We start from the raw sequence: 144179 nt of genomic DNA on the forward strand, positions 1-144179 counted from the left end.
CCTAAAACCAGCACCTCCGATCTGATGTCACATTGATGGAATTCATGCATTTAACCACCAGCTAACATTTCAACTCATTCATTTATGATTAGTTAGTCGTTCCACTAGGTGGCGCTCTAACCATTATGCACAAATGGCATAACAAACATTTCCGAGCTGGAGTCTCATCACGCCTATGAGCTTTGGGAGAGATTGGACATTGTGTTTTTGAGTGACAGCAGATTACTGCTTTTTGGCGAGTGATTGAAACTCTATGTGCCGCCATGACCACCCCGTTTCCCTGAATGTAAAAAGCTTCGCAATTTAACATCACAAAGGTCTTTAGATTCCACACACAGGAGATCGCATCAATGTGATGAAATCCCTTGGAGGAGTTCGTCAAAGAACGATGCCTGAAAAGAGGGGAAAATGTTGCCAAAATTGCACATTAATTTTAAAATGGCTGACTTCCTGTTGGATTTGGGATATTGCTCCAAGAGACTTTTTTGTACATCTTGATATCTCCTATAAGCCTACCAGGTTTCAGATTCATACATAAAACACAGAGCTGGGGCTGTGGTTTTGAAATTTTGTAGGGGGCGCTGTGGAGCCATTTTGGGATATTCAATGAAAATGATCACATGACAACAAAGCCATCATCACATTGGAGGTGTGTGCCAAATTTCAAGCCTCTATAAACTTGCCGAGACCCTCAAAAGCCACTTCATCTTTCATGGTGAACAGCGTTGCCACCAGGGTGCGCCGTTCAGTTTAAAGTCACAATTTTTGCACTAAAGCATCATCAAGGACTGATGGTGATATACACCGCTTTTGAGGTGGCCACTATGAACCTGTGAAAATCAGTACAACAAAGTGTAAGACATGACATTTCCTGTTCCCACTAGGTGGCGCTCTTCATATTCCTGACAATGGGCACATCAATCTGTTCAGGGCGGGTGTGACATCATGCCTGTAAAGTCTGGTACTAATCAGACTGGATTTCATTGAGTTATACTAATTTGTTTCTTCATGGCGTGACATCAAAGTTCGCCATGCTGCTGGGGTCACACCCTTTCGCGAAAACTCACAGTTTTCACTGTAACCCAAGACCAACTCCTTAAGGCTTTCCTGGAGAAATTTGAGGCTGCAGATGTCACCCATCACTATACTGTACCCCAAAGTGTAAAACATGACATTTCCTGTTCCCACTAGGTGGCGCTGTCCTTGATGTCAAATATGGCAGTTGAAATATGTTCAGGGGTGGAGCCTTATCATATGTGTGCTCTTTGGTCCAGATCGGAACATGTATGACAGAATGAGAGGCAATAAGATTTTCATGGCGAGTCATCGAAATTCGCCATGGCGCCACGGCCTCATAGTATTGTGAAAACTCAAAAGCTCCGCAATTTAACATGGCACAAGGGTGTAGTTGACACTGACCAAATATGAAGGTTATGAAATCAAACCCCAAGGAGGAGTTCGCAAAAGTTCGAGGCATGGAAATGGCAAAATTAGAGCCAAAATGTCACCTTCTCTTCCAAATGGCGGACTTCCTGTTGGGTTTGCGTCAATGGGCCCCCAGACTTTTTTGTTCGTCTTGGCATGATACACATGTGTGCCAAATTTCATACATGTAGCTCAAACGATGTGGTCGTAGGGCTGCATTTAACAAGGCATAGGTGGCGCTGTAGAGCCATTTCCCAGTGCTCATATGTAAAACCATTAAAATACAAAATTTTTCACCAGACCTGGCATGTGTGCAAAATTTCATGAGTTTTTGAGCATGTTTAGGCCCTCAAAAAGGCCCTTGTTTTGCCTGAATAATAATAATAATAATAAGAAACAGAGCAGATACAATAGGGCCTTCGCACAGTCAGTGCTCGGGCCCTAATAATAATAATAATAATAATAATAATAATAATAATAATAATAATAAGAAACGGAGCAGATACAATAGGGCCTTCGCACTCTCGGTGCTCGGGCCCTAAATATAAATATAACAACAACACCCAGCACGCCCCTGCGGGCGGTTTATCCTTCAAGCTCGGGTCCTCTACCAGAGGCCTGGGAGCTTGAGGGTCCTGCGCAGTATCTTAGCTGTTCCCAGGACTGCGCTCTTCTGGACAGAGATCTCCGATGTTGTTCCCGGGATCTGCTGGAGCCACTCGCCTATCTTGGGAGTCACCGCACCTAGTGCTCCGATTACCACGGGGACCACCGTTACCTTCACCCTCCACATCCTCTCGAGCTCTTCTCTGAGCCCTTGGTATTTCTCCAGCTTCTCGTGTTCCTTCTTCCTGATATTGCTGTCATTCGGAACCGCTACATCGATCACTATGGCCGTCTTCTTCTGTTTGTCTACCACCACTATGTCCGGTTGGTTAGCCACCACCATTTTGTCCGTCTGTATCTGGAAGTCCCACAGGATCTTAGCTCGGTCATTCTCCACCACCCTTGGGGGCATCTCCCATTTTGACCTCGGGACTTCCAGGTTATACTCGGCACAGATGTTCCTGTACACTATGCCGGCCACTTGGTTATGGCGTTCCATGTATGCCTTGCCTGCTAGCATCTTGCACCCTGCTGTTATGTGCTGGATTGTCTCTGGGGCATCTTTACACAGCCTGCACCTGGGGTCTTGCCTGGTGTGATAGACCCCAGCCTCTATGGATCTTGTGCTCAGAGCTTGTTCTTGTGCTGCCATGATTAGTGCCTCTGTGCTGTCTTTCAGTCCAGCTTTGTCCAGCCACTGGTAGGATTTCTGGATATCAGCCACCTCCTCTATCTGCCGGTGGTACATACCGTGCAGGGGCCTGTCCTTCCATGATGGTTCCTCGTCTCCCTCCTCTTTCTTGGGTTTCTGCTGCCTGAGGTATTCACTGAGCACTCGGTCAGTTGGGGCCATCTTCCCAATGTATTCTTGGATGTTCCTTGTCTCATCCTGGACTGTGGTGCTGACACTCACCAGTCCCCGGCCCCCTTCCTTCCGCTTAGCGTACAGCCTCAGGGTGCTGGATTTGGGGTGAAACCCTCCATGCATGGTAAGGAGCTTTCTTGTCTTTATGTCAGTGGCTTCTATCTCCTCCTTTGGCCAGCCTATTACCCCAGCAGGGTACCTATATATATATATATTCCTGCCTGGGGCGTCTGTATCCAGTAAGGGTCCTAAGGCTAGACCCCCTATGCTAAGCAAGCCTACCGCAGACATGAGCGAGACAGATAAATATGAAGGCATGCCAGCTCGGACGTCGCCCGGATCAACAAGGTCCGCGTCAGGTGTTGAGGAACCAGGGCACCCTGACGAAAAGTGGGCTACTGGAACAAGAAGGCATCGGTGGGCAAGAGACGAAAACAGGGTGTTGTTGGAATGCTACTACGCAAGTAACCCCGGCGGAAGGGGCTACATGAATAGGATGAGGGACCTATGGATTCTTCGATACCCAACATCCACAATGACGGCGAAACAACTAGTAGCTCAGTGTTCCAACATTCGAAAAAAGGGACTGCTCTCACAGCTAGAGATTGACGAGGTACAACACAAATGCTACGGCAAGGAGGAGTCAGGACGCCAGGTCAGGGGGGCAATATCATCACCCCCACCCGAGATTGGGTACATAGCCCCAAGTGCGATAGGAGAAGGATCGTTGAGTGCGAGAGGAACTGACCTGAAAAATAGGATCATGGCCAAGCTTGAAACCTGGACCCCCTGTAGCCGGTTACCAAGATTACGTGAAGTACCCTCAGAAGGTCTGCTAGATGATGTTAATGCAGCACTACGGGCAATACCTACAACCACGATTACCGACACTAACAAGCTGATCTACAATACGGCAGCAGTGATCAGTGAGATGCTTGGCTACAAGTTGAACAGCGACAAGGGGCAGTACCCTCCATGGAGAAGGAGGCTAGAGGGCAAGATCAAAGTAGCACGGAGGGAGGTTAGCCAACTAACGGAGTTGCAGAAAGGTGCGACAAATAAGGTGCCTAAGAAATACAGCAAGCTGTCCATACCTGAGGCCTTGGAAACTGCCAAGCAAAGAGTCACAGCCTTGGCCAGCCGCTTGAGGAGGTACACCAGAGAGATAGAAGGCAGGAGAATAAACCAGCTGTTCTCCACAGAACCAGCAAAGGTGTACTCTCAGTGGCAAGGGAACAATAAGAGAACAGCACCACCAAGGCTGGAGACGGAGCAATACTGGAAGAGCATATGGGAGAAGGATGCAACCCATAACGGCAATGCTCAGTGGCTAGAGGATCTGAGGGCAGACCACAGCGACCTCCCTGAACAGGGTCCAGTAACCATCACAGTGGCAGATATCCAAGAAAGGGTCTCCAGTATGAAGAGTTGGACAGCACCAGGACCCGACATGGTTCACGCCTACTGGCTGAAGAAGCTGACTGCACTCCACGAGCGTCTGGCAGCACAAATGAACCAGCTGCTAGTTAACGAGAGACACCCGGAATGGCTAACTGAAGGCCGGACGGTCCTGATCCCCAAGGACCCCAAGAAGGGACCAGTCCCCTCCAACTACCGACCAATAACCTGCCTCAGTACTACATGGAAGCTCCTGTCAGGCATCATATCGGCTAAGATGAACAGGCACATGGGTCAATACATGAGCGGGACACAGAAAGGAATTGGCAAGAATACCAGAGGCGCAAAACACCAGCTACTGGTAGACAGAACAATCAGCCGAGACTGCAAGACCAGACTGACCAACCTGTGCACTGCCTGGATTGATTACAAGAAGGCCTATGACTCAATGCCCCACAGCTGGATACTGGAATGCTTAGAATTGTACAAGATCAATGGGACCCTAAGAGCCTTCATCAGGAACTCAATGGGGATGTGGCGTACAACACTAGAGGCCAACTCCAAGCCCATAGCACAAGTCACCATCAAGTGCGGGATCTACCAAGGAGATGCTCTGTCCCCACTGCTGTTCTGCATAGGCCTGAACCCCCTCAGTGAGATCATTAACAAGACTGGCTACGGATACCGACTACGGAACGGAGCAGTTGTCAGCCACCTCCTGTACATGGATGACATCAAGCTGTATGCCAAGAGTGAACGAGACATCGATTCACTGATCCACACTACCAGGCTATACAGCAATGACATTGGAATGTCGTTCGGACTGGAGAAGTGTAGTCGGATGGTATCAAGAGAGGGAAGGTAGTCAGAACTGAGGGGATTGAACTACCAGAAGGCAACATTGCAGACATAGAGGACAGTTACAAGTACCTGGGGATCCCGCAGGCAAATGGGAACCATGAAGAGGCCGCTAGAAAGGCTGCAACCACCAAGTACCTGCAGAGGGTCAGGCAAGTCCTGAGGAGTCAGCTGAATGGTAAGAACAAGATCCGAGCCATCAACACGTACGCCCTGCCCGTGATCAGGTACCCTGCTGGGGTAATAGGCTGGCCAAAGGAGGAGATAGAAGCCACTGACATAAAGACAAGAAAGCTCCTTACCATGCATGGAGGGTTTCACCCCAAGTCCAGCACCCTGAGGCTGTACGCTAAGCGGAAGGAAGGGGGCCGGGGACTGGTGAGTGTCAGCACCACAGTCCAGGATGAGACAAGGAACATCCAAGAATACATTGGGAAGATGGCCCCAACTGACCGAGTGCTCAGTGAATACCTCAGGCAGCAGAAACCCAAGAAAGAGGAGGGAGACGAGGAACCATCATGGAAGGACAGGCCCCTGCACGGTATGTACCACCGGCAGATAGAGGAGGTGGCTGATATCCAGAAATCCTACCAGTGGCTGGACAAAGCTGGACTGAAAGACAGCACAGAGGCACTAATCATGGCAGCACAAGAACAAGCTCTGAGTACAAGATCCATAGAGGCTGGGGTCTATCACACCAGGCAAGACCCCAGGTGCAGGCTGTGTAAAGATGCCCCAGAGACAATCCAGCACATAACAGCAGGGTGCAAGATGCTAGCAGGCAAGGCATACATGGAACGCCATAACCAAGTGGCCGGCATAGTGTACAGGAACATCTGTGCCGAGTATAACCTGGAAGTCCCGAGGTCAAAATGGGAGATGCCCCCAAGGGTGGTGGAGAATGACCGAGCTAAGATCCTGTGGGACTTCCAGATACAGACGGACAAAATGGTGGTGGCTAACCAACCGGACATAGTGGTGGTAGACAAACAGAAGAAGACGGCCGTAGTGATCGATGTAGCGGTTCCGAATGACAGCAATATCAGGAAGAAGGAACACGAGAAGCTGGAGAAATACCAAGGGCTCAGAGAAGAGCTCGAGAGGATGTGGAGGGTGAAGGTAACAGTGGTCCCCGTGGTAATCGGAGCACTAGGTGCGGTGACTCCCAAGCTAGGCGAGTGGCTCCAGCAGATCCCGGGAACAACATCGGAGATCTCTGTCCAGAAGAGCGCAGTCCTGGGAACAGCTAAGATACTGCGCAGGACCCTCAAGCTCCCAGGCCTCTGGTAGAGGACCCAAGCTTGAAGGATAAACCGCCCGCAGGGGCGTGCTGGGTGTTTATATATATATATATATATATATGTATATAACTGTGGGGATGGTGTTATTTGGGTCAAACTCTACATTTGTTTTCCTCCAAACACGGTGAGTCAAGTTGATGCCAAAGGACTCGATTTGGGTTTCATTTGACCACAGCACTTTCTTCCAAGCCTTATCTGAATAATTTAGATGTTCACTGGCAAAATCAAATAAGACAAAATTATTTGATTCACAAAGCTTGACTTAATAAATTGTGCAAAAATGATCCGTTTTTTTTTTTCAGGTTTGGGCATACGCATTTGTAAAATTGTTTTAATGTGTGGTCAGATTACTTCTTATTATGTACACATTTGCAACCCTTTTGGTGCAAATTTCTTTCCTTAAAAGAGTGGAAGAAAGTGAGCCTTTAAAGCTGTGCGCATTTGTTAAGCTGTGCTGAGATTTATTATCTGTTTAGTTTAGTTTAGTTTAGTTTAGTTTAGTTTAGTTTAGTTTAGTTTAGTTTAGTTTAGTTTTGTTTAGTTTAGTTTAGTTTAGTTTAGTGTGGAAGTAGTCAGTAAGAAAACAAAAAAACAAATGCACCAAAATAGTAATAGTAGTAGCAACAACAACTTGTAACAAGTGTAGTCACAGGTAGGTGGTGCAGGAGAAGTACAGGAGGAAGGACAGGAGTCCCACCAGAGTGTTCTGTATTTCCAGTTTGCTGTACTGACTCTACTGCTGAGGTGATAAACTCTTATCATTTAAATTAATGAAAACTGTGTTTTTTGTGCCGAGTTGCATCAATCTGAATTTTATGACTTGATAATATATGTGTTTTACCTCTTTCTTGAATTTCCTTCATTGGGGCCCCCAAAAACAGGCCACATGCTTCTACTGTTCAGAACCTCCCTCACTCCAGCCCAGAGGGAGAAGGACATATATACTTACCCCATCATAATGTCATAAGAAAATCTTCATAATTTGGCTATAACTGTCCTTTTCCTGCCTAGAAGCACCACTTGGACTTGGCTTGTAGCTCAGTGACAGACTCAATACTTCACATTTAACAAGCTACAGACTCTCCAAAGGGGAGCTGTTATGTCACACCAGTTCAATACATGTCAACCAGCAGTTCTAAACTGATGCTGCTGTTACTTTTCTTCACCTGCTTTTCCAGTAGGCCAGTAACTTCTCTTAGAATCTCAGGTCCAGAACTGTGGCTGGGCAGGTGTTTCACATCAGCCCCACATGTCCTTGTTTACTCAATTTTTCACTCTCATATATTAACAGCTATGCACACACACACACACACACACACACACACACACACACACACACACACACACACACACACATACACACAAAGACACACACACCTACACACAGAAAGTTGTCCCTCCAAAAGCTCTCACTTGCTGACAGCTGGAGGTTGAAGAGGTCAAGTTGATTGCTGCTACACAGCTTTGATCTCAGACTTAGTGTGATCACTTCCCAGACTGAGGTCTACTGGTTCAGTACAGTATGTGTTTCTCTTTGAATTCCAGTGTGCAAGGGATAAAGCCACTCTGCTATGAAGAGGTATCCAGTTTTTATGACTAATTGGCTTCAAATACGGGCTTATCCAGCCATATTTTTGACTCTTGTTTGTAATTATTTTCTATAAGATGCATCAAAGAAACAAATATGCATATCATTAATTGGCACTATTTTTTGGTTAAATGCATATAAATATATAAATGCATCTCTGTGTGTTGTTCATGAGTGTATTTTCCTGAGTTGGTCTGAATTGGTTATGCATGACCCAGAAGAATTATCTAATAGTGCTCATCAGTCATGGCCATTTAGCATGCCTGCTCCTGAGTGTGTTCCACCCTCTGGCACCTCTGTTCCAAGCTTTCAGAAGTGATAAACCCTTTCACTGTGTCCACCACTGAACAATTTGTCTTACTACACAAATGATCTGACAGAGGTTGGTCCACAAGCATGAGTGACTTGGACCTGAACAGCTTGTCTCAAAGAATTAACTACAATTAGTAAAAGAAATACCAAGGAGGAGTTCTGAATTAAATGATCTTAACTGGCAATCTTGAAGATTTGTATTAAAATAAAGGTCTGTTAAGTAAGATGATAGTTATACTTTTTTTTCAGATGATAGTTATACATGAAGTACTATAAATTGGTTGTCTTCAGATATAAACAGGATAATTGCTGTTATATTACTGCAAAATGTAAATTGTGTTTTGAGGCCCAGCTGCGAGGTAGTTAGCACCACTGAGTCACAGCGAGATCAAAACCAGACTGGGGCTTTTCTGTGTGGAGTTTGCATGTTTTCCCCATGTCTGTGTGGGTTCTCTAAAGATACTCCAGTTCCTTCCCACAGTCTAAAAACTGGTTAGGTTAATTGGTGATTCTACATGTCTACACCACACTCCCTGCTGGTGGCTGATGCCCTCAGAAGTTGGTGTGTTGGTGGTTCTTGGTGTCTGGGGCTTGGCGCTCACGTATGTACCGGCTCACTCCTGGTGGCCGATTGGCGGGGCCTGGCGCCTGTGGCCCGGCTGGGCCCCTTCCGGGGGGTGGGGTGCCCTCAGGCCTCTGGCCTCTGGGCCTGAGGCCCGGTCCTCTCTGGCACAGCTGGCTGCTGGCAGAGCCCACGGGCACGTCACTGCAATCCCCTCTGGCTTCTGCTCCGTAGCTGCTGGGTGACCTCTCGTTTGGGGCTCTCCTCAGCTCTTCCCAGGAGGGTGGCACGGTTGCCCCTTTAGTGGTCCTCCTCGGGTCCTCGTACTCTGGGATCTCTGAATGTCTGGGGCCTGGATCTCCTCCATGCCTGCTTCATGCCCTGGGGGACGGGGCTATGGCTCCCCACACTCCCTAGCAGATCGTTACATGGAGAAACCTTTTGAATACAAGCGTGCTGATCCACACAGGTGTTCACAGACACAAACTACACCTTCCTTGGCTGCACATTGCAGCCAAGGAACCTCAAAGCACATTGTGCGCTGTCGATCTTGCGTGCTGCACAATAACATGTAATATTTAGTATCTACTGTTATCTACTGTTAGCTAGTGTATTGTGATGGTGTTTTATTTATTATGTTGCTCTTTTTTGTTTGTTTTCTCTTCTGTTTTTTTTTTTATCTTCATACAGGTGATCCAGGTGTTTTGTTTGTTTTTCTTTTTTTTCTTCCCCCCTTTCTCACCATCTCTTCTCCCCTCTATTTTTCTTTCTCTCCCCCTCTTTCATTGTCTGTCCCGTCTGTAACAACCGAAAATCTAATAAAATAAACACATAATTATAATAAAGGTCAGTCAAATTAACCAATATGGCGAGGCCATGATGATCCACTTGGTAAAGTAATTCCGCTTGGCATCTTTCTTGGCCTTCAGACAACAATTCTGATGGCTAAAGATCCAAACGGGACAGGCAAAAAATTGGTGATTCTAAATGGACCGTAAGTGTGAGTTTGAATGGTTGTCTCTGTGTGTTAGCCCTGCCATAGGCTGGTGACCTATCCCCCCACGAACCTCCTTCAATCCTCAACCGCTTTAGAAAATGGAGGGATCAATATTTCCTCCTGCTGCAACTTCACAGTGAAACATTTAACTGGCAAATTACAAGTTGTATTTTATTATGAAGCAGTAACACACAGTCACATGAAATGCAATATTTTATTAGTCTTTTTAGGACTTACCTTTATTGGTCAGTGCTAAATGTATATACAAAAAGGACATCATTCATTTTCAGTTTAGAATACTGCACAGATTAATAGCACAAGAAGGAGCAGCCACAATGGACTATAGGTGACAGGCTGCGCACCACCAACTTCTCAGCAAGGTAACTACTGTGTCCTTTCACTGTGCTCTGCTGTTTGCAGACTCAAACCATGTGCAGCATTAAATCAGATCAGACTTGCTCACAGAATGATGGAGAAAGCTCGATTTATTGCCTGACTTCTTTATCAAAACAACAATAGTTTGCTTTTCTGGTCCCAGCACTCTGTCACACGCAGTATTAAAGTGCATTTGGAGTTACCACTAGTAACTACGGGTGTCACCAAATCAACCAGGACTGAAATCTTTGAGATTGCCGCTTAAATTACAAACAGAATGGTTTGCACTGAGATCGGCTCCAGGGAAAATACAAAAATTGAAGCGTTAATTTTGAAAGAGTTTGGAAAGACTTTATAAGGAGTTCAAGTCAAGTCAAAAATTGTAAGAAAAAACAAAACAAAAACAAAACAAACACAAAGCACTTATTTAACATACAGGCACTGTGAAAGTTCCTGTTACATCCTGACTCATTTCATTACCAGTGTTTTTCCAAGTCAATAATGCTGTCATAAGTAATTATGGTTCTTTCTTCTGAGAAGGCTCTTAGTCAGTCTACTCCTAAAATGGGACAAAGGCGTGCTTTTATGCAATAATCCCTTGACTGAGCCATAACGGAACAGTATCTATACTTCTGTCTTCTGCTCTCACGGATTACTGATTTTTCAAAAAGCTTCAAGTACAAGTGTGATATCCATTCACATCGCACACTTCACTAAATCCAATATCACTCCATGTATAGGATGTTATCTTTAGGGTAGCAATGACTTGATTTCCACACAGATTATATTCTTTTGTGCCTTTTATATTCATTCTGTCATCACACCACATGTTCCAGCAGGAATCAAGACTTGACAAAATGTGGGGACATAACAATGCAGGTACAGTGGGATTTATCCTAATCCAGACACTGAAAAGAGATTTCACTGAATACACCTCCTGATCAAAATGTAAGACATGTCTAGACCAGTTCCAAAACAGTTTTTTTCATTCATTGGGAATCAGCAGGAATCGTAGAGTTAATTGTGTGGTATCTGGGTTGGAGCTGTGTGACTAACCACTCTACTATGTGCCAAGCTTCCTCGTGAGTAGCAGCATTGCTGCATGCTGTCACCTCTTACAGTGTGCCATTTTCTGTGAGCGGACATTGTATGTTTTCAAGCAATATTTGTCTTAACACTCTAACATGATCTGTCGACCACCACCGAAATTCCTACGCTTCTATTTGGGTTTACTTTGTTTCCTCACCCTCGCTTGTTTTCCCCTCTGTCTGAAATCCTCTGACAGGAAATGTTTTACTTCACTTTGAAGAGTCAGCAGAGACACAGAAAAAGCATCTATCTCTCCTCTTGGACTTTTCAGGGGGCTACTCCTGTTTGAGTTTTCCATCTTCTTTGGCAAAATGTGAGCATACTGATTGGCAGTGAAAATTATGCAACAGCTAAGGTCAAGTAAGCATGAAGGTGAAGCACACAGCGGGCTACAAAGAGAGACTAGTTAACACCAGCCACTGAGTGTTGTGTCTGCTGTTTCACAAGTTTCTGGTTGATCTGAAATCGGCTTTGGCACTTTATGCAAACCCACTGCCCTCTAATGTTCTGTAATGAAAGCACAGCAATGTTTTATTCCTAGCTGTAACCCCCTGTGGTGAAGCATATTTGTTATTTTTAGTGATGTTCAAGAGAAAGGCTTTTTTTTTCTACTCCAGCCAAATTTTTCAAACTGTTCATCTCTGTCTGAGATGAGCACTGGATTGGAAACACCAAGATTGAAAACACACTTCCCAAGATAAGATCTGCTGCCAGTTAACTTGTTGGGGAGTCGCTACCCGTCCACAGTGTTTTGAAGTGCGCTCCAGTTTGATAGCGTGGCTGCTTGAAAGGTTTTTAAAAGTTTGCCCAGCCATGCTTGTCAGCAGCACGGGGATGATAGCCAAGCTAGTGCATAGATGTCAGTCAAGGAAACCTTTCGGATTTGAGCTCAGTCCCTTATGATCTGTTTGTTTTCTATAATTGAAGCATCTGCCTCTCAAGTTGAAATGATTAGTGCCAAAATGTTTATTTAATAACCAATCATATTTCATCATTTACTTGTCATCACTCAACAGCTGATGTTTCTTTTTCTAAAATGAAAAGGAGTTCAAACAAGCTGGGGTATTCTAAAACGGTGCCAGATATATTGCAGTTTACTGAACTCCTGTGACAGTGAGGCATGTCTCTTTCCACTCTCTGTCTCTCTCTCTCTGGTTATTGCATCAGAAGAATGAATGAGAGCAAAGAAGCCCATAGGGAAAAAGAGGTACTAATGGGGCCTTAATGAAAATCTTTGGTCTGCTCATTAATGTTGAAGTACATACACACACACTACACACATGGATAGGGAAAGGAAGCGAGGCTCAGTGCTTGGGCACACATATGAAAACATGCATATGAAGACAGATGGGCTTGTCACATCACCTCCTTTATATGAGCTCCTTTTATCTTCTCTCCCTTCCATCTCTTTTGTATAATAAGAAATAAAACAAATAATAGTTTATCATCATCAGTTGATTTGCATAAATGATCAGACGTATTACTCCCCCGTTATCTCAGACACAAGCTGGGTTTTCTCTTGTTGTTGTTTTAGTAACTGATTCCATTAAGCCAGGCATGCTGGATGAATTCGTTATGCTGATTAGTGTGCTGCAGGTTGTTGAGATGGAGTATAGAGATCATGGAGAGAGATGGTCAAAGAAGCAAAAAGCTAATTTGACACATTTCTCCACAATCAGCTGCCTTGATGAGTTCTGTCTCTGCAGAACTACAGCACTGGCCCACCTGAGTGGCACCAGAGTCCCCCCTCAGATTTGTCACCCCCTGCAGGGTGACAAATCTGCAAGAAAGGAATTGTGAGTGTAGAAGACAGATACAGTGTTATCTGGCTCTGGTTGTATTCATCTTACACTGGCTTTAGGCAAAGCTTTGGAAGCCTGGTTCCTCCTGAGTGATCCACTATTGGTTATGTTTGACTCTGACACAGCTGAGCCATTACACAGTGCAATAGGTCCATCTGGTGGCCAAATTAGAATCTTGACGTGACCTGTTCATGTCTGTTCATTTTGGCCATTAAGTGACGTTCCAGGTGTGTTTGCCATGTTGGTAATTGGGTAAAAACAATGCAATCCTTGTTATGTGCAAAAGTATGGTTTTTTTTTTGGTTTTTTTTCTGTCTGTCCCATTTGGTTCTTTAGCCGTCAGAATTGTTGTCTGAAGACCAACAAGGATACCCAATGGATTTATTTTGCCAAATGGATCATCACGGCATTGCCGTATTGGTCCATTTGATCGACCCTTGTTTTTATTATTTATTTTATTTTATTTTCAGTTGTTACAGACGGGACAGACATGAGTGAGGGATAGGAAAGGGAGAAAGAAAGAGGAAGGAAAAGAAAAACAGAAGGGGAGAGGGACAGTGAGAAAGGGGAAAACAATCTCCTGGATCACCTGTTGAGAGAGAAAGAAGAGAAAACAAGCAAAAAAAAAACAAAGCAACATACTAAACACAACACCATCGCATTAATCTAGCTAAGTGTAAACAGCAGTAAATACTAAATATTCAATGTTGTTGTGCAGCACGCAGGACAGACAGCGCACAATGTGCTTTGAAGTAGCAGCCAAGAAAGGTGTAATTTAAGTCTACGAGCAGTGAACGCCCGTGTGCACACCTGTGTGGATCAGCGCGCTTGTATTCAAATGGTTTCCACATGTAATGATCTGCAAGAGGATGTAGAGAGCCATAGCCCTGTCCCCCAGGGCATGAAGCAGGCATGGAGGAGATCCAGGCCCCAGACATCCAGAGGCCCCAGAGTGCGAGAGCCCAAGGAGGACCACTAAAGGGGCATCCGTGCCACCCTCATGGGAAGGGCTGAGGATCCCCAGACGAGGGGTCACCCAGTAGCCACCGAGCAGAAGCTAGAGGGGGCTGCACCGGCGTGCCCGCCAGCTCTGCCGGCAGCCAGCTGTGCCAGAGTGAACCGAGCCGTAGGCCCAGAGGCCCGAGGGCACCCCGCGCCCCGGAAGAGGCCTGACCGAGCAACAGGCGCCAGGCCCCGCCAAGTAGCCACCGGGAGTGAGCTGGTACATACGTGAGCACCCAGCCCCGGACACCAAGAACCACCAAACATACGCAAAAGTATGTTCTAAAGTTTATCTTTTTGAGCAAAGTGGACTTTTTAGTAGAAAATCTGTTTTTCTAGCCACAGTAAAGTGCAGTCCAGGAAACAGAGTTTGAAATAATATTTCAGTAGGAATACAACATGAGAACAATCACACTGAAACCCAAACCGGCCCCTTAGAAAAAGCCAGGTCTACTTCTGGATTTTTTTCCTACTTTTACGTTTTCATATAGTCTCAGGACCCTTCAGACTGAGCTTCTGAACAAATTATGGTCCTGTTACCCAAATATGGGTAATCAGAATGGCTTACACATTCTGATTTGATGAGTTATTTGGTATTGCTTCCACATACAAAGTAATGGCAAGTAAGAAAAATAGACATTAATTAATTACTAGCCCATATTTCTTTTTTCCAGTGACAGCCTGCATTAGAAATCTTACAGCAGCTCTTAGGTTGGAAATTAAGTCAATAAATGACACAAAACATAGGAAACTGGTTATATATTCCATTAATATTTACTCTGTAACACACATATTCATATTGTTTATTAGCTAATACAGCCACACACTTTATTATCTATAGCTTTAATACAGAAAAGTAACAAAAACACATACAGAGACCACAATATCCATTATGATCCATGATCCCTGTAATTTAGTCATTGTTTAATAAAACATTTTGAACTTGTCATTTAAATGATTCCAGTCAGGATTCATTGAATGATTCATGAATTTAGTGGTTGTGACATTTCACAGTGATCCCCCTAAACAAACAAAGGCATTGTTCAGAGGAACATATGGGAAAGAGCATATACTTACAAATCTCAAAATAGGTGGCGAAGCAAAAAGCAAAGCCCCATTAGAGTATCCTTGAAAGGTGTTGGGATCTCATAATAGCCTCAGTTCTTCTTGTCAAGACTCTCCAAAACTCCAAAAGTGTACTGGAAGGATGAAGTTCCTCCTACTAAAATGTCTTTTCATTCACTATCATGGCAATAGTGATGGATAGCGATCTTTCAGACAAAATTACCTGTTGGTGTTTATCTCCCCTGAAACATGGATCATTTTCATTCTCATTATGCAATTTTATAATGAGTATGAAAGCATCTGAATGTGTTACATTTTCCCCCTCATTTAACCAGTTATCTGTTGCTTCCTTGTCAAAATATTTTAAAAAAAACCACACAGTGTGGTTGCGCAGAGGTCTGTGGCTTATAAATAGCATGTTGTTTTTTACTGTTTTCATTTCTACCAGGTGCATTAAAATCATTCCAGCCCAACAAGGCATCGGCTTTTAAAAATGCAAATCAGCTTAATGTAGCACTGAACTTTATGGCTTTGAAAAACTTTTAATAACGCAAAAGGATTGTCTTCCTTACTTGGAAGGTGTTGCCTTCTTTAACTTTACCTCAGCCTAATTTCAATTTCAAGCATTTGTGTTAGGCAGTTATTTGTTTCTGTGGGTACTGTCACTGCCATATGTTGTCGCACTCATCGCAGCCAACAAAAGGAACCGTTATTACTAAAAGGTATACCACATTTTGTTTGGCTGATGGGGATGTGACCTCCACTTAAACCTCTATGAGTGCACCATTAGTCACTTTTGTAACTTGTTTGGGAAAGTAAAAAATTTATATTCAAACTCAGTCAATTAGTGCTGATGGAAACTGAGTACTGGTGCATATGTCCTTGCTTATGTGAGAGATAAATAAGGGAAACAGCACCGAACCAAACCTGCATATCGCTAAACTCCTGTCACCGTTTCCGTGGAAACAGGTGCAGAATTGTTTGTGGTCTGATAAGAATTTCTGATGGTCAACTTGGCTTGAGTTGAAATGGCACACACACAAAGTAGAAATGAGCTATTATGCACCTGACACCCCTAATGCTATTCAATCTCCCTAAAAAAAACACTTCATTTGTCTCAGGGTGGGTAATAAAATAATGTGCTTCACCATCTAACTACCACTGACATCCCCTGATCAGTAGTTCATTATGTAGTGCAACAAAAATCACAAGTAAGTGTTAATCAACACATTATTGTTTCAAAGCAAGCACACACTGCTTCACCTTTATAAGTATTATTGTAAATAATCCCTACATTTAAGCGCTTGAATAATTAATTATTAACTACACTGTATTATTACTTTGTTAAAAAAAACAAAACTACAAAAGAAGAAGAAGAATCTGCTCACAAGTCTGCCTAATTTGTGATATATGACAACACTTAAACTGCGTGCAGATATAGATTCCTAACACATCTGCATACATTATTTCACATCTCAGTCATTTACAGGTGCATACAGCAGAGAACCAAATGGACAATAAATGCACTTCCAGTTTCATTTGAATTTTGTCTGCACAATTTGAAAAGCATTCTGAAAAGATACTGACAAACTGACAAGCAGTGAATGTGCTGATTTATGTATTGATTTTAGGCATTTTTTTCAGCCTGCTTGCTTATTATAATTACCTTTAAAAGCCCACTTTAATAGAAGAGAGGGTCCTTGTCCTTCAGCCTGCTCACCATGCGCCTTTTCTGTTTTTCAACACTGCCTTTATTAAGTATAGATTCCAGTAAAAATAGAAAAAAAAAGTTACTGCAAAATCAAGGTGAAATTCAAAATACAAAGTTAATTTAACTGGGCACATTTTTTAGTATTTCCCATTTTCAGTGATAACATTTTAAAACATAGGGTTGACATTATTTACTTGAAGTTTAATCTATTATCAAAATGTTATGCACCTAAGTATATTTACTACAAAAAAAAAAGAAAAAGAAAAGCCTTATCTTATTTAAATTTGGTAAATCACAGATTTGGGAATATATTTCTGGTGCGCGTCTGCACCATTTTCAGCATGGCTGTAAGTCCCATTATTTTCTGCAGCAGTTGAGCCTCTGCAATGGACACTAAATCACTTCCAGCATGTCAAAACATGACTTTTCAACTTGATTTAAATTTTTGAGATGTGGACTAAGTTGCACAAGGCAAATCTGGGAAAGGATCCAGACTTTGTTTCTGTGGCAAAACCTGTGTTTTCAGTGCACTCTGAGCTAGCAGGAAAGAGCAGTTCTGTTCGAAAAGAAAAAAAAAAAAGAGCAAATCATGCTCCCTATCTCGCTCTTTATTTGACTGGCTTTGAATATTCTTCAGCTGGGAAACACTGGAAATGTCTTGGCCGTAGCTGGAGATCCTGGTCTCATCACATTTTGTTGAGTTGAGTTTCTCTGCACAAGTTTGAGGCATCATAGCCTGAAAATTGTTAAGCCATCTAAATTGGACAAACAGGGAGTGGTCTAAAAAAAATGCAGTGATCCTGGAAACTATCTTACATACCTGAATGAAAATTCAGTCAATTTTACAATTGGTGAAATTAGTTTGGATTTGTGGATCTGTTCACAGGATATTTGATCAAACACCCTATTGTGTGTGTGTGTGTATATATATACATATATATATATACACACACACACACACACACACACACCTTACAGTTAATAGTATATGCATATACAAAAGATGTTGTATTCTTCAACCAACCTTAATCAATGTTTTCATTTAGCAGAAAACACCAGAGTCGACCAAGCAATCTCCCCAAGGCCAGATCGTCCAATGCTCAGAGAAACTGCAAAAAAACCCAGGAGCTACATCTTAGACTCCACAGGCCTAAGATAGTATGTTAAACGTTAAAGATTATAACAGTACACAGTAGACTTCTGGAACAATATCAGATGAGAGTTAGAGAAAGTGGCAATGCACGTGCAAAAACCAAACACAGCTCACCGGTATAAACACCTCATATCAACTGTCAGCACAGCTGAGGAGGGGGGATGACTTGGGCTTATTTTGCAGTCACAGAACCCAGACGTTTTCTAGTCATTGATTTAACCATGAACTCATGGCATCCTACAGTCAGATGTGAAGCCCTCTGTCTGACAGGTAAAGCTTAGATCAAATTGGCTCATGCAACAGGACAATGACTTTAGTTTAGACCTCAAGCTAACTGAATGCTGTCAGAGTAGTGTCAGAGCTGTGCATAAACAAAAGCCCACAAACCACAATGAACTGAGGCAATGTTGTGAATGTATGGAAGCAACTGCTTACTCCAACAACTATGAGAATGGTTTCTGCTCACTTACTGACATTAAGATATTTGTTCTCCTTTTAGTTCAGAGTTTACCACTAAAAACCTAATTGCACAAAACCATTTGATTCACTGTTGCACTTCTATGAAAACATTTTTAACACAGGTTTAATGTGTCTTTTAGACATTTCTACTCACTAATGCTGGACTAACTTGTTTGTACCATACAAGTTTTAATGATTACATTGGATATAATTTGGATCTCAAAGTCACTTTAATTCTAAAAACAGCATTTGAACAATGCCAACATGCACCAGTTGTATTTTACATGGTACACTCAGCAGAGAATTGAGTGTTGAGCAATTATAAATTCATGGCACTAACTATTCATCCTCCTCTGCTCATTAAATTTAAAGCTCTCTCTTTTATGCAAATATAATCTTCCATCCTGTTTCTGTCTCTATATCTCTGTGTCAAGTGCTGCTTCATTAATATTTGATGTGACTTAGGATAATGATGCACTTAGACACTCTGTGTTTATATGTGTGTATGTGCATGTAGATGTGGGTACATTTGTGTTTAGAGAGAGGACGAGAGCTGCACTCCAGCAGCTCTACAGTTTAAAGTTACAAGCTGTGATGTACCACCAGAGGCCAGTAAGCAACAGAGGATTGTTAGTTTTATATTTGTACACGTATTCATGTATATGATGCAATGCAGTACATCATTTATGAATTTGAAGGGCATTTGAACAGTATATTACAATCATCAATCATCGATTAGCTGTTTCCTTTTCATGGTCCCGATGAACTACACCAAGGTTTTACTTCAAAGTATTCCCATGGTTTTGGTTTCATATCAAAGCCAATATTACAGTAAATGGATTTATTAGATGTGGTAATATGGCTGTAATTCTCAAATGAAGCTCTTTATTAGTTTGAATCTAATTTTATTTTCCTTCATGGGACGTCATTAATTGGTGGACACACCAATAAAAATGTCAGATGTTACAAAGCACACGTTCCATGTTAACACAAGGAGAATGCTAGCCATAGCAAGCCTCATTTGCAACAACACACAATCCAATAAGAATAAAATTCATGTTAGAGTCTATGCAGATTTGCTCAGTGTAAACTCTTATTACCCTCATAGTGCAGCATGCATGTGTGTCAGTCAGTCTGCAGATGGAGGAAGTTCTTTTATCATGTAGCTAGAAAACAATGATAAGCTAGTTGTGGTTGTGCTGGGAATTTGCAATAAATGTTTCATCACCCAAGCATGAATTTGTATATATGTATTACAATGACCTTGAATTTAACTGTGATTGTATAAATGACTTTTTTTTAACTTCTTTTTTAAGACTTAAAATGTGGAGTCTATGATAGCCATTTATTCATTTATTTATTCAAAACTGAGCTACATCAAAACTTGTAGTTCAAACACACTCACTGTGTTTGCTCTGATTAACATTTATTTTATAACTTTTAATAGGACGTACTGTGTTGTTCTGCCCTGTAATCGACACTAACATGAGGATTTTAATAACTTACTCAAAACTGTATACACCTACTGTTAAATATTCTGTTGTGGTAAATAATTTTCAGCCGTGTATTTCTTCTGTTCAACCTCCGCATCGAACTGACTTGAATTAAAATGTACTTTAGGTCTTTGTTCCATCAACAGATAATGAAAGTGTGTTCGTTTTTCTAACAGATCATGTGACCCTGCATTTACTCTGTTCCTCATCGATGCACTTTTGCACAGTGTTTCTGAATTTATTTTACAGAGCTGCACACTTACCTTGCGCTCACATGAACAAACCACTGCATGCAGTACACACACAGAGATAGATACACATGAAGTAGGTCACCTTGATGTGTGAGGCTGTGCTCAGCTGGTATATTTGTGTGGGTTTGTGTGTATTTGTGTTTTAGTGTTTATGTACCCTTGTGGATTGTGTTTTTGTCCTTTTACATTCCCCTCTGTGTCCTCCTGCCCCCCGAGAGAGTTGAGTCATTAGAATAGCTGGAAGTCACTTAGCCCAGACTATAATTTAATTACAGGACCTGAAGTCAGATGCACTTACACTCAGGAGCATCCACAGATAATGATATCATACAGTGAGTAAGAACATGAGGAGTGTAAATAAATGAGCCTGAGCTGACATCATGCATCTCTGTGCATATTTGCACAAAAGGCATAAGACCAAAAAGCTATCAACAATGATAACAAAGCACAACACAGGAGGTGTGATCTCTTTTTCTTGAAAAAACAAAAGTAAATGAACATTCATAATATTCTTTATCACAATATTCTCTGAAAGAAAATACATCATGTAGTAGCTCTCTGTAACACAGCTTCCTTTTACAGATAAGGGTAATTTATTTCTATAACCTTCAGAACCTTTGCCACACTTTTTTTCATCTTACTTTACGAGTACTTTTCAAATCTAAGGACATGGGATCATATACAAACAGCCATGTAAGCACTTACAGTAAACTGGCCTTACTCTGTTTCGAGAGAGCATCCACCCCACATGATTCCCTTATTATTTTAGCCCTGGCATTTAGTTTCCTGACTCCATTAAGCAAAAAAAAAAAAAAAAAAAAGGCGCGGGTGGGGGGTTTGAAAACAAAGCAATGAAAACCAATCTGCTGAAAATGGCTCGCACAGCCTGTGTAGATGGATTTCAAATGGAATTATTCAGTAAGTGATGGCTCCACCATTACACATAAACAAAAATCTGAATTGTCCAAAAATAAAAAAAATAAATACATGAATAAGACCCTCTACTTTTTATCATTTGCATTAAATTCTGTCAAAGGGCTTGTTCAGACAGGGGTGATTATTGGAATGTCTCGTCAAATGAGTCGAGCCATGACACAAATAAAAATACACCCTGATGAATCGAACCGGTCCTACACGGATATAGAACCGGTTGTAGTAGTATGCTGCGTTTGGCTCAACCCTCCAGTGACTGCCGTGAAAGTAACCACTGATGACGACAGCGCGTAAATCAGCAGCTGGAAACGAGAGGCACTCTGGCTGCGCCGTTTGAACGGTGGACACAGGTGCCTCCCGACACAACCTCACCAGCTCCACATCCAAGAGACTGGAAAGCGTCTGCACACGTTCTCAGTTGGATGGTGATTTTTTTTTTTAAAAAAGAAAAAAAAGCATGAGCCGAATGCTGTGCTCTTCTCGCGTCGTTCCAGCCTGGTGAACTTTACAAGCTAATGAGTCAAATTTGAACACTTAAAAGTGCCAAAAGAGGCAGAACAATGAATTCACTGGAGATGTCTACGACGTATCAGAGCTCCCCAGCGCCTAACCAAAGCTACCTTCCAACTGCCACCTACGACACGCCAGACCCCTCCGGGATGGAGAGGCAAATCCGCCTGCTGCTTTTCGGTTTGTGCGTAACCATCGCCGCTGTAACGTTAGTTGGAGGTGTGTATTCGCTGCTGTCTGTCCTCCGGATGAGGAAAAAAACCTCCCTGTGTGTCATTGTGGCTTCCATGTCGGTGGACGACCTGCTCAGTTTGGTCCCACTCGCTTTATTCATGCTCCTTCAGTGGGAAGCAAATGGAGGTGAAGGGTCGGGCAGCCTGTGCACTTTATCTGGACTTCTGTACGTGTTCCAAGGTGTTTCGAGCAATATGAAGGCTTGCCTTATAGCAGCCTACACTTTTTATGTCACCAAGAGATTCGGAGTGCTTCAGTCTGTGCGCCGGCCACTGAGAGTAATGTGGGCTATTGCCGGTGTGTGGGCGGTCAGCCTGGCCGTCAGTGTCCTACCTTTATGCGGATGGGGAAGCTTTACGCCGGCCTCTCTCGGGTGTTTCCCAGAGAGCGACAGTTTTTACATTTTGCTGCTCTTCTCTTTATATTTTCTGTGTTTTTGCGGCTTGTTATTTTTCTTTATCCCCCTCACTTACCAGCTGCTGTGCTCCAGGGAGCCCCAAAGGACTTTATTGTACCCCAGCTATCTAGAAATGGCAAGAGGACTGAGCGGGACCACTCCTCTCTGTGATCTGCAGTCCTTTTCCCGGGACAGCCTGAATAAAAGTTTCGGGGCGTACAACGAACTGAGTCCAAGTCCGTGCGGGACAGAGATCAGGGAGAAAGAGGACAGCAGTTTGTCCCCAGTGTCTGCCAGTGATCAAAGGACAGCTACTGTCGGGGATTCGCCTGTGGTGTTTGCACAAAAGCGCTTCTCCATGATCCTGGCGGTTGTCAGAGTTGTTTTATGGATGCCAATGATGGTAAGAAGCCTCATAAAAGCAAATGTCCCAGTAAATGGTGCCAAAAACAACACCATAATAACTTTTTAGCAAATGGCCTGCCAACCCATTGCTCTACTTGGCTTGGAGCCTTTTAGTTGTATTACCTTGAAATGAAATCATTTATTATTCATTTAGTTGGAATGCTATTCAGCGCTCTGTGTGTAGAAAATCTATGAAACTCCAACCGAAATCTAACACGAAACCGCCTCATAATTATAGAACAACCTCTGGACAACAAAATAAAACCTCAATATCTTACTTTAAAGTAAAATCACTTTAACCCAAGGTCTCTGTTTGGCTTTATATAGCTACACAGATTGTTTTGGTGATTTATTGCCGTAATCGGTGAGGTGAGCAGACCAATGGAAATTATCGTAAAGAGTTATATTGTATGTTTCTGGCCAAGGGTGACGTCAGCAGCCACCATCCGAGCAAATCCACGAAAGTGCTTAACAGCCAATTAGAGACTACCAGGGTCTCTGTGTGGCACGCGGTTGAACAGTATCCCCTAATCAGATCACTGTTCTTGGTGGCGCATATGCTGTAAGCTGTAAGGGTTAATAATGTGGAGGGGAAATAAAGTGGAGTCGTTTAATAGAAGTGTTTTCTTCTCTTTTTACTTTCTCTGTCACTAAAAATGAATAAAATTCCTTATCTTGTTAAAGACTCCATCAGAAATCCTTCACAGTGAGGAGGACACATTGTGAATGATGTCAGAGATTGTGGAATTTATTAATATTAATAAATTATTTCAATTTAACTTCATGGTTTGCTGCCTGTCTTGTAAAACCTTGATATTTTTTAAAATACGTTTTTTTAATGCATTTTTTGTATTTCACAAAATAATCTCCCTAAAAGGCTTTGAGAACAATTGTTTGCAAGTTTTATGTAAAGCCTTTAGGGCACTATTCACTGGGTTTGCTTTGTGAAATACATCCATGCTTTGCAACACCAAGTTCCTCTGTTACAAGAGTTGTTCTTGTTCAAAAAAAAAGAAAAAAGAAAGAAAAAGAATAAAGTGTAGGTGATAAATGCTGTGCAGCAGTGATGGACAAAGAGAATTGGCATTCCAAACTTGCAACCCTCTTAAATGAATAAAAACAAATGATGATTAATACGAAAATGTCAAGATATCACCGGTCAGAAATACAGTAATTTCTGTTTTGTTTCTGTGGATTAGAATATTTTCATTGGTGTTGGTTTTGTTTTATTGTAGCTGTATTATTTGTAGCCATCTTTAAAATTGAGAATACTCAGGTGCAATGCTAAAGTGCCGCTGGCCCACTGGAATACGGAACATAGGAAAATTAAAATCAAGAAAGCCCAGTATGTGTGAAAGGTCTATGCAATTTATTTTCATTCATGTGTCTCCCTCCCACAACTTCCTCATGCATATTAAGTCAGAGACTCCTCAATGACTTAATTTCTCTCCTTTTTTCCCCCCTCACAGACTTTGGTACTAGTGCGCCACGCAATCAGTGCACGCAGCTCCTCCCTGGAGACTTTGAGCTTCTTTCTCACTCTGCTGGCGCCTGCGGTCACTCCGTTATTCATGCTTTCTGAGCGCTGGATCCACATGCCATGTGGCTGCTTCATTAACTGCAAACGGGAACCAACACCAGAACCCTCAGGTAGATGATGGCACAGCACAAATTAATTAACTGTGCACAACCAAATGTCTTTTTGCACAGTAAAAGCCAAAACAACTGTTCCCGTGTGGTACAGGGGGAAACAGTGATGATTTTGCAGGGTGAAGAAAATAAAATTTTCTCACTTTTCTTTCTCACAGTGATGAAAAGAAGATTTAAGTTCAACCTTTCCTTCCAACAAGGCTACGGAGTGTATAAGTTGTCACATGCCACCATGTCACATAACAGTCCTCCCATTGAGAAGCCTGCTTATCACAGCCTTTTTAACTGTGACTTCCCTAATGCCCGTCATGATGCGCTTCAAAGTGGTGCGCTCTCTAGGCTGGGGCCCAATTTTGATTTCAGCACCACGTGCCCAGTGGACAGCTCCTCTCATGCAGATCTTCTATTGGAAGCAGTGGCTGGTGGCGGGGAGGCACTGGCTGATTGTGCTCCACTTCCCCATGAGAACCATGGGAATGATGAGAAATTCTGCTGTGTCCCTTCATTGGCTTCTCATCACCGGGAACAGGATCATAGTCTCACTGACACGTCATCAGTGTTTGAGGGGCCTGAGAGGAGGCTTTCACATGAGGAGTGTCGGAAAATCGAGCTGACAGACTGGGAGTGGTGCAGGAGTAAATCTGAGAGAACGCCCAGACAGGTACACCAGCATTCAGTGTAACCAGTTTATTTGTTGGCTCTTGAACCATTAAATGAATCATTTGTGTCTGTCACTTTGTGGTTTATGGCTGGCATTAGGCAGTTTTTCCACACACTGCAACTCTATTGCTTTCATAAATTAATCAAAGAAACCTAGGCTTTACCATGCAACGTGCAGTAACATAGTGTAGTGGTGATCATTTAAGAGTAATTAGTGTTTCGCGACCGTAAAACAGACACATTTTATAATCTCCCTTTGTGCATTTACATTTTGTTTGAAAGGAAATTAAAAAATTTTATTGTGGTCCACTTGTATAGAGACACAGGATGATAGACGATGGAATAGGGTGCAATATTTACACAGACAGTTTTTAAGGAAGTGTTTGATGAGAAAGGCTTACATACTGTTGGTTTGGATTTTTTTTTTCCACATCTAAAAATATGCCTCTTTATAATCAGGCTGACAGCCTTGGAACTGTGCGTGAGATTTAGATAAAATGCTTAAAATCCTCTCTCCTCTCCTCACATATTCTTATCTGTTCTGAGCTTTTATCACTTACAGAGCAATTGATCAAGTTACCGCACACCATTTTAGTAGCCAATGCCAGCCTGTCTTTCAAAACCAAATATACATCCACAAACTTAAAATTTATTATGTCTAGTGAATTTCTTTCACTAGAAATAAGTTGAAGTTGGAGGAATGTGCAGCTTTAAAATGCTTACAGTTTAAAGATCAGCATCAGTGAGATTCGTTGGATGTTAGCTCCTTCATATGTGTTTATGAATAAGTTGTGCAGGTTAAATATTTGAGTGAAAGTTGAATTTAAAAAACAAACAAACAAAAAAACAAACTTATTTCCAATTCATTCTGTAGTTCAAGTTTAATCAAACACACACATTGATTCAGTATATACTGTACAGTGGTGTTTCTATACCGGGACTCAAAGTTATCATTTATTCAGGTACTCAATATTTTACTCTATCCACTAGCAAAGTCAAAGACCACTAAAGCTTGAGACAGTTTGCTAGAGACCACTATCCACTAATCCATTTTAATCCATTTCTTTCTTTGTTGTTGACATCCTGTGTTCTTATAATACCAGAAGCTTAATTCTCTTTGTGTTTCGCTAGAGCCAACTGAATTGTTAAACAAGGACAAAGCAGTAAAGGCCTAATGATTAATGTATCCTGGCATTGGAGATAAACGACACAGATGAGAGAGCAGCCTCTCTTGTGAAACAGAGCAGCCACAAGCATTAACGTTGAAACCAAACTGTGACTATTAGAACAATAACACTATTAGATTTGATATAGGCTCATTCAGTAGACTGTGGATGTAAACAGACATGGAAACATACAGGCATGTACACACATGAACGCACGCTGTAGCTGTCTCTCCTTCTTTTTCTTTCTCTGCTCTACTTATAAGTTTGAAATGTTTCACTCTGAAAATCACCAGAGGGTGGAAAATCCATGGAGCATGCATCTACAGCTTGGTTTTGGCACTCACTTTGCATCATGTATAAGTCTAAGATGCTCACTGCTGGCGTGTGTGTTTGTGTGTGTATGTGTGTGTGCGTTTCCCTGCCCTACTTCTCAGTATACCAGTCTATATATATGTCTCTCTAGGCCTTAATCATTGATTGGGGTCTTTAAATGTGGAATCACGATTACAGTGCAGTTTACAAACAAAGATAAAAACACTGCCAAACAACAAAGAAAAATGAAGCCTTTTTTTCTGTATCCACCAACCATTATGTTCCTCAAACACATTTACAAAAGACATAAAGAAACACACACACAACGTGTTATTACTGTATAAATACAGAAAGCCAAACAACAGATGAAAGACAAGCCAAAATACTTTGTGATTTATAGTTCTTCCAAGCTGTGTTTTGTTCCGTGTTAGCAGACTAGATGTCATTACCCATCGTCTTTTCTCCTTACTGTCAGCCCATCTGGCCTTCGGGAGCCAGGGAAAGAGGTGGAATTAGAGCTTAAACACATCTTTACCCTCTCTGTGACATATCTGTTAGCAAGCACAGAGTCAGGGTCCACTTACAAGCCCTTTTCCCCAAGAGGAAATGGAGAACTAATGTGCATTAAGGTATGGAGGACTGAAACCAATTTACTCTAAAGAAAAAGATTGTCCAATGCAATGAAATATAGAGACTTAAAAAAATACTGACTTTGAATAAGTATGAAGTTGATACAATTTAAATAATAGATTACTGTACGTGTGTATGCTGACACTTCAATTAATGACACTTCAATTAATTAAAGGTGTGAAATAAGCAAATGAGTCATGCTGACAACCTGATGCTTTGCTGTCCTAATGTGTTTATCCTTATTTAGTGTATTTGAATACCAAGATTTTAATACCAACTAACCTTAAACACAAAGAACTACACAAGCGTATTAATTACTATTAATTAGTAATTGAGAATAACTTAATTACTGTTTACTTACTTGTTATTTAACTGTTCAGTTCATTACATTACACAAAATATCTTATTTAAACAATATATAACCTATTAACAGCAAGCCTTGGTATTCATCTAAAAAGGGAATGAAATATAGTGACACATCAAAAAATATCTCAGTATTAGTTAACTTCAGTACAGTATTTGTGCTCTTCAGTTGTCACCTGCTGTAAATTAAAAAGGAAAAAAAACGAACTGGATCTAACTTGTTACAGTAAAAGTTATTTACTGTTCCTTAGAAACAAATATTAGCTTTATGCCAATTTTTGGATCACAACATGTGCCTGGACATGTTAGCATCCATGTGCAGTGCTTAACAAATTTATTAGCTTTATTAGCCTAAAAAACAAGAAAACAGAAGCATCTTTCAGAAGCTTGTTTTTATACAAAACAATAACTGACTTCATTGGACGTAATTCATGTTCATTCAATTCATTTTTAAGAAAGTTAGGAATTAAGCAAGTACAACATTCCACCCCTAATATTTTTTTCTGTTTAGGAGTGCAAGTAAGTAACTTTAGTTTTTCATACTAAATAAAGTAATATTAATGTGTTTTACTATAATTTTCTCCCTTGGTGCATTTAAATAATATCTATATTTTGATTCAGTTTTATGCGCACTCACTACGCAAGTGATTGCACCATAACTCTGTTAGCAAATTTTTAAAAAAAGTTATCATCACTGCAAAGGTCAGCACCACATTTAATGGTGATCCAGTAGTTTTGTTGCCATTTCCTTAATCACTGGGGTCAACATCAATTTGGCATAAAAAATCAGAACAGACTTACTGTCAGGAAATAAGGAAACAGTTCAAAGGATGTTAGAATACACTGACTGGGCGCTATACAAGTACAGGCCTTATTAGTATTCATTTTAAAATATCATCACATCTGCATTGGCAGAATTTGAAATTAGCTCCCTTAGTCCCTTAGCCCCCCTTTCCATTGCACCCTACACCCACTAGAAAAGCATGGTAATATGCACGGAAATATCTGACAACATTCACACGCAGGTGTAAGCCTTCTGTGTAGTCCCACCACTTCTTATTTTTTATGCAGACTTTTTTTTAACCTTATATAACTCATTCGATCTGCAAATAGCTTCAGCTGAACAAAGTCCTCTAGCACAAGTTAGATTTTCGTTGGACAGACCAAAAGAGGTGCAAAATGGTTATTGTGGATTTTTTTTTAAAGGCATTTTAAAAATAAAAGAAAAAATTAACTTGGAAAAGGAAAAGCCAGGTGATCCTTTGGGGAGCATGTTAAAATAGTATTTTATATGTAAGATGAAGAAAGGCATGTGAAAATATCCAGAAAGAAATCCATCCGTGTGCTTCCCACATGATGTGTTCTGAACATTATTTGATCTACGTGACAATGTGTTTTCAGCTCAGCTTTGCAGTCTTTGTCTCTCCCTCTATGTCTCTCTCCATTCACAATGAGGCAAACATAATGACAGGGAACCAGGCAGATTTGGGGGAGATTGCCAAGAGACTGGCATCTGCTTTGTTTCTGTTGTGCATCATAGTCACAATAAGATTATTATATTTAACTAAATAATTTAGAAGCTTAATTAGACCTGCCACAGGTCTCCCTACTTCTGTGCCACATGATGCTTCTATTTCCCTCTGCCATTAGTATGCACAGTCTCAAACATGTTTTCACAGAGGCTCACTTTGATCTACTCTCTGGCATCATAATCTCTACAAAAGCAGTGTAAATGTGTGACTGAAAAACATGAAATATGATTGAAAAAATGAAAATTAAACTAAAAATGTAGACTCATAATTAAAAGCAAGCTGATAAGCCGTTGGAGAAAATCTGCCTGATACTGTGCACTGAAACTTTGCTATTCGAATCTAATAACGGCCAAAAAAATATGTCAGTCATTATTTGTGTTTGTGTGTTTTTTCACTGAAAGGTCTGTTGGCCTCTACATGCATGAAGTCTTGACATCTCATTTTAACAGCCAAGTGCTGTTGTTAGGGCTCTACATGCAAGCCTCATTAATTCTTGGATAGAAATGACTGGTCAGCACATTCATCTTACTGCACTTGACATCAGGCACATAATGTAACTTCAGTTACTTTAAACAACAGGAATGAGATGGAAAATGAGTTGTAGTCACAGTGAAGTATTAGTTGCTTTGGATTTATTGTCAAGAATGAGCGGCCAAGGCGGAATTTAATAGCAGTTTGATTTTCAAATAAAGACGATGTGCTAAATTCTGACTGAATTTTTGTTCTTTTCTGTGTTTTTCCTGTGCAGCGATCATCAGGTGGTCTATCAATTCCCCTGTGCGCCTTTCAGGGAACTGTATCTTTACAAGCACCTACAGGGAAGACGCTGTCTCTCTCCACCTACGAGGTCAGCAGTGATGGTCGAAAGATCTCCCCGAACAATGCCAAAAAGGTAATGTCATCTCAGCACTCTCTTTGTTTAAACTCACGTTGGAAGACAGAATTTATTTCCTCCGTAGTATGGCATTGTGGGAAATGCTCTTTGCATTCGTACTGAGAATAAATACAAATATGAATCGCTTGCTTACTCCTTTGTTATGCTGTGATCATCGATCACTATAATTTACTTAAATGTGTTTGTTTGTGTTTAAATTAAAAGAAAGGGGTAAATTATGATTTAGTTCGCTTTAAAAATGTTGTTAGGTACATTTTTAAGCTTTGAAATCATTTTCCAGTCTGTAAGTAAATCTAGTCTGAAATTAAGCTAAGAGCTGCCTGGCTCTGGCATCATATTTAAGATTTATGCAAGGTAAATATTGTTTGTGAGATCAATTTTACTCTCTTATATAGCCATCAAGAGCGGCATAGTTTTAGCCATTTCTCTCACCATCAAAAACATTCTAGATTATTTATCCTGTCATGTGCTCCTGATTGCAACACAACTCACTTCTAGAATTAGCCCTATAAGACCTTGAATCAGTGAAATGTGGAAAAGGAAATTCCTAGTTATCAATAAATATAAAATATGTCCATATGCGTTATGTAACAAATAAAAAGAAACCATTTATTTTCATAAAATGACTAGCTTAAAAAAGTAGATTTAAAATTTCTTCAGGGAGTTCCACTGGGAAAAGATTAATGGAATAGAGTTTTAGAAATCAATTATAACATTGTGAGATATTTTTGTACGACATCAAGTACACTGTGGTCCAAAACAAAACATGAAATCTCTCTTCCCCTCAGGTGGAAGTTTATCGTTCGAAGTCAGTTGGCCATGAGCCCAGTGCAGACGAAACAGCATCCAGAGGCCAGGGTGGAGATGTGAACGCCAGCTGTGTAGGAATGGGGATGGAGATTGGAATGGAGATGGGAATTGGAGCTGGGGTTGGGGACACTAATGTCAAGATCCATCTTGAAGTTTTGGAAATTTGTGACAATGAAGAGGCAATGGACAGCGTCTCTATCATATCTAACATCAGTCAGTCCTCCACCCATGCCCGCTCGCCATCACTTCGTTACTCCCGAAGGGAGAACCGCTTTGTCTCCTGTGACCTGGGTGAGACTGCCTCTTACTCCCTGCTCATCCCCAGCAGTGGCACCACAGAAGCAGAGACCATAAATATCACTATACCTGACACTGTGGAGGCTCATCGGCAGAACAGCCGACGCCAGACACAGGAGAGCTCGGGGTATCATGAGGAGATACAGCTGCTCAATGAGGCCTATAGAAAGCAAGCTGGGGAGAGGGAAGAGTGACATACATACAGAATAATAATAGGGTGGCTCTCTGGTGGAGGTTGAAAAAGCACCTCAGACAGTAAAGGCTGTGAGACAAATTTCCTAATCATTCCACATTTACTTCTTTCTGATCACCGCTCTAACAGAGTTGACAGGTGACCCAAATAGAGGCTTAGCTGAAGACTGTAATAGTCTGTTTGCCTACTCTTGTACTTCCTCTTTAGCTAATATCAGGAGAGCACATTTACTGCCTATATGTAGAGTACACAGAGATATATTAGACTGTAAAATGATATATATTGTAAATCGAGTGGAATACAGACCTATGTCAAATAGACAGTAGAAGAGAATCAGTATTTTAGTAGTGTATCTGTATTCTTGCTTTCACCATATGCCAGTTTGTTATCACAGAAGAAGCAGGTAGAAGAAAAAATCACAGATGTAAAGGAGGAAAAAAGGACCAAGGTGTGATCACGTGTCTGACATGAAACAGCTCCAGTAGACTACGTCACTGGTGACTCAGCTGTGAGGCGAGGGGTCACCTGACCCATGTGTCTGACTCATCTGAGCATGTGTTGTGCATTTTAGTATCTGTGCCCATAGAGATGAGGGTATATGTTTGAGAGCATTGATCTGTGATGTCAGTTAACAAAAATCTTCACATGCTTACCGTGAAAAAAAAATTGTGTTTATTCTGCATATATTTCTTCAAATTGTGTTTCATTTTCACTCAGCTGCAATGTCTAAAATGTCTATCTGCTATCTAATTTGGGGCTGGGAGGGTAGGGTGGATCCACCATCACTGTTTAGGATGTAAAACAAGAAGAAGTGAAGCAAACATTTTTTTTTTTGTTACTTCTTCAGAACAGTTTTCTGCCTTGCACATGTTTAGTGCAATTTAAATGAGTGACTGTGCATATTTCACCACAGCAGGCAGCATATGAATGTACATTCCAAAACCACTTCGGGGGATCATCTGTCTGACCGCTCGGTTTGCTTCCCATCCAATCGGTGAGCCACAGGGACCTCTTACTTTCTATCTAATACTGTACATGCATATATTCAGGACTGGAGTAAAATTTTCATAGATGGGACTGTGTAAATCAGTATTGTTTGACAGGGGTTAAGAATGTCTTTCTGAATCATATAAATCTTCATTCTCTCAGATGACATCATTCTTTATATGCACATATACATGTACTTGTGTGTAGAAAAAACAGTGAAACTGGTATTGAAGACTAATTTTAAAGTATATATGTATTTATGTTTGTTTTATGGTGATGTCTTCTATATGTTAACTGTTTGGTTTTTTGAACTTCAACACAGCCTTGGCACAGCAAGGACTTCATTTGCAAGCTTTTGAATTGTTCTTTAGGGAGTCCCAGCCATCAGCCTCAATGTCTCCCATCCTCCTGAAGACCGTTTTCATTAAAGATTCATACAAGAAAATTGCCTCCAACAGTAGTGCGATGCATTCCTAGTTCAAGCACTCCTAGGCAAAATGAGAGTAAATACTGTGCAGGCATGTGAATTGTGATGAATGCAACACTGTATTTAATATCAACCATGTCAACTGTTAATGGTGCCAAAGGTTTTTAGCTGAGCAGTGCGCCATCTTTCCAGCTTAACAGCGTGGATGTGATTCCATTATGTGCTTGTTCTCATTGTTAAACTACAGCTCAGCTTCTGGTCCAGAATTTTCATAAATTCAGCAAGTAATTGTTATTTGTCTTGTTATTAAGAATTCTGAGTTGCACATCAGCTGCACCAGTATTTGCATGTTTATTCATTCATGTCAACCATCTGGAGCTATTTGGTAACACACCGTTTGGATTCAAATGGAATTATTTACCACAAATTAAAAGGCAAGTAAAGTGCAATAGTTAGCTACTTTGGAGAGTGACCTATATAATATGTAACATCATTGGTTGCTGTGGCCCTAGGGTTTGGAATGTGACTAATCCACAACAGCTGTATGATGTCTTTATTCTGCTCAGTGTTCAAGATGACAGAAAAACAGCATCAAAAACATATTTCTTTTATAAGCTATTTCATAGGGAAAATTCTGAAATTGCTTAATTATATATTATCCGTGTACAGCTAACAGTTATTTTGAAACCAAATGACAAGAAAGTAGGAGAAAATTTAAAAGAGGCTGCATGAGGCTGCAAAAGCATAACGTAAAAAAACAAAACAAAACTGCAATATCAGAAACCTTGACCAGAAGCTATTCCTGATGTTTTCATCAGTTCTCTCTGATTCAAGGACTTTCACCTCCCACTCACAACCTCACTGTTTATGCTGAAACAATAAGGTGCAGGTAAGCCTGCATCAAAATGCAGCATCAGTGGCACTGTGTGAGACCTCTAGTACAATATGTGCACCTCTAAAGAGCACAGCACGATTTCTGAAAATGTAAAAATCCAGAAGGAGATAAAACCACTATATTAAAACCTGAGGCTTTTTATTGGAGGTTTTTGAAATTCATCTGGTCAGGGATTGCTTGTATGGATTACAGCTAGCCCCTAGGGTAACAAACATGGTGTATATATGAGCTGTACACCTGCTACAGTGCTGAAAGGTTCAGGGAATGGAGGCTTGGAGCATATGAAACAGTGCTTTCTTCTTTCATGTCATTTGCTTTCCACAATCCCTCTACTACTCAAAAGGCTTTACTCCCAGTATGTTTTTTAATACCTTCCCCAAGTTTAGCAGTATTTTTTCCTGTATCATTTTCTCTCTGACATCCCTTCATTTTGAATCCCCCATCTGTTCTCTTTAGAGTACCCAGCTGAGATACTGATAGTACTCACAGAGTTCAAAATAATGACAAAGATAAAAGAATTGGCAGCTGAAGCAAAAACATGAGTCACTCCCAACTTAAAGTTTACCCGATCACTGTGGAATTGTTTTCTTTTTTAATGTCCAAAGACACAACTGAATATATTTCTGTCAAAGCTGAACAGGGAGCCTTTGTACAAGCAGGTCCAGTTAGTACTTGATGAAAATGAGATTCTCAAATACAAACTGAAAATAAGATTTTACACAAATTAGTCTTTCACACCAAACTGCTAATAAATCGTTTCATCGTCACAAATCACTATTCTCTGATCTGGGACACTGTCTTCTTTCAAATGCATCTCCTTAATAACAAAATAGCTGATTGTGGAAGTACTGTGTAAGTATTCATTTCACTGATTATAAAAGGAAATCGTGTCTTTGATGGTTCTGATGATCACAGTGGGCGTGAAAAGAAAAAATTAATTTAAAAGTGGCAAAGCATGATATTTCCTGACAGGAACAGAAAGATTAAGGGTGGGATCTACCCTGTCACCTCCCATGAACATCCTGCACAAATCTTTCACACCACTCTTTCTACTCTCTCATCTGTGAAATGTGCTTCATGGCACAGATAGGGTGTCTATTGCTTTTAATTTGCAGGGCAAAGACACAGAGTAGAGAGAGGTAAACAATAAGGAAAATGCACAGATTTTCCCCATATGGCATTGCTGCTAATTTGAAATAAGAGAATGCAGAGTATAATCCAATTAGATTTGGAGCATTCAGAAACAGAATCAGTGAACGGTGACGTATGGAAATGTGAAAACACTGTTTGTAACCGCTACAAAAGTCAGATAAAGCCAAAGCAATCAGTGACTGAGGAGATACTTAATAAGAATGTATCACTACTACTACTAATTGTTAATGTTTTAGTTTTCACTTTAAATCTGACAAAAAATTATATTAAAAAACAGTGCTGAAGTGTAGCAGAGAGACCCTTTAAGGTGACAGTCAGCAGTCATGGTGAATCTTTTTCATTTGGCGGCAACCTTTAAGGCCCAGATAGCAGGTCATTCCCTAATGTTCCTTAAACTGCAGTGTACCAGTGTGAACCTGGTACAGCAATTACTTTGACAAGACAGACTGTTTTTGTCTGTGCACAGAGACCCCAGAAGATATTTAGCAATCTAAATAGTCAACAAAAGGTTATTTCAGGGCCGGAACCCTCCTATTAAACTGGTGTTTAATGCATAAACAGATTTAGCAAGACTCTAAACAAATATTTTCTACTTTGGATAATAGATAAAAGTAAGAGGGCATGAGCATCCTCTGTCAAATGACAGAAAAGTACGTGGACAAGTTCAGACTATCGAACTTTGCAACTTGCTCATCGTTAATGAGAAGGTTAATGTGCCAGGGCACTGAGTGAATTAAATTTATTTGCACTTGAACTAATTAAATAAACATCAAAATGAAAAAATGACATGTAAAGAAAACTCATGAAAACTTATGGAAGCATAATTTGTTTCCAGAAAGGCCACTCAGATCATCCGGGGGGGGGGGGAATCAATCTTCTATCTTATACAGATGGATATATTATAAAGGATTCTTCAGATTTACCTCCAGATACACAATATAACCATCCCTCCCAAACAGTGGTCACAAATCAGTCCAAATGTGTGGTAGTGGGCACATCTGCCATATTGAGATAATCCATCCCACCTCACAGGTGTGCCACATCAGGATGCTGATCTGACATCATGAGTAGTGCACAGGTGTACCTCAGACTGCCCACAACAAAAGGCCACCCTGGAATGTGCAGTTTTGTCTCACAGCAAAATGCCACAGATACCACAAGCAATGAGGGAGCGTGCAATTGGCATGCTGACAGCAGGAATGTCAACCAGATCTGTCGCCCGTGCATTGAATGTTCATTTCTCAACCATAAGCCGTCTCCACAGGCGTTTCAGAGAATATGGCAGCACATCCAACCGGCCTCACAACCGCAGACCTCGTGTAACCACACCAGCCCAGGACCTCCACATCCAGCAGGTTCACCTCCAAGATCGTCTGAGACCAGCCACCCAGACAGCTGCTGGAACAATTGGTTTGCACAACCAAACAATTTCTGCACAAACTGTCAGAAACCGTCTCAGGGACGCTCAACTGCATGCCCGTCGTCCTCATCGGGGTCTTGACCTGACTCCAGCTCGTCGCCGTAACAGACTTGTGTGGGCAAATGCTCACATTCGATGGCGTCTGGCACGTTGGAGAGGTGTGCGCTTCACGGATGAATCATGGTTCACATTGTTCAGGGCAGATGGCAGCTGAGAATGTCCCAGTTCTTGCATGGCCAGCATACTCACCGGACATGTCACCCATTGAGCATGTTCGGGATGTGCTTGACCGGCGTATACGACAGCGTGTACCAGTTCCCACGAATATCCAACAACCTCGCACAGCCATTGACGTGGAGTGGACCAACATTCCACAGGCCACAATTGACAATCTGATAGACTCCATGCGACGATGTGTTGCACTGCATGAGGCAAGTGGTGGTCACACCAGATACTGACCGGTTCTGGGTCCCCAGACCCCCAATAGCGCAAAAAACTGCACATTCCAGGGTGGCCTTTTGTTGTGGGCAGTCTGAGGTACACCTGTGCACTACTCATGATGTCAGATCAGCATCCTGATGTGGCACACCTGTGAGGTGGGATGGATTATCTCAATATGGCAGATGTGCCCACTACCACACATTTGGACTGATTTGTGACCACTGTTTGGGAGGGATGGTTATATTGTGTATCTGGAATGAATTTTAGGTCTCTACGTCCATCCCATGGGGAATGGGAGCAGTAACAAAGGTGTTGCGTTTATATTTTTGTTGAGTGTAGATAATGGATATTAAATACCACAGAAGTGAAAGTAAAAATTAATTAGAAACTCTTCCTGAATTCTAAATCATGGAGGTGGGAATCTGAGAGTCTACAGTAATATATGTGAACTTGTATTAGTAGTGATGAATTCAGTCTAACTTCATTTCAGAGAAATTTTGGAAGTAAAAAACTTGGCATTCTGCACTTGCCCTACTTCAAGTGTACATCTTCAAAAAAAGAAACAGTTTTTTTTTATGTATTTTAATTTGTCACATGACCCCAGAGGTTATGCTGAAAACACACTTTTAGTGTGTTTTTAAAATGTATTATGTCATTTTAAAATCTGGAAAAGAATAAAATTATACTTTTATGCTGTTTAAATGTTATTCAGTGAATAATTTACATAAATATTTTATGGATTCCCTGAGAGACATCCCGTTCATAATCTCTGGGGTTTAATAGCACACCCTTTGCAGCTATAACAGCTTTAACTCTTTTCAAAAGGCTTTCAACAAAGTGTGTTTGGGAGTTTTTGACTATTCTTTCAGAAGCGCATTTATGAGGTCAGACGCTGATGTTGGGTGAGAACAACGTATTGTATGTAAAAACGCATAGGGTTTAATAAATGCATTAAAATGGCACAATAACCTATCATAAAAACAAGAAAAAATGTCAAAAAAATGTTTACAACTAAAAATTTTATTATTATTTATTAGGTACATAGCAAACTGAACTCATGTTTTTATGCCCAAATTTGAGCTTCAGGAATTAATCAAGCATAACACTTAACTACAAAAGTTTTTTTTTCACCTCTTCAGGAATGCAAGCAAATAGCTGTAACTTGGCATCTTAATCAAAAAATAATATTAGCAATACATATATATTTTGAGTGACAATTTGATTAACTATTATAAAAGCACAAGTATAATTACCAATACTATTAATTTTGGGCAGCTCTGATATAACTCTTACATTCGGTGATGGTCTAATAAACTTGTTAAGCACTGCTAGAAATTATACAAGTAACAGGACTGAATGCTTTAGTAATACAATAATTCAGAGGCAAATAGTTATGTTTAAAGGTTAGTGGTAAAATGTCAGTGTCCTGATCTACACAGTAAATCATAACAAATTGCATAAAAAATAAACTGGAAATTTGAACTGAAATACACATTTGTATGCTAATTACTATGATAACTTCGTTTGAAGAAGTCAGCTAGATTTAGAAAGCAGCGTTTAAAACGGTAATATGGAGAGCAACCAATCCTAGAGCGCCACGTCAATATCTAGTTGCTGAAAATGTTGACGGCATTATTATGCGACATGCCAGATGGAAAACAGCAAGTATCTCGGATGTGACACTTTTTCAAGGGGATGTTGTTGTTTAATAAGTGAGTTAGAGGGGCGCAATTTAGGTTTGGGGTGTAGTTATCGAGAACCCAACTGTCAGTGGCTACGTGAGTGTCACCGCATATTTTTGAAGTGAAATATTTAGTTCGTAAATCCACTGAATATTGCTGGTTAGCGAGTAGCTGTAAGCCGTTAATTGAACGCAGGTTAACGGACGTTACCGTTGCCTGCCTCTAACCGCAACATGAGCTATGGATATGGCGGCGGTGGAGGAGGAAGAAGAGGTAGAAGAGGAGGTCGCGGGCACAGAGATGACAGCAGAGAAAGATGGGAAAGGGGAGGTGGAGGAGGCTCGAGAGGAAACATGTCCGAATTTGACCCGGATCGGGGAGGAGGTGGGCAAAGAGACCGTCCTCCTCCACACCTGAAGGGCCGTGAGATTGGACTGTGGTACGCAAGATATGGAGCCGTTAGGAGGAAGCAAGCTGACCGGAGATCGGTATGGACTGTGCTTGAAGTCATGCTCATTGTAAACATGGAAGGTCTGTCTGTATAACTGCAGTCACCCTGTTAGCAGGGGCGGATCTAGAGAAATTTTCTTAGGGTGGCATGAGGGTGGCAAAGAAATCAAATGGGGTGGCAAAATCAAAGCCTTCCCCCCCCCCCCCCCAACACATATGCAGGTGGTTACATATGGTTAAAATGACTTAAATGCAGTAAATATACACATTTTTCATATAAATATTTTCTATAACTTAATTATTCTCTGTAGTCCACATAATTAAACACTTTAGTTACATAAAACATGTGAGTTTTGATTGTATGTACTGTATAGCCTGTATAATAAATAAATAAATATGTAGCCCAATAAGTATAAAATCCAGAAAGCTACACAACATGGGGCGGTTCATTTACAAACACAAGTCTAACTTAAGTTTCACACTGTTTTTTGTTAGAAAACAATCACATTGTTAGATGCTTAAATTACACAATATGTCAGAAATCTGCACTGTCATGAACAAAAATGTAAACCTAATTTTTCATGATTTGTTGGATCAACCCACAGAGCTCTGTAATACAACAGCCGTTTTTGACTCCTTTTGAGTTTATGTTTGTATTTCACCCTCAAATTGTTTCATTTTATTTTTTCCCCCTTGCCTTGTTTGGTGTCATTCTTTTCAGCTCAACTGAATTTAGTTGTTTTTTTCACTGACATACTGCATTAGTATTACTGATCTGAAATCACACAAATAACTTAAAATCCTAGTAGCATTTTTTTTTTACTGTAAAAAAAACCACAGACATGTTGAGTAAATTTTTATAACCTGAAATGCAAATATAAATTGTACATTTTGTAAATGTATACAACTATTTATCTAAAAATGCAGCCAATACACCTGCTGTTTTTTTTTTTTTCATTTTATGCAACCATTTAAAAATATTACTAAAACTAAAATGAGAGAACAATCAGGTTTCGCAATAAGATGCCCCACAAATGATGTGTGCCAGTAAAAAAAAAAGTTTGTCCACCAAAAGACAGGAGAGCAGCACGGATAAATCTGCAGGCCTGACAGCAGGGCCCTATTTCAGGAAGCCGGTTTAGAAAACTCAGAGTGAAAAACGATACTCAGGGTTGAGTAACCCCGAACTGTCCAACTCGGAATATTCGGTTTCAGAAAGGCTGATAACAATTAGTTCAATCAACGCGGAGTTGCTTTAACCCCAAATTAAGCGCGCGCACGAGGATACATAAAGCCCTGATTAGTGGAGCACAGATTAAGCGAGTCACCATGGAGACGGAGGGAAAGAAGGCGCGGTCAATGTATTTTACAGCGCTTGAGGCCGAAATTCTGATGGCAGTATATGCCGATAACATGCAAATTTTGCAGAAAAAAAGTAACACAGGCTCAGCTGCAAAAGAAAGGGAGCATGCATGGCAAAACATAGCCGACAGAGTCAATGCGTGAGTGTTAATTTAAACATTGATCTAGGGATTTCCACCCATTTAACACGTTATTTTATTATATTTTATTTTTTATTTCATACATTTTATTTTGTGATGTGATGTGAGTGCAGGTGCAACCCAACAGGCCCCAAACGTTCCTGGCAGCAAGTAAAAATGAAATATAAAAATATAGTCCAAACAGGTATGGTGTAATTGTATTATGAGCCATAGTGTCTGTTTGTCCGATGTAAATCAATTGCAGTTAGAGGCTACATTAATTTCCCCTCTGTAAGCACTTATTGAAATTATCTGAGCATTACAAGTACATATTTGCTTACTCTGTATGCTCAAATGTGACCCGTTATGGCCACTAGAAAAAAAGCGGAGGCCCGAAAAACAGGTGGGGGTCCTCCACCACCACCACTCACAGAGCCTGGCCACTTGGCTTCCACATTTGTGATAATGTTGGCAGCATCACATATGATCTTCACAGTGCAGAGAACACAAATTAGCATCCATTACTAATAATGAAATAATTTGTTAGTTTGAAATGCTACAGGGAACTATGTACCTGCACATTAATGCTGTGGAAAGACTTCCTGTTCACATAGTCTCCTTCATTTACTGAAGGAGCAATGATTGGAATGTGAGTGCCATCTATACAGCCAATCACGCCTGGGAACTGTGAAAATAAATGTAAAATTTAAGCAGTAGTTTAAGTATCACCACATCATGAATTAAGTTTTGTTCATCCTGCTACCTGCAATTTTGTGGCATCCCTCTTTGATAAATCTTGTGGGTCTATGACCGGGGAACACCACAAACGAGTACAGGAGACGTTTCAGTGCAACTGTAACATTCCTGACTGCCCGACAGACGGTAGCCTTGGAAACGTGCTCAGCGTCACCAATATTATACAGAAAGCTCCCGTTTGCAAAAAACCGAAGTACGATACAAATAATATGTACAGAACTGAGAGGATGTCCACGATGTGTCACATGAGCAATATATGGCCTGAGGATGTTATTCAAATAAATTGTAGATTGTGCTGAAAAACGGTAACATTCACACAGGAAATCATCAGGAAATGATAAAATGTCCAAACGCGCTCTAATCACTCTCTCCCGGCGGAGAGCTCTGCGGAGAATTTGGGCTTCAACATCTACTGGCTCTTCAAGGAAGGGGCACGCCATGTCTGACACTTCCTACAGTCAGGTTTCCGACAAAGAGGCGGAGAACGTCAGGGTTAGTTGAAGTAAACCTGCTAGGGGGCAGGTTAGCTTCACGGAGTGTGTCGTCATAGTAACTCACTCAGAATTAATCTAAACTCGCTTTGTGAAACCGAAAACCCAGAGTTTTCGTTAACTCAGGGTATACTTACTCAGAGTTTGCACTAAACCGGCTTCCTGAAATAGGGCCCAGGTGTATCACTCCGCTGGTTTTCTACTTAGTGACAGTGTTTACACTGCAATGTGCCTTTGTGAAATTCATTAGTGCCCTCACTGACACACAAAACAAAACGACTACACAACAGAATGCAGAACTACACAAGACAACCCAAGACACTAAGTATACACTCCACACTAAACGTCACAAATGGCCACATCTAAAAACTCTCTCTAACTCGCTGTCTCTCTCTCTCCCTTGCTCGCTCTGTCTCGCTGCCGTTACCGTCACTCCTAAAACTTTTCCCTCTTCCTAAACAACCAAATCCCACGTGTTGACTTTTTTTTTTTTTTTAAATTGGTGGACATGGTACATATTTCCAGCGATAGGAAAGAGGTGGCTTTTTTCCTTTCTTCACTGTTTTCGCGCTGTCCTTACAAAACGCTTAAAACACACACACACACACACACACACACAAACGTGACGACAGTATTTAGAAAAAAGCGTGGCTTATATATATTATTGTAACTCTGGATTTACTGGCCTGTAATTAAAATTTAAAAACTTTGAAGTCCAAACTTTCAATGTGGGCTGAAATAGAGACCCAGCGTGGCTGCAACTTGTTGCTATGTCAGCTTAAAATAGTCATGTGATTTAGAGGTGCAGCGTGTCGGTGGACCACAGGGGGTTCATAACACTCACCTTCATTCCATTTCCAGAGTGTAACATCCACCCACCTGTGTAAAATCCGAAATTCCCATGGTGTTGTTCAGAATGTGCTCTGGCACAATCATAAGCATCGCTTGCTACTGAAAACAAGGAAAAAGCCGGTCCTGTTGTGGGCTGAACCATTTGTTAATGGTGGAGCGGGGGGACACTATGCAATATATACAGTTTTAGCATTTATATTCACTGTTGACTGTAACTACGCTCAAACTGTTAATGCTATCGTATTGTAATTAACAACACTGTCATATGCAAAACTGGGGTGGCAAGGGATCATTTTAGGGTGGCACTTGCCACCCCATGCCACCCTTCTAGATCTGCCCCTGCCTGTTAGGAGCAGATCTTTGAGCACATCAAAGTGTGGGAAGCTGATTGGAAAGTTGCTCACTGTGTGCACAGAAAGTATTCACACTGATCTGAACATGGGCAGTAAGTCACATTTTCCCCTGCTGGTTAACAGACAGTTGCTTGTACAATATATAAGAATGGTAATAATTATATATAAAATATTATTAATAATAATACTAATAATACAAACACACCACCACCACCATCATTATATACTGAATAAATATCCAATCTGTCATTGTGTTTAAAAAAAAAAAAGGATTACTTACACAGCACAATTCAAAACTACATCTACAACAGTAAGTATTTCTGTTACATATTTATCTTCTTACATCAGGAATTAGTCCGAGACAGGTCCCTGTCTTCAAAGTGTTAATGAGTAGTATTTTCTTTTTCAGTGGTATAAAGGGAAATTTGGAAAAACACTGTTGCAAGGTCATAGCTAACTTTCCTTTTCCCATTTGCTTGTGCAGCGGGCAGTGGTCCAGATGGATGAGGCAAGAGAGCAACACATTACCAAACTGCTTAACTCTGTCCAGAATGACCAGCTCGGCCCAGAAAGGGGCCGCAGGGATGAAAGAGCCTCGACCTCTGACAGCTGGCAAACAGCTGCCAGGGATAGTGCCCACTGGTGAGAGAGGCTTGTATAGCTTTATCAATTGTCGTTACTAACTTATAATGAATTAGTAGGAAAGCTAGACAGAATAGTAAAATTTCAGTTATTTCTTCCCCTTTGACTGCTGACATCATGACTAATTTAGTGTGTTTATCATCATTAGTTACTTTGATGGGGATTTGCCTGAAGAGGAAAAAACTAAGACTGAGGTCAAATGGGAGGAAGAAGAAGGTAGTCCAGGCCAGAAGAAAGCAACTGGCAAATCACAAAGGTAACTTTGTGTAAAAATGTGTGATTTTTTTTTTTTTTTTTTTTAAATCATTTAGAAATTCTGCAGAACAAATAGTAATGTAAGGTTTTCCAGGTAATATTGGATGTTTATACCGCTGAATGTTTTTTTTTTCTTCTAGTCACTCTACAACAGCGGTTAAAGATGAGCCGCCAGATCAATGGGATGAAGAAGATCAGGAAGAGGAGGCGGCGAAACCAGTTATTAAAGATAAGGATCTGGAGTTCTTACATCAAGAAGTAGTCCGAGACAGGTCCCTGGATGACTACTTGAAGAGAGATCTGCAGAGTAAGAAATCAGATGGAAAGTACAAAGAAATGCTGGTAAGAGTTTTCAGTGGTATAAAATCTAGGTTTAAGTTTCTAGCATGAACATATTTATTAAAATAGCTAAGGTGGGGACAAGGTGGGATTTTTTTGGTAGTTTAGCATGTTTAGTGCCTTTAGATAACAACATTACTACTATACTAGTCATTTGTTGTCATTTAATGTCCAAAAGTCCAATTTAATTAATTAATTAGTGTTTTTAATAAGAAAAATAAAAAGTAATGGGTTTCATTCAGTTGAAAGGTTCTATGTTTGGGGGAAAAAAAAAAAAAAAAAAGAATGTTGCCCAAATGCATTGCTGCATTGGCTGTATGTAAGTAGCTTTTGTTTATGTTTGTGTAAATAAGTAAATGTTTATTATATTTATACATTTAAATTGTTTAGTGCAAAATTTTACTGTGGAAATAGGTGTGCAAAGTTTAATTTATGTACAAGATGATGTGTAATGGAAAAGTCTTCTTACCAAGTATTCAATCAATTTATCATAATGTTATCATGCTACATCATTTCAAGTGGTTACCACTGTATTAGTGAGGTACTGCGCAGAGTCAGTATTTATCTTTGGTTATTAGAATTGGATAACTTCTGATGTGCTAGGACTGTTCCCATTATGGAATTTTTCTTTTTAAAGTATCTGTTCCTAATTTTATTGAATTTTTATCTCATTATTTTACTCCTCATCTGTTCTTTTTGTCTTCAGAAATTCAGGGAAAAACTACCATCTTATGGGAAAAAAGAGGCAAGTATTTCACATGCAAATGTGCTTTTATCATGAATCACTAGTTCTACTAAGACTTCATTACTGGTTTTCAGATTTGATTTATTTATTTTTTTGTTATTGTTTGCTTTCCTGCCTCATCTGTAAATCACTCCTCTTCAACCTCCTGATCTCAGGAGCTGGTAACGCTGATCAATTCTAACCGTGTCCTAGTGGTGAGTGGGGAAACAGGATGTGGCAAAACCACTCAGGTCACTCAGTTCATCCTGGATGACTATATCAACAGAGGCATGGGCTCAATGTGCCGTGTGGTCTGCACACAGCCTCGACGCATCAGTGCCATCTCGGTATGTACTCTGCTGGCCTCTGAAGGATTATATGTTGTTGCGTGCCTACTGATTTTAATGTGGTTGCCATGGCAATGCTTCTGTTATGCTGCTTCTCTATGGGATAGGTCAGGCAGTCATTTTTGATTCCTAGCAGACCTGTTGGTTCTCTGTCCAAGGCTAGCTTCTCTGCCATCAAATGTGTCTTTATAACCAATCAGAATTAGGCTTATGCATAGAGGCATCACTGTTCAGTGTTAGCTGTTAATAAGAGTGCATGCACATGTGCCTCTAAGCCACTGCATAGGTTAAATACTAAGAACCTTTGTCACTGTGAGCCAGAGAGCAGTGCAAATTTACACAAACACAGCACCATGAGTCCAGCCACACACACACACACACAATAACAGTAGAGAACCTATGAAAGAATGTGATCTGTCTGTGAATGAATGCAAAGTACAAACTTCCACACTTAACTAAAATTAAACAATGAAATAAAAGGGCAAAATAATTAGTTTGATTAAAAAAAGATATGGATATATTTTTAAAATCTTTTTATTGTGGAAAATATTTGTCTCCTTCCTGATTTCTTGCATATTTATATTGAATAAATAAATGGCAAATGCACTGTTTCCTTACATCGCCCTTTTCTACTCTACACAAGCCTACATGACATGTCTCATTCACCTAAGTGCTTTCTATGTCCAAGGATACTATGGCATGCAGACTGGAGTAAACAGGGAACAAACCACCAGCTTTCTGACTAGTGAATGATCTGCTCTACTCCCTGAGCTATATTTCATAAATACAAAATGCAGAACTTGAGTGATGATTTTCTTTAATAAGGGGAAAGCTTAAAACCTGCATGGCCCTGTTCGAAAAAGCAATTGCCCCTTAAACATAACAACTGGTTGTTACTTTGATGATATAAAAATAATGCGATGCATTTGCATACAGCAAAATTTCGGCATCGCTCATATAGAAATTATTACTTTTTTGCAATACAATGCTGTCTCTCCTCTTAAATCCTATTTGTGTGTGTGTGCTGTTCCTATCAGGTTGCAGAGCGTGTAGCGGCTGAGAGGGCAGAAAGTGTTGGGAATGGGAATTCATGTGGTTACCAAATCCGCCTGCAGAGGTACACAACACCTTCGAGAAGTGCTCATGCTTAAAATTCTTTCTCCTGAAACTTGAGATCTGGTCAATGTGGAGGCCATTTGACTACAGTGAACTCATTGTCATGTTTAGGATGTTTAAGAAAGACCAGACAAAGATTTTCCATTTTTCCGTTTTCTAATTTTGATGAGCTGCTGTGAATTGTGGCCTCAATTTCCTGTTCTGAACCAAGAGAGTAGTGGCACTCGTGGCCCATCAGTTTTAGGCTGACCTGTTGTGCTTTCAGAGATGCTCTTTTTTTATTTTATTTGAGTTACTTTTACCTTCGTATTAGCTCGAAGCAGACTGGCCTTTCTCTTCTGACCAGCTAAGGATTTTCACCCAGAGAACTGCTGCTTACTGGATTATCTTTTTCTGACCATTTGCTGTCCATTGAAGATAGTTGCTCTCTTGGCCATGTCTACATGCCCGAATGCATTAAGTTGCTACTATATGAGCAAATATCTAATTGGCTGATTAGATATTTGCATTAACAAGCAGTTGAACAGTCATGCCTAACAAAGTGGCCAGGGATTGTATGAAGGTGAAATTAGGCTCACTGTATATTTAATTGACATTCTGTAATTGGTTTAGAGGCTAAGAAACCAAAAGCAATACTTATGTTTAGAAAGCTCATTTCCCTTAGATCTGATATGGTTAAGAGTCCAGCCACAGCAGGTTAAATTGATGGGAGCGCTGTTGCAGAAATCAGACTGTTTTATTTCCCTCCCTGATTACGTCTGTCTATTTCAGACTGAGCTTGCTGTTTTCAAGGTTGGCGGTAACAGCTGAGGCTTTGTGGTTTAGACTGAAGTTGGTGATATCAGCCAGCATGATCAGAGTAGGAACAGATTTAGACATCTTAAACACAGATTTTGACATAGTTAGCAGTTTTAACACATGACATATGTTATAGCTCATTAATATTTAAATTAAAAGCTTACTGAGCTCAGATGTTCTGCATGAGATCTACAGCGTGTTATATTTTTTATGTATACATAGTCTACATAGACTTGGTGAAAGGACTCAAGATGGATACATGAAATGTGTGGGTTAATGAACGCCATAAAATGATTTTTCTTAAAAACACACACATTAAACATCTGCAGCAAGAATTTAACAAAAGCAATTTGCTGTTGTGCAGCCTGAGCGAACAGTGATTTATACAATAGGGGAGTATGCTGATTTCTATTGGATATTTTTCTATAATAAAATACCCAATTCTGCTTGTTATTTACTGGCTGATTTTTCACAATTGATTTAGCTTACTGATAGTAGTCAGTACTCACTCCATAGGCTATCATTGCCAAAGTCATGTTGGTTAATCCACTACTCACAGTCACTGATGAAAATGAAGGTGACAGAATCTTCTCACTATGTGCAAGGTTTGGGTAACAGCCAGGTAAAGCAGCCAGCTGTGTCAGTGCTAGAGTGTTTGTGAAACAGGATCCAGAGTATTTGTGAATAAATACGCAGTGAACATGTTGCTCTGCAATACTACAGTATAGAAATGTGTGGTTACAACTGTATTCTACTATGAATGTCTTGCCATTGATACATGTTGCTCTGTATTTATATACCAGTCCAGAAGACTCACTGTTTTTCGTGGTGCTTTTGCTGGTTTTACTCTCTTTTGATTTTTGTGAAATATACATTAATTCTTTGGACTTCAGGCTTCACAAAAAAAGAAAAGAATATTATATCGTGTAATTAGTCTCCTCTTCTTGGCACATTAATCTTGCATCAGTTATACAACAAACCCTTTTAGAAGGCTCAGTTGTTAATGAATTTTGTTTTATCAGATATCATATGAAAGGCAGTTCCTACAGTGATAACTTTAAAATAAGAGAAGCTATTTTGTAATTAATTGAATAAACCTTTCAGCATTAGTACATAAACAAAGCATGGATAAATCTTCTTACTGTAGTGCACTGTAGCATACTACAATTCCGTTACATATTGTAGTATAATATTTGGTATCAGCAACATTTTATTTTCACTTCTATGTAAAGGTTAAACATAAAAGTGGTGCTTATTTAAAGTAAAGTAGCAAAAATAGTGGAAATGCAACACAGTTAACTGTTACAAAACCTAAGTTCATTTCTCAGAGAAGTCCTGCTTTTATTTTGGTGACCTTACTTTAAATTTTCTAAATTGCACAGATGTAAGAGTATCTTTTTCTTTCTTTTTTTTTTTCTCCCATTTTCCAGCCGGTTACCAAGGAGACAAGGTTCGATCCTGTACTGTACAACAGGCATTATTCTTCAGTGGCTTCGCTCAGACCCGTGAGTTTGCTTCCACCTCTGCCTTCTCATCCTGTATACATCTTTTCCCTATACATCTTCTCTGCTTTTTCCCCTATATCTCCACTCCAGCCATTCCTTTGTTTGTCACTCTGTTTTGTCCCCATTGATTTGGGGTTGACGCTACTGTTTGTGGAAGATTCATTAGTATGGGTCCCCATTTTCTGTTGACTCATTCCTCCATGCTCGTCTTTGCATTCTAAGTGCCTTCAGAAAAAGAAATACAGACTAAGTGAAAGTGCCAGCTTTTCCTTGTTGTCTCACTTCATGCTCTTTCGTTAGCACGACTCTAGTGAGTCATTTCAGGGCTACCCTTTTCTGACTAAACTGCATTTTTGGTGTTAAGCTAAATTCGCACATCACTTTGCTTACAAGTGGACGTCTGTATGGACTGTAGCTCTGTTAAATACTTTCTAAAAAAATTATTTTTGGGTAACGTCTGTGCCTTGTGAAATTATTTTAAATAATTTAAATCTCACTTAAAAGTACTTAAAAATGTAGTACCATTAATTGAAACTTGTAAGATCTTTAAAGAGAAACAAGAGAGAATTTGTAAAAAGAAGAAAAAAAGTCAACCAATATTGTTTTTTTTTGTTTGTTTTTTTAACTCTTTAGACAGAAAAAGGCAAAAAAAATAAAAAATTGCTCACCTTTTTTGCTTTTATTGTCAGATTGTTGTCGAGTATCAGTCACCTGGTGCTGGACGAAATCCATGAGAGAAACCTGCAATCAGACGTTTTGCTCATCATTGTAAAGGACTTACTCAACCTCCGAGATGACCTTAAGATCATTCTCATGAGTGCCACGCTCAACGCAGAGAAGTTTTCCCAATATTTTGGTGTGTAGCTCACTAATTTCTTCACCAAATTGTCAGCAAAAGTTTTGCAGTTCTAATAAGTTGAGCTGTTCCTCTTTCTCGCCGCTCACGGTTTTGTTCTCGGTTTAGACAACTGCCCAATGATCCACATTCCTGGTTTGACGTTCCCAGTGGAGGAGTTCCTACTTGAGGACATTATAGAGATGACCAGGTAGAACCACTTTTCTACCAAACACACATGTACATGCACAAAGACACATTGGGACCTCGTATAAACTAGGCTGGGTTTCTCTGCTAGGTATCGCCCCCAGAATCAGGACCGTCGCCCCTCATGGAAGAGAGGTTTTTGGCAGGGGCGAAACTCCAGACCTGAGAAAGAGGAGAAAGAGGCTGAATACAAGGAAAGCTGGCCATGTTACGCACGAACACTACAGGGCAGGTGAGTTGGTGAGAAAATCAGGCTACTTAAATTGGAAGAACAGCTGCCAGTTTTTTGGGGTTTTTTTAGGTAGGAAGCAGGAGGATTTGTGAGACTCGTAGTTTTGAGTAAATACATTTCTTTTAAAGTTCTGATTTAATGAAGATTAAATATAGAGAATTATGGTTTTGATCTACAAACAGTAAGAGAAAGATGAGTGCTTGAAACTGATGTCTGATGCATTTGTTACATAAACACAGCTACAATTAAAGTGCACCATCACAGACAGTTCCAAGGTCTGCTTAGTACAGACACAGCAACACTGTAGCTTAGTTGCTTTTGTTCAAAACATAATTACAGCTGTGAAGGACTTTGCTTTGCCAATTTGACACTTACTAAATTTTTTGGGTGCAAATTTCTCTCTAATAACTGCTTTAAAATTTTTAAGACAATCCCACAACACAACAGAATGGAGATAAGATGCCACTAGACACACCTGCAATATAACAACAGAGGCTCTAAACAGGAGACAGAAGATTGTTCATGTCTACGTGACTGGATTCCACTTCAAAAACTATTTCAGTTTAATTTTAAAGTAATCCTGGACATGATCCAGTTTGAATACTATAGGTAAGGAATTCGATATGTTGATACCCTGAACAGAAAAGGCTATTTTTCTCAAGTGAGAATTCTTGTAATAACACTTGAAGTTTCCAAAATGCTTTGTCTTACTGAACTGAAAGCTTTAAGAAGAATCACAATATTACTGAGAACTGAGGAGCCCGATCATTTATAAAATAGCGTAATATTAACAAATATTTTTTTAAATGTCTTGGCATATTCAATGTTGGTTTGTTTTGCCAGTGTTTAGTTTTGTTATTAAAAAATAATTAAGTCCTAAATTCACAACATGGCATCCAGTCTATTGTGTAACTAGGCAGAAATATTACTTTGAACACTGTCGGTGTGCTTGCAAAATTAGTTTTCTGGTGATTTCAAATGGTTTCAACATAAAACACATTTTTGTATTAAGACCTACTGGAATACATTTTTTAAAAAACAGAAATACTGCTTTTATAGTTGAACACGACACAGATGTTTCTCTTTTTCTCATTCTAAAGGGAAAAAAAGACAAAGGAACCAATTATTAATATGTTACTGATCACCAGTGCTATTACCACAACAAAGAAAAAGTATCAACTGTAACTCAAAGCTATTCTGCATTTTTGTACTAAAGCATAGCATGTGAAAATATTTATAAACCTGTTGTAGCCATATTACAGCGTGTGACACCTCCAGCAACAAGTAAGGGGAGAGCAGGAGCACTTATGTTGCCATGTCCATGTCCTGTGTTTTACAGGTACTCTGACACAACCATTGAGGCTCTCGAGATATTAGACAGAGATGAGAAGATTGATCTGGACCTAATTCTGGCACTAATTCGTTATATTGTGCTCAATGAGGAGGTGAGTCTAACCTTTTAGTTGTGGTTTGAGTGCAGCTGGCATAAATTGGCCAAATTCTAGACTATGCGTTTTATTTAAAAAAACAACAACAACAAACTGAATTTGTACTTTATGAAAATGTCAAAATGAATGTTTCTGTAACAGGAGCTTGCCTTTGAAGATTGTCATTTTTGGACATCATGTTCTTTAATCATTGACAAAAAGTTGCCTATGTGAAAGGTGGCTTGATATTAAATGGAAACTAATAGTTAATGGAGACTCTTAGGCTGGCAAAGTACAGTACATTCCTAGATGGAGCAGATGGAGGGAGCAGGCGGGCTAGCTGCCAAACACAGACATTAGATCAGAGAAAATGACACAGATCCTGGCAGCAAATTTCTGCTAATGAGTGATTGAACAGATGCTCTCCCGCTGCACCTCCATTCCCTTTTTTCTTTTTCCAGTTCTGGTTAACTTTCCTTTTTGGATGTCGGCATCATTTCAGTGCACAGTTGTTAGCTTTGTGAATACAGTGTCACCTGTGTGACTTGAAAGTAGAAAGTTTTAATTTTTGTAACTACTGGCCCAGTAGCTTTTCTAGGAAGTGGTAAAATGGTTATTATGAAAAAATATATGTCCATACTTCAGCTGCTTATCTAGAGCCTGGAGCCCATCCCAGCTATTATACAATGGGGCAAAAAAGTATTTAGTCAGCCACCGATTGTGCAAGTTCCCCCACCTAAAATGATGACAGAGGTCAGTAATTTGCACCAGAGGTACACTTCAACTGTGAGAGACAGAATGTGAAAAAAAAATCCATGAATCCACATGGTAGGATTTGTAAAGAATTTATTCGTAAATCAGGGTGGAAAATAAGTATTTGGTCAATAACAAAAATACAACTCAATACTTTGTAACATAACCTTTGTTGGCAATAACAGAGGTCAAACGTTTACTATAGGTCTTTACCAGGTTTGCACACACAGTAGCTGGTATTTTGGCCCATTCCTCCATGCAGATCTTCTCGAGAGCAGTGATGTTTTGGGGCTGTCGCCGAGCAACACGGACTTTCAACTCCAGCCACAGATTTTCTATGGGGTTGAGGTCTGGAGACTGGCTAGGCCACTCCAGGACTTTCAAATGCTTCTTACGGAGCCACTCCTTTGTTTCCCGGGCGGTGTGTTTTGGATCATTGTCATGTTGGAAGACCCAGCCTCGTTTCATCTTCAAAGTTCTCACTGATGGAAGGAGGTTTTGGCTCAAAATCTCACGATACATGGCCCCATTCATTCTGTCCTTAACACGGATCAGTCGTCCTGTCCCCTTGGCAGAAAAACAGCCCCATAGCATGATGTTTCCACCCCCATGCTTCACAGTAGGTATGGTGTTCTTGGGATGCAACTCAGTATTCTTCTTCCTCCAAACACGACGAGTTGAGTTTATACCAAAAAGTTCTACTTTGGTTTCATCTGACCACATGACATTCTCCCAATCCTCTGCTGTATCATCCATGTGCTCTCTGGCAAACTTCAGACGGGCCTGGACATGCACTGGCTTCAGCAGCGGAACACATCTGGCACTGCGGGATTTGATTCCCTGCCGTTGTAGTGTGTTACTGATGGTGACCTTTGTTACTTTGGTCCCAGCTCTCTGCAGGTCATTCACCAGGTCCCCCCGTGTGGTTCTGGGATCTTTGCTCACCGTTCCCATGATCATTTTGACCCCACGGGATGAGATCTTGCGTGGAGCCCCAGATCGAGGGAGATTATCAGTGGTCTTGTATGTCTTCCATTTTCTGATGATTGCTCCCACAGTTGATTTTTTTCACACCAAGCTGCTTGCCTATTGTAGATTCACTCTTCCCAGTCTGGTGCAGGTCTACGATACTTTTCCTGGTGTCCTTCGAAAGCTCTTTGGTCTTGGCCATGGCGGAGTTTGGAGTCTGACTGTTTGAGGCTGTGGACAGGTGTCTTTTATACAGATGATGAGTTCAAACAGGTGCCATTCATACAGGTAACGAGTGGGGGACAGAAAAGCTTCTTACAGAAGACGTTACAGGTCTGTGAGAGCCAGAGATTTTCCTTGTTTGAGGTGACCAAATACTTATTTTCCTCCCTAATTTACGAATAAATTCTTTACAAATCCTACCATGTGGATTCATGGATTTTTTTTTTTTTCACATTCTGTCTCTCACAGTTGAAGTGTACCTCTGGTGCAAATTACTGACCTCTGTCATCATTTTAAGTGGGGGAACTTGCACAATCGGTGGCTGACTAAATACTTTTTTGCCCCACTGTAGGTCAAGGGCAGGGTACACCTTATACAGGTCGTCTGTCCATCACAGATCTAACACAGAGAGACAAACAAAGACACAAACCTACAGAGACAGTTTAGCGTCTATAATTTACAGCCAGCACCCAAAGAAAGCCAACACAGGCACAGGGAGACATGCACACTCCACAGAAATCCCCCCTGCTGACCAGGAGGCGATTCAGGGTAGACTACTATTAATGAGAGAAGAATGATTAGTTTACTACCATTTTAAAAAGTTAAGTGCTATGACTGAATGAAGTAAAATAGTTTTGGATGTATAAATAAACAAGAGAGTGAAAAAGAAGAAGAACATGGAGTGACTAACAGAGGCAGACAGAATAATTATACTTTCCCATATGAAGCTGTATCTCCATCAGTCACGGCCACACTGAGCCAGTCAACCAGCTGATTTGTTGTGGCATTGTCAAATGGCTGTGAGAGAACTGGCTGATTCACCATGATGGTAATCTGAACCAAGGATATGGGCCATCTGCTGAGCTTTTGACTGTGATGATTGGTTAATTATGTTGCAGGGTTCTGTGATTATACACCTAGGGGTTTAACATACAGGCATTAATGAATGCCTGCTGGGTGCAACTGTATGTGGGTGGTTTGCTGTGTGTGTTTGTGTGTGCTGTCATAGAGTAGACTCTCCAGAGCTTACTGTACTGTACTGTCACTTAATTTTTAGTTAGAATTAATTAGAGTGTGTTTCTTCCTGGATGCGTGTAATTTGTCAGGTTGTAGCTAGGCAGCCGACCTTCATCTCTTTCACAAATACACATGCAGAGACTTTAACATACATACAGTCCCATGTGAGTGCCAGTGGTTGAGAACTGGGGATAATAATTAGCTTTAATTAAAAAGTTGGGGAAACCAAGGCCTAGAAGCTACTTTTTATGCCTTCCCTTCATTTCTCGGAGGAAATGAATAGCATGGTGCTTTTTATAGAATCGATTTTTATAGCAGCTTAATTTTAGCTAGAGAATACTTTGTTTAAATCTGGATAGGATGAAAACGAGTTTGCTGAAACTCTGCTCTGTATTATAGCTCTGTACAGTCTGTATAACTGTATATTTATTAAAGACAGATTTGACTAATTTTATCTTTGACCTTTCCAGCATGGCTCCATGGGCTAGCATTGACTGCCTTGTGTAATTTTTTGTGTCACAAACTGTAACCTTCATATTTGTGTCACTGATTTCTGTCAAAACTTTGAGTATTTAGTGTTGAGAAAACAACTGTGGTAATAGCTTGTATGGAAAGAAATGAAACAGTACTGCACCATAAACAATTGACTGATTTTTGACTTTGTCTCATTCTTTGTCTCCTTCTCTCTATTCTATTCTTTGCTGCTGCAATGACTGAGCTCTTCATCAGTCATTAAAGGAGTCTTTTTCAGCTTTTTTTTTTTTTTAAAACCATTACAGCATTACTGTAATGGATTTTGGCTTTGTGAATGAGGCGCCGATGCCTGATATCCATTAAGTGGTCAGCAATCTGCAGCCACTGACAAAAGAGCTCAATGCGCAGAGATTTCCTCATCATTTAGTCTTCTCTTCTTATGTTTTCACAGCTAGCGTTTCTGTGTCTGTACTTTTTCATGTGACTTATTGATTTCCTTTTCTCTTTGCTATTGTGGGGAAAATTAAGTCAGTGCTTTTGTTAATGTTAATCAGATGCTCTCCTGTACTATAAAGATGCATTTGTCATAAAGATGTTGGAGTTTCAGTGGCTATTTTGTGTCTGAATGTGAATGTAGAGGTTGGGAGCTGAGAGCAAATCATATCTACAGTATCTGCCTCAGCTCAGCTCCTCTGAGGTCATGGGCATCTTGTTTGCTGGACCCGCAATCTACTGAGACCCTGCTGGATTTTGTGACTTACAGCTGTGTTGAGAGTTTTGTATCATGTCTTGGACAGGAAGGAGCAATCTTGGTGTTCTTGCCTGGTTGGGACAATATCAGTACTCTCAATGACCTTCTCATGGCTCAGCAAATGTTCCGATCAGGTATGCAAACAGAAACACACATTCAGGATGTACAGCATGGAAGTGAATGCACGTCGGTGTCTTGCAATTTTTCTTTCTTGCTTTGACTATACAGTTTTCTGTTCCACAGTTGAGAAATCCATCCTTTGATTTTCTTAACCACTTATTGAATTCAGGGTCGCAGCAATATAAAAGCCTATTACAGCTGTCATAGAGCAAGAAGCAGGGTACACTGAACTGGTCGTCAGTCTATCACAAGGCGAGAGAGACGACAACCATTCATAGTTCACACTTAAGGCCGATTTAGAATCGCCACGTAACCTAACAAGTATGTCTTGGAACTGTGCGAGAAAGATGGAGTACCCGGAGCGGACTGACACAGGCAGATTCAAACCCAGGATCTTCTTACCATGACGAGACAGCACTCATCATTGCGCCACTTTGTTGAAATACACCCATTTTCTTAACTGCTTATGGCTTAGTCTCACTGGAGTCAAAATGAGGGTGGTTTCCCGATTGCTGGTTTTGCATTTGGTGACAGATTACAAATAGAGTTTGACTGCAATAGTCAACTGGTCTCTTTGTCAGTTGTGATATACAGTTAACTCTGAAAGTTTAGCAAAGGTTTGGAAATAAAGGCTCTATATTATAAAAGATTTGTCTTCCAGCTTATATTTTCGCAAAAGATGACTTGACTCCGCTGGTTGCTGATTGCTTGTATTTTGCGTATATTTGTATGTAAAGACAAAGTTGCTAAACACGTATGTCATTTTAAGTTAAGTGGACTCCAGCAACTATGTCACTATTTGTGGTGCAATTTTTCCATTCATCCGTTATCTTCCACCTATCTGAAGTAGGGGTGCTGTGGCTGTAGAATTCTCCATGGTTTCATGATACTTGTTGTTATAGAACACATAATTGTTCAGCCTATGGACTAGTTGTATCTTAAATTGACAGTCAGTGTTTTATTTGAGTTTTTCTTTTGTGTCCTGTTACATTTCAGACCGGTTTGTTATCATCCCTTTACACTCCCTCATGCCAACTGTTAATCAGACACAGGTCAGTATTCTTCAGTTTCTCTTTTTTCTCTTTCTCGGACCATCTCTTTGTCAATTGTGTCCTACTTTAGTCCCCTTTCAATATCACAAATGTCCTGCTCAATTTTTCTCTCTAATTCTTCTCAGGTTTTTAAAAGGCCTCCTCCTGGAGTTCGAAAGATTGTGATTGCTACCAATATAGCTGAGACCAGGTTTGTAAGAGCATGCGTCTGTGGTAAAAGCTTGTCCAGTCTTTGCATTTGTACTTTGGAAAGTGTTTAAAGGTTTAGAAAAAACACAGACCTTTTATGACATTCCATCATATATCTGTTTTCTGTGTGTGCCAGTGCCTCAGTCAGGAATGAGGCCTACAACTGGATTGGAGCTAATTAGCATACATCTCTTGGATTGATTACAAATACTGTCATATTGGTTTGGATGAGAAAACTCTGACAGGCAATTTGTTAATGCGTTCAGAGTGCTGCATTCACACAAACGAGCAGAGCAAATTAAGGAGCTGCCTGCCCTCAGCACTCCCCTCATATCACTCCACTAAATATAGACTCTAAACTAGAGTTGGATGTCTCGAGACCACTTTTACTTGGTCTTGGTCTCGTCTTGGTCTCGACGGACTTTTGTCCTGGTCTCGGTCTTGGTCTCGCTGTTTCGGTCCTGCGTTCTCAAATCTAAATTCTCTAAATCGGTTTCAGTTGTGTACTGATGTACACAACAATGGACATAAGGAGCTTCTTTCAAAGAAAAAACTCAGGTAGATGTTATTTTATATATTATGCTTTGGATGTTGTTCAGTATATCTATGCAAAACAAGAGGAATTTCAATACACAGCAGTATATTCACAGTTGAAACCAGATATTTACACACACTTTATGGAGAAAACATAAACTTTTTTTTACTGTTAAACATCAATTTAGAGTAAACTTTTGTTTTAGATAAATAAATGTTGAAATATCTTTTGAATTAGTGAAATGTCAGAATAAAAAGAGGGAGCTGTCTATTTTAATCACTTTCATCAAATTTAGGAGCACATGTACACTAAGTTTATGGTTAATTAATAAGAAAACTCCAGACGATTCCATTCTGAGCTGAAGAAGCTTCTGATTGGTTAGTAGAGTCCATGTGAGTAAATTGGTGGCACAGTTGTGGATGCATATAAGGCAAAACACAGAGCCTGTTTCTTTGACACGGGAAAAATCCAGAGATGTCAACCAAAACACCAGGAAAAGAACTGTGGAGCTCCATAAGTGTGGCTCAATTTTGAATACAATTTGGTGCCATTTGCAATTAAGAAATACAGATAGTTTCTCTCTTTACTCTTAAAGTTAACAAATATGTTTTTTATATTTATCAATCTAAAAAAATAAACATTTAGTTTGATTTGATGTTACAATTAAAAAAGTGTGTTTGTTTTTATCTGAAGAGTACATAAATATCTGGTTTCAACTGTATATTTGATGATGATGGAGTTTGGCTTGATTGTCAGCACAAAGAGGGAGAGAGAGAGGAACAGAGAGGGAGAGAGAGGAACAGAGAGGGAGAGAGAGGAACAGAGAGGGAGAGAGAGGAACAGAGAGGGAGAGAGAGAATGAGGACAGAACAGAGATGGAATAAGAGCAGGTGAGACACACATGTTAGTCAAATGGTTGTTTGCCAAAACTCATCAGAACATGTACCTAGTGTTTCTTTTTAGATACCATTTGTTACTTTTCAAATTCTATATTTATTAAGTTATGCAGGCTTGTTTGCACAACAAGGCTAAATAATTATATAAACTTTTCTCAATCTAAATATTGTACTTTGGTAGAATTAAAAAATAAGTGTAGTGCAGGTCTATGGTGATTTTTAGTGCTACTATCATCTAGTTCTGATTCTGGTTCTGTCTTGGTTACTGTTGTAGTCCTGTTTTAATTCCGGATCAGTTCTGGGTCTGGTTGAATTGGGGTTTAGTCCCTGTGTCTTGATACAGGCCCGACTTTGTTCTGCCTTGCTGCTTAATTAAAAAACTAGTTTAAGGTGTCCTGCATGTGTATATAGAATAGCATCTGGCTGCAGTTTAAAGACTTTTTTTGTCTCGGTCTCGGTCTTGGTCTCGTCTCAACTTGGTCTTGGTCTTGTCTTGGTCTCGGATTAGGCGGTCTTGACTACAAGTCTACTCAGAAACCTACCAAAGGGCTGGATTTTATTTTTTACTTCTAAGTGATTGTGTAAGAGTCTTAACTAGGAATTCTTGAGAGTCTACTTTCAATAGGGCTGTGCGATATGACCAAAATCTCATATCCCGATATAAGAATTCTGTCGTCCTGATAACGATATAAATCACAAAAATGTAACATTTTCTGTAAATTCTGTGAATCTCGGGCAGCTCGTCTTGCGGGAAGTGTTTCCAGCTGCGCGTCATGTAGCTGGAGTCGAGTGTTTTAACAGATGTATGAAACGATACATTTTTAGACATAAGTTGTAACAGCCGCCGTTTTCTCTGTGAGTATTTATTACACAGCGTGCTGCGGGGAAAAGCCTGTTCTAACGTTTGAGTCTAAGGTTTATTTTCTAGCACCTGGTGGCTCTTTTCTACTTCTTATCCGTAAATAATCTGCTCTTTCACGTGATTCAGTTTATTTTGAAAAGTCTCAACAGGATCTTGAGCTTTATTGTGAAAGGTTTATGTGGAACGTAAACAAGCGGACACGCGATAGTGTTACCGTCGTTGTTGCTAACCACAACGCATAAAAACAGGCGCTTGTCCGTCCATAGTGTGGTTATATTAAATATAAGAGAAAGAGAGAACTTTAAGAAATTAATATAGCCACTACAGTGACCATCAAAACGATGAAAAAATATTGCCGCAAACAGTTTATTTTTGCGACACCACCAAACAAACGATAGCGTAAAATGAAACGATATATATCGTTATATCGAACAGCCCTAACTTTGAAGTGTTTTTTCTTCCGTTGGGCATCTTTCTTTGCCTTTAGACAACAATTCTGAGGGCAAAAGAGCCAAACGGGACAGGCCAAAAAAAAAAAAATGATAAGGTCAAACATTCTTCTCATAATATGTCCTGAGCTTTTTTCTAACTGCCTCTTTGTTGTCCCAACAAAGAGGCACTTCTAGCATACGAGAGAAAGTGAATAAATTTGTGTTTATGCTCAAAAAAAAAAAAAAAAAAAGTGTTTTTTCTGTATTATTACGTGCAACTTATGTTTTCCCCCCTTTCTCTCTCGCCTGCTCCTCACAGCATCACCATCGATGATGTTGTTTATGTGATAGATGGAGGCAAAATTAAGGAGACCAACTTTGACACCAGCAATAACATCAGCACCATGATGGCTGAGTGGGTTAGCTTGGCCAATGCCAAACAGAGGAAAGGACGTGCTGGCAGGTGTGTGTGTGTTTATGTGTGCGTTTGTGTCTACACGTGGGTATATTTGTAGATTATAATATAATGAGGGCATACTTTATATTAGTGCCTCTGGGTATGCAATATGGGATAATTAGCTTCCCATCTATTTGTCATCTGAGCTCTCCATCACTCTTCCCTGTAAGACCACTCTGTCCTGCTTTCCCATCTGTAACCACTCAGAAAGGCAAAGTGTAGTCACTCTCAGGTTGTTTCCAGTCTTTTACTTGAGACGTCTGTTCTGTTATATAGCTCTGACATCAAAGTGCAGCAAGGCCCAATTAGCAGAGCTGCTTACTGTGTGCAGTTTCATCCCACTGATTTTTAAAGTAAGCCCTTGTCACAGGGCCTGTAAAACATTTAACCTCTTTTCCTTCTCTGTCTCTCTAATAACTCTCTTCTCTAAATATCCAGAGTGTGTCCGGGGAAATGCTATCACCTGTACAACGGTCTGAGGGCCAGCCTGTTGGATGCCTATCAATTACCTGAAATTATGAGGACACCACTGGAGGAGCTGTGCTTGCAGATCAAGGTTGTATATGCGGAGAGAAAGAGGGATAGACTGACAGAGAGAGAGACAGATAGATGTGGGTTTGGGAGTTTAGATGAGGACAAGATTGCTCTCAATGAGTTTTGTGAGTGCAGGGGCGGAACGAGGACAGCGCTGCTGTTTTTGGTGTTGTGCTGAATTACAGCCTCTCCTCTCTAATGAGAACTGGGGATGAGCATCCCGGGCTGACTCATGCCCTCTCCCGCTCTTACTCTCATTTTTTACAGACAGTATAATTACTTTTCTACACATTTTTTTTCTCTTATATAAACAGTCTTTTTCTTCTTTGGTTGCTTACTTTTTTTTTTCGCGTTCTCTTTTGAAATCCTCACGCTCCACTCAGACATATTTTAAACAGTGCTAATGGAAAATTAAGCCAAAGGTCATTTAGATGTAGTGTTTGCTGTGATTGTTCTCACCAGTTGCTGTATTGGATATGCATTTTAGTGTGTCTCCCCCACTCTCTGTGCTGGATGTATTTGAGTATGTGTGTGATATGGTTTTTGAAGCTAGTGGGTGAGAGTTGCACAATGCATCAGACAGTCCTTAAAGTGAGACAAACACTGACAACATGCTAACCTTGACCTGGCTCTCTAATGCACAAACACTTCAACATCACATTGTTAGTCAGACATAGAGATGTGGCTGTTTCATTGCTCTGCAGTTAGCCACAAGTAAATGTTCCTTTTGAATGTGGAAATGAACGTGCATTTAGCCAAACCAAACCATGTGATCACATTCATTTCGCGTAGCATTCAGTGAATTGCGTTAGTGCTTACTTCTAATCTTAACTAACATCTTTGTTGTTCTGTCACAAAAAGCAATATGAGCAAGTCATTCAAAGCTAACTGTACTTGATCTTACTATATCTATAGTACTGTGAAAATGTCTTGAGTGATCCCTTATTTCTTTATCTTTTGCCTCCAATAAGTCAGACTTTCTTGTAATTTTAAAGCAGTCTTTAGTAGTAGTTCTCCAGGCTTTTAGGTATTTTAAAGTTTTCCTTTAAACATTGAGGAACTTTTTCTTGTTTGTTTTGGGGGGGTTTTTTCCGCTTTGTCTATTAAGTCACTTAGCACTGGCGTATAATTAATTAAGGTTTTTGTTTTGGGGTTTTTTGTTAAAAGGCACCTAACTTAAGGGATAAACCAGTGTTGTCTACACATAACAAATAACTTAATCAGTTTCAAAAAGTACTTTAGGCACTTTTTTATTATCTGACTGTCATTAAAACTCATAATTTTGAAAGACTTAAAATAATATTTCTGAGGTATATTAGTTATTAACTGAAATATTTGCATAACTCAGTATGTGCAGTGTGTTCTCAAAAAGAGAAGTGGCAGAAGAAAAACTGTCTACAGCAGATGAACACCTCAAAGTAATGAAGAGAAGTACAAAAAAGTCCTGCAAAGACCTGACACAGGACCTGAAAGGTAGATCTGACCTTTTGATTTATCTACTGTTCACTGAAGCCTCATCAGAAATGGTCTCAGAGGACAGGTGGCTTTCAAGAAGCCATTCATAAGGAAGAGAAGAGTTAGAAAAGAATGAGGTATGCCAAATTACATAAGAACTGGACTTAAAATAAATGGCTACAGGTTTTATGGGGTGATGAGTCCAAATTTGTCATTTTTGGTTAAAACTGGTGTCAGTATGTACAGAGGTGGGCAGGAGAGAGGAGCAACAGGTAGTGCCTCCATTTGTAAAACACAGTGAAGGCTCGGTCATGTTTTGTAGCTGGATCTCAGCCAGTGGTAATAGAGGTATTATCAACATTGCCCAAATTATGAACACAGAAAAACACAGTCATACTCTGATCCACCATGAAGTACCATCTGGAAAGCATCTGATTGGCATGTTTCATCATGACAGCCATCCCAAATACACTGCCAGTGCAGTAAAAGCGTACCTTGATTGAAAAACACACAGTGGAACACTATTAGTCATGGATTGGCCTTCTCAGAGCCCAGATCTTAACATTATTGATGCAGTGTGGGATCATCTTGACAGAGAACAGAGCAGAGGACAGCCAACATCTAAAGAAGAGCTTTGAACGTCCATCAAGAGGCCTGGAGAAATATTCCTGAAGATTATTTAAAGAAATAATAAGAAAGCTGCACAAGAGAGTTCAGGCTGTTTTGAAGAACAAAAGTGGTCATACCGAATGTCAAAATATGAAGAAATGGGGAGTGGCTCAAGACTTTTCCACAGTACTGTGTGTCTATAAATCAATGTTTTCCATAGTTAACAGCCCACCTGATTAAGTAAAGGGAATTATGTGGAAAAAATTATGACATGCTTGTGCTGATCAAAGCAAAATATCACATACACTCCCTAGATACTGAAGCTTGGGTCTATAGGTCGATTCCTGGAGAAAGCCTTGGACCGTCCCACTGAAAAGGCTGTCAGCCTCGCCATCAAGAATCTCACAGAACTGGTAAGAAAGTAACTAAAAGGGTTTTTAAGAGATTGTTACGAATCAGAGTATCAATTGCATGCTGGGCTGTGACCAAAGATTACATAATATACTAGTAACTTAATATATTAGTAACTAACTAAAAAGCCCTTACAAATTCAGTAACTTGTGTTGCAGCAGCAAACTGAGAAATTAGTATTTACCCAGATAAAAATGAGCTTTCAGGCTAATGAGGTTAAACTTGTTAAAATAAAATAAAATTGTGGGATAGTTATTATGCACATGTTTCTGAATGCCCTTTCTTATGGATATGATGACATTGTTTTGTCAGAACGCCCTGGACCAAAGAGAGAATCTTACAGCATTGGGTTTCCACCTGGCTCGCCTGCCTGTGGAACCTCACATTGGCAAGCTCATCCTGTTTGGAGCTCTGTTGGGCTGCCTTGACCCTGTACTCACTATTGCTGCTTCCCTCAGCTTCAAAGACCCTTTTTTCATACCCCTGGTAGGTAGAGCTGAGTTCACAGACAGCTTATGAAAGCTTACGCTGTATACTATCTTTGAACTTGTGTGTGTGTGCATTTTGTTTTTGTTTTTTAACGTATCTGTTTGTCTTAGGGTAAAGAGAAGATGGCAGACATGAGGCGGAAGGCCCTCTCTAGAAACTCGAAGAGTGACCACCTCACTATTGTCAATGCTTTCCAGGTAGAACAGCCCACATGGGTGACTCCTGATTTTGTACTCACAAATGTGTCTGCTGTATGAATTGATCCTATCTTAATTTATCATGCATTGATTTACCCAGGGCTGGGAGGATGCAAAGCAGCGTGGAGGCAGGTATGAAAGGGAATACTGCTGGGACAACTTCCTGTCTGCCAACACACTCCAGGTGAGTCGGGATGATTCTGCGTGACTATATTTTAAATATGGACTTCTTTCTGTGAAGTCAAAGGTGTGCTGTATTATTAGAAGCAACTTGTCCTTTCATCATTCAGATGCTGCAAAACATGAAGGGTCAGTTTGCCGAACATCTCATGCATGCAGGCTTTGTCAGCAGCAACGATCCCAAAGACCCCAAATCTAATGTCAACTCGGGTAAGTAAGAAGTTTTTCTGTTTGTTTGTTGTTTTTTAACTGGTCATGATATCTGGGCTGTGAAGCAGTAGCAAAGTATGATATGAAGCATTTAAGTTTAATATTTTCTTTTTCATTTGTTCTTTATCTGTCACTTTTTTTCCCCTCAGGCAATGAAAAATTAATCAAGGCAGTGATTGTAGCAGGTCTGTACCCTAAGGTGGCCATGATCAGACCATCTCACAGCAAAAAGAGGCCAGGGTAAGTTTGCTAATCCAAAGGAGGAGATGAGCAATGACAGACAGGAAAGGGCTGCACAGGCCAAGATAGAGAGGTGCACAATCAGTCTTATTGATCTCCAGAGAGAAAAATAGCCTTCACACTGCAATATCTCATCATACGTCCTGGTAAGAGTGCTCTGTAAGGGCACTGTGACAATTACCCCAGGCTGTGCAGAGGCCACGTTTGGATGATTGTCAAAAACAAAGGCACTTTTGCAGCTCAAGATCAATGCAGTCATCATAAAATTGCCCAAAGGCAGCTGTCATAAGCGGTGGCTGTGACCTGCGTGCAAAAGACAGACACGCACAACAGGGGCACAGACTCTTTCACAGCAGGCTGTCACTTTTATTGTTTATCTCGTTGACAGCTTTAGACCTAGGTGCACAGTCATTTCCCAGGGTCATTTCCTTTGTATAAGTAATTCGTAACACCAAGCAAGTTTTTAAATGTTTATGTCCGCACCACGGCTCTCCACTTAATGAATTCAGTGCTTGATTAAGCACTTGCAACAGAATACAAAGTGGTGTACGTTGAGCTGCAAAAGAGAGACGGGCTATTTGTCTGAAGCTTAAGGCACTTTGTGTAAATAGCAGAATCCATTTTCTTTTTTTTTTCTGGATTATATTGAAAACAAAGTAATCTGTATATAATCTCCTCTCTCTTATGGGTTAAGTGCATAACAGAAGGTTAGCACTTGTTCCCTGTAGTGAAACAGTTGGTTTTCTTTGGCCAACATACTGGTGTGTGGAACACAGTGTTACTTTCAGCATTCTGCATACGTTGGATTAAAAAGCCAAAAAACACCTGATAGAATTTAGCTCTTGAACAGCTAAATTCTGAGTTATTTTAGCAAAAATTATACTATATTACTTTTTCCTGGCAACCCAAACAAGCCAACAAGCAAGCGATACACGACTCTCCACTAATTTTAGAAAATTAGTGTTTTTCTAATTGTACTCTCATTAACTTTAACATTTGACATACTATCTGAGGCTGGTAGAGTTTGAGGTGGAGGAGTTTGATTTTTTTTTTCACTTCCTCTGTGCATTGCAAGGTCATGTGCATGACCTTGGGGTGAGTTTGTCAGGGCGTATAACATGTCTCGAATATTTTCCACTGAATAATTTACTGTGGAATGCTGGACTCTTAGATCATTGCTGATTTCTTTCCACCGTTTTATTGTTTTAACACAGACCAACAAACTGCAAACACTTATGTAGCGGTGTTCACACTTAATGATCAGTTAATCAGTCACATTTGATTAGGAGTACCTGGCTCCTACTTGCCTCCTTAATTCTTATAGAAATACTTAGGTTTTGACACACTAGTCCTTGGTATTCCACTGCTCATCTCTGCCTCAGAGATCACACCAGATTGTAGTGTTTGCATATAATCGTTATTTTTATCCAAACTTTTTGAATAATTTGTCTATAAAAATGTAATCAAAAGGGGGGGGGGGGGGTGTTCATAACTGTTGCAATTTCTTTTTTCTTTTTTTTTAACTGTTTTCCATCTTCTGCTGTGATAAATTGTCTTTTTTTCATCATTTATTAAGATGACAATTTTAATAAAAAATATGTTGTAAAGTATGAAGAATGTGAATATTCCCAGCTCTATAAAACACACACTTAGACTCACTCACATCTGATCTTTTGCAGTGTCAAAGTGTACACTCAGGCTGACGGAAAAGTGTGTATCCACCCAAAATCTGTCAATGCCGAAGAGACGGAATTCAACTATACTTGGCTTATCTATCACCTAAAGATGAGAACAAGTAGTGTGAGTATCTTACATGGTGGAGTAATCTATCTCTCCTAGTAAATGTTATATTGTTCTGTAAATGTTATTTATTTATTTTTACATTTGAGTCTGTGTTGCTTTGTGTCTTCTTGAGTTTGCATGTGTCCCTCGAATGGTGCATATGAGTGGAAAAGAGGGCCAGTGGTTAAAGGTTGGCAGTGGTGCCACACCAGCTTTGCACTTAATGAATATTTGATTAAAACACTGCCTTTCAAGTCCCTCTCAAAGGCTCTTGTGCTTCAAAGCTTCCAGATACAATGTAGTAGTTGGTGGTGGGGTGCAAAACAGTCAGTGCTGTTTGCTGACTGCTGCCTTTTTCTATATTCTCTCTTTTTTTTTTTCTTCCCCTCTTCACACCCGTTTCCCCTCCCTTGCATCTCTTTGTCTTTGTTCTTTCTGTGCTCTCTTTTTGTGAATGTTTCTATTCTGCAGGAAAACACCTTTTATGTCCTCTCTGATGGGCCGCCTGTGCTTTTTGTCTTTAAGGGAAAATAAATGATTTGCGGCATTTCACTGTCATTATTGTTGCCATTAAATGATTTTTTTTTTCTTGTCGCATGTAAGTGGTTTTGAGCACAATGACATGGTAAAAATAAGGTATTCTGAGAGTGCGAGGTTTTCAAGGTTATTTGTTTACCCTGAGAAGAAAGCAGAAGTCCAGGGCTGTAGATAGGACAAAAAAGAATAAAACTGAAGGATGACGTCCAGACTTTATCTTCTCTGACGCACTTGCCCTCGGTGAGACATAACATTACACATTCATGGAGTAAATGCAGTCGTCTCTGCTGTCTCCTCGCTTTTTTTCTCTTTTTCTTCTCTCTTCTCTCTCCATCTTTTTCTACTTCTCCCTTTTAATACTATGGTCTTCAACCTTCAAAGCTGAAATAGTTTTTGTTTGCTGTTTATCCCGCGTCTTTGACTTTTGACCTGAGAGCAAAGGAGTTTTTTGTTAGTGTGTACCCACAGAGTGATTTATAGTGCACCTATATATGACACCTTTTTCTGCCAGCAGTCTTTAGAATTTAACTATAAATAACTAAAAAAATAATAATTTGCATTATCATTAGTAGGAATGGGTATCGTTTAGGTTTTATCCGATACCGGTGCCAAACCGGAACTTTTGAAACGGTGCCGGTGCTTAAACAGTGCTCGAACCGATGCTTAAAGAATAGAGAACACAAACTTTGTCCAAAAACCTCTCATGTTTGTATTTTTAGAAGTCTCTTTTTTTTCTGCAAAATGATAACCAAGTTAGCCTTTTCTGTTGATACAGCATACCTCCTTTGGTTGGAACCAGTGCTTAAACAACGGAAAACACAAACTTTGTCCAAAAACCCCTCATGTTTAGCTGTTTTTTGTTTTGTTTTGTTTTTTTGTAAAAAGATAACAATTTTAGCCTTTTTTGCAGCTATAGGGCATATATAGTATCACTCTATCAAACATTTTTTAATCTGTAGCTCTGCTCTAAAAGAACGTACGTACCTGGGCTCGCCTACTATCCTTGGAAAGGTAAAATGATTGGCTAGAATCCAAAGTGTGTGACATCTCAGGAAACAAAAAGCACCGAAATGTGCGCTGCTTTTCGGTCTGGTTACTAACGTTTATGTCAGAACCGGTGCCGTAATGGCACCGGATACCGGTACCCATCCCTAATCATTAATCAGTCTCCTTCAAACACAGAAGAAAAATGGATGAGGTGTAATACATAAGTTAAAGTCACAGATTGGTCAAGATGACATTTCTCTTGAAACACATTTCAAACTCCACAGCCTCTCCTTACTAATGGGACACTTTCAGCCCACACCACAGAATAGCTGTCAGGCAGGGTGTGCCGTAATGATGCTGCTCTCTGTCACCAAATGTGTTGACGTGTTTGTTGTAATGGCCCTGTCGTCGCGCGTTACTGATATCTCTGTGCTCCCTCAGATCTTTCTATACGACTGCACTGAGGTGTCACCATTCTCACTGCTGTTCTTTGGAGGAGACATTACCATCCAAAAAGACGAGGACCAGGAAACCATCGCAGTGGACCAGTGGATTGTCTTTAGATCCCCTGCACGCATTGCTCACCTTGTTAAGGTAAACGACACACACATGCACATCAACAACACATCTGTCTTTTTGAAATTTCTTTTGTATTAATCTCTCCTTCCTGTCTGTCCTGCAGAGTTTAAAGAAAGAGCTGGATTCTCTGCTGCAGGACAAAATTTGTAATCCTGCTCCTGTAGACTGGCAAAACCGTCAATCCAAAGACTGTGCTGTGATCACAGCCATCATAGACCTCATCACGACCCAGGAGAAGCCCACAGGCAGCAGTAGGGGCTATGGCAGAACGTGGGCGTCGGCCCCAAGAGGAGAGCATGTTTACTTCAATGACGAAGATGATGACGATGATTAAAAGTGGATAGAGATTTGGCTGTCTCTGAAAAGAAGATGCCATGAAGTTACTGCCTGCGTCCTTGGACACAGGGTCTAGTTGGATTATTTATGATAACCAGCTGGCCTTCTTGATGGTTCTGCTTGATTGAAATTTTGCTGCTCCTGAAGGCCAAATACAGGCCACTGCTATTAAAAAGAAAGGCAAAAAAAAGGCCTGCATTTGATTCCCATAATTTTTTTTTCACCTCTTAGATCAAAGGACCAGTCTTTCTCTGAATTCTTTCTGTAACTTTATCTTGTTAGTGAACCTCTTGTTTGGATAAGTTTATTTTCACCTGTTGCCACAGGCCTGTGCAATAAAGAGAAGGTGTACCATCATGCGGCTTAACTTCATCCGCCTTGCCGGGCTGAGATGTGGAAAATCTCAAATATTGCTGGTTTTACGATGAGAGAACATAATTTGTTCTGAGCTTTAAGATCATCTGGGTAATATGATATTTCACACCCTCGATTTAATAGCTCCAATCTGAGAAAGGTGCAAATGTCCAGAGGATTTATCTGATTATCCTTCATTAAATGTTCAGAAAGAATGTAATTTATTGTCCCAAGTTTTATTCCTAGAGTGGTCTCTGCTGATGTGTAAAAAAAAAAAAAAAGAAAGAAAAAGAAAAAAGTCATTGATCAGACTAAATGATGGGCAATTCAGCTTTTATTAGGAGTTGCTGATTAAAAATATAGAAGGCTGAATAATCAAGTTGCTTCAATATAATCTGTATTTATGAAAACATACATTACACATTTTAAGCCGTTTTACATATTTACATGTACAAAGGTAATTTACACTAGATACAAGAGAGGAAATGACTTAAACAAGACCGGCTCATGTGTGTGGTGCCAAAGCTAATGTTCCCTGAGAGCAAATGCAAAGCTGTTCTCTTTGAAAGTCTGGATACTTGTGTCCTTCCTCATGGCAGCACTGCCGACCGCCATAGCTTGGTTCGTGTGGCTCAACAGTTATGGTTGTCATTTGGACTGAGTCCAGAGCAGTTGGCTTGATAGATGGTGTTATCTTCATCCTTTGACCAAGTCATTTTTCTTCTTTAGCTGGGCAACACTAAAAAGATGACTCATGCTGGGCAATACCATTAAGAGCAGGGCTGTTCTCTATCTTCCGATCTTGCCATCAGCACACAAAATTAATTTTACCATCCTTCTATAACACAATAAATATGAAGGGGTGGGAGGGTGTACACCCAATATCAGTGCCAGTCCACGCCATTAAAGCCACCTGTCTAATACTGTGTTATACCACATACTTAAACTACTCTTTGGGCAGTTTAAGTATGTGTCAAAGCAACACCTATATGAATGCCACAGACAGCTCAAGATGATTTTAAAGTTGTAGCTGGCTGCTGCATATACCTGTGTCTGAGACCGATCTTGTGTATTTGTGCTTGTAAAATATTTCAAACAATCAAAATCATTGCGTGAATGGAGCGTCTAATAATATTTGTGACATGAATGAATCATTGATTCATGATGGTGGCATTAACAGGAGACAAGAGGGTAGACAGACTACCTTCTGTTATGCACTTAACCCATAAGAGAGAGGAGATTATATACAGATTACTTTGTTTTCAATATAATCCAGAAAAAAAAAGAAAATGGATTCTGCTATTTACACAAAGTGCCTTAAGCTTCAGACAAATAGCCCGTCTCTCTTTTGCAGCTCAACGTACACCACTTTGTATTCTGTTGCAAATATTGTCATAGTTTCACATGCCATCAGAGGCTGATTAAACACTCACAGGAGTTTCCACATTAACCCACACACTTTACATAAGCTGCCAATCACACCCTCCTTCCTTATTATCACTTTCACAATCAACAAGATGCTGGCAAAGCTTCAATCACATGGCCTGAGAAGCCTCATTAACAGAGCGCATGCCAGGCTGCTGTTAGTTTCACACAATTTAGCCTGTTTTACCTCTTACAGTATTACTGTACTCTCATTTTAATTGCACATTATAAAGCGTATTCTTTGTAAATGAACAACAACAAAAAAAAGCATTTACAAATTTCATACCAGCTATTGCTGTGTGGTAGGGTGCTAAAAAAGCAGTGACTTTGGCTGTGGGTGTGAAGTTTTACTAACCAGGCTAGGGAATTAATCAGTGTGACAGATCCCACTGTCAAAATGTCCCACCTGCACAGAGACAAATCAGTTATTAGGGAAATCCGTCTTCCACGTGTTTGTTTTTAGTCTTTCCTTTGAAACTTAGTGTGGCTGATATTTATTGATGATTGTGGCTCCATCTTTATTCCACTGTGAGGGCCTAGCAGCCGCAAGGCTCTCATAGATGTCCAGTTGTCCCCTGGAGACAGGTCAGTGGTATGGTTATTGAACTCATTCGTCTGAGTTCAGTGCTTAAAAAGGCAGGTCACTGGTGTGTTGAGGGTTCACTAATGGCCAGGGAAAAGCCCCATGTAGGTTAAGCAGTCTGCTCATCGTCCTGTCACACATTAGTCTCAAGGCCCTGCAGGCGGTCCATTCTCTGCATGTTGCGTTCAATAGTGGCCTGGCATGTAATTGGTTCAGCACACTCGCTTAGAAACCATCCCCTCTCTCCATCACGCAGCCGCTCGCCTTCGTACCAGCCTAAGAAGAGAAACTGGCTTTAAATGAAAACAGAAGAATGTGTTGTGTGGTACTTTATGCTTTTACTGGCTCTTCTTTTTTTGGTTCTGTCTGTTATTTAATGTGAAAAAGGCTTCCATGTGTTTGCACAGATGTGAAACCACATCTTCAAACAGGTATCAGATCCATTATGTGGAAAAAGTAAATGCAGACTTTGAAAGAGAGATGGAGAGTATGTAAAAGTAAATGATGAAAGGAAACCGTTGAAACAGGAAGGTGGAAAATGAGAGGAATATTAAAGAGTATGAGTGAGGATATATGAAGATATGAGGGAGGCAGAGAGAGCTGACATACCATCTTCTACAGTCTGCCAGACAAGCACCACATCAGCCACCTGCAGAGACAACTCGTCTGGCTGCCTGGCGGTGTAAGTTCTGATCATCTCCACCTGCATGAGATCTGAAAGAGCACATCTGAATCATTTTAGAGAAGTCACACTGGCACTTTAAATATCTTTTGACAGGCTAATTTCAACCAACTCAGCATGAGGAAACTGTTTCAACTCATAACCACAAGGTGGCGCAACAGGCTAAATAGAGAAGTCAGGACAGAGCGTCCATGTGAATTATGTGTTGTGGAAACTCACTGGTTCGGTCCTGAGTCTTCTTATTGTTGTCATTATTGTTCAGAGCACTGATCCACCGAGCACGCTCATTCCTGAAAGAAAACGTAATGGCACATGAGGAACTATTAAAGGACTTTATAGTGTTCCCAAAGTTTAATAACACCACAACTCTCAAAATGTTGCTCTACTATGGGAGTTCCTCGCTGCTTTAATTTCAGTCGAAGATGCTTTATTGTTCAGATTTTGTATCATAGATACAAAGGGCGGTCAGAATCAACTTAAAGAAAATAAAATGAGGTGGAGTTGCACGCAAACAGCTTTACAGGCTAGTGTGAGCCGCACAGGAAGCTTAGTGTTCCCTCGCTATCCTCTGTCCCGTGTGATTGAGAGGGCACAGAGGTGTGTTTTGTAGTCAGAGGGAACTGAAGGGAACAAGCACAAAGGCTTGTTCTCAGAAAAGAACTGCCCTGCTTTGCTTTGCTTTTTTTCTTTCTTGTTTGAGTTTCACAGCGAGGAAAAGTGGGCGGAGTTGCACAGATCAGGTTCCATGAAAATCCACCTCTCATTTCACCTGTTCTAAAGGATTTGGAAAGGGAGAGAGGATGAGATAAAGAAGCCTACGGAAATGAACCTGCGGGGGTTTGCTGAGGCCCTCTGTGACTCAGCACTGCTGGCCCTGGATCTTGCAGATGAGAACAAAATGCACAATTGTATGGACCCTCTTCACAGGGGCCTCAAACGGGACGTGAAGAGACGAAGCCCATGAGTCAGACATCATTACTGCATTTCAATCTGTTCTGGTTCTTTTCAGGGGGGAAATATCTTGGCCATGTCAACAACTAACTTGACAATGATATAGGTCAGTAGAGATTGGATAACAATTACTTTTAATAAAATCGTGAAATTAAGAGAACGGGGCGTACCCACACTGCAATATCAATGCCTGTCACACGGTGTGACCTTTGGATTTGGTGGATACATTTCATAACGATCAACTGTTGAACCAATCACCTCTCTTTATCACCTGTCGGTGTGCTTGAAAGCAACCCTGCATTTTTGTCACTTGATGGCCTTTTTAAAAATAGGACAGAGTTTTGCCTTTGTTCATTTCTGTGCTAAAGATGCAGGTTCTTTACATTCATTCGAGCTGCTCTGTGGGGAAAGACAGCTGTTAGTTGTTGCTTCTGACAGCTGGAGGTGCATGCCAGATACAAATACATGTGTGCAAACAATCACAGCAAGTCACCTCGCACTAAAGCTGCTGAGATGCCTGTTTGAACCCACTTTCATTTATGGGTTCAAATATAACAAGCACAGGCTCTAGGCGAGCATCATAAATCCAGAGGACTTTGTTTCACTCCTTTTCCATTGTAAAATGTCTTTACATATTACAGATAAGAAGAAATGACTGCCTCTTTCTAATCTTCCATCCCCTGACAACTTCAGCAGCACGCTACTGCTTTTCATCTTTACATCTTCTTTCCTTCCTGTCAGTTTGTTTACTCCGATCGCTCCTGTTCCCACCCTTAACTGACAGTATTTGGGTACAATTCCTACTTCTCAGACTGAAACGCGGCATATCTCAGCACGGAGCAACGCAGCCAGGGAATTTCCCAAACCAAGGGGAACAATCTGCAACTACTTTTTTTTTCTTCATTATTATCACTTAAAATGAAAGTAGAAAGAGTAAGAAAACCAGAGTGCAACAGGAATACAGTCTCTGGTAGAGACCGTCACATAATCTCTGCTGCTTTGTGTTGTAGCTGCATATCTGACAAGCAGAACTGTTTTGCTGCAGACCTCTGTAGCGTCTCTGTTTCACTAATAGAGAAGAGCTATTCACTGACGACGAGACACAGCATCAAGGTCATGGGAAAGACACGTTGACATGAGCACAGCAAACAAAAGGATACACAGAAAAGAAAAGAAAAGGAAGAGGGCACAGACAGAGAAGAGGAGAATCATAAACACTGCCACAGACAGCAAAACAAGCCACACTGAGGTCCCTGTGCCATCTCAAATCCAGCTGTCTGTGTGAATTCCTGATGCATTACATCGCTGCTAAGGTTAGAGGTCATTGTGTTGTATGTAAGCTTCTTAGACCTTGCACAAAATACTCAAATTAAACTAAGGCATCAGCTTAAAAGGTCGGCAGGTAGAGAAAAAATGAACTGAAAGCAGAAATAACCACACTGACAATAACAGTCCATTTCCACAGTTTCATTTCAACAAAAACAGACCTGCCTCGAGTCAGAATGTGTGGAATTTCCCTTTGGAATATGGAGAATATAGAGAAGGGTTTTTTCTTTTTGTTTTTTTTAATGTTTGTATATTTGTGTTAACACTCATTAACAGATAAATCATGCACAGACCTGCATTTTGTCGTTAGCACTTTTGTGACAGTGACAGGAAAAGCAAATCAAGTCCCTGCCCCACCCTATCCAGTTAGCAGCTGCATGTCTAGGCTTTCACTTTGGAAAGATTAAAAAACATGATTGGGACCAACCTCATCCAATACGTGTAAACGATGTATGCAAATTATTTGATTGCACTGCCTCTTTAAGAAACTGCCTCGTACCTTGCTAATTATTGTATAATATTTCATTATGTCAGTCATGTGAGTGAGAGCCACAAAAGAAAAATGTACACATCGACCTGTTTTAGTGTTTGCATTCAATCTGCTCAAAAGATGGTGACTTATGTTGGAAGATGTCATTTTCATAGTGGTTGTTTTATTTTGATACTGTGGCATAATATTGTGTGTAATATTAGGACATTTAGTCAGCTATGATGGAGGGAACAAATGTTTAAACTGAACAAAAATGCTTTTTGGGGCTCTTCCTGTGCTGCTTTGTATCCAGTATGAAATGAATAGTGGATGCTTCATCTTTTCTTATTGCATTCACAGGCTGCACAAACTGGCATGCAGGCTACTCGATGAGAACCTAAAACTGTTTTTTGTCATGCAAATAATGTCAGAATTTTATTTAAATGGAACATTTTCACAATTTTACGTCATTTAACCGAGTCTTATAGATAAACTAGTACTTTCAAAAAGTTTCTGCATTACTGTTCACCAAAATGAAGATCAAGTCACCCGGGTGAACAGAATTATCGAACAATATTTTATGGACTTGTGTTTAAAATTTTTATAAAAGTGGTTAAGTTTATATTCTGAGATCCTGTAGTCATGTTAATGTCCACTGTGACACCAGTTTCCGAGGCCCAGCATCTATTTATCTGTCTTATTTGCTTCATTTAGCTCGTAAACAGGCTGGCTAATGAAACAACACTGTGTGTCAGGCTGGGTTAAATCGCCAAATTGGGATGAATGAATGGAGGAAAAGGAATTTATCCACTGATTTAAAAACAAAACAAAGCGAAGACATTGGCTGCTGTTGAAGTGATGAGACAGGACGGTGAGGAAGAATCGGGAAGAGTTAAGTTGCAGGCAGGGGGAAGGATAGTCGTGGGAAAAAGCCCGCTTGGCAGTGGATTGTTGCTAGGCAACAACTTCAACAATGACTAGAAACCACTGTAACAATGGACAGTTGCCAGAGTGCCCCCCCCCCCCCCACCTCCTCTCTTCTTAGCTCATTCAGGACTACAGTGAGTGAAGCGCTGACCCTCCACATACATACCCACACATCTCATCATCTGAGCCAAGGGCCCCAAATACATCAAAAAGGGAGTCTAGGGGGTTTCCGCAACAAGCTATACTACATAGAGGAGGCACTCAGATTGGGTGGGGGATCACAATTATGCATGCCAGAGTAGTAGGTCAAGGCATCAGCAGGCGGTGCATTTAAGGAAGTCCACTGAATCTGCCTCCCGTGCATTCACACATAGTACTATTACATAATACTACTGCAGATACTTTGCCAGGTTTTTGCACTTAGTAAAAGTGCAGAAACAAATCATTTAAAATGAAGGCTTTTGTTTTAATGACGTACTGTGTGAGGTGTCGTGTTTTGGAAGCAGTCGTTTTTATTACCCAATAATCTGTTGAATATTTTCTTCATTAATCACATCATGTTTAGTCTGCAAAACGATGAGCCGAGTTAACAAGTTTGTGCTCATTTGGAGATTATTCTCAAAATAGCATTTCAAGTTTAAAGTCATTACAGTTGCTGCTGTACGTACAAAACTCCTTCTGTAGATGGAGTTGGTAAAATATGTCGACCAACTTTTCAAAAGATATATCCTCTTGACTGCATGAGGATATAAAAAAATAAAAATTAAAAACTCAGTATCGTTGCATCTGTCCACTGCCAGCCATTTTATTTTGCACTTCCAAATTTGTGTTGTTTTTCCTGCTGACTTGATGCAGCTTTCTGCACCATATCTCCAACGTCCTTACACTTATCACCACACTGTGTTTATGTGCTTAAAGAGAAATTATTTCCTCGTTACTAAAACTGGTTTATGAAGCACTGATTTCAGTAACTACTCTAAACGAGGCATTTTGTAGAGAGTTTAAGCTTTGGGAGTTGTTTGACTTGAAACGACCACTTTAATCTCCATATTTCAACTTTATTCTGAAACTGATCGATGTGTTTTTCTTAATTTGGCACTATTACCTCTTCTTAGACATTTGCCTCCCATACAATAATTAATAAAGGCTCAAACTATCACTGAAACTAACAGAAACTAAGCTAAAACTAAACATTTTGAAACAGTAAAAAATTAACTGAAACAAGCAAAGTTACTCTGGAAAAACTGAAATTAAAGTGAAAGCAAAAAGTCAAAAGGAAATAAAATAAAACCAGACCGGTCTCTCACATATGGATGCTTAAAGCACTTGTCATTTTAAAATTCGCTTGGTTAATGTTTTGCCGATAACAGTCATTATGAATTACTTTTAAGAACCTAAACCAATGTTTGGTGGGGAAACAGGCTCCTGGTAGACAAATTTTTGACTTGCAACTGCCACCCCCCAAACCTCTTAATGAGGACTTTAGAGAGAATTGTTATCGCTCTGCTTCTAAGATTACAGCCGGTACGTCAGTGACACCTTGTGTGCATGCCTCTGACGCAAGAGGTGTCGGCAGTTCGGCAGAATCTGCTACCCTGAGCTGAGAATGGTATTAGGGTGGGGTTGTAACTTTAGAAATAACCAAAAAACACTCATCCAGTGTGAAAACAGATTCATTTTCTGTAGGTCATCTAACCCTGGAACTTTAAACCCTCGCACTTATTTGCCTGTACTGGCCAACTTCCATCAGGACTGAAAAATAACTATTAATCTTTTGAATGCTTGACTTGATGGCTTGCTGTAAGGTATCCATGTTTAGTTATTGCTGACTAAATCCAGGTTTAAACATGTAGTATTTTTATCAATAAAATGTAATTGCACACCTGTAGTCACCAAAACAAGGCAATAATATTATAAACAGTAAACGGTACAAGTCGAAAGACATTTTTAAGGTTGCAATTTGCAGTGTAGACGTGCCATATACACAGCCTACACAGAGAAACCACAGCTTCTGTAAAGGCAACAGACAGGGAGGTTCTCTAACTACACAGGAATGAGGGAGAACCGGCCCCGTACATATGAAAACACTCCTTACAGTATCAAACCACAGCAACAAGATGCGTGCGCAAACGCCTGTGCATTCATCGAAGTGCGCATGTGTGCATAAGCTGCAGCTCCCAGTACTCAAAAGAACAAATAAACCTTGCAGGAAGCCCAGTGCATAGCTGATCCCTTTTGTTTGTGTGGGTTATACAAGCAGCCTTTAAATATTTTTGTTGTACTAAGACACAGAATCCAAAGCTCCAGCTACACTGACTGTATTTGTGAGTAAATATTTAAGTGGCACATGCGACAAATTTCTGAACCAACCCCTTAGACTATAAATAAAGAGAGCCGCTTCTATTTAGAATACATGATTGTTTTGTTGACTTTATTCCAACCCAATCATCTGATACAGCCGGTCTGTTTCAGAGTACAACTCCAGACAGTACGACTGTATAATGGAACAGCAGACTTTATTTAACAGTGCGCCCATCTCTTCCTTAAGTAACAAAATATCCCTGTGACTTGTAATGGTGCAAAAAGAGACTATAAAATAAGAACCATGAATCTTCTTTGCTTGAAGTTAAAAGGTGTATTGGAGCACATACAGAAAAGATAAGGGAGCAGAAATTTGATCCAAGCTCCCTCGCAGAGAAGAGTAGACATGCTGGTCTTAAAATTTTAAGAGATTGAGCCTTATTGTGTGGTTCAAAGTGAAATCACACGACTACTCTAGTTTCCCAAAATGATGATAGAATACACATGAGTGTTTTAATGAGAGTCAAAAATGACTCATAGTTCCTTATCGCCATGCCTCATAAATCTGTGACAAGTGAAATGCAAGTGAAACGAAAACAGCACATTTAAGAGGGACAAAGGTTACAAAAAAAAGCACTTACAGCAACTCTGTTCCAACGATCATGGTCACCTTGTCACCAGAGCAGTTGCTAGGGAAACTCAGTCGAAAGAGGTGGTTGGCGCCAGCTTGCCGTGAGCTCAGCATGCTGGTGGTGCTTCTGATCGGTGACCGGTTGAAATCGCTGGGTTGACAAAAATCCACACTGATCTGATTCCTCAGAGCGTAGTCTATGACAGTGTAACTGTCCTCACTGACAAGAAAGACAACAAAGTGATCATTGCATGAAAATTCAGTGTACTTAGTCCACATCACTTACAAAGCAAGCCATACAATTCTATGAATCATGAAGTGGGAAAGACTGTACTATGGTATTTAATGAAGAAAATGTTCAATTATCCCTCAGATTTGGTTCCAATCAAAAGTCCAAATGTGCAACTGTCTATATATCCTACGACTGCACTCTGTTTTTGCTTGTTTAACTGCATGCCTACATTTCCCACGACTTTTTCAAAAAATCTAGTAGCAGCTGCAGTTGGTCAGAAACATCTGGAGCTGATTGTGAAACACTGCACCCCTGACATGGCACTGAACCTGAAGAGAAAGTGTGTGTGTGTGTGTGTGTGTGTGTGTGTGTGTGTGTGTGTGTGTGTGTGTGTGTGTGTATTCATAGTGTTAAGGAGCTGAAGTCCAGCTCATGTTTTATCAACCTGAGACTGAAACAGCAGCCAAGCTGAGAAGCTACTGGACAGCAGCTAGCTTGTGCATTACATAAACTCAAACAGATGCCAGCAGTGAGCACGTCTGACTTATACATGATGTAAAGTGAGTGCCAAAGCCAAGCAGCAGAGGCATGCTCCATGGATTTTCCACACAAAACTCTGAAACTCACGGTTGTGACTTCTTTGAGAATCCAGTCATGGTTGGGAGGCTCACAAGGTTTAACCGACACCTACTCTCCAACTATCACCCACAAGTTAAAACCTTTTTCCCCACTACGTAACACTTCTTGGAAGAGGTAGCTTTAAGAGACACTGCACTGTGTGTCTGTGTATAAGATGGATGTAAGACAAGCACAAATCTAACTGTGACTAGACACTTCTCACAACTTCTTAAAGGAGTTGTTTAAAGGAATAATAATAATAATATGATACCCACGGGAAATTTGCATTCCTGCAGATTTAGAATGCAATTCGTGTCTATAGAATGGTGTTAGTTAGCTTAGCTTAACAAAAGACTGAAAATGAACTAATAAAAGTCAACTTTTCATGATTACTGGTTAGATTTTTCATACTTGTCAGATATTGAAAAATAAAATGTTCTCTGCTGAGCATTAGAGGTATAATTCGAGTGATTACAAAAGCAGGATAATCATCTACCATTATGTTGAGTTACCCTAAACAGTCCATTTATCGTTCCAGATTCAAAATGTGCATTTTACCAAAACCTATTTTTAACTATGTAATGTCAGTTTTAACCTCTGTTATCTCCTATGCTCATTGAGGAATGGAGATTATATTTGAGGAAGTCAGACTGCCACTGTTGACAGTGACAGGCCTGCTGCCCTTCACGACTGAAGGAACATGAATTATGTGAATATTTCTGCTTTGCCTGCATTATTATATTATATTATATTATATTATATACTCTATTTATCTAAAAAAAAAAAATGCTTTTCCTGAGCTCTCTGACCTCGACATGCACATTAATTGTCATTTCAACACTTATCCAGGAATGGGGATATGAGCAAATGCAACAAATAGAAGCAGGAAAGTGTTACTGATAAGAGAAAAGTAGGAAAAGGAAGAGAACCCTAGAGGGACAGACAAAGAGTGACAGGATGGAGGCAACAGAGGTGTGTCTGTGTGTGTTTGTGCGTGCGTGCGTGCTTCAGCAAATTTTCCAGTTATTATAAGATATTTTGAACCCTTTATCGTAAAGCTAAATTGTGACAGTTATTTCTCAAGAAGGTCTGGTGCTCTCCATTTAGAGCTATTCTGTGTACGTGTATGAACACATTCCTGTATGTGTGTAATTTTTAAAGAAAAAAAAATTGAGCATCAAAACAAGCTGATAAAGGCCCACCAAACATTTGTTCCCAGCTGTCTGTAACTTGTAACGTGATCTGGGCATGCCTATGGGCAGAATGGATAACGGAAATAACAAACGTCTTTCAATTCCTACACAGATTTTTTTTTCGTATGTAAGGGTAAAGCCTTTGAATTCCACTCAGCTGACAAACAAGTTAAGCTGCATTTCACTTTATCTTTTTTTTTGGCTGAAAAATTAAATCGATGAATTTAATCACCTAAAACAATCTAAGATAATCTTCAAATGTGACCATTAATTGCAATTAGAGATACTAAAATAGTGTTTGGAATTTGAATCTCTTCAAACACACAAAAATGAAGCGTTAACAAGATAAAACATCAAACACGCCATTAGCATCATTAGCTTTTTGGCTCCTGACTGACCTACAGGTGAAATGCCTGGAATGCCATTGACATCATGACACTGGGAATGCGATGGGTGGGGAAACTGCATGCTTGAGGTTTGAGTTTTTTTGCATGTGTGTCAGATCATTGCCAAATGGCAGATGAATTGAGGTGGGGAATCGCCGTGATATGCTTTGTCAACATGTGGGAGAGAAACGTTAAATTCTTAAACAATTTTATAAAGAAAACCCAAGTTGTGGCTTTCCTTTTCCTGGACACCCACACCCACACACACACACACACACACACACACACACACACACACACACACACACACACACCCACCCACACCCACACACACACCCTTCTAGTAGCAGGAAAAATTCATTATCACAGCTGTAATAAAGAACAAACAGTTCAAGAAACAAGCAAAACTAATATAAACCTTTAAAGACATGTTGAGATAGAACTCCATGTAAATGGATACGTGCCCACACACAAAATAAGAGTATAATGCTGAAAGCTGAGCCTATGACCCAAAAAAAAAGGAGAATAGACTAGACACAGGCACATACAGCAAAAAACACAAACAAACCATAAGATCAAGAGGGAAAGAATGAGAGAAAAAAAGCAAAAATAAAAAGAATAGATGGAAATCTCAACATGAATTAATGTTTAGATGATGCCCAGCATTTACACAGGAACATGGGGGGGATGAGAACGAAGCCAGCTGGAGTGTTATGTAAGTGTTCCTGCGAGCCAGAGTCCAGCAGAGCAACACTTTACCAGTGCATGACACAAGGCCCAGCCTGACAAAGGGATGGTCCATAGTTTAAAGTCAATAAAACAAGAAGATTGTCTCGTCTCTTCTTAATGGCTATATTGTCCTCTCCATTACAGATTTAGCAGTGGGTGATGTACAAAAACAACTAACTTTTTTCAGATATCATGTTTTATGTGTGGAACTGTACAAATCTAAGATGATTATAAAAATAATAGTGAACATCGGTAAGCACACAGCATACTAAAAACTTACAAACAGCTTAGTTACTTTTGAATACATGGAGTCAAATGACAGGCAAACAGATTTAGCCTTTCTTTCTTCAGATAGCACAGGGTTATATATACACTCTCAAATGGCTCTAAGGTCATGCCTATGCTTTCTCTAGCCTACTGTGTAAGTAAGTGCTTTGGCTCTGACCTTTTCACCCCTTTCTTGTGGTTTTGACAGAATCCTAAAAATGTTAAAGTGAGACAAGACTGAACTTGCAAAATATACCACTCAAACTATAAGTCTTAATTTCAACAGAAAAGGCCATTCTGCCATTATACCTACAAGCGCTTGTGATCTAGGAGTGCCTGGATAGCCTTGTGTGCCCCTGGTGAGCTTTTGTTTGGATTACTGCAGATGGAGTGCAGCAGAGTAGCGTGCCACAGCTGGACTTCAGCGCTCTCCACAGTACAAACCAATATTATAACAGCTTCCCCCATCCAAACGTACGCACACACATAAATACACACTATGATTCCGGAGCCCTCCCTTTTCCCGAATCCGTCTTCCAAACACAGGCTTGACACCACACACTGCTGGAGTCTGCCGTGGCAGATCAGATTCCCAGAAAAATATCATATGGAACGTTTCTTTTCTTTTATACAGTTCTGAGGAATTCTTAGTCTGCGAGTGGCGGGATTATTACTTCCAGACACTAAGGAGATGGCCGGGAATTTTTGTTTTGGCAAAAACAGACAAGCAGGCGCACGCATGCACACACAAACACACAAATGAAAGTCATATCAAGGATGTCCTCTTTATAGCTTTTCTTTTTCTTTTCTTTTCTCCATGGTATTGCCTAAAACTAGAGGAAATAGGGGAAGAGGAAAGCAGACTCACTGACGGGTCTGACAATAGAGCAGGTTTCACAGCTCCAGGTGATTCATGGCAACAAGACATGTCAAGAGCCAAAAAAACCTCTCATAGTGCCAAATAGCAACAGGTTCAGGTATCTGCACCTGATCTACCTAAAAACACACGTGATAATGTTGCCAGGGTGGAAGTGCAGTCTACATCTGCGGTGGCATCAAACTCCTTTAACGGTCTCTAAACCCTGCTACCAACACTTCTCGTGGTTTGCTTTCGGTTTGCACAGAAATATTGTTTTGCTTTGTTTTGTTTTTTTAAACAGGCTCATTTCCCAGGACGAGTTCAAACATGACGACAGAGAAGACAAATCTACACACCCTGCACTCAGGATCTCGGTCACATACAGTGCTCACACGCAGTGAAAACCTGAAGACTTACGGTTAAACTTTCACACTCAACATGCCACGACATGTGAATTATGAGCAGAGCCAGCAGACCAAGCTCAAACTCACACCAAGTAAATCAGATGCAGACCCTCCCATGCATGGCCTGGCAGTTCTCTACAACTTCGACGAGACTCACCTTTTCTTCCTGGTGACAATGAGGACGTCATTGAAGAGGAAGAAATAGACCTGCTGCCGTGATGTTCGCTTGTAAAAGATGTTGTTGTCCACAAATGCAGTCAGTTCCCCTCTTTTTACCATCCACCTGGAGGATGAGACCAGGGGGAAAGGCTAGAGGAGCATAAGAAAGAAAATATGGTGAACAGGGGAAGATGGTGAATCTAATTAATCAAAGAAATTTTAAAATGTCTGTAATGTTGGGGATGAACAGCTGGAGAATGAAAAACGGTTCACTAGGCATCCGTGCGCTCCAAATGTGCCAACAGCAATTTCCCACATGGCTTACGCACACTTAAACCTACCAAACCCCGTGTTTACTGTCGATACTCATGACAATACAGGGGTGAGTTCTTCTTTTTGACAGATACGTGTACATACGTGTTAGCATGCACCACTTGCTAAATATGATCAGCAGATGTGGCCTATTAGCATTAAAACTGACTGTGATACACTTAGCATACAACTCTATACAAAAACATGGTGGGTTAACACTACCACCTCACAGTGAGAGGTACATGAGTCAAACCCAGGCAGAGCTGTTCTGTGTGGAGTTTGTATGTTTTTCACAAGCCTGCACGAATTTTCTCTAGAAACTCCACTTTGTCACGCCATCAAAACACATGTTATGTTAATGAAGCCTAACTGGGACAAGCACACTGTTACAGTTAAGGGTGACAGACTAGCTCTTTCCTCATGTTATTTCCCTGCAGTCTCCCATAACAGGAAAGCCTCAGTGAGATGTGTTATCATTGACCAGTTAGTCTTGTGGTTAGTCAGCCAGGTTTTCTTGAATGTGGTGGAGAACATAGGAGCAGATAATGTCATGGGAGTCTTTCCAGAGGGTTGCCGTTCCCTAACTGCCTTTGAACTCTAGTGATATCGGTGCATACACATCCATCACCAGTATCTGTTTAACCCGAGAACTACTAGGGAGGGTCATTTTGACCCCATGCTGCAACAATAGCAGTAGGAATTTCTTGAAGAAAGTAAGTTGTAAATTTTTCTCAAATTTTTCCACAGTGTGCATCCCTTTACCTCCTCACACCTGAAACCCATTTGACTCAGCTGGTCTGCTGCAGATTTCACCGTTCGCTTACTTGGATTAGTTCTCCACACTCTGTACTCTGCTCCGTTCAGCTAAAGTTGCCGTAATGCTTTTCACAGCCAGCAACTCATCCAGTTGTCCACGGGTCCGTCCTCCACTCTGCCACGGCTCAATAACCATCCCCGACCCATTCAGCTCTGCGATAATTACTTGCCTTTTATCTAACTACAGTTCCCTTTATATTCCTCTAGCAACCTTATCTAGCTAGCTCTAGCAGCCTTCATAACAAAGTGTATGAATGATATGTCTGTTGCTAGGCAACCAAGCCCGAAGCAATTAAAAAAAATGTATCTTTCAGCAGTTGAAGGTATAATTTTTCTAAACTTTTATTTTCTCTTTTATCCAACTTACTTCAGAATTCACTATGTGATGAACAAACCTGTTGTACACGTACAATGACAATAAAGGGCTATTCTATTATTGTCATTTGTTAATCAAAAATATTTTTGCTTGCCAAAAAACTGAAAAAACCCACATACCTTAATCTTGAACTCCAGTTGAGAGTTGATGGTGTACATCATTTCTGTTCTCTCCATCGTCCGAGCTCCTTCATTGCACTTTCTAACCACCTATTAATGCACACACACATAAAATGTGTAAAAACGTCAACATGCAGGCACTCTGCTTGTCATTTCATATCCACATATCAAAATTAAGAGTACAAGAAAGCTAGATTAGCTTTCTTTGCATAGTAATTAATCATTTCCTGTTGTGGCTCACAGTGATACAACAGAACAGGAACTGTTACTCTAGTTTTACAAACTAATTGTCTAAATAATAACCGTACGTCAATGATAATTTTGTTAAATAATTTAACAAAGGTGCAAGCCATTAACATTGAACTTTTGTTTAACAGTGCCCTCACCTTGCTAACTGCTTGTAAAGCCTTCTTACAAGCTTCATATTGCGGTGAGTCTTTGGCTGTCTTCTGACAAATTGTCTGTAAAACATGGATTCACACAGGTTGTATAATTAAAAACACACATTAAAGTCATTAGTTCACAACAACCCACAACAGCTCACTGGACTCATGCACGTCACTCTCAGCAGCCTGATCACATATTGAAGCTGTGGGAAGAAATGAATGGAAACCAAACTTTCTCAGGATCCAAACCCTCCAAATGTAAAAGCATAAACCCAAGAGGTCCCTAAGGAGACAATGACGGAAGGAAGAGAAGAGGGGGATAAAAGCAGAACAAGCGAAAGGAAGAAAGGGAAGCAAAAGCAAAAATGGAATAATGCTCTGCCAAAGTAAGCATGAAAGTGAAGAAGAAGAAAAACATTACAAATCAGTTAAGATTATTAAAGAATTATGTAAGGTCAAAGAAAGATCTTTAACACTAGAACAAACCATGTGTTGACTTAACAAGGGCAACACAGATAAACAAACTGTTGTGCAAGAGGCAGTCTTGTAATTCCTAAGCTAGCCCTGCTGTATGTTTTCAGTGCACTTACATCCATGAGCAAGGGAAGGCGAGTGATCCTCTGCATGGGCAGGATAAGGAAGGAGATCATGGGGAGGTTCCTGCAGTCAGGGTGGCCCTCTATCCTGGTCAGCACCTCCTTAAATGTTGGATTCTTGGAGCTGTATGGGAATAAGGAGGCAAATGCAGCACTGGGTGAAAAAAAGTGAACTTGGTCGAGGCAAAAGTGGAACAGCCATGTTGGATCAAATCCACGAATGATAAGATAAGAGCGTATATGTGTGTGATTGCTCGGTCACTCACACCAGCCTCTGCAGGGTCCTCTGTTGGTAGACCTCATTGGAACAGTATGTAATATATGGATCAAAGCTAGACTGGGAATGCTTGCAAACGATGTCAGTGATGTCATCGATCACTATATTCTGTTCATGTTTTTTCTCCAGTTCCTTGAAAAACCTAGACACCAAAGTGGAAGTGAAAGAATAAAGGTTAGTGTGACTCACTAACTTGAGTCATTCCCTACTGAGGAATAATATAGAATAGTAAAATGACAACGTCCGGTAGACAAGGAGAGCTGCCAACAACTTACTTCTAAAGTCACCATAAGATGACAAAAGAGGAACTCTCCACCACTTAAAATAGACATAGCAAGCCATTAGCCATAACACAGAGGCTTTTCCTCTTCCTGAGCAGCAGCAGATGGCCATTTCAAAAGGCATGCCACATGTCCAACTAAGGTGATAAACAGGAAACTTGCACAGACACAGGATGTGGACCTTGACCAAGCTGGAACAGGTTCCTGCTCATCTGCAGAAGCACCTCTAGAGCCTTTAACCAGACCCCCCATACCTACTCCACATACACACACAGTGACTATCTATGGAAAAAAAAAAACTTTTTGTGGCTATGTAGCCTTGTGCCCATGCCTGACCCAGTACGCTTAACCTTTTGATGAAGGCATGTGCACACGAGATAACAAAAAAGAAAGAAACACATGCTAATTCACATCCTAAACGATGTATTTGGGACATTTACAGGTCAAAGCTGTTCATTCTGAGGCAAAGCATCTCCTGATGGATGTCCTCAGGAGGATCGAGGTCACGGTAAATGAGTCAAATCAACAGTGTAAAATAATTTAATTATTCAAACTTAGACCTCTAATCGAGGATCATGAGTGAAGTCAAGTGAAATGAAATCTGGTCTACCTCCAAGTGCAGAAGAATTCCTCATTTTATACACTGCGTCACAGATGCTGCATTAGGAATACAGTCCGATTTATGAAATGTGGTGGGACTAAAGCATGTAATAGCCCGAGAACACAAGTCAAATATAATCAGTAACACATCTGCATATAAAATACACAACAGCCCTCCTACTTGCTATCACACACAGACTACACAGAAGGCTGAAAATAGATTGATATTCAGGTATGTTTTAAGATAATAACCTCAAAGCTGTTCCTAGTAAAGCATCTGGTTTAACCAGTGCTACAGGGCTCTGTGTATCTTAAGATCTGCCTTCCCAAGTATCAAGGGTAGTTTCTCATTACTGTGTCTGGCCTGTGTGTAAGATTATTCTCAAGAAATTCAAACATATTAGTATGATGTAAAAATATTGAGGAGGACGTATGCGTACTGGAGATGCACCAGGTATATGTGTACTATATACCAGGGGTGAAATCTTCCATGTAAAGTTGTAATCTTCATCAAATGTCATGAATAACTGGTAGTTTCTATGCATATGTGCACACACACATCTCACTGAGCAGTATTAAGATAATTTAGTTGTTTTTGCATTTTAGCCCCAAACCAACAAGCACCCTAGGAGACTGGAAAATGACAGCATAATCTCATTTCATGCTCAGATTTTTTTTAATCTGAGATTTTAATGCAAATCTGATTAAAGAGTCAAACTTGAAAATTAAACATCAGGATTATCATATTCAAAATACTCTTGATTTTGAAGTGATTTACTTAAAAGTATTGTACATCTTGTGCTAATTGTGGTCTTAACCAAAGTGAAATCACATGTTTCTAAAACAGGTGAAGGAAGAAACAGGACTGCACTAAAAGTGAACAGTGATTTGAGAGAATTTTACCATCATATAGAAACACTGATGTGATAATATTAACAGGCTGAATTGCAGCTGAATGTTCAACCTTTGTCATATTGATATCATGGAAAGCGTCTAAGAAATGATGTCATATCTAAAAGTGGCCTCGGAGATAAACTCGAGGAAGAGCAACTGGCGGCCAGAAACTGCTCTGCCAATCATTCGTAGAAATAATGGAGTCGGATCCACCAGAGTAATTGCTGAGCCATCACAGTTTTCATCAGTCTCAGCTTTCATGGCCTCTCATGCATGATTGTTTCCATCACTTTATACGATTTTTGGAAGGTCATGCTACGTGGCCAGGAATGTTATTAAACAGTGAACTATAAAGTCATGATGGACAGGTAACCTCAGAGGATCCATAGCAGCAATTTTTCATAGACACATAAAAAAAAACCCCAGACATGCTGCCTGTTTCAGTGCTTTCAATCAGTGAGGAATGTTCACTTTAACAATGCAACCATAATTATGAGGAAGACTTCTTTGTTCCTTGTCGTTTCACTCAATTTGCCCCTTGCTTCTTCTCCATGTCTGCTTTTCGTCAATCAGCATGCGACTTCACTTACACTCGCATCCAGAAAAGAGCTCAGCGCAGCGTAAACACAAATCCTTTGACAATGAAAACAACCCTTACTGAAGGGAGGAGAGTAGCTGAAAGTCTGTATTAGCATACACTGGATAGTTAAGCATGCCAAATTATCCAGCTAATTAAGCAAAACCAAGGTGATGAAAGACACCTGAAGCCTAAAAATTAAACAACCAACCAATTCCCCTAAATCAGTGATGCCAAACTCTTTAAATCGTGGGCCACATGCAGCCTACTTTGATCTTAAGGGGGCCGGACCAGTGAAACTCCCCTTTGTATAAATGTAAAAACATTTAACAACACATTGAAAATCTTTCAGGAAAAGCAAGTGCAATTGCATGAATAAGTCTCAGTTTTTTTTTTAACATGATAAAGAAATGCTGCTGTACTAAATGAAAGAAATCTGTCAGCAAGAATAAATAAATCTGTAAAATTACAGAGAAACTTCTGATAGCTCACCTGTAATCACAAAACTGAAGATTTTTGTGAATTCATAAAAAAAATGTACTTTTGTTTATTATTTATTTATTTTACTGTGGACCAATAATAATTCAGTTCAATTCAATTTTATTTATACAGTGCCAAATCACAACAACAGTCGCCTCAAGGCGCTTTATATTGTAAGGTAGATCGTACAATAATAGATTCAGAGAAAACCCAACACTCATATGACGCCCTATGAGCAAGCAAGTAGTAGTAGAAAAATATACATATTCTATAGTAGATAGAAGTGAAAAAACTGGAACTTTTATGGTATTTAATTGTTTATCTACTAATAAATTACTTTAGTGTAGTACAAATTACTATTGGGGGGGGGGGGGGGGGGGATGGGGGGGGTCTTTATCAGTAGGCCAAGCTGTAAAACAACTTAAAGTCTAAAATCTATGTCCTCCTTCACTTTTCCAAAGCCATTCAGTGGGCCGGACAGAAGTCTTTCCCAGGCCAATTCTGGCCCCTGTGTCTTATGTTTGATACGCCTGCTCTAAACCAACAAATTCTTTAAACCAACAGCATGACTACCAAATATGAAGACGAATAAAGGTGCTCATCTGATAACAAATGTACTTACAAAACAGCAACACTCACTTTTTGCTAGCCTCACAGACATCAGTGATATTGGAGAACAGGTGATGGTGTTCAGTCTTGGTCATGGTCTCCCTGAGCTCTGGAGAATCCTTGAACATGCGGATCAGGATCTCGAGACTGTGGAGATAGGAGTGCTCCGACGAGATCACCTCAAAAATGGCCTAAGGAGGAGCAAGAGACACATCAACCGAGAGGAAACATAAAAGTCAGATATATGGGATTCTGTCATCCTACTAGGTCCTGGTAACGATGACCCTGGGTTTCAATCACATGAGGTATGCGTTTAAACTAATTACACATCTAAGTACTTAAAGTATGAATCGGAAAAAATAACTTAAAATGAGCTAGAAAGAACGACTCGTACCTCTTGTCTTTTGCGTTCTTCTTGACTTATCTGCTCACACAGGCCACTTTTCTTAACCTAAACAGAACAATAAGTCAGAAACATTTCTTGCATCATTTTTGATAGACACTTGTTTAACTACATGCAATCAGAGCACAGGTGTAGGCTGTGGCTTTTTTTTTTTCATATCTAAGAAGCACAAAGAAAGGCAGTCTTTGCAAGAAACACTACAGGAGTATAGAAATTTGTTGGATCCAAACACTAAGATTAAACAGGAACCACTTCTGCTCATTTTGAAAGTGGAATATAGCTGAAAGGAAACTGCATTGGTATGTGGCTGGAGAGCTTTGGTCGAAAGATGTTTGAATGAGAATGAAACAAAGCAACGTTTTGAAAGGGACTGGGTGTGGAGTGCTATTGAATTAATCAGCCTGTGGCTTTGTCAAACTGAATATGAGGCTGAGTAATAAACACCTTCTTTCGTTACACCAGATTTAATCAATATGACCTGGGGCTCAACCACATTATACTTTACCGATACATGTAAGTAATGAGAAATCCTGAAGATAGTTTCCCTTACTTGCACTAGCTCCTCAACCCATTTTTGTGCAAAGCAATAAGGAAGAGATACTCCTGCAGGAGTATCTGCCCCGCAGCTCTCCAAACACTGAGAACAAATAAACCTGAAGCAGGTCAAACACACACTATTTGATTTCTTTCACACATACAGCCATCAGTGTTACTAGATATTGCTCCTACTTTCCTGGCAGCCCATTTTTGAATTGCTCTGTATGAGCAAAGAGGTTTTATCCAATTGAGCATCGTCCTTCTCTGGTTGAAATTGAGCATAATTAATCAGGTGTCATTATAAAATGGCAACTATTTATTCCTTTTTTCCACTTGATCAGGTTGCCTTCAGGTAATTTAGAAACAATTGCGCAAGTTAGCTCCAAAACAGCCGCACCTTCTGAAAGCGTGAATGGTAATTCTTAGAACCATGATAATTCTGGGATGTGACATTTCATCAAAAAGATGAGACACTGATAGTAGAAGGGTGGAGCTGCTCAGATTCAGGATTAAGCAAGAGTCACAAGATGACAACTTGTACATTCGGTTCTCGGCTCCACTGGAAAAAAAAAAAATTCCCGTCACACCAGGACAGTGACCAATCACACAAGTATTCCTGAATCTGTAGGGTGAAGAAAATTCTTCAGAACTAGATCACAGGCTGAAGGCTCTAACGCATTCACAAAGACGAACAGCTGTAAAGCAGCTGTGATAGAAAGAACGCTTACTTTGCCAGAATCCTGGGCAGTCTGTGCCCAGTTCACTTTAGTGTCTGGCTGACATAAATATAAACAAAACAAAAAGTCTCTCTACAATGTTTTCAGCCTTCAGTCCAATCTCCTACTTATTATAGACCATGTGCAGACAGTACAATCCTCAATTCCTCAATCTGGGCTATGGCCTGCTTTTGCTCCCACACGTTCCATCTTCTACCAGTAAACAAACAGATGGGGCTGCATTAGTAGAAAGCTAAATTAGCCAATTCCCCTTATATTCCTCTGCTGCTCAATTCCAATCACTAACTACATTATGTAATGCAAAGCCACCACAACTCTCCCCGGAGGCAACATTTTAGGCATATTTGCAGTCTGACGAGCGTACAGAGTTTGCCAACACATTGGCATTAATCCCAGAAGTGCTTCCAAGACTTCCTGTGGGCCTGGCTGACTGTCTGACTCCCAGCCTGCACAAGCCCTTGACAAACTGCTCCTGTACTCCCTGATAAACAAAGTGAGGGGCAAAGGAAAGCAGAAAACAGTGGGAGGATGGGTACAGATGGTGGCCAAACTGGATATGACAGCATTCTTTGGAGCACTAGCATTCCAAAACTACACAACCACACTCCAAGATCCAGAAAGGATTTAAAATATAAGAGGAAGAACAGAGACTACTATTGTGCCTGTGTGTGTTATGTCTTACCACACTAAGCTGGCTCCAGGAGGTACGTATGGGCCTGTACTGCACTACAATGTTGTTATCGGGTTTGGGTTCCCTGGAATCGGGATCCTCATCTGAGTCATTATGTAATGCATTCTCCTTGTAGTTCTGGTAAAGCTCTTCCTCTGCAAAATCACAGGTTTTTTTTATTCTGATCTTTTATAGCAAAAATATAACACAGAAACGCAAACAGAATTTCTCACCCTCGCTGTCAAAAGTCAGCTGACTGGTCAAAACCTTCTTCTTATCTGGACTCTGAAACAGACAAAAAACAGCATAATGAGTTTAATGAACTCTGAAAAACCAAGTAGGGACACATGCAAACCATTAAAGAAAGAAACTTGTTTCACCTGTTCACTACCTGTCCGTACCCTTTTGCAAGTTGCCTCCTCCAGTGACCCCTGTCTAATTACAGAGCCTCAGTGTGTTTAAGTGTATGTGTCACGTTGCGTCATGTCTTCCATCAACCACATTAATCGTTTCTTTGTAAGGCCTTGTTCTAACCTCTGCGGCTGTTGCCACCAAGCTTGTTCCACTGTACTTTTACTGGTTGTGTTGTAATTTTCCAATTTGAGCTTTACCCCTCCCCCTTCCCCCAGATAACAAAAGTCCACCATGAAGCAATCTTTGTGCACAATTAAATATAAAACCATCAGAGGGATTGTTGCCGAGTTGAGAAATCTTAATGTGCTGCAGAACGGGGGGGAAAGTAATGCCAAAAGTTCACACAGTATTCATTGACAAATATCATTTGCTAAAGGCTTGCTTTTCTAAAATTGATCACTTATGGCACTTCTCTACAGCTTGTTCTCTGAAGTCACCTGAATATACTAAAATACACAATAATTCATTCTATTAATTATATTATATATAAACTTCATGTTTTTTCAACTGTTTTCTGAAAAAACAACACGGTTAAAATTAATTTCTAGATATTAAGACATTGATTCGAATATTAAAATTTCTCCTACTCCCCTATAAGTGAATGACAAATGTGTTAAATATGTGCGATTTCTTAACACGTACAATTTGAACCCACTCTCTTCTTTGAAACTGATTTACTCACCTTGTTTTTCCCATTGCTTTTAGTCTTTTCCGTTCCAAGGCTAGGCTTTGAATTCTTGGTGCTGACATCTTTGGGTGTCATGGGGCTGTCAGGCTTGTTGGTTGCAACACTTGGCAGACTGATAGAGCCAGGACTTGTTGGGCTAACTAGTGAATCTAATTTATCCCTGCCTAGCCCTCTGATGACGGGCTGGGACAGCCGATGGCCTTTGGGATCTGCTGTTGATACTTCTGAGTCTACTCCACTCACAACTGCTCTCCTGTACGATGTACTCCTCAAGCCTCTTCTAAGAGCCCCTGGACTCTCACTTTCACCATCTTCCCCCTCATTGTGGCCTCCTGTAGAAAAGTAGCTTCCAGTTTCCACCATGCTCAGGGCTTTCAAGGAACGTTTGGAATGATCCCATCCCAGCAGCCCTGCCGATCCTTGAGCTTGTGTCCCAGGGGAAGGTGCCTTGCTTTGCCGAATATCGGATGCTAAGCCCTTGGGAATAAGCTGCTGGGTGCCCATCTTGAGAGCAGCCGCGCTATGGGTGCTTAGGACAATGCCGTTATAGGGACAGATGGATGGGGAGAGTGACGGTGAGGGTGATGTGGAGGACATGGAAGAAGATGAAGAGGTATGCCTGGTGTCCTGTGGGGATATAGGTGAGGATGACTGGGACTGACTGAGCAGTGCCTGCCCTCTGTCTTCTGGCGATGGAGATCGAGGGGTTGGGGGGTCTGAGGAGGTTAAGGAGTTGAGGGAGGGGATGCTGGAGGTGGAGCTGTAGGAGGGGGTGAGCATGCGATGGGTTGGAGGAGATGAGCTGCATGTGGATGAAAGGGAGGACAGTTCAGGTTGATTGTAATTGTTGTTAGGAGTGTCTGGTGAAAAGACAGGTGAGGAACCATTAAGAGGAGTATTTTCTGTTGAAGGTGAATTCTTCTGAAATGCGATCTGGCCCTTCTGAGAACTCTGACTTAACGGACAGGACATGCATGTCTGTGAATCCCAGAGACGCTTTTCAGGCCATATCATCTCCCCATTACTTGCTTTCACCCCATCAGAGTTCCTATTATATACCCTATTGTCCAGTGAAGCAGATTTGCTATCCTCAGACCTAAATTTGGACAACAAGCGTCCATTGGAGAAGTGGCTGATGCTGATGCTTCGAACCACTCTGTTTTTCTTTGAGGGTTTATGTAAAACATGCTTTAACACCGCTGTGTTATTGTCAACACACTGGGGTGTGACCACAAGTCTCTCAGCAGGCTGGCTCAAGGTAAAGGAACATTTGTTGTCCTCCTCGGTGAAGTTTGTCTTCATGACCCCATTTATGTGGCAACTGTGGGGCCGCAGTTTAGGATTGCTTGAGTCCTGGGGCCTTTTACTGTTATCAGTGCGGAGTTTCCACAAAGGCATGATATTATTGTTGGACAAATCTACATCATTGCCATAATCCATGGTTGAAATGCGAGCGTCTCTTTTTCCCTATTCGTGTCCAACCTCACAAGCTCACGGAGTCGGGAGGAAAAAAACCCTGAAAACAAACAAGAGAGAGATACCAATCAATATCAAAGAACTCAGTGTGGTGTCCAAATTCCCAGAGTTTAATCATTAACAGGGATTTAGTGCTGATACTGGCAGCTAAACTTAAAGAACACACATAAGCAAGCCAGTGAGGAGAGAAACAGCCCTTTTGTAAATGTTCACTGAGGTGAAATGCCCCAATTACAAGACAATGTTGCAATTAAACTACTATAAAAGGGCAACAATGTTAAGCAGCAGCAGTGCCTTTACAGACCACATTTGTTTTTAATCTTCTCAGAATCTTTATTCACAATTTTCTTTTTTTAACTGTGTTTTTCTGTCTGCAAAAATGCGTATAGCTATAAAGAGGCGTGTAACTGAGAGCTTTTTAGCGAGATTTTAAAAGATTTTTTCCACAGGTTAATTAGTGTCTCCAACTTACCTTTAATCAGTCGATCCAATGCAGAATCCGTTCATCCTCCCTGCCCTCTCGAGTGGCGGCCCTCTTTAGCGAAACTGATAAAATTAACGTGCTTTCAGCGCGGAATCAACAAAAGGTTTGTGAAACCGGAGTTACGAAAGTTACTAACCGACTCCCGTGCGGGGCACTGAACGCGTCTGAAGCGCTTCTGTGCGCGCTGGGGAGTTTCTATGACTGAGAGGAGGGGAAGGGAGGGGAGCAAGAACAGTAAGAAAAAAAAATGGCACTCCCAAGTTCACAGGAATTCACCTGCTAGGCGATTCATAACGATTCATACTACGGATCAGCAGAGACTTCCATGAAAGACAGACAGTGCGGTTTGATCGTAAACGTGAAAACATTCTGACAGTAAAGTAGCAGGAAACACTTTATATGAATCAAATAATAAAGCGTTGTTAGATTTTAAAAGGTTTTATTCAGCAAGCTCAATATGAAAAGAGGAGCAAACACGTTTGACAGCAGTATTTTCCTCTCTCTTTTTAAAGGAATCTATTTTGTATGTTTGGAACTGCTGCTTTTTGGAAATAAGGAGTCTAACGTCATTAACGAATGAAAAGTTTTGACGCTTTTTAAGCTTAAGAGTACATTCGGGGCCAGTCAAAAGATGTTGTTGCGTGACGTTAAAGGGAACAAAAACAAATCTAAATACCTAAAGCGCCGTATTACCTCTAAAGAGTGGAGTACGGAATGTGGCCACTGAAAGCATATAAACAACATTACCTGTTGCTGCTGTGCGCCATCGTGTGTTCTGTGATGCAACTGCAACAGGCCTTCTCAGTCGTGATGATCTGTGATAAACAGTCAATGGAAATCATTTGCACAGCACGGATGAGTGCAAAGGTAGTTGTCAAAGCTGTTGGAGGCAGCTGGAAATATCGGGAAAATATACCCCCTCCTCCCGGTTTGTAAAACCACCGGTGTTTACCCCCAAATTCTTGCTCCATAATAAACCCATGGCGTTTTAAGCTTCTTCTAGCAGTGGAATTCATAGAATGTCCCCGCCGTTTTGTTGTTTTGCAATGGCATTTGCTAAGCCTTCTAAAAATACCGAGTAAATAAAGCCCCCTAAAGGATTTATAGTTTTCCATTCCCACTCAAATAAAATGTGTTTTGCAACCCGTGGTTGTGGTTAAATCACAACCAGTATTTGCGTTGCGTAATACTGTCAGCGGAATAAGTTTTCTCTTTTTTCTCTCATTATACAAACGCATTAAACAAGATGCTCCACTTTCAACTTCAAAAACTTGACTCACAGCTTAACCGCTCACGAAATCTTCTAAGCACATGCCAAATGTTATGTGCTTACTGATTAGGGCGTAATGTGTGGCGCATTCAGCTTGCCAGTACTTAATGTGTTTGACCAACAAGGGGCGCGATTGTCGCGCTTACTGCTCATCACTGCTCTTAAAACTGAAGTGTACTCTGAGGAGACTTCAGAAGGTCGACCATCATTCCACACACTGGGAAACCTATTAAGTGTAAACCGAGTTCAAGTTATTTATAGCCTGCACTGATCACATGCTACACTCTGTATGCTTGCAGTCCGCCAAAACACGTGTCTACACTTTCTCCATAACCTGTGAATCATCCGTAAGAGTGGGCCTGCTGCTGTTTGACAAGGTGGTGTTGAAATAATAACATGCTCAGGATTAAAAGTGTCCCCTACACAATAATACACAAAAAGAAAAAAAAAAGGCTCCTACAGAATTTTGCAAAGCTTGCTCCTACAGCCAGCTGTCAGTATTGTTGTGTACTGCCGTGTTTTAAACACATATAGTGCTGTGCAACATTTTTGAGCCAGCCCTCATTTCTTTCTTTTCTTACCAGATATCTTCTGTCTTCTCAAAACCTTTCAAAATGTTTATTTGCCCCCCCTCTCCCCTCCCCTCCCCTCCATGGCATGGTGTGTACTGTGCCCTTAAAAAAATAGAGGAAGCTGGGCAAGTGGAGAACAAAAGAAGTGTGTTACGTTCCCCTAAAAGGGTCCAGGCGATTAGGGAAAGTAACAAAAAGTGTCCGGGTCGCAAGAAGGAGACAGAGAGGCAAAATGGTTAAATTAAAGAGTTTTATTAAAGTTTCTATTAATAACTCAACTAAAAGAGACAGACAAGCCGCTATCCCCATTTAAAGAAACAAAACAAAACTCAAACGTCGGTCGGTAAACTGAGAAGTAAGTCAGAAAAGGGTTAGTAACCAAACACACTCCTCCCCACCAAGCAGGAGCATACAATCACTAGTGATGTGACGTTCTGTATCGAGGCTTCGGAGCGTGTGTCGAGTAATGGAGGGGGCGTTTCCGCGAAGCGCGTATCGAGGCTTGCTTCATTTATGGGAGGAGCTGAAAATGATGACGTCCGAAGCCTCGCTGCCCGGCTGTACCACGTGACTGGTTCATGAAGTGGTTCGAACTTTGCCGCGAGATATGACAGCGATATAAACCCCACAGACTTCAATCAAAATGTGGGTGTTTGATGGAGAGTTGCGGTTAGTGAGAGTTTGGAGACAGTTTGGAGGTTTATGAGAGTGAGGAGAGAAAGTCAGGAGAGAATGGAGCCAGCTAAGAAGAGGAGGATGTCCTCCCCTGTGTGGGAACATTTTGATCTTATTCCTCCCAACAAGGTATGTAAATTTCTACAGAAGATGTATTTTCATAATACTGATGGTGCAATACAATTTATGTTGAGCTGTCTGTACTTTTGTACAAGGTGAAGTGTTTGCTGTGTGCCAGGGAGCTGGGATATAACAACAACACCTCATCCATGCTTAGGCACTACAGAGCTTTGCATGAGAATAAGGGGAACACCGATTGTGGAGCAAGACCAGGTGAGCCATCAAATGCAATGATAATATAGCATGCTGTAATGTTACTAAATGATATAACAATATTATACAACTGTTATAAGTTACGTGTGTGATATTTATATTTGTGCTTTATCTTTATTGTCTTTCCTCAGGAGAACAATCTCAAATAGATGAAGACCTGGTTAGCATGGTGATTGAGGACTCACAGCTATTTAGCATTGTGGAGGACAAAGGATTTAAAAGATTTGTTAAATCATTAAATCCCAGCTATGTTCTCCCCACTAAAAAGGCCATAAAAGCAGTGAAAATTTAGTTTTTACAGAATAAAATGTGAACAGGCAGGACTGAGGCTCAAAGCCTCAGTGTGTAGCTGTCCATACCTCAACGTTACAAAAGCACAACTACTGTCCACACCCCAACCACACCTCACAGTAAATGATCATTTCCATTTCAAGCATTTCCAAATAATCATTTTCCATACTGCCACTATAAATATACACAGTATACTGCCATCACTACAATATACATGTTTTACACACTCCTTTTGTTGTTGACATTTACAGGCTGTGTGCAAAATGCCACACTCTTCAAATTCATGCCAGCTATTATTTTTACGTCCAGTAGGTGTCCTGCTAGAGCAAATGAAGCTTCATGAAGCTTCGCATTGGGGTGAACCAATTGGATGAAAAGCTTCAGTGCTTCATGGGGCTTCATCTGCCCATCACTAACAATCACAAAATACAGCTCACTAGCTGCAACAGCTCAAATGGCACTCTGGACCAGAGCTCACCTTTCTCTGGGCTTAAATACCTTCAATTGGTGATGGGAGTCAGCTGTATAAAATAAAAAGGTGGCACCCAAGACAAGAGAGATGGTAGGACACGCCCACACAGGCAACTTCAGGAGGAGGCCCTGCTAGGGCCGTAACAAAGTGTCAAGCATAACAAAAGAGAAAAAGAAAAAACTTATATCAGACCAACCAAACTGATAAACAGCAGCTTAACCCTTTACAGCCGATCGGATCAGATTTTTTTACTATTTAATTTGTAAAAATGTGTATACACACACGTAGGAAAATATTTAGTATACACATCCAGAAATGCATACACTATTATGGTAAATGGTAAATGGCCTGTATTTGTATAGCGCTTTTCTAGTCCCTATTGACCCCAAAGCGCTTTACACAACCTGTCATCCACCCATTCACACACACATTCACACACTTATATATTGTACATATATTTATTAATTTCAGGTTGGCCATTCTTGTATTTTGCTCGTTTGTGTTGTTGTGTTTGCACATCTCTGTTGCTTGTGGGGCTCGCACACAAGAATTTCACTCGCATGTGCTGTGCCAGTGTGCCTGCACATGTGATGTGACAATAAAAGTGATTTGATTTGATTTGAGCGGGCATGCTCCATTTTGCATAACTATTTTTAAATCCTGGTAGCACTGCAACCATGTAAGCTAGCACAATAATTTTTTTTGCATATGAAACCGGAGGAGTTGTACTTACATCTTATGCCATCAGCTTGTCCTAGGTCACAGTTTCCTTCCACATATAGCTTTGCAAAAACTGCATAAAAATCACTTGCAGCAACAAAAACATGATATTCCAGAAACACGCTTCGCCGATCCGATCAGCTGTTTGTAACACTTCCTAGTCCATCAGCGCGAACTATCACATGACCGCATGACCTGCCCGAAACCGGAAGTGACGTCATTTTGCGGAAATGTAGTTTTTTTATGATCGGGGCCTTATGAGCCTATACTTGTGTTTTAAAAAGTTATGTTTGAGTTTATGACTTTCTGTGTCGTTTCTGGGATGCTTAGGACTCATATTGCACTGCTGGAAATAGTTTATTTTGATGCATATGCTGTTATTTTGCAAATTTGCAGTATAATATTTATTTTCGTTTTTCCTGCAGTGTATAAAAATTGGTGTATTTCAAAAAGAAAACTATGAAGACACTCAAAATAAATTTCCTGTGGTGGGAAACTAGTTTGTGCAACTTTTTTGTATTTACAGTTTTGAGGGATGAGCCTCTTAAATTTCTCTAACTAGAAATATATGTTAAAAAAACAAAAACGATTTTCAATTTTTTTGTAGTTTATTGCACTTTTTTGCAATTTATGTAATTACTATGCACCTAATGCAGACATATTATTAAAGTTTGGGCTATAATGGTTGTATTGATGTATAGCAACTTGAAATGCTCCCAAAAATGGCTACACAGCATGTAAAAATATAATATAAGCTCTGGCGGACTTGGTTCTATGGTAGGTCTTAAAGGGTTAAAGTCATATCCTCAATAAACAGGAAAAAAAAATCCAGCAAAGGCCTGACATAGGAGCTGAGAGATGCATCTGGAGCTTCAGTTGATTCACCTACCAAAGCCTCATCAGAAATGGTCTGAGTGGCTTTTTGAAGTCCTTAAGGAAGGAAAAGAGGGAGAAAAGGCTGAGGTATGCCAAATACACACAAACTGATCTAATGGAGTCATGAATCCAAATATAAAATGACTGATTAACACTGTATCACTGTCAACGTATAGAGGAGGTCAGGAGAGATGTGAGTGTCTGCAGTCATCTGTGAAACACAGTGGAGGTGCTGTCATGGTTTGGCTGCAGCCAGTTGTGTTGACGATCTTGTCAAAACTGACAGAATCATGAATACAGAAAAGTGCCGACATATTTTGACACAACCTCTGGAAACATCTGATTGACAACAGCTTCATCTTTCGGTATGACAATGATCCCAAACATGCTGTCGATGTAGCATTAGCATACTTGGATAGAAAACACTCCAGTGGAACACTATCAGTCATGGATTGGCCTCCCTGGAGCTTTACATTATTGAAGCAGTGTGGGACCATCTTGACAGAGGACAGAACAAAAAGCAGCCCACATCTAAAGAAGAGCTTTGAATGTCCTTGAGAAATATTCCTGAAGACTACCTAAAGATATAAGAGGTTTGCCTAAGAGAAATCAGGCTGTGCTGAATAATAAAGATGGTCATGCCAAATATTGACTTTTATGCTGGTTAGAACTGTACAAACTCTTATACACTGTATTCCCATAAATGTTTGCACTTGTCAACAAACCGTTGCACCTCCTTCTCATTTTCCTAGCAGAAGACTTTTGCGCAATATTGCAGAGGAGACTAAATCTTTAACCTTGAGTAAGTCACATGTCAGATAATGGAATCACTGTCATCTCTGCTGTATTTACACATTTCAAAAAGTGTGTATAGTCGTCATGGTATTCTTTCTTGCTGTTAGTCACTTGTTTACGCAACAGTGCAAAATTACCAACATGAATCCAGAACCATGTTAATGTCACCACAAGAAACATCACCAGCACAGTGTTTATTAAGTAAATTCAAAGTAAAATCTGCATCATCATGAGTGTATTTTATGTTTGCATGACTGTATTTGTCATAGAGGTCCCATGTGGGTCTTCCTCATCATGTTATATTGAGGAAGTGCGGCAGGCTATCCTGTTGTATTGTTTAAAGAGCTGTATATTTCCTCAGACTGTCTGGTTAAAAATAAAAATAAAAATAGCGACTTCACCATTAGAGACACTCTCCTCCAACTGGAGGATTCAAATACAACCCCCTTGTGTCAGAGGATGTAAAAAACAAATCCCAAATAATCTTTTTATAAACGGAGAACTAGTAAAAATCTGTAGAGTTTAAGGAGTTAGTGATAAATTCTTTAGGGAGGTGTAAATAAAAGAAACATTTTAGGGATAAGCTATGTCTGGCTGATCTTAGATGCCAAGTTTTTCTAAATGTAGTGATTGATAAGGCAAGAGCATTATCTCAGTCTTTCGGTGCGGGCTTGTGCTTGTCTGAGCAGAGCATGCTTCAAAACGATTTGGAGCAGCAGAGGTACAACAAGCAGAACTAAGGTTAAAGTGGTGCGAGTGAAAATGACAACTCTGACAGAGAGCATTAAAGTCATGCTACTAGAAGGCAACTGTTTCTAGAAAAGCAGCTGGGATTACTGAGGAAAGGAAGAAAAGGAGGGTTTCTTTCTGGTCTTTGCACCCCACCAATAAATACTTAAGACCTGAAGACACTTCTAATGAATTTAAATCAGGGAAGAATTTAAATGTCATCTTGAAACAGACAGGTTGTGTTGATTTAAGCATCAAGGTGAGATGTGTTCACACACAGGGTTTTGTAGGAGTGTTTCCGAAATCTAAATCATGGCTCAAATATATATGTTTGAGAAATGTGGAGGTCTAAAAGTACAAGTGCCACTAACCTATGAGTTCTCTGTCCCTATTCCCTTAATATGGCTCACAAATGTCTTTTTGGTCATGCTCCGTATGTATTTATGAAGTCTTCTCCAGAAATGAGTAATACCTGCAGCAGCTTGCTAAACTAGCTCCATTGTTGCTGCACTGTGCTGTTTATCATTGCCTCAGTGTTGGTTTCTTCTATAAATCAGCAAAATGCTAGCACAGAATAGTATTTCTAGTATATGCATACTTGTCAGCAACAGATTTGTCATCTAGATCCTCAATTTCGGCAAAGAATATCAATCCATAAATGTAAATTAAAAAAAAAAACAAGATTAAAAGAAAAACTCACACATAAATGCTTTAATAGGCTTATAGACTGAATTTAGTGTAAATTACAGAAATAAAAGAGTATCTTGTTATGCCAAGTGCCAAGGATTATTGCCTTAGCCTTCATTCTTTTCGTATTTAAGCCGCTTAACCTGCAGGGTTTAACTGTTAACCAGTGCAATGTGCATTTGCATAAAACTGTGTCAGACTCTGCTAGGGAGAGATCTCTGCAGCACTTTGCTGTGTCAAGTGTTAAGTTTTGAAATCACATTTTAAAGCTACATGGGGAAATCAGCTCTCTTATTTTCAGCAAACGCGACCTTAGGGCTTTTTCTTCAATACAAGACCCAATAGTGTCTCAATTTAAGCGGGAGGAGGTTTCTCATGTCAAGACTTTTAATAATTTCAGGAAAAACAAACCCAAAATGCATTTTTTGCTATTCTCTTTAGGTTTCTGCTTTGAAGAACTGAATTACAACTGCAGGCGATGCTTTGAAACAGGTTTCTCTGGACAATCACGGACGTCTCTGTCAGTGGTTTCTGATAAGAGCTTCTTTTGTCTTAACAACAAGTTCCAATTGTTCAAAACAAGATATGTGCATTATGCAGATAGGGACATGTTTTTAAAGACACACTGTTGTTTAATTTCATAGATCTTTTTCCAAGTCTGTGAGCACCACAGATGAAATCTCATTAACCTGTATTGTGACAGGAATGAAGTAGAAGTGTGGTATCTCTCAAACAACCAACTGTTAAACTATTTGAATGATGATTAATTTACCGTGGGTGTGAAGCACATAATAAGGATTAAAAACAGAGTTTCCTGGGTGAGGAATGTAAGGGTCAGATAATTTCCCATTGTGATCACTGTGTTGTTAATGATAATCAAAACATGAGGAAGTAGGACAGACGAGTAATTAAAGTAAACTGTGAAGAGTAACACCTTATATTTAATTTCCCATTATGTGTAAAACACGTCCATGGTTTTGTGAGGAAGATTAGAGTCCTTACAAACTCCACACAGGCCAGTAGATTCCAACCCACCGCTAACAGCACTAAGGTTAACACGAGATTCTTAATTGAACATAGGTGTGAATATGAGTGTGAATGGTCGTCTGGCTGTCTGTGTCAGCCCTGTGATAGACAGGCGATCTGACCAGGATGCACCCTGGCTTTTGCTCAGTTACATCAGGATATGCTCCAACTTTACCTTGCTTGACCACAAATTGAATAACCAGTTAAGGAAATGGATTTTGATACATTTGGAAGTTTTCTAGGAAAAGAAGTCATACTGTTGTGGCATTTGATAGATTTTATGTTTTGCCTCGGTAGTAGCACTTCCTGCCTCTATTTTCTGTTTATCCTATTGTGCATGCTTGAATTCCTCCAAGCCAAATATGAACATTAAAAATGTAAGTCACAGAGACGAACTGTGCACAGCATTTATCCGCTTTTCAGTCTTCTGGCATTTTAAAAAAGCCCTCCACAAGCTGACCTTTCCTGAGCATACCTCTCTGTTCCTCGCTCCTGTTTTTCCTCTGACTCACAGCCTATTGTAGTTTTCCTACTGAGCAGTGCTGTTTGCTGGCTGTCCTTGCTTCCCCTCCCCTCACCCTTCATGGCCACCCACACGTCTCCTCAGCCATCCTCCTCGCAGAACAATACAGAGAAGAGGTAACGACTGTAATTGCCACAGTGATAAATTACAAAGGCTGACAAAGTGTGTAACCAGCAGGAGCTGGAGAAAAAAGAAAAATAGATATTTAGATATATTGATAGATGCTTTGATCACATGTATAAGCCATATGCTACAAAACTAGGACAGCAGTTCACTATTTGTCCCATGATTGAGTCCACTTTGGCTCATAACTCTGTCTCCTTTTAATACACATCCTCATCCACAGTCTACGATGCCAAATGCTTACTATGTACATTGGTACATATGGAACCAACACAGGGGGTATCTGCCACATATACACATATTTGAACCCAAGCTAATCACCATGGTTACAGGCCTTTTGGCTTGTGCTGATTGGCCTAGATTACTGCGATGACCCGTGATTGACTCTCCCCTGTGGGTTTCCATTGGCTGTTTGCCCCAGGATGATGATGTCATCTTGTTTGGCAAGTTGCATTGAGACATGCACTACTGGGCATGGAGGGAGAACGCGAAATTAGATCAAAGCTGGAGGTGACAGCTGCAAAATGTTCAAACTAGTGTCCTAAGAGGAGATGTGTCAGACCCAAAGGTGTGTGATTCTCACAGAGCTAGTGTATGATAGCTTTTCACTTGGATCAGCCTTCCTGGTAGATCAGCGGGGTGGCTCAGGAGTATAGAACTGCCCCGCCATCTGAAATAATGTCAGCTATAATCAGTTGAAGGCATTTAAATTGACTGAGAGAAACAAGAGCTAGTGAGATAGTAGTGAGAGAAAATTACATTTAGATGGACTGAATTTCCAGTTTATTCAAAAGGTGTCCTTATCCTGTCTTGGTTGAGCTATTTCTCTAGTCTTAGAGTCTGTTACAATATATTCCTGTCACATCATACTGACAATAAACTAGCATATAAATATTCATCAATTATAAAACAATTTTGAACATCTTGCATCCTTCAGGCCATCTGGTCTTATATGATTGCTGTATTTTTGAAACAAACATGCATTTGTTATGCTCAGCTGTCTGCTCTGCAGCTTCTCTGGTATTTTAGTAGATCTAAGTGCACATCAACTGTTCTCATTTCTGTCATTTCTGTGTTTGTAATCAACAGTATTTGTTTTAAAGCTCTGAAACGCCAAAGACATTTTGTTTGCCTTTCAGTCTTAAGTTCTATAAGTCCCACTGGCGCTTATTGTGCCACCACAGATTGCGAAGTGAGGAAGATTTTAAGAGTCACATATCAAAGGGACGCTTTGGACTCAAACCTGCTCAGATCGCCAACCTTTCCAATTATTTCTCTAGTATGTCTAGTGTTATCTAATGCTATCTAAAGCTACACGCTTATATAATTCAGCTGATCTAAAACCCATTGAAAGAAAAATGGGGAAATGCTGTTGTGTTTCTTTCTAGTTGTATTGATTTCATTCTTTAAAGAGATGATAAACTTACAGTTAACCCCATTGATTCTGTAAATAGAATAATAAACTCAGGGTTTTGAACATAACTGCTTTCTAGAGATACTTCAGAAATGAATCATATGACTTAAAACTTTGTTTTAAAATAATCATACAGGCTAAAATGTAGCGGCTCCAATTCAAATCTGACCTGCTTCCCTTTGCCGCGCGTCTTCCTCTGCTCTCTCCCCCTCTTTCCCGTCTCTTTACTGCTAAACTGTCAAATGTCAACAGCAAAAAAAACAACAACCCACAAATAAAAAAAAAAATCATACAAAATCTATACTCAGCTGTGTCAGAATGAAAACAAATGTGATTTAAGTGAATTTTAAGGTTATTGGTGCCAGATGAGCTGTTCTGAATATTTCAGAAACTGTGGATCTACTGGGATTTTCCAACACCACCACCTCTTAGGCTACAATTTTTATAATGGGCTCACCAAAATTAGTCAACAGAAGACTGGAAAAAAATCTCGAGTCTTGATTTTGATTATATTGAGATGATTGGGTCACATTTTGATATAAGCAGCATGAAAACATGGATCCATCCTGCAACGGTGCATGCCGGTGCTGGTGGTAGTGGGATGATGTTGGGGATATTTTTCTGGACCCCTTTGGGCCCCTTCGTATCAATTAAGCAACATTTGAACATCAAAGCCTTCTGAGTATTATTGCTGATTGTCCATTACCTCATGACCAAAGTGTAGCCAGCGTACTAGCAAGGTGTACTTAACAAAGCGGCCAGCAAATATATAATCTGCTTGTTTTAAGCATCACTTTATTCACTGTTATGCGTAAACATTTTTAAATGGTATTTAGACCATTTATTGCCCATTCAGTCCATTCAGATTCTCCATTCACTGAAAACAATAACACATAATAGTGTTTTGTTTTTTGTATTTATTTATTGATTGATTGATTAGTGTATTCAGAGCAGTGTTTGGAACGGAATTGGTTGTAAATAGACGTCTTTTATAGAAGATGGTGCTTTTTTTTGTGCTTATTCGATTTTAAACAAAGAGTGAAAGTACTAAATGTTTTTAAGATCAGAAATGAAGTTCTCCTGTCGTACATGTAGACTCTTTGCTCTCGATGATATGGCCTAGAGATGCTGCTTTTCATAATCACTTCCATGCTCCACACTATCCAATTCACCTCATTTAAAATGTAATCATCACTACTTTTGTCCAGTGATCCAATGTCCCTGCTCTACAGGTCAGTCTGTATCTATTGCCTATTCTTTCTATTCATCGCGAGCCGTCACTCTGCCTTTCAGGCATCTAACATCTCTCCACTTCATCTGGCTTGTCCCGGTCATCTCATCCAGAGTCTCTGTCAGCCATCTGCTTACTCTGCACCACCGTCTAGACTCCAAGGACCCAGTCATCATCTCCTGCTCTTTGGAACAGCACTGTGTGATGAAACTTTTTAAATACATAAACATTGTATAGTCAAATATTTGCAAAAAGGTTTGCTCTTTTGTTTCAAAAGATGTCTCTGGTATATACTGTACACGTGCAATCATTTTCACAGACAGAATTTTATAAGATTTTACATTCATGCTATTGTTCCATATTAATATATTCACAGTGATAGGAATATGATGATGCTTAGCAGGCATAATGTTTACAGCATTTACTAACTTATTTTGTAGTTGGCGTGCTGACATATGTCGTAGGCAAATCAGAACTCTGATAGCAGTTCCGTTTATGAATGGCCATAAAAACTTATAAGAAGTGTTTGCATGAAAAATAAATAGACTAGATCTAGATAAACTTATTATATTGCAATAAAACTGAAGCCTGTCCTCCCATAGATGCAATAACCCACACCTTCTTCAGACATGCAGATGACAGAAACACACAGTCTGGGGCTGGTCTGGACAAAGTTTACAGGAGGATGAGGTGGTATGAGAAATGAGGGTTTACTCAGGTATTGTTTCAAATTAGCCTAACTGCCAGGTGTATTTATGGGGCTATGGATGGTCTTACTCACCAAGCATGTGTGCAAAACTAGCAATGTTGGTTGCACTGCTGAGTCTTCCTTGGTTAAATAAAATCACTATATTTGCATGCTCACATCTACTGCTTATTCCTCCTGAAGTTGTTTTTATATGTAATTATCTGGGAAATAATATATAGCAGTTTGCAAGCAAAAAATTGTATGTTCCTTCCAAGAAGTCTGTCCTCCAGTTTTGGTGACCACTCCACCCTCTCATCCACATGTCATCCACCTTTTATATACAGTCTAGTCTAACACACGTAACAAGAGGTACTGACGAATCCAGCAGGAAGCAGTGATATCATCACTTCCTCGTGATAACTCTGGACTGGTGGCTCTGGGAAAGAATTGCAAATGTCTGCACATGAGTGGGAAACTGATTCATTTTTCTTTACACTGCTGGAGGGACCCTGATACAGAGCTTCACCACACTGAAAAATGAAATCCCTTTATTGAATCTGTGAGAAAACTGCGAATCCTGATATTCCTGTGATAATTCTACAGTGCAGTTTTCTTTGTTTTGTTTCTGCAGATACTGATTCATCTTTGTGTTTTAGGTAAATTGCTGCAACAACTGAGAATTATTAGAGGCAATTGATTACCTCTGGGATCTCCTACAGCCAAGACATAAGTCTCAGTTTTGGCACCTTTTTTTTTATATCTACGCAGAAATGTGCATGCAAATATAATGCAAGCGACAGACTTATGTTTTATCACGAAGCTTCGGTTTGTCTGTTTATTAGTATAAAGCCTCACGAGGAGAAGCAAAGCAAAGAGGAGAGCGCTAACCGCTAAAAAGAAAGAAGAAGTGGGGATGTCTATGTATTGTAGAGTTATGGTGTGTGTGAGCAGGTGTGTTTAGCAGGAGGTCAACAAACAATGACAACCCCCCCCCCCCCCCCAATCCAACATACTTTGTTTAATTTTCTTATAGGGTGAAGACACCACACACTCAAGTTTATAACCCAAGCAGGTAAATCAGGGAACACACAGTCATGAAACTAATTTTCTCCAACCTGCATGATAAGCAGTATCTTTGTATTGGGGTATGAATAAGGAAATGGCTACACACTGCAGACAAGCAAACCACACACACTCACATGCACATAAAACAGAGGACCACATCTCTGTCCCTCTGCAATTAAAGTGTTAGTCATACTGCACCAAAGGCTATTTCCAGTCCTCTTCCAGACCATTTTCCTCCGGCATCTCCACACCATGTTGTTACCTCTTCCATATTTCTTTTTTTTTTCTCCTCACTCTGTTTTTCTTGGTGACATGGTTGTGAGTCAAAGACTGCTGATGCGGATTATTATTGATGTTTGCCACTATAGGCCAATCTGAACTCTCAGCAGTTGAGGAAGTCGTAAATGTATCTGACTGTATTTTCAAGGACAGACAAAATTGCTCTTTTTCATTCCAAATGCTGCGCACACAAATTTTCACTGAGAGCCAAAAAACAAACAAAAAAAAAATCCACTTTGACATTTCTCTTCTGCTTGACATGAGCGCGCAGCAGGCTCAGTAAAACTGTCCTTAAAAATCACTTGAATATACAGCCATCTCACACACCTCACTGTCCTGTCACTCAGTCATAACACAGAGAGGATCTCTAAATAGAGCCCCCCCCCATTTCTTGTCAGTCTTCCCTCCCACACCCCTCAGCTTGCCATAGATCTACTGTTTCTGAGCATGCCAGAATACAGCTGAATGACAGTTCTGCGCAACGTGCCACGTCTGCCGCTGACAAATTTGGCAGCATCTCATTCTCTATCATCTGCTCACACCATCTTCCTCTCAGGCTAAATTCCATGTTTTTCAGCTGGTTTTCCATCCCAAGACCTTTTCTTCCTCGTACGCTGTCATAGTTGTCAGATTGTTGCTTTTTCTTTTTTCTTGTGAGGGTCTATGTTTCCCTTGGTCAAAGTTGCAAACGCGAATGGGTTTTTGTTACATAAACCTACCTTGTGACAAAAAAAAAAAAAAGCACACACGCAAACAACAGCAGCTGGAGGAAAGACATGACACTCACAGCCCAGTCGATTCTTTTTCCAGCACTTGTGACACACTATGAAAGCGGCACAGTGGAAATTTTCTCTGCCCCTCTTTAAATGTGCTTTTCTGAAAATGCCCGACGGGATGTATTGACACAGTGCACATGCCGAGATTGAGACGGTAGCATGAAGTCACAGTCAGATAATTAAAATCTGCAGGGTGCTGAAGACATTTACAATAAATAAAAACAATGATATCATCAGGGCATATGGACTGACATCACTGGCATATTTACATCTTTTTCTGCAGTGTGGCCAAAGCAACTGGGGAATCTGTGAGGGTGAATGGTTGGAATTACAAGTCAGCTCAGTAAGGAGAAGGTGGATGGATTTTTGTTTTGGTTTTTTGGGGTTTTTTTCTAGCAGAAGCAATGCTGGACTGAGTGAACAAAGACCCTGCAGGATGAGCTCATCATTAAAAGCAGTGAGCTCATGTCTTAAAGTGGTAGTCCTAAATAATAATATTTAATAGTATAATAGTGAGCCATACTTTAGATTTTTGGAAACGTTGCATATTGGTTTACACTAACAGTTGAAAGTTTGGACACATCAAAACTATGACTGAACACATATGGAATTAAGTAGTAAACAAATATAGTGTGAAATAACTCAAAACATGTTTTGTATTTTAAATTTGTCACCCTTTACTTTCATTACTGCTTTGCAAACTCCTGGCATTCTCTTGATGAGCTTCATCAGGTCGTCACCTGAAATGGTTTTCTAACAGTCTTGCAGGAGTTCCCAGTGATGCTGAGCACTGACCATAAAGGCCTGATTCGCGCAGTCTCCTCTGAACAATTAATGTAGAGATGTGTCTGCTACTGGAACTCTGTGCAGCATTTATCTGGGCTCTAATCTGAGGTGCTGTTAACTTGTGATTTCTGAAGCTGGTGACTCTGATGTATTTATCCTCAGCAGCGCTTGATGGTTTTTGCGTCTGCACTTGGGGACACATTGAAAGTTTTAGTAATTTTTCTGAACTGACTGACCTTCAGTTCTTGAAGTAATGATAAACTGTTGTTTCTTTACTACTTAAGGAAACTACACTGAGATTACAAGCATTTTGAAATAAACTGGTGTGTAGCGAACAGAATATTAAATGATAAATATGAAAAACTGTGGAACAAGAACATAAAATTAACCCATTTCCTTCAACATAGCTTTCCATTGTCTCTATTTACATAAAACAGGCTGACCTGAAAATTCACTGTCAATGAATGCACATTAAATATATATTATATATTAATAAAGATTAAAGCTCTGGGAGGATCTGGAGTTTACAAGGTCAAATGGGTTTATTGCAAAAGCTCAGACCATACACATTCTCTGCTGAGATAATAAGTTCTATGTTGACTCAGGAGCCAAATTCTCACAGTTCTAGTCTTTGTGTTATTTCTTCACACCCTTCTGTATGTAAAACATGAGGGAAAAATATACAGTATAATGACATGGGTCCCGGGTTTTATGGTGAAATAAGACGCTATAACTTATCCAAGGTAGCTATTAGAGCAAGTGCTGAATGTGTTCAGTCCAAACACTACCTGCATTCCAGAGGCATCAGTAGGCAAAATGGACCCTGTGGCCTGTTTTACATAAAGGTTTCTAATTCTGTTTGAGAAGTGAAAAGGTGTCACGATGAAGGGTTCCATTAGTCTGTGGGGCTCACAGTCAAACAGCTCGTCTGGAACTAGAGGCTCTCTTCCAATGTGCTATCGTAGATAAAGGAGGGGTTAGATGAGTGTGAATAGATGACTCACAGTGTGTAGGAGCAGGAAAAATAGATTACAGTTCTCTGGACCCTTAAGCTTTTCATTTTATCTCTTATAAAAGTGAAAGAAAGGTACAAAATAAAAATTAAAAAACACTTCTGCTTGACATTGTCAATGCCTATCTATCTATCTATCTATCTATCTATCTATCTATCTATCTATCATAAAACAAGATGGGGTTTATAAAATTACTTGGACAAAGATGATAATAATTGTGATGATCTTTAATATTTTCTAGCGGATAGTAAATTACTCATGCTTGGCCTTTAAGACTTCAAGCATTTCAAACAGGCCACGTGGAGTCTAATAATGCTCTGCCTTGCATGGTGGTAAGTATAATGGAAGATACTCGTGTTAGAGACTAATTGCATGTAATATGACCAGCCTTTGTCACGTCATTAATGAAAGAGCAGTTTACCTTAAATGGTGCTCTTTGAATGCAAGAAAGCTTTCTGGCGTCACTTCACCTGTTTTACATATGAGCATCAGTGAACTTACACTTTCAAATTTCACGCCACCAGGAGAGAATACAGGTTTCCTGTCAAATATCTGAAGCCTCAAGCCTCAGCAGTATCAGGTGAGTCTTAGAAGATTTAGAATTTCATAGTTTTTTGTTTTCTTTTTATTCATTGCATTCTTTGCTTTTGTTTGGAGCAAAAATGAAAGAATTTAGTAGTTAATAGGTGGTGTGTACTTTTACTGAACAAGGTATGGAGAAAACACTTTCTGTGTTAACAGTACATATGCATAGATCTACTGTGTAAAATACTAAAGGTGTGTCCAAATCAACTTAAACTGTCTAAAAATATATATAATATATGTTATAAATAGCTTGCTATAGATAAAATTTCGCATTTAAAAAAAAGCCCTTGGAGTCCACCATTTGATGCTTGTATCCATATGATTGCAAGACTGAATCAGGCAAGGAAAGAGAAACAACAGTCCATCATTACTCTAAGAACTAAAGGTCAGTCAGTCCACAAAATTACTAAAACTATGAGTGTGACCCCAAGTGCAGTCGCAAAAACCATCAAGCACTATGACTAAACTGGCTCATGTGAGGACTGCCCCAGGAAAGGAAGACCAAGAGTCGCCTCTGCTGCTGAGGATAAATTCATCCAAGTCACCAGCCTCAGAAATCGCAAATTGACAGCACTTCAGATTAGAGCCTGGATAAATGCCACACAGGGTTGCATGGTTCCCACTGTGAAACATTGAGGAGGAGGTATAATGGTGTGGGGGTGCTTTGCTAGTGACTCCACAGTCACCTGACCTAAACCCAATCAAGATGTTTTGGGATGAGATGGACTGCAGAGTGGAGGCAAAAGGGCCAACAAGTGCTCAGCATCTCTGGGAACTCCTTCAAGACTGTTGGAAAACCACTTCGGGTGACTACCTTGTTAAGGTTTGGAAAAGATCACAGTTAGACTTAAAACAGGTCCTTGTACACCATTAAACACATATAAGAAACTTGTGTTTCTCAAGCTGCTGTTTTCTGCCTCATGTATACAGGTGACAACAACCGTGGACATTTTACTATCACACAGCCATGGTCATGGTCAAATTATAACTATGGGCTGTAATGTAAAGTGGTTGCTTTTTGAAGAAAGTCCTAGCGATAGTGCATCTGATAAACTATTCACTCCATTTATTACAAAGGTTTAGTCCACATTAGTTAGTTATTAGTAAATAACTAATGTTTGTTCCCAACACACATTCAAATTCATGACTTTACAATCAAAATGTTGGTCATGTAAATCTGTCACATGAAAAATGTGTTTTACTCCCTTATCATATTAACATTGTAATCACATTAGAATGATATGAATGAAGCATGTGATCACATTAACTCAGAAGTTGAACAAGAGGCTGCATTAAAAAAAACAAGCGAGGTCAGTGTGTTTGTGGGTCTCTGACAGGGCCTCCATTCACCAGAATACAATGGTGCCAGCTAGGACAGTCGCCCTACTGTCCCGTCTGGTGGCCAAACGGCAGAATGCAGAGTGACCTACAGTATGGCTTCTCTTTTTCATTTTTTAGACTTTTTTGGGGCAGGCATACTCATTCACACAGCGCACAAGAGCCTACTCAGTCCAGGAGTGAGTAGAAGCATTCATCAAGGGAAAACAGTGAATATGGGAAACCATTTGGCCAGGAGGGGAGAGGGCAAATGTTCAAGCAAGCTGCACATACGCATAGACACAAATTTGAAGGCACACATTTCCACCCTGTTTTAGCTTCCTGTCAACGGCTACAATGGTATCTGCCTGCAAGCTGTGTAACCCAACCCTATCTTATCAACTGCAGGCTCAGACACAGCCACAAAACTCTACAGTATGTGAGGGAGAGAGAGAAAGAAAGAGTGTGTGTGTCCGTTAGTGTGTTGGTGTGTGTTCCCCAAGAGGCATGGGGAATGAATTCACTTCACAGGAATGCACAGCTGAGTCTGGGTGTTTTTACAACAAAACACATACTGTATGTTTTTTGATAAAGCTTCTCTACCTTCTCCTAATTTTGTTATCGGTTGTGCTTTCCACTGATTCTTTCCCCTATTCTCTGAGGTAGCAAAAACCCAAAGTTATATTTTTGGATAAAAATAAACAATTTTTAAAAGAATATTTTTTTCTTAAATAATTTCTTTTTTTTCTTCTGACCTTTTGAAAATCCAATTTATGTCACTGCCCTGATCAGGATCTACAGGATGGGTAGAAATGTTTGCTAAGGAAACATCTAATGCTACATAAGTTAACAAACAATGCATTTTCCATTCACAGATAAAGACAGGGTTAGTTGTGGTTACGCTGTGTTAAATCCTATGCAGGCTTTGCTTTCTATTACTGTTTTTTTTTTATGAATCTACTCCATAGATGTATAGCACAGTGAGCATTTGGGCTCCTTTCATCCTATGTAAACATGTGATTTTTGTCTTCTTATTGTCCTCTAACCATGCCTGTACCTCTCTGTCACTGCAGCTGTTACAATCTTAAGAGAATAGCTCCATCATGCCCTGGCTTGAACATTTACTCCTTACCGCCTACAGTTCTCTGAAAATAGACAAATAACTCACAGTGGAGCCTGAAAAACACATTTAAGGCTCTGCACCTTGAGACACAGTAAATTGTCTTTAGCCATGCACATTACCATCATATCATCGTGCTCTTAGTTCTCCCTCTCGTTGTCATTTTTCCTACATTTTCTGGAGTGTGTTTAAAAAACCTGATGATATTAAAGAGGATGGAGGACAGGCATAATTAAAGTGAAATGTTAAAACCTAAAGTATCTTGTCAGACACAGATTCTGAGTGTGTGGCAAATGTATTCATCACATCGTCTACTGCAAGCAAGATTGAGCCTTAAGCTGCTAAAACCTCTAGACATTATAAGGCTTAGGTGAAAATGCAAATGATAGTTGTTAGTTAGTTAAACATTAAATGATTTTTCCTCTGATAGCAGCAGAAAGGTGATGCAGTGGCTAGCACTGCTTCACAGCCGGAAGGTCCTGGGTTTTAATCTGAATGCCAGTTTTCCCTGTGCCTGCATGGGTTCTCTCTGACGTCCTCCCACAGTCCAAAGACATGCATGTTAGGTTATTCGGCAGTTCTAAATTGGCTTGTATGTGAATGTAAATATAAATGATTATCTGTTTCTCTATGTTGGCCCTGCTATAGACTGATGACCTATCACCCTGAATTGGATAAGTGGAGAAAAATGTATGTATGCATGATTATATGGATGGTTGTGTGGATGGATACCCAGACAATTTTCTACTACAGAATGTTGCCGGCTTGTGATAACGTGAGAACTGCTCAAGTAATTGTCTGGTGTATTGACAGCATTCGTCATATGCCCTGCAAGTTTTGTCCAGGCAGGAGTATTTTCAGTAGAGAAGCTGACTGTTTTCACACCTGAAGCATACCATCTTCTCTTGTGTGCTGTCTGTGTAAACATCAAACAGTGCTCTGACCTGATTCAACCAACCCTGTTCAGAGTTCATGGACGAACTCTTACAATAAATTGTTCTGTCTGAAAAGAAGCCTGCACCTGAACTATGGCTACAGACTCATCTACAGTGTCTCAAACATCTCTGAAAAACATCATTCAAACTGCAGTCAATAAATACATCGGGCAAAATAAATATTAAATTCAGTATGTATCACAGGCACAGTGATCCTAACCACTGGACTTAATCGTTCATCCTCATTTTATTGATCCAAATACTCAGCCGTAATATGATCTGACTGTGATGAAAGTTGATGCGTACTACTGTATTACATTACAAACCATGAAAATGATATATACCATAGATAAGTGGGTTTGTGCTTGTTTGTGATACCCACAAATCACTGTGCAATTATATACTGTACATAGAAGGAGTGGATTGAGATACAACAGACAAGTGCAGACAGCACCAATTAAATGGTGGTTTAAGTGTGTTGTTGTCATGGTGACTAAGCTAGTGGGCTACCTCTGAAATTCTGTTTCATATTAAATGCCATTGCTTTTGTTCCTGTGCACGTCTCTATTCTTCACCTCCCTCCTCAGTGCATGCATTTTACTTCATCCCCGCCTGTATCTCTTTGACTGGCTGAAAAACATCAAAAACAATCCCAGTTAACCAGCTTTCAAATGCCTTGTCTCGTGCACTGCTTCACTCTTTGTATGTCTCTTTCAGTTTCTCTCCCAGCTGTGCCCTCATCCATGCTGCCACGTTAGACAGTTAGCAGACATTGTGGCACAAGATGCAGTGGGGGTGGAGGATTTGTGCCACAGGGGGTTTACAGTCTGTCTCCCCCCACATTTCTAAAGGAAACAACATGTTTCATTGTTTACCCTGGTGTACAGAGACACTGAGGTAAATGGTTTTATGTGATCTGCCTAATCTGTGAGAGAAAGCCTGACTAGCGGAGAAGCGTGGGAGCTTTGGAGTATTTTGATTTTAGTGACCTTGCACACGCAGGCAGACAGCCACACAGACAGCAATATGCACAACAGGATCATATCAATATTAGCTCCTAAACTTGAAAACATGGATAGATTTTATGCCGATTGTCATTAAATACATACATAAATACAAATACTTTTGTAGTGATAGGGAACAGCTGAGAAGAGACAACATGACGTCATTCCTGCAGTTGGTCTATTGAGAATACAACAAAGAAAGAGGAGCCGCACAATCTAATGTCATGATGTGATATGAAAGTTACCTTTCATCTCCTTTTGGCTACACTTAATTGCGGCAGATTGTTCATGTTTTGTTTCTTATCAAGAGACATTAGTAACTTACTTGGTGAGGGCAATGTTAGTTACTTTTGGCAAGGTCTAAGAAAAAGTGGAAGAGTTGATATTTAATATGATATAAATACACATAGTCAGGCAGATGGAGGGAGAGAAACAAACAGAGGGAGATGGAGAGAAAGAGGCAAAACTTTCTGAAGCAGCAAATTAAATGTGAGCCACTGGATGTGTGGGAAGAATGTATATTACCGGACTTATATGTTACAACTCAGGAAAGGGCTGATGACTCAGAAGGCTGTGGGCAAGTTGCTTTGGAGAAAGATGGAAATCAAGGGATGTAGACAAGTATAGGCAGGCAGGTAGAAAGCAAATCAGCCTGAGAAAAGGAGGAGGGAAGAGCGAGACGAGCAGACAGACTGACAGATGATCACAAGACAGGCCTGTTGGGTATCGCTGTTATACAACAACAGACGTGAAGGTGCAGACTAATTACAATATACAATACAAGTACATGATACAGAGAATAGGCTAATTGTGTGAACGTGTGTGCACTGGTGTCTCTGCTGCCTTTGCATGCGGGATTTATCTTTGCCCAGCAGGCAGTGTTGTACCATATGGTCCACAGAGTAGATATTCCTAAAACAACACACAAACACTCACACTTAGATACAAAGACGTGCAGGCTCACACACGAATGTAGACATTTGCGGAGATACACACACACATGCATGCACGCACACAACGTGATAGAGAGGAAGAAGAGGAAGAGAGAGACAGAGAGTCATCGGTGAGCGCGATAGAGCCATCTGCCCGGCCTGGATTGCTGAGATCCACAAATCACAAACCAAATAATAATTAAACAACAAACTAACATTGCCCTGTGACAAGCAGTGAATTATATTTGCAAATATGCAAAATGTTTGGGCTTACGTAAAATCCAACAAGCAGAACAGACGGACTGAATCAGAGAAAGTGAGAAACTAAAACAATAGTAGCTAACCAAGAGTTATTATTTTTTGTCAGGACAGAGAGTTTGAAATAGCTGAAGAGAGGACAAGACGCCCTCCGTGAACTCACTTCAGACAGTAGGTCCTCCCAGGGGGGGACTGGCTGGAGGTCCACTAAGCCCCTCGGAGCCCATATGGTTTGAGGCTTACAGACCCTGAAATGCCACGTGAAGGCAAGCCCACAGGAAGAAGATACAGGGGTAACTGGGTGGTGTTTGGGGAAGGGTGGTGGGGTTGGGGGTTGGGGGGACTGGCAGCATGTTAAGAGCGTTCAGAAATGTGAATGAAGGGCGTATTCTAGGGAAAGCGCAAGTTACAGTTCTGTGTTTGCGCATCTGTTTGTTTTTGCTTCAAGGTTTTAGTGCGTTTGATTGATCGGCGTGACGTGCGACACGATGGAATTTATGTATGAGCTTGTGTGTGGGGATAAATAAATAAAGAGCAGTAATGACCGTATGTCATATGATCTTACTGCACAGTGACACTAATGGCATCAACAGATAAAATTCTCCTTCTGCTATTTAACAAACTGCCACAATGGAATGACAGACGTGCTGCTTGGGCTCCTCCTATCTTTAACACCCCTGTGTTTTCTCCTCTTTCCCCTCCCTCTGTCATTTATCTTACACTCTGGGAAAAACTATAACATTTAGGCCTATTTGCCATCTTGGAGGATTTTAACTAAACATCCCAGTTATCAGCACGACAACTCAGTGGTGTAACGAAAAGGATGCAAGAACTGTCAGGGCGTAGTATACGGACTATTAAGCACACAAGTACCTCGATTGCTTGCTGTATATATATCAGTACCCAGAGGCGTTTTAGACTTAAGTCACTGTGGAAACACTTTAAACTGCTCGTTGAACATGCCGGTTCCCATGCTCATTTTGTTCAACAAGTCATTATGTTCTCAATCCTAAAGATGGACCCAGTCTGTTATCTTGGAAATATAGAGTGGTTATTAATAATGCTGACTAAATAATGCTAGGAGTTTGTGCTTGTACTTAGATACCTCTAAGTAATCATCACAATGGGCTCTTTATCAAACTCTCTCTATTTCTAAGTTCAGCTCTTTGGTGGGACTAGGGTATTTTCAAGTGGCCTTAAATACTTGGAAACACCTGAGTCCCAATAAGGGACTGATATGTTAAATTAATTCTTTTATACAAGAGTTAGGACAGCATTATTTTCTTATGAATTTATTGCCATTTTAGAAAAGTCCTGCTAACCTAATCTGGTGGCAAATTCAATAAACAGTTTGAGATCAGGAAATCTGGTTATTTGCTTTCTTGCCAAGTGTTAAGTGAAAACATCAAATGCAACTGGTACTCTTAGCTTATCATGCAGAATGGAAATGGGCAAACAAAAGCTTCTCCTCAAAGTAAACCACTATGTCCACGGCTCACTTCACAAATTATATCTTGTTTGTTTAGCCCAATAAAATTGTACAAAGTAATGATTTGTGGTTTATGATGGGGTTGTGTGCTGGACTATTTCTTGGCAACACACGGTGCCTTTTACAGAGTCTTGTTATCACGTACCCAGCCAGGAAATCGTCCCGTAGATAACCTCTTAGCTAAACACAAAGGTTAAAATGGTCAAAAATGGTAAAACTTCAAAATACAAAAGTTTCTCTTTAATCAAACGTTACCATGCCATCAAAAAACATGTTGATGGCAACATGTTTTTACTAAATCTGGACCCATCGTGGAACATTTTAAAGGAAGAAAACGGTGACAAGTAAGAGAGGATAGGTTTAGACATGCCCTGGAAGAGTGAAGGGAAAAGAGCAGCACAAGGATCGACACTGAGTCACACAACAGGACAGGAAGTCTTAGATGGAAACACCCTTCCTTCCTGTCAGTGCACTGATCACCAACACTGGACACCATTCAGTCTCACATCAGATGACACATGTGGCAAGTATTATGGCGTACAGCACCACGAGTTGTGCTGTGTAAGTGTGCCGCTTACATGGAGTGGTACTCTTCTATGTGCTGCTTCTAGTAGCCAAATTGTTAAAACTCAAGTCTGACGCTCTGTCTCCACGTGAAGCCGCTCAGTGTGAGCCTCTCAGGGAACAACATAGTTTCTTTTGGGAACATTTCAGCAGCCAGACAATGAGCTTAAGTACAGGTTGATCAGCAAATTACTCCCTAGCATAGCAATGGGCGCCAAAGGCAAGAAGAAGAAAAAAAAGCAAGTTCCAGATTTATGAGCAGCTCCCAACTGTCTACATGCTTTTCAGTCATATTATTGTGCCTGCAGCACAGCAAGATTTGCATTTGAACAGACTGCAAATATCATTTTAACACCTTCTTTAAATGAACTGAGGAAGCCTGGGTACAATTTTCACAGGCAGATATTGGCTAAGTGAGATCACACTACTAAGAGTGTGATCTGTTTATATGGAAGAAAGAAAACAGCCAATGGCTACAGTGTCCTCAAATTAGATATTAACCACGCCCGCATAGCATAGCTCCACTATTATTCCTGTTGTCACGACAAACTCCGGGATGTAACTCTGATTCTGAGATGTTAAGAATTTCTGGAATTTGTATACAAGCACGAAAGATAAAGACACTATTAGCAATTACATTTCAATTAGAAAATAGACTGAGTCATATACTGTATGAGCCGTGTTGACTGTATATCTTATCAGGGATAGCATTTGGCTACGTGCACTTTAAGCTCTGGTTTAAAGCGAGTCAGGCCTTAAAGGCAGATGAGTTAAAAAGGCAGGAAGTACACCAACTGAGGGTCTGCACCAAGGCCTGTTAGATAAATAAAGAATATTTTCAACTGTGTGTCATCCAAAGCTACTTTTACATAGCCCATGAAAAGCAGGCTCATGTTTTGTTCTGTCTTAAGCAGTATTAGCGTGAACACAAGCAGCTACGTTTGTATAAGAGGATCCTAATTCTATCACCAGTTTCACACTTTTCCAGTGACAGCAATGTGATGCCGGGGGACAGAAATAAGGGAAAGCTACAAAAAATAAACAAACTAATAGCTCATAGGAGCCGTGCAACTTTCAAAATGTTACAAACACGCAAAATGTTACAAACACGATCACCTTGCAAATGTGTAATGATGAAGGATATCAACTGTATAAGGCTTCAACTATCCAAATGATGTGATTTGTAGGGAAACACTGAATGCTAACAGATGTTGTTTGCAGAAAGAAAAACTCCCCGGGGCATGTTTAGAATAATTGCACCAATGAAACAATGTGACGTCTTATTCACTTACTGATACTGACTTGTTTTTGTTTTGCTTTTTCATTTGGCCTTACACTGCAATGCAACACTGCTGGCTACAGAATAGCTGAATCCAAAGTCCACTGATGTGGGTCAGTAGACTGGAGACTCCTGGTGTCATAGGAGACTTCCTTTTCCACAGCTCCACACAGGATATGAGTAATTTCCTCTGAGCCTAGCCTATCCAAAATTCTCAGAATTCAATTCAGTGCAGGGGGTCATATCTAGGGCATCTTTAGGATAACATGTAATGACAGCTGTGTGGGCATTATGCACATGAATGTAGGAAGAACGAGTCAGTCTGCAAACAGGTAAGATTGAACATGTACACTCTGTCCTTTGTCAGCACAAAAATATCACAGTGGTTTTGGTGAAAATGAAAGAGACTGATGTGTGACTCATGTGGTAATAACACAGCGCTACGTGTTAACACTGATTTGGCTGTGAGGTATGAATATTTGTTTCTGACTGCTGTGCTGTCACACTTACTTCCTGCAGTGTTGTGTTTGAGTGTCAGACAGATACGCTGGCATCCTTGGGCGGGGCTATTGTGCAATTTTTACAATGTAAACTCAGTGAACACAACTCTGCCACACGCTTCCTGCCAAGACCAAATATGGAAAATATTTCCGTAATGTAAACAAACACACTCTGGTTAGGATCCAGAAGGCAATTTGAAATTGTACAGTAAGTTTTTAACTGTGTGGGTGAGCTGGTAATGTGATGCTAATGTGAAAGCTTGCAAAAACATTTTGGCACTGTCAAACCATTATTACCACATTTTGGACCGAAATAGAACCTCACAAATCTTCTCTCCAAACTGACAGGAAGATAAATAACAACAGTGTGTTACACATATACTACACATAAAAACTTCAGGTCTTCTGTTTGTAGTTGCTCTCTCCCACAGAGTTCTTTTTCTGCACTTTGGTTGGTGAGGTTATAAAAGAGCTGTTGCATAAACCTGCCTCAGGAGGAAAGTTTGATGATAAATCTGGACGTTTAACAGGCACAAGAAAAGTGACCAATGGAGAGCTGCAGAAGAGACGTTAACAGACGTCAACACCCTAAACTGAAACACTTAGGGTGTTCGTTGTCAGGCACATCATTTTGACATGAGGGCAAAGTATCACTAGGAACGGGTGGTAGAGTTCACTGCACACAGTGTCATGATGTGAATAGTAGGGAACTCAGCTGAGAAATGGGGTAAAGATGATGTAAAGAGGGGAATAAAAGTGGCTCGTAAATGGGGGAGGAAGGTCATGGATGTCATGCCATGTTAGTCAGAATTTTGAATCTGCTGTTATGACAGGAGGGCAAAGCCAGTGTGGTAGGACACAGTCACATGACCCAGCATCAGGCCTTGGATGTCACTTCTTCCCACAACCACATTTCTACCAAATTGGGGTGACTGGGGAAAAAAGGAGGGCAACAGAAGATGACAGCGAGTTGTGTTTATGTGAAACAGCAAAAATTCTGGAACCATGCTGGATTTACAGAACTGAAAATGCAGAAGAATGATTATATAATTGTTGGAAGACAAGATGTCTTTCACCAGAAGAAGCTAACATTAAGCATTCCCAACAAGCAGTCAGCTGCACTCAGTCTTTTCAGAGGTTTAAACTTAGCCTAGGCTATAACATATTTCTCCATGTTGGGCACATCAGAGAGCCCTAAAACCCACTTAAGCCTTTTTCCCACAGAAAACCGCCGCTTTGTGTAGTCTGAAAACAACACTGCTTAGAGAAGACGATTGCAAAGACAATTCCATCTAAAAATTTAGTTGTTTTAATTGGGCACCCTGATTTTGGAAATCCCAAGGCAGCACTAGCTGGTAGATTTTAAGAGGTAAGCAGGGATTTTATGCATAAACTTGGTAATGGGTTTAAAAATAGCTAGTCCAACCCAATCCAGATCTAGTGATAGCGTGCTGTAGCTGATTTTGCCCTAAGATCTCTATGTGATGTTGCTAGCAGTGGTTAAGGGGTGTGGGTATTATTGTATTAGAAAAAAAAATCTCCATAACCTTTATCACAACTAGTAGTTTAAACCTTTAACTGCACTCTGTGGTTTCACCCTAGACGTTCCAGCATCACACAAATAGCACGACTTGGCCACGACATCAGCTTGCCTGGTCGAAATGTTGCATCATGTGCCATTCCTAAACATCTGATCAAAGAATGAAACACACAACCAAGAAATTATTTAAGGACATTCACTTCCTGTAAGTCATCTGAGAGATAAGCCAGCCTGTCAGCCAAGCATTAAACCACACCCAAACCACAGTAGCTTCATCTGAAGTCGGTCGTAGAGCACAGACGTTAGTATCAAGTTTGAGCTACTCGGGTCAGAGGTAAAACTGACTTATCAGAGGTGTTACTGAAGGTCTTAATGCTTATTTAAGAACTCATTTCTTCAGCTCTGGATTTTAATTATATAAGTAATTATACCTACAGAAAGATCAAAATCCATTGTGCCATGCCACCACACAATCCATGACCTGATTCTTCCCCCATCATAATTAAAACACTGAATGAAACTGAGCTCAATTACAAATCCGGTCCTTAAGCATTACTTGTCCTCGCTAACACCGCTGAATAAAATCTATTAATCCACACGAGGGACACTGCAAGTGACTAGTCCTGTCTGACTGGCTCCTTTGGCCTACTTTCCTTTTCAGATCGAGCCGTGGTGCGATCCGAGGCAACTGTGCTATGATTATCTAAAGATGGATATAAGGAGCAGTTTGACTGCGTGCCCAGTGGGATCAATCTTGTGACACAGTGGGGCGGTGTCTGGGGGGCCTGTTTAGACAAACCCTGGGCTCTATCTTTTATCCTTTATCACAGCTGCTCGTTCTTTCTCTATTGTTGTGTTAGTTGTAGCCTCTGGATCACACAGGGTTCTATCGGGGCTGTGATCAGAGATCTTTAGCAGATAAAACTCAAGGCCAAAGTACTGAAATTAAGCATGCAGAACACATTTATACCGCTTCTTATCATATCACGACTTCTATCCTTCGCTCTTTTATTTCAGGCTAAAGACATGTCCAGACATTACAGTTAAAGGAATGAGAGGAATGGGAGGAATTCTGGGGCATTCCCATCTTGGCAGAGTCACCTCTGAGCGAGAAGGCCACTCCCTGAATTACAGGCAGAGTTGAGAGAAGGAGATGATTTGCCATCAGTTTACCGAACATCAGCCTGTTCAGTAAACACAGACAATGAAAAGTAAAGAGGTTAGACTTCAAAATTACAGCAATATGTCTAACTTATGAGTGTTTCAGAAGCTGCTGTTAATACTACCACAAGTAATGCCAGTTCAAGGAAAGGTAGAAGAACACGTAAAACAACTGCAATGATTTAATACATGGTTGATCAGGAAACTATTAGGTCTAAACCAGTCTACTGTTCCTGCTAAGGAAGTTAGTACATCAGAGGAGGTGAGAATAGCTTAAGTGTAGCGTATATGTGCGTGTGTGTGTATATGTGTGTGTGTGAGTGAAAAAGAAAAGAAAAAAACAACCTTTAACGGTAAGACAAACATGGACATTCCTGCGTTGTTATGGTAATGCCCTGCACAAAAGGAAATAACACTGTCACACAGAATAAATTAACAAATGCTGCTGCATTTAAAGCGAATTAGACTTTTTGTTTGTGTTTCGGTGTGTTTGTATGAGGGTCAAGTGAGCAAGCCTAATAAAAGTCAAATGGTTTTCAGAGCATATTGCTTTAGACAAATATAGTACACAAGAGGCACATCTGCCAAGAAAAAAAAAAGGCAAAACCGCTCTCCTGAACACAACAGGGCCTCAAAAATAGCATGATGATGCTGGGAGAGAATGAGAAGCCTGTAATTCAACAAGGAGCCTATATAGTGATTAAGTCCCATGTTAAAAGAAAAAAAAAAAAAAATGCAAACACACACCACCCACTCTCACTGGCTCAGTTGCAACATTTCCTGTCAGAGCTATTGCTTCCAACAGTAGAAGAAAAAAAGAGAAGTCTTGCATCAGTGCAACAAGCAGCACACTTATCTTAATCATTAAGAAATCGATATTTTTGCTTTAATGCAACCAGAGCTGCATATTCAAACCTTACAATTATCTTTACGCTCCAGAAATTCTCTTTAAAGTTCAGTCATGCTTCTTGTCATGACCTAAGAAAGTATATGTTTGTGGCAAATGAGAGAAAAGTGCTCAAACAAACCGGCACCCACCCTTCCTCAGCCGACAGTCATCATTCCAGCAGTGACCAAACTCTCACAGGTCACGAGGCCACCCTGAACAGCCATACCACATCCCAACCCCCTCCTTGACCATGGCAACCACATCACATGACTATCACTCATGACCGGGAACCGCTGACAAACTGGACCGTCTGTAAACCTGCGCCACTGATTTCCTGCCGACTGCAACTGAAACCTTTAAAAATAGGCAAGATGTGAAGACAACGCGACAACTCAGGTATTCAGAACGTGACGACAACAGCAACAAAGTGAAACTGGATATCTGAACGGCTGAAGCCAATTCAACCCTGAACGCGGAGATAGCACCAGTGCTGAGTTTTGAACAAAATGAAGGAAGTGAAACTTTCACCTTCTTGCTCCCTAGAAAAAGACAGATAAAAAGAAGCTGGAACTCGACGGGCCCTTTTCTCTACAAAGGGCAAATTCTTCTACTATCAGATGTTTATACCACAGCAAGAGATTGAAACTGTGCAGCAATAGCAGCAACAGAGGAGAGTGGTGTACATTTACAGTAACTGGGGCACTGCTGTACAAACTCCTGCCATCTCATCCACTACCGGTTCAACAATATCATTTCAAGGCAGAGTTCAGTTTCAGCTCTGTTCTTACCTAATTGCACAATCTGTATCAGGGCCTCAGAGGAAACATGCTATTATCCTTGACTTCACATAGATAACACAGCTGGAAAGTAGCCACGGCTTGTGGTCGATCGGAGGGGAGAGTCAAGAACTGCTATCAAGAGCTGCGCAAAAACAAAGCTCTTCTGCACACGCTCAAACCGAACATTAACGTGTGAAGATGTCGTTTCAGCTTCAGGGGTAAAAATTTAGAGTACGTGTGTGTACACGCTCAAGCTGCTTTCACTCACACGGGCAAACTTGAAAAGGAATACGAAGAATATTTATACATACATATATATATGTAAAAGATAGCCAATAACTTACTATTACTTATTCAATACAAGTTAAAAAGCAACAAAACTGAGAATAGATTTTTGTGTGACATATTTACCTAATATAATGGAAAGCAGAAGAGCAGACTAAGCAACCTGATTACTCGTCTGTTTTCTCATACACCAACTACAATGTCATATCAATATAAAATTTTCAGAGCGAGGTAAAAAAACAAAAACATTTTAATACCACAGTATTGATCTCAGCCTCATCTGCTGTGCAGCAGTGTTCAATTGTAGGTGTTAGAAGTAATATTTGCACTCCACTGCACCCCTGGCTCGCCATGCCCCACAGTCACATGGTATTGGCAAAGCCAAAGAATGCATATGATACCAGTGCTTACAGTGGCTACCAGGCATAAACACACGAGCAACGGTGATGAGCAGGAGCGTGCGCTCAGATTGACAAGACACATATAAGAAATGCTGCAACACTACAAACATACTGTGCAGGCTGAAAAATCAGAGCTCATCCACTCTCAAAGACCGGACTTTATGCGAAGCTCGTCTTGTGTGTGTTTACTCTCTCCCCCACCTCAAGTCATGCTGTGGTCTACCAGCCAGCCGGGGCTAGGTAATCCCCGTAGGTAAACAGAGGCAGAACGGTGGCCTGCTCACTCATACCCGCCTCTCCACATCACACCACAGCACCCACACACACTGCAGCCAGGCTGAACCTCCGGACTGGAACATTGCTACACCCACACAGTTAAAAAGAGATAATTCCCGGGTGTAGCATTGCCCGGCCTCTTCTATTAACGTCTGTGAAGATGCTGAGTGGATAGAGAATCCGAGTCCATTTTGTTGGTGAATCCAACCAAATTCACCTACGATGATTGTGCAGCTACTTTACTAGTTTAAAAACAAAACAAAACCCCTAAATCCCAAAGCTTACTTTGTAAGCTTCATGTAAACACAAAGGAGCTACTCATCTCTTTCAAACTAGTCATGTATGTACGTTCTATTATCTTTCAGTTTTTTTCATTTTACGTAACAGTGGTCCCTGTCTTAACCACATGACAAGTTTTGTTTTTAATGATGAGAATCAACAGCGGTAGAAAGCCAAAGCTTGATTTCTGAAGCAATGAAAAGCAGCTTTCATGTTTCCACAAACGCTGCAAGTAGCTGAGCTTGTATAGCTGCCCATCGAGTTTGTGACACAAAGAGCAATAAACACCAGCAATTTTGCAGCGTTTTCATATTGTAGTTCTATTTCCTGTTAGGAGTAGGTCCACCACACATGCTGAACCGTGAAGCAGCTCGTGTAAATTTGGGTTGTTTTTAGGGGGGGGGGGTCATGTTACTGTAACATAAGCACACTGAACATTTACTTTGTCAGCAACAGCTTAATGCAGGGTTTTCTAGTAGCCAAATTATTTGTGTGCTTTTAAGCAAACCTCAGCTGCTGTTTAAGCTAAATTCTTCACCGAACTTCTCGTGACATGTGGTGAAATGAGTAGATGTCCCCAAAGAAAAAGAAAAGAAAAAAGAAAACACAGCCTGGGTTCTTTTTTAAAAAAGCCATTTGTATTAAGTCTTTTTTTTTTTTTTTCAAAACAGCCAACTGTTAAATGGCTGGTCTGAAATTAAACTTACAATCAGGTTAGATTTGTCAATGGTACATTATCACATTTCCTGTTAAAAACAACAAAAGGAACAGAACAAAACAGAACTCCTTTGAATTGATTGGCCTGGAAATTAAGTGTCGGGTGTTGTGATCATGTCTAAGGGGTTCCAGTACCTGTGCATTTCAAGACATGGGTTCATCCAGACCAAGCAGACATTGCAAAAATTAACACCTTAGACTTCAAAAAGGCCAAAGTAAAACAAACAGAAAACTGCCATTCCATTCAAGAGAAGCCTGCTGTAGTTTTTTTATCGTCAGCTTCCATCCTTACGACACTATCCAGTAGAAGAGTTCACTAGTTTGTGGATTGTGATGTTGAAGGGTTGTTTTGGTTGTGGGTTGGCACTAAATCTGAACAGCTGATTTGTTTCGGAAAGGCACTTGACACAAGGGCGATCGGGTCAGTGTCCTTGTGTCACTTCAGTTAGGGTCCTCTCACACACTTAAAGAGAAAGTGAAGTAAAAAAAAACAAACAAAAAAACAACAAAAAAAAAAAAAACATGAAGTGGCACTCGTCACATTTTCTCCACCACCAGAGACGTGGCGTCAATTTCTTCTGACTTTGGAAAAGAAAGCAGGATTTGGAGTGTTGTGGAGCGTTGCTCCAAATTTGATCAGGCGGCCCAACTCTTTATCTGTCCCAGACTGTGCAGTTACTTAACAAAATATATACTCTATCTCCCTGTGTTCTTCTCATACAGAAATATCCATTTATGAGTTTTCTTTAAGTGTTTCTTTCCATCTTTTCCATTGGGATGTAGTTCCAGTTGGAAGTACAGTTGGAACTGGTGAGGAGGGGGGGGATGAGGCTGAAACTCTGGATCTGACACTGTGTTGACATCAATGGCGGACACCGATCGTGCAGTACAGATACTCCAACCCAGCAGAATTCCTGAAGAGTGGACCCCTCCCTGTCTCAGTTGCTCCCCCTCCTCCTCGTCCCCCTGCAGCATTCCTCCCTTCATTTTCCTCCAAGGCCAGGGCGAGACACGAAGAAGAGCTCAACAGTACAGACTTGCTGCAACACACTGCCACAAACAAGAAAGGCGGAGAAAAAGAAAGTGTCATGAATGAGCTAGAACAACTTCTAGGGAAAACAGATTTCCTCCAAAGCTAAATCTAATCTCGAACTTGCTGACTCTTGAAATGTAGGCCACACAAAAACACTGGAATCTCCCTGTAAACCCCATTCTGGAATATGGCATTTGGCAGTTCTTTTAATAGCTCCGAACTGTAGCTGCACCGATTGAGCCACAAAAGTTTGTAAACCTAATTAAGTGTGCCACTGGCATGCCCCATCCAGTTCTGCAAATGAATCAGAGACTTCCCCTATCTGCTTAGCAAAACAATGGACTGCAAGTGTCCCACTGTACGTTACCGGTAAAAAGTACTGCTGAGTTTTTATAGCTAAGTACTGACAAAAAACAAACTTCAGGCTACGCAAATGAAGACACGTTTAGCTTACATCCGGTGCTTTGCTGCTCGCTAAACAGTACTTAATGTGGACAAGTTGGTAATAAGTACGCTGTTTATATATAGTTCTTGTCACTGCATTGAACAATCAACCGTGTCAGGTTTACACTTTCGGTGTATGGTGTTCCAACTTACCATTGCAAACTTAAAACCGAGCAAAGAAAACTTTGTGATTGTCCATTTTCCTTAAAGAATAACACAAGACGAGCAGCACTGGTCGTCGCCATTTGGTGTTGAGGCATAGTTCATCTGTCGGACTATTTCTGCAAACAGTTCGTCCACAGAGCTTTTATTTTTGGCTGAAGTTTCCATGAACGGGCAGTTCCATTCGTCCGCCAGAGCCTTCCCTTCACCGGACGAAACCTCCCTTTCCCCCTCCAGGTCCACTTTGTTTCCAACCAGAATCATCGGCACTCTTTCGTACCGTTTCACCCGAATAATCTGATCCCTCATCGGTTTGATGTCCTGGAAGCTCTGCTGGTTCACCAGGCTGTAGACCAGAATAAAACCCTGGCCGTTTTTGATGTACAGGTCTCGCATGGAGGCGAACTGCTCGGTCCCAGCCGTGTCCAAGATCTCCAAGACGGACGGAGAGGAGTCCACCTCGATCTCCTTCCTGTAAAAATCCTCTATCGTGGGGTCGTATTTTTCTATGAAAGATCCCGTCACGAACTGGACGGTTAGTGCCGATTTACCGACGCCCCCGGACCCGAGAACCACTACTTTGTACTCTCTCATGGTGCCTAAAACAGCCGCCGCCGCTGCTGCTGCTGGTTCCTCTCCGCTGTGAGCCCGCTAGCCGCCCTGCTGGGTTTCAAACCGCTCACCGTTGCACCTCCGCCAGCACTTTTGTACGGGCTCCGGTCGCTGAAAACCGGGCGTGGCTGTCAACTATCGCCGTTCAGGAGGTGAATACAGTTGTTTTGCGCCCACGCTCACCATTTGTATTGTGGCATGCTGAGGTCCCGAATACAGCCCTACCGGTTCTTGAGCAAGCTTCCCCCGTTTTCGTTCAAGTAGCCACCGTGCGTCCGTAGCTTTCTTTTTCACAATCAAGTCGAATGTAGCGGAAAACAACTGCTTCCTGTTTGCACCTTCAAAATAAAAGCGCTATATCGATCCATGCAGTAAATCTCACCGTATTATGTTTTTACCACTCATCGAATACATTATCTTTTTTTTATTTAAATCATATTCAATTTAATTCTAGATGTTTTTATTGCTAATTAATCGTTTTAAGGAATTTATCACAGACTCCCAATCTTAATGCTTTGATTTCCGGTGTGAGCATACTAACTTCTGGATACCTGACAAAGAGCCTGCCCTGCCTGCCCACACTCGTCACGCAGTCTGCGTCTTACGTCACTCAGTAAATACTCTGGCCAGTGTTTAGTTAAAGGTGCAGTACGGCTGTTATCGCATAGTCAGCGTGGTTGATAGCCTCAATACTCATACAGACTTGCCACACCTTAGTTTCGACATCACTGATCTTTGGGCTTACTACCGCTTGACTCATTCTAAATAACTTACGGGAAAAGCCAGCCTTTTGTGATTTCTACACACAGCTTGTTGCGTATCCATTAGCAATGATGTTTTTCCCCCTTCCTCTCATCACAAACATTTCACTAGTTTCAATATTTCCAACTAGGATTTAACAAGTCAAGCTGAATTACAATATAAGATGTTAATTATGATAATGATTAGGAAATATGTGGCCGACGTGCTGGTTGTGCTTAACGAGGGAAGGGCATAGAGAACAATGAAATGCCTCATGTGAGACGTGAACCCCCCACCCCCCTATATGTGACACATTGGAGGGCTTTCGTCTCCAATGTGTTTATTTTTTATTTGTTTGTATAGAAACCTCGAATCAGATAAATCTTAATTTCCTTGTTCAGCAACTTGGTTCTTTGGGCCACTTTTGTGAGTCAGCCAAAACATTACCAGAAACACATGCAAACCCAACAGGAAGGAAAGTTGTTTTTCTGTCATGCACAACTAATGGCTTGTGTTGCAAACTTTAATCCCAGTGAAACGCCATGTGATAAGCTTTTAATAAAAGTAGTTATTTAAGTCATCCCATGTCTTTGTACGTGCATGTGAGTGTGTTCACAGTCATCATTATGTCTGCTTGTAAGCTTGTAAAGTAACCGCTGATTTCAATCAGCGCCTGGAAGCAGTGACGATTAAACCACAGCTGTGACATAATCACCTCCAAGGATGCCTTGGAAAATTCTTCTGGATCAATAGAAGTTTAATCTTTCCACAACTCCCCATCAGTGATACACCACACACTCGTGAAGTTTGATTATAATGCAATAATGAACTAAACCCATGAGTCAGTCTTAAGCCAAAAGAATACACTATATTTTAAAACATTTACACACAGATGGAAACAGACTTTTCCTTAGAAAGTCTGAGGATTTTCCCGTAGGTTTAGTTTGAGGCGACGGTATGGGAAATGTGTGGATTTCACCATCGTGTGGGCTTCCCAAAGGCCCTGCAGGCAGCCCCTACCCAAATCCCATTAAGAAACAACAAGCCAAAGCCTATATGAAGACAAATAGCACTCAAGCCTCGGGGGAGTGAAGGGTAATGTGACTTAAAGCCTTGTGATGTGGATTGTCACATCTGTGAGAGTGGTCACTGTGAATGTAAGGAGCAGACCGTCCTGTTGGAGTTTATTTTCACACACTGCTGATAATTAGATAGACATGGCCACATTAACACTAAATGGTATGCAAAACCCCAAGGTGAATTGTTAGCAAGAAGCTATCAAAGAGCTGAATAATGGTGATCTTTGGCCTTTGTCTGGCTCCGTGAACAAAGAACAAGAGTTGCTGGGGGGAAATCTGAAAAACATGGAACATGGAAATGTTCTAATCTTTTAAGTTGTGTTCATTTCACCAATACAGCTCAAGGGAGAATATAAACAGTAGTAAAGAGTAATATTTTGATGTCCAGAGTTCATATTTCTTTTAACGCTGTTTTTTAAATACACCAACACTTGAGGGAAGTAGCTGGCTTATCAGCAGTGGAATGCTGCCCCACAAATATTCAGCATCGTCTGACTGGTATTCGGTGCTGGGCAGGTGAGTTTCTAAAGAGTTAAAAAAAGAAAGAAGCATGTTTATCTAGAGGCTGATCAGAACAGTGACACCAAAATCCAGGTTACAAACCAGAAAATCAAAATCTGATAGTTAAAAACAGACACACATATTACTGAAGTAATATTTATTACGATACAGCAGACTTACGTAAAGTGGACGTTTAAAGCAAAAAAAGTTCTTGACTTCGAATCTAAAGAATATTGTCACACTGAAACTAACAGGTTGCTGACGCCACCTTTTTGAGATTGAAAAAAACATGACGTCAAAGCAGGCTGAAGGGAAACTGAAACTTCTATTCCAATAGTGCGAAAACATGTTGGAAAATCCCTGATAGTCAAAATAACTGAGGGACAGAAGTGTTTGAACAGCGTGACGTAAATGTGGTTTCATTCATTTACATAACTGTGGAGTTGTTTTAAGAGAAACATTAAATATTATTTGGTCAGTATTTAGGTAACTAGTGAGCCCTGAAGAGTGGCTCTGGGCCATAGTTCATGCATGACTGTAATAACAGCTGGCCAGACACAAGCTGTCAGAAGAGATCACTGGTGAGTTAAGGATATGGATGATAGCCAGATCATGATCATTTAAGTATCTGCACTGTAACACTTGTAGGTGTTTCTTGTGTGGGCTGATTATATTTTTTAAGCACAATGTATTCTTATTAAGTGCTTTATGGCTGCCAGTTTGTCTTAGATTATGTAAAAATATTCCGTTTTGTGAAGTAAATGACAAAATTACATCTGAGAGGAGTGTCGAAAGCAATTTGTAAAAGCTTGATTCACTAAAAACTAGAGGCACAGAATTCAATTTGCTTGTTATGTCATGACTTCAGCTCTATATAGGTTTGCTATGCAAGCAGCTTATTCCAGTACCTATGTTCTAATTTAGCTTAGCAGTCTCCAGCAGATGTTCCAGGTGTGTCATATGAAAGAGCGACATAACCCAGTGGCCCACAACGAATTTCCATTGAGAAAACCCTCTAGTAGCTGTAGTAATTATTTAGCACTTATTATACATTGCATTGATTGTACTTTTAATCCAGAGATCTTACATTTTACCGTCATTTTTAAAAAGGACCCAGGATCATATTGCTGATTATCTTGTGCTTTGCAATACTCCAAACTGATATAGTATTGATCTGTTACCAAGATCAATACTTGGTAACAGTATTGATCTTGGTAATACTTTAAAGGTACCTTATGTAGGGGAAGAGCAGTATCATTTATGAGATCATCATCAATTTGCCAATGTATGTATATATGTATATATATATATATACTGTATATATATATATATATATATATGTGTATATATATATATATATATATACTGTATATATATATATATATATATATATATATATATAGAGAGAGAGAGAGAGAGAGAGAGATGGATAGATATATAACACAATTCAGTAGGCAATATACTTAATTGAGATGACAGAAACAAGGTATCGCTCCTATTGCGCTAGTATCAATCTGATATCATTACCAGCATTGATATACTACTATATATTATCGATATTTGGATCAATCCACCCACCTCTTCTAGTTACACCTTTATAATATCCATAATATCTGGAGGACTGTTCTCTCAGCTGAACATCAACAACAATACAATAAGATGTACAGTGACGGGTCTTTAATCTTCACTCCTGCTCCTGTGAGAGTTACAGTAGACTAATTAATATGTATGTAATCATCAAGCTAATTAATGACAGTGAAGTCTCCTCTAACATTTTCACCCAACAGAGACATTTCACAAAACAAGTTTTAGGCTCTAATTTCAAAAGATGGAAAGTGTTACAGCAAAATGTTATTACTTGGTTCTGATGTGGTGTCTATAGCCTCATGACCTTAGTTTAATCATAATTTACTCTTAGTCTCTGTGGCAATGAGTGTGTTTTAATTTAAAAATCCAAATGGTGAAAGATGCCCGTTCACCAACGTCACAGCACTGTGTAATGATTTTCAAAGACTTTATGTGAATAGACTTCAAAGTTAGTCATGTAGCCACAATTGTGACATAAAAACCATCATCCACTGTATTTATATCTTCTTATTATCCACAAAAGAAAAAAAAATGGCAGCAACTCGTAAGGACTACACAGACACTGATTAGAGATTAAATTTCTCACACCTTTGCTGCCACTATTTCTTGCATCTGCTAGTATGCAGGGCTCTCAAGTGAAGTCTAAGACATAATAACATCACCAGTGTTGGGGCTATTACTCAAAAAAAAAGAAAAAAAAAAAGCAGAACCCCAATGTAGCTTTTCATCTGGCCACAATTCACAGGTTAGTGTAATGTGTGAAGTGCAGGAAGAAAGTGATAACGTTTCTTGTCACTTGTTGGCTATATTAGTCAAATGAATGGGATTTAAAATCCAATGAGACTCGCAAACTAATTTGCCAGACAAGTTAATCTCATTCAACACCAAATGAAGGTGTCTGACGTCAAGGGTTGTCAAGGATGACTACAGTTCAGTAGTAACTAAACTAAAAAGCATATATCAGCGAGTCATAGCAGTGTCCGTATTACTGATGTTAGTATAACAGTGATAGGAAGGCACCAACCATACCTTCTGTCATCATAATAATAATAATGGATACTTTATTGATCCCCATGGGGAAATTACTTGTTTTTCTCTGCATTTGACCCATTCACTCAGTGAAGCAGTGGGCAGCCCACTAAGCAGGCGCCCGGGGAGCAGTGTGTAGGGACGGTACCTTGCTCAGGGGTACCTCAGGGTAGCCGTTAAGTGGATTCGAACCGCCGACCACGGTCATCATGATTAACATCACGTCACAGGATACAGGTGGTATGTAACATGTGCGGCAAATGACTATTTCCCGCTGTCACATCATATGGTGTTCCAAGAAGTTCTTCATCATTTTCTAAATGCAAAATGTAACAACAGCAAGAATCTTATGTTACCGATGCAACAGCCGTAGTTCTTGACTGCTCTAATGTAGTTCAGAACGTATGGCAGAGGGGCACATACAGACTCTCGTTTAATAAACATTACAATACTCTTGGGTGTAGTAGTTCTTATAAAAAAGGACAATTGCCAGTGAAATGACAAATATGACCTCAACCATGAGCGTAAATTGTGTGAAGCACAAAAGCAGTTTCCTCTTTTACATCACATTCCTGTAAAGAGGCAGGAACACTCCTAACATGAATCGTTCCTAAAAGACTGTTAATGGCTCTACCACTTTTGTCCTATTCCTGAAATGAGGTCAGTGCAATTGTTGAACAAAAATGCATAAAAGGCAAATGGGATCTGTTTTTTTTCCTATTCTCCCCGCATGAGATAATTGAAGAACGTATGCAGTTCAAGTAGTGACTTAATGGTTTGATTAGTAAGTGCAATATGATCACTGAATATCATACGACAATGCATTATAGTACTGCCTTACACATGAGAGATGTGATTATAGTAATGGGTTACTTTAGAACATGTTGAAGCCAATGCTGGTTACCACAATACATATTTTTATGCGTGGGTTGTTAACTAATGACATCATGGCCCCAGCCCTTACCCCAACACTAACAATCTTTTTTCATGATTTTGCAGCAACAAAACAGCTAAAAATGTTTGTCCCTGGACACAAACCTTGAACAATGCTTGAGTAAATGAATAATTCCACAAAGTTAAAAAATAAAAGTCAGATTTATTCATTCATTCAGTATGACTTGAAGCAACTGAGCCTATAAACTCATACTGAAACATTTTTACAGAGAACATAGTGGAGCCAATGGCTGTTTTTTTTTTACAAACAAAGCTTTTCTGCAACCACAGAAGTCACCTCCTGCTGGTAATTGCAGAGAATAGCAGTATAAAGCACTTGGGCTTGGTTTAGGTTCTTAGGATAAATTTTCACACCCAGAGGCTATGTACATCTTTACATTCAGTCTGGATGTGGATGTGTGCTTATCCTCCACATCCTCCTCCTGTTTCTGACCTGGAAACCGAACTACAAAGGCAACGGCTCTACATACATCCACCACGTGATTCCAAGCAGAAAAAAAAACAAGTATTTCTGACAGCTGCAGAAATTATGGGTTCACATTTATGTTTATTTTGCAACAGCCTTGTTTATCTGAATCTACTGATGATGACATTTACATCATATGCACACCAGTGCATGACTTGCAGATGCAGAAAGTATGACACTGATGCAAGATAGGCCGCTTACTGCACAAAGTCATTAATAGATTCCTATTTCAGTTTTAACTGAAACTAACACTGAAACTCAGTAATTGAGGTTTCAGCTGATGCACTATGGAGGTTATAAATCTCTACTTTTCAAAGATTCATCAATATCTGAGTTGTTCAATTGTGATTACAGGTCCAGATCAATCTGTCTCCTGCTTCATAAAACAGAAGAGTGAAAGTGTGTTCTTGATCTAATAGTTTGACAAAAAATAATAAAACATTAACCTCGGCTTTTCTCTAAATATATCAAACATGTACTTAGCAAAGTTTAGCAGCTTGACACTGACTTTTCCCAAAGTTTATAAACAGGTGTTCACACTGATTGCATGTTCCTACAGAATACTGGGTCCAGGCTTTTGGAGACAGCTTTTGCATTTTTTTTGACAACATGTCTTTTCATCTGATCAATATCACTGATTGATGCTAGAAGTGCTGTGGTCAGTGTAGAACCTGTATTTTACAGTATTTTAACAGAATTTTTTGAAGTTGTCTTGGTTTTTGATTTATTTTTGTTGAAATTATAAATGTCTGTTCTGCACTTTCCATCAACAGTTTTGTTTTAATATAAATCTGGGAAAACAGCGTAAACGACACTTGAAGCTACTCAGTTGAAACAAGACTGGGCTGTAATTCTTAACCCTTACAATTTTGCAAATTTGTTCCATATCTATTCAGATGGATTTTAGACCCACAAATGTGGGAAAATGATAGTTTTAGAGAATCTTGAAACCGTAAAAGTGTGTGCAAAGTTCAAAGGGGACCTTGACACTGTCACAATAATTGTCTGTGTTCCCACCACCTTTCCCAGGTTCTCACATACAGGCTGTTGCTGGACTTTGACGGATCAGTGTAACAGGGTAAGAGTCGTATATGGTGCACAGAGGTCAGAGGAAGCCGTGGCACAGACACAAGATGTGTAATAGAGCAGCATGGTGCTTAGCACTGTCACCTAACAGACACAAGGTTTCTGCTTCAAATCTGGGTGCTCCAGCTTCCTCATTCAGTACAAAGACATTCCTGTTCAATTTTTACCCTTAACCAGTGAGAGAGATAAAATAATTGAAGTGTACAGAATAAAATGTTGTATGAATGTGTATAGGACTTGTGTGTATGACTTGTAATTAAACACATGTTGAGTAGTCAGTAAGACTTGAAAAACACTATATAAATGTGAATACATTATGTTTGTATCCACAGCGTTAGAAAATAATCTTGTGTTATAAGTTTTAATTAAAGGTGAATTAATATTGGTAATCAAAGATGATTTTAGATTGTAGTTTACATAATAAATACCAGCAATTCCAGAAAGTTGTTTCCATTTTAATTTTCATTTAAATTATTACATTATTAAATCAATAAAAAATCTTTAAATAAAAACATTGAAATTATCATGGTTGTTATGTTTTTGTTACTTAACTAATATGCACTTATTATGGGTGTATTATGGTATTATTATGGGTCAAAACTGACCTGCACCACACTGTGAAGGCATTAAAAGTGAGTAGTATGTAAAGGTTAAATGAAAACCAAAAATACTTTTCCTTAAAGAGTCGTTAGCTCAAAAGCTATGAATAGATGGACCAGAGGATCAGTCTGTCTTACTATTCTGCATTGGCATGCATTATCCAGTGGAGGGCAGCAGACCTACATCCATCCATGTTGATGTGGTGACATTTTGTACATTGAATTAAATGCAGACAAGGAGGAAACCCTCAGATGAGTTATTTGTGAAATTTTAAGTTATTTTACACAAAAAGGAAAAAAAATGCCCAGGAAAATGTGTGGGAGTTGACATGTTACTGTTATATGATTTGTTGTGATCTGCTATATGATTTTTCTTTTCTTTTTTTTTCTTTTCTTTTTTTTTTAATGCAAAGATTCTGAAACAGGGGCATATAAAATTCACAAATATACCACAAAAGAAGATTTAAATTTAATATTACTGGATAAGAATTCAGTATTGTCCAGAGGAAATGGAGACAAACGGCTGTTGTGTTCTGTGAAATGCCACTATTGTCACCAGCAATGCCAGAATAGTCTGGAGAAACTGATGGGGCCATTCAATCTGTGACATACAACTTTATAGCTGATCAAAAAAATTAATCAGAAGAGCGCATGAGGATATGTAATCCAGGACAAGGCAGAGGGCAAAAAACAGAGAGGACTGGTAAGCAGAAAGAAGCAGGGTGACAAAGAGAGGGGAGACACAGGGTCTTTCATGCAGACCACAAAGCCGCCCTTTCATGTGTGGAATTTGGCCATCATTAATAATACATACAACTCTATCCAGTTCAGTACAGCTGAGTGCTGGGGGTTAAAGTTTAGGGATGAGAGTCACAGAAGCCATCATCATCACAGTGAAGAGTCTGACATTCCCACTTCCTCAGTGAAGCTGATGGGGGAAGTTCGTTAATAATGAGAAATGCTGTAAGCGAGTGTGTTCGCTTCATGGTTTGGAGTTTGAAGGTTGCCTCGAGAGACTGCAGCAGCATTGCAAGTATTCTTGTCATAAACAGATGTCATTCGGGAGAATGTGAAGTCTAAGGTTCAGTGTTGTGGTCAAAAGGAAGCTACTGAATCGCAACAGCGATGCCATTACTGCTGCTGCAAACACAAAGGGAGTAATTCATCTGTTAAAATAAGAGGCACTGTTCCTCTAACCTACTCCAAGCACACAGACACACACACACACACAGTGGAAACGGCTTCGAATAAGCACCAATAAAGTACTTCATATATCTTTGCCTTCCGCCAGTGCAGGATGTGCTCGAACAACATTCAAGTTCATACTATGAGAAAATATTTGTGTGTCAAAGGATGCCTGCACTTCAGGATCTTCTTTTTCCTTTTTTTTTTTTTTTTTAACAATTTCATCTCTAATAGCCAAATAATAGCCTATTTTGGAGCATGGCACAATTTTTGGAATTACATCTTCGAGCAGTACGTTTGCTTTCTTGAGAATCAAAGAAAAGTCAGGACCCCCACCGAACAATGGATATGAAACATACAGTATTTATAAAAACATCACAGCTGAGTGAGCATGGGACATGTTTAACTGTATTTGTCTAGAGATGGACTGAACAATAATAAAAAACCAATGTGGTGTCTAAAAAAAGCAGCTGGTTAAACTTTGGAAATTTAGTTAACCAAGTGATTTCTCACAGATGTTAATCTGGAAATGTTGTTGGACCTTAAATCTGTGGTTCACATTTAGGGTCTGTGGTTCAAGGTGGTTTAAAGGAAAAAAAAAACATCTGTTATGATGACAAATGAGAATGCTCGTTTGTTTGCTAATGGTAGCTCTATTTCCACACAGATGGTAACTGATTTCAGAGAAGTGAAAGCAGAGCCAGCAGCAGCTTGTCTAGTACATTATTCTCCAATCAGTCTCCTGTCAAAGACCAGAGGTTTATCCACAGTGTGCATTAGCAAACAACCTGCTGCAAGCTGCTGGCCTCTCAGCTTGACAAGCTCTAGCCAACAAGGGCATAGACCTACCCCATACAGATTTTAGCATCTCTGTTTGTCAAGCTGCATTAATTCAGGTTCCAGAGGCAAGAGCCAACTGCAGCCACAGGATGGGAGATATATAACGGATGGATGCAAACAGATAAGAGACTTTATGACAGAACGCTGTCTGAAATGAAAGAAGAGAGACGATTTTACTTTGATATGTTACAATGAATATTCATTTTTAGATTTCACTTCACAAGCCCTGCCTGATTCCTTGCCCTCAAGGAACACCATTGCTTTGGATGGACTGTTTCTTGACCTGACATTATGACTCCATGCAGTCTTTTCTAATCTTTACTCAAGCCAGAGTTTAAACTTTTCCACTAGACAGACTGTGTGAAATGAATATATTAGAACTGTGATCTTTTTTTTTTTTTTTTTTTGCCTGTCCCGTTTGGCTCTTTTGCCATCAGAATTATTGTCTAAAGGCAAAGAAAGATGCCCAACGGATTTACTTTACCAAATTGACCATCCCAGCCTTGCCATAATGGTCCATTTGATTCACCTCTTATTGTTTATTTTATTTTCACTTACTGAATACGGGACAGACTTGACTGGGGGAAAGAAGGAGAGAAAGAAAGAGGGAAAGAGAAACAGCTGAGAAGAGGGACGGGGGAGAAGGGCAAAAAACAAAAACCAACAGAACGGGCAGAGAAAAAAAATGCATATATCAATCACCTGGATCACCTGCTGAGAAAGAAAAAAGAAAACAAGCAGAAGAGAACAAGAGTAATAGAATAAACAACATCACAATGATATATGGGAATATGACAGTAAATACTAAATATTAAACATTATTGTGCAGCACATAAGATCAACAGAACACAGTGTGCTTTGAGGTAGGAGCCAAAAAGGGTGTAGTTTGTGGGTGTGATCACCCGTGTGTACACCTGTGAGCATGGACGCGCTTGTTTTTTTAAAAGGTTCCTTCATGTAATGATCTGCTAGAGGGTGTGGGGGGGCCACAGCCCCGTCCTCCAGGGCATGAAGCAGGTATGGAGGAGATCAAAACTCCAGACATCCAGAGGCCCCCAGAACACAAGAGACCAAGGAAGACCAACAGAGGGGCAGCTGCGCCACTATCCCAGAAAGAGCTGAGGAGAGTCCCAGATGAGGGCTCACTCAGCAGCCGCGGAGCAGAAGCCAGGGGGAGTTGCAGTGACGCGCCCGTGAGCTCCGCCGGCAGCCAGCTGCACCTGAGTGACCGAGCCCCAGGCCGAGAGGCCGGGGGCACCCCACCTCCGAAGTGGCCCGAGCGAGCCCCAGGCTCCAGGCCCCGAGAAGCGGCCGCCAAGGAGTGAGCCGGTGTGTACCTGGACGCCCATCCCCAAACACAAAGAACCACCAACGCACTGATGTCTGAGGGAGTCCGCCACTGGCAGGGGAAGTGGTGGTGGGGGGGAGATAGGCCTCCAAACCTCTGCACCCTGGTGACATACCCCTACTCCAAGGCCCTGCATGCGTGGGTGGTTGTGGTGAAGCGGGAAGAGGGAGGCAGCTGGAGATGGGGAGGGAAGGAAGGGAGGGGCAAGTGACCCCTCCCTGGGGCCAGCTCCCCCGCTGACCCCAGTAGGCACCCCCATACTCCGCGACCCGCCAGGGAAAGGGGGCCCAGGCCCATCCAGACCGGGGCCCAGTGCAGCAGCGCCCCCCGGGCCCACAGAGCCCGGGACAGTCCACCCAACCCCACCACAGAGAAAACTGCACCCACCCCACCATCCACTCATCTTCCAGACTACATGAGACAATAGACGCCCAGGCTGAGATCTTCCTCCACCTCTCCTGTATCTCCCCCTCCTGCAGAGAGAGTTCCTGAAGAGCGGAAAGCTCCTGCAAGATGTGATAATCTCGCCCACCAGTTGAAGAGCCCCCCAGGTGGCTCGACGCACCGGCGGCACCCTGCGCCAGGGCTGGGCCCCCATGCACCCACCCGCCCACAACCCCGGCAACACACCAACCAGGACCCAAGCCCCCGAGGCCCGGCCAGGGCCCCAGCCCAGAGACGGAGCGCCCCCAGAACCTCACGCCCATCCCGGACCCACCCAGGGGCAGCCAGGCTACCAGGTCAGTAACCCACGTCTGTCAGCACAACCCTGACGGACGTAGCCCCGCTGCACGCAGACATGAGGAAACCGTCACCTGAGAGCCAACAGAGCCCCTAACCGGACATGACCGCTACCCCGGAATGAGCCCCCCAAGGAAGATGCCTCCGGGGAACCCCCCGACGCCCTAAGCCTGTCCCTACCCCCACACCAATCACAACAGTGAAGGCGGGACCAACTATGACCCCCCACCCCCACTAGGTGATGGAGCTGATCAAAGGAGCCCAGAGCAATTGATCTGATGTGGTGGCAGAGGCTGTATCAAGACTGATGTAATCTAATAGATAATTTCTATATTTGTTAGAATTAAGATTATTTTTATTTTTCCAGTTCATGAGGACTGTTTTCTTGACAATGCATAGGGCAGTGAAAACCATATGGGCGATATTCTTTTCTGAAGTGACATTATCTAAGCTGCCCAACAAACACACTAAGGGGGAAGTTGGAATGTTACATTTCAGACACTTTGATAAGTCTTCACATATCTCGCGCCAAAACTTCTGAACTGGTGGACAGAACCAAAGAGCGTGGATATAATTGTCCGGTGAATTGGTTTGGCAGTGTGAGCAGTTGTTGGCAGACGTAAAGCCCATCTTGAACATCCGATGACCTGTATAGTGCACTCTATGTAATATTTTGTATTGAATTAATTGAAGACTGGGATTTCTAATTAGATGAAAGGTTTTTAAGCAAATCTGAGACCAGAAGTTTAGGTCTAAGTTAACTGATAAATCCGCTTCCCATTTTGCAATAGGAAGTGATATTGATTCATCTGTTTTAGAAAGCATTCTGTATATTTTGGATAGTAATTTGGGGGTTTTAAGAGTAAGAAATTGAACCACACTTGGTGGTGTTTGTAGTTCAACTTGACCCGGTTTAAATTTCTTTTTTACAATGGATTTAATTTGTTGATATTCTAAAAATCTTTTCTTGTTGATCCCATATTGTGTAACTAGTCCGTCAAATGAAATAAATTCTGTTCCTTCTAGTATATGTTCTAAATATTTGATTCCTTTACCACTCCAATCTGAAAAGTTTATCATATTATTGTTTTGTAATATGTCAGGGTTGTTCCAGATAGGTGTACGTTTGCATGGGATTAATGAAGACGCCGTCAATTTTAGAAACTCCCACCATGCTGTCAGAGAAGAGCTGATGTTGATGCTTTTAAAGCATTCATGTCGTTGGATGTTTGAGCTGATAAATGGTAGGTCTGAGATCTCTAGATTATTGCAGAGTGCTTGTTCTACATCTAGCCAAGGTTCATCTAAGAGGGTGTGTTTTAGCCATCCTGAGATAAACTGAAGCCTGTTGGCTAAGAAGTAGTGCTGAAAGTTAGGCAGTTCTAGTCCTCCTTTATCCTTGGTCTTTTGTAGTGTTTTTAAGCTGATACGTGGGGGTTTATTTTTCCAAAAATATTTGGGTTATTTGGGGTTTGGGTTATTTTTTGGACATACATGAATCTAGAGATCTGAACCAATCTTGTGGCGGTTTAGTTGGGATCATTGAGAATAAATAATTTATTTTTGGTAAGACCATCATTTTTATAGCGGCAACCCTTCCCATGAGTGATATGGGTAGACATTTCCACCTAGCCAGATCATCTTCTACCTTCTTTAAAATTGGGATATGGTTTAATTTAGTTAGATCTGCAAGCTTGGGAGAAACATTAATACCTAAATATTTTATATTTCCCGATTGCAGTGGTGTAGAAGAGGAATTATGGAGGGAGCAATTAATCGGTAGGACTGTAGATTTTGACCAGTTAATTGAGTAATCTGATATTCTTGCAAAAGAGTTTATCAATTCAATCACCCCAGAGATATTGGTTTGTGAATTTTGGAGAAAGAGTAACACATCATCCGCATAAAGGCTGATTTTATGTTCCACGTTCTTGCATTTTATGCCCTTAATTACTGAATTCTGTCTAATTGCTGCTGCTAGTGGTTCAATAAAAATTGCAAACAGTGAAGGGGAGAGTGGGCATCCCTGCCTGGTGCCCCTCAAGAGACAGAAGCTGGAGGATGTCTGGTCATTTGTTCTGACACAAGCTGTTGGGGAATTATATAATATTTTTAACCAGTTGATGAAAGAGGATCCAAAACCAAATTTGTGTAAAGTTGCAAATAGAAATTTCCAGTTAACTCTGTCGAATGCTTTTTCTGCCTCTAAAGAGAATATTGTAGTTTCTAGGTTTTTACTGTATGAGTAGTCTATCAAATTAAGTAATCTACGTGTATTTGTTGATGAGTGCCTACCTTTTATGAAACCAGTTTGGTCAGGATGAATTAAGAGGGGGGTTATTTTCTCCAGTCTCTTTGAGAGAGCTTTGCAGATTATTTTAAGGTCTACATTTATAAGGGATATTGGACGATAGCTTGAGGGATATACAGGGTCTTTGCCTGGTTTTAGCAGGAGATTAATGTTTGCAGAATTCATATTTGATGGAAGTCTGCCCTTTTCTTT

The 144179-nt window shown here is 40.4% G+C and overlaps 4 protein-coding genes across 4 annotated transcripts; 2 read left to right on the plus strand and 2 right to left on the minus strand.

Moving 5' to 3' along the window:
- The first annotated feature begins 21481 nt into the window (after positions 1 to 21481).
- On the plus strand, positions 21482 to 32880 carry LOC309688129 (putative G-protein coupled receptor 149). Its single transcript, XM_082503604.1, has 5 exons — positions 21482 to 22789; positions 24261 to 24441; positions 24600 to 25102; positions 29853 to 29996; positions 30788 to 32880. Exons 1-5 carry the CDS (start codon positions 21806 to 21808, stop codon positions 31298 to 31300), a joined length of 2325 nt encoding a protein of 774 aa, XP_082359730.1. The 5' UTR covers positions 21482 to 21805; the 3' UTR covers positions 31301 to 32880.
- A 5367-nt stretch (positions 32881 to 38247) lies between these two features.
- On the plus strand, positions 38248 to 68961 carry dhx36 (DEAH (Asp-Glu-Ala-His) box polypeptide 36). Its single transcript, XM_082503591.1, has 26 exons — positions 38248 to 38791; positions 43171 to 43328; positions 43477 to 43584; positions 43724 to 43925; positions 44629 to 44667; positions 44823 to 44993; positions 46031 to 46110; positions 48338 to 48412; positions 49102 to 49268; positions 49377 to 49458; positions 49546 to 49686; positions 51026 to 51131; positions 55346 to 55433; positions 56416 to 56471; positions 56597 to 56661; positions 59704 to 59847; positions 60280 to 60397; positions 62754 to 62852; positions 63163 to 63336; positions 63450 to 63536; positions 63637 to 63720; positions 63827 to 63926; positions 64076 to 64166; positions 65846 to 65966; positions 67914 to 68066; positions 68155 to 68961. The coding sequence occupies exons 1-26, from the start codon at positions 38537 to 38539 to the stop codon at positions 68383 to 68385; spliced, it is 3195 nt and encodes a 1064-aa protein (XP_082359717.1). The 5' UTR covers positions 38248 to 38536; the 3' UTR covers positions 68386 to 68961.
- Positions 68962 to 69057: 96 nt separating this feature from the next.
- LOC309688117 (rho guanine nucleotide exchange factor 26-like) lies at positions 69058 to 95015 on the minus strand. The gene is made up of 15 exons (XM_082503592.1): positions 94604 to 95015; positions 92650 to 94171; positions 91787 to 91838; positions 91566 to 91708; positions 89601 to 89657; positions 89237 to 89397; positions 85755 to 85907; positions 85483 to 85612; positions 84893 to 84967; positions 84507 to 84596; positions 82882 to 83033; positions 78047 to 78256; positions 71651 to 71721; positions 71359 to 71463; positions 69058 to 71025 (listed from the first exon to the last, which is right to left on the minus strand). Exons 2-15 carry the CDS (start codon positions 94093 to 94095, stop codon positions 70883 to 70885), a joined length of 2988 nt encoding a protein of 995 aa, XP_082359718.1. The 5' UTR covers positions 94096 to 94171; positions 94604 to 95015; the 3' UTR covers positions 69058 to 70882.
- Positions 95016 to 127168: 32153 nt separating this feature from the next.
- On the minus strand, positions 127169 to 129824 carry LOC309688162 (ras-related protein Rap-2a). Its single transcript, XM_082503654.1, has 2 exons — positions 128900 to 129824; positions 127169 to 128319 (listed from the first exon to the last, which is right to left on the minus strand). Exon 1 carries the CDS (start codon positions 129500 to 129502, stop codon positions 128951 to 128953), a length of 552 nt encoding a protein of 183 aa, XP_082359780.1. The 5' UTR covers positions 129503 to 129824; the 3' UTR covers positions 127169 to 128319; positions 128900 to 128950.
- Between the last annotated feature and the right edge of the window lie 14355 nt (positions 129825 to 144179).

This window comes from Aulonocara stuartgranti (assembly GCF_965226115.1).
Source record: "Aulonocara stuartgranti genome assembly, chromosome: 14".
NCBI classification, from domain to species: domain Eukaryota; kingdom Metazoa; phylum Chordata; class Actinopteri; order Cichliformes; family Cichlidae; genus Aulonocara; species Aulonocara stuartgranti.

What these genes read in the sequence shown, in the direction of transcription:
- LOC309688129 (XM_082503604.1), top strand. Translation starts at nt 21,806, where the DNA reads ATGAATTCACTGGAGATGTCTACGACGTATCAGAGCTCCCCAGCGCCT. An exon ending in TTTTATGGATGCCAATGATG is followed by an intron (nt 22,790 to 24,260) that starts GTAAGAAGCCTC and finishes CCCCCCTCACAG; the next exon opens with ACTTTGGTACTAGTGCGCCA. An exon ending in ACCAACACCAGAACCCTCAG is followed by an intron (nt 24,442 to 24,599) that starts GTAGATGATGGC and finishes TCTTTCTCACAG; the next exon opens with TGATGAAAAGAAGATTTAAG.
- dhx36 (XM_082503591.1), top strand. Translation starts at nt 38,537, where the DNA reads ATGAGCTATGGATATGGCGGCGGTGGAGGAGGAAGAAGAGGTAGAAGA. An exon ending in AGCAAGCTGACCGGAGATCG is followed by an intron (nt 38,792 to 43,170) that starts GTATGGACTGTG and finishes TTGCTTGTGCAG; the next exon opens with CGGGCAGTGGTCCAGATGGA. An exon ending in AGCTGTGCTTGCAGATCAAG is followed by an intron (nt 60,398 to 62,753) that starts GTTGTATATGCG and finishes TACACTCCCTAG; the next exon opens with ATACTGAAGCTTGGGTCTAT.
- LOC309688117 (XM_082503592.1), bottom strand. Translation starts at nt 94,095, where the DNA reads ATGGATTATGGCAATGATGTAGATTTGTCCAACAATAATATCATGCCT. An exon ending in CCTGGAGCCAGCTTAGTGTG is followed by an intron (nt 89,658 to 91,565) that starts GTAAGACATAAC and finishes TGTTCTGTTTAG; the next exon opens with GTTAAGAAAAGTGGCCTGTG. An exon ending in CTTTACAAGCAGTTAGCAAG is followed by an intron (nt 84,597 to 84,892) that starts GTGAGGGCACTG and finishes GTGCATTAATAG; the next exon opens with GTGGTTAGAAAGTGCAATGA.
- LOC309688162 (XM_082503654.1), bottom strand. Translation starts at nt 129,502, where the DNA reads ATGAGAGAGTACAAAGTAGTGGTTCTCGGGTCCGGGGGCGTCGGTAAA.